This window comes from Ochlerotatus camptorhynchus, unplaced genomic scaffold (genome assembly GCF_037179485.1).
Source record: "Ochlerotatus camptorhynchus isolate MF236.1 unplaced genomic scaffold, CSIRO-AGI_Acam_v1.1 ptg000037l, whole genome shotgun sequence".
Lineage (NCBI taxonomy): Eukaryota > Metazoa > Arthropoda > Insecta > Diptera > Culicidae > Ochlerotatus > Ochlerotatus camptorhynchus.
This window is the reverse complement of record NW_027040528.1, coordinates 2,434,410-2,556,305: the sequence shown is the minus strand read 5'-3', so window position 1 is coordinate 2,556,305 and position 121,896 is coordinate 2,434,410. Positions and strand designations below refer to the sequence as shown.

At 39.3% G+C, this 121,896-nt stretch overlaps 2 protein-coding genes and 1 pseudogene across 2 annotated transcripts; 1 reads left to right on the top strand and 2 right to left on the bottom strand.

The window, feature by feature from the left end:
* Positions 1-2,678: 2,678 nt before the first annotated feature.
* LOC135711365 (uncharacterized) lies at positions 2,679-76,811 on the bottom strand (annotated as a pseudogene).
* A 26,778-nt stretch (positions 76,812-103,589) lies between these two features.
* On the bottom strand, positions 103,590-104,207 carry LOC135710947 (uncharacterized). Its single transcript, XM_065233673.1, has one exon. The coding sequence runs from the start codon at positions 104,205-104,207 to the stop codon at positions 103,590-103,592; it is 618 nt and encodes a 205-aa protein (XP_065089745.1).
* Positions 104,208-114,098: 9,891 nt separating this feature from the next.
* On the top strand, positions 114,099-114,929 carry LOC135710937 (general odorant-binding protein 69-like). The gene has a single exon (XM_065233665.1). The coding sequence runs from the start codon at positions 114,099-114,101 to the stop codon at positions 114,927-114,929; it is 831 nt and encodes a 276-aa protein (XP_065089737.1).
* Positions 114,930-121,896: the final 6,967 nt, after the last annotated feature.

The following is a 121,896-nucleotide window of genomic DNA, read 5'->3' as shown; positions in this document are numbered from 1 at the left end:
GTGGCAGCAACGAGAATGCCATTTGCATAATAACACTGGCCGGTAGGAGTAGTAACAGCAACAGCAGTAGCTGATGCCTGGTCAGTGGCCATCGTGTTCGGCTAAAGCTGGTGGCTGCTGCCGATGACATGTCTGTGGTGGTTTGGAGAGAGGAAGGAGAAAAAGTAGAATGATTAATGTCGCATCGGACAGGCCAACAGCATCGAATGTATGTATCTGCTCTGTTGGACTCATCCCCATCCTCATGGTCGGGTAGCCAAGGCTTACATTTGCTTTCGATATGTATCAAGAAGCTGAATAGACGACGATAGATTTCTAAATGGGTGAGAATCGTGGGGCATTGCACAGCAGCAGCTCATAGATCGAACAATTTCACTTTGCTATGCACGTTTTGCAAATGGAATCTCGGCTGGTATAAGGACATTCCTTCCGGCAGGAGCCAATCTACTGTGGAAGTAGTGTTTGTGTGTGTATTTTTTTTCCTAGTGTGTGTGGGTGCAAGAAAATTCCAAAAAGCAAGGGAACGATTTGGGTCAAATTTCGATACAAACGCATCCTTTCGTTACGTAAGTGCTATGCTAATTAAGGAATGTTGCTATGGATTGAATACCAAATTTACAAGCTGTGAAATTGTGTTTGCTAATCAATCCTGTTGGTGTTGTTTCGTGAAACTAAAGTGAAAAGTTCATGATGACTAAAAAAGCATGTTTTAGTTAAATTCTATCTAAATTTGCTTGTTTTGCATTTTGAGAGAAAATTGATCACCGGGGTGAAATTGATCGTTACAGGTGCCTAATTCTTCATATTAAAAAATGTGTGCCTCTCCCCCTATTTAGAAATCTAGTGTAGGTGTAATTATATTGACATCACGAGGAGATGCAGATAGCTAAGTGAAAGATGTCCAATATTACATACCCAAAAATGATCTATTGTAGTATATCCCGTGTCTTTAGTTTAGTGCATTTCGTATTACTACATCACTATTGAAAAATGATGAAGTATTCGATTTTTTTACAGTTGTCATTCTTGCATTAATCGCAAGGATTCGATGCTAATTCAAAGGCGCGTCAAAATTGAATTTCTTAGCAACAAAATTAAGGAATGACACCGATAATGACCATGCATCAGAACCCTAGTCTTAACCACTTCAAACTAGGGAACAACGAATAGAAGATTAGGATTCACATAGATGAAGACTAACTAACTCATTTTTTCCTTGTTTCAAGATCATCCTCGGTGGATAAAGCCGAGTCTTGTCACTATCAACAAGGCATAAAAAGTAACAAGGACTAAGATGTGTTCCTATGATTACTGAAAAATCCTGTTCCCCTAGTTTGAAGTAGTCAGAACTAAAAATCGGTGGTAGATCTTGTTTTGAATCTTAGTATGACTTGCATGATTTTTGTTAGGAATGATCTGGAATTTCTGGACTGTTGTCGATAATTTCAAGGGAATCCCAATGAGACTTTTAAATATATTCTAGATGGGATTTGAATACACAGTAAAAAGAAATTTTTAATATAACATCCAAGAGGTTGCACTTCAATCATGTCGAAAATGTCATGTAATTTTTATGGGCACAAAAATAAACAAATGCAGTAATTTTGTCCTTTTTGGCAAGTAATATTACACCATATTTTCGGCACGATTTAAATGCATCCACTTTGATGTGATATTAAACTTATTTTTTGGCTGTGTAGAACTAAAGGAAACGCACCTATTTTCACCATGTGTTGACGATATTTCACGTTTTCTACGTGTTTGAGATTTTAAGATTTGTTAAGATTATTGATTAAAATGCAAAAAACGCACAAAGATTGTAATTTGACCGTTTTTTATGTTTGGCTATAATAAGAAACTATGGTCACCAATGCAGAGTGTGCCAGGCGATTTCGAGAGGAAACGTCAACCAAACCGTTTGTTTACATAAGGATTTTCAGGATTTTTCGCAACGCAAATTAAAGCATTTTTCGATGTTCATCATTGATCATTGATTTCCGTCAGTAATTGTCTTATTTTACGATTTTCCACAGATCTGAATTGATTTACACCTAAACTGTTCACACACAAGAAATCCGGAAGCTAGTATTGCACTCGTACACCCACCGTTCAAAATGTTTAAATCATCATCACTTTCATAGTTCTTCTATTCTCCACGGGGGTTAACTTTGATTTGCCAATTGGACATTAGTTTTTCAAATAGGCCTAAAAATTTCTTAAAAAGTGATTGCTAAACAAAAGAGATACATCGGTTTTAGTGACGGTAAAAGCTGGATCTATTGTTCTAACACGGACTGTATAGTTAAATACCACTGATTCAAATTAAGGTATGAAATTGCAATTAGTAATAAAGAGTGTAACATTTTGAACCATCTTCTTTGTTAGCAGCTCAATCTTAAACTTCTAGCAGTCGCGTAAATTCAATTTTGTATTTATTTATATCCACTTTCACCGGAATGTTACGCCTATACTAACTAGGCAATCTGCTATGCTTAGTTTAACCACAAAATCTGCTATCTATTCAACAAACAGTTTCAAGCACCCCCATTATCAGATTTGAGTGGTTGAGTTTAAATTCCAATTCCACTCTTAGCCATTTCAGAAAATCACATCATGGTACATGCAATCATAATCACGGAGCGACCATTTAATGACCCCCTAATTACCTTGCAGCTGAGTCATGTAGGCATCGCTGTTCTGATTGTCGAAATCACCCCCACCGCCGGTGTCGTGGTGGTGATAGGAAGACGCCGGAAATTGATCGTACAGTGAGTGAATCTGGTTCACATTTAGCCCCACCGGTGCTGCGGACGCCGACGCCAGCATGTTGGGCCGCTCGTCTTCGAGCGTCCGTTCGGTGCGCTGCTCGTACACATTGTAAATTCTGGCGACGCATGTGAACTATCGGAAACGATGTCATGTGTCGTTTGGTCGGTGGGGTGAGAATAGAATTCATTAGACCGATTGTTATTATAATTTGGAATGATAGATTACCTCCAGCTTCGTACGTCCCACGTAGTGGTTGGTGACTTGAAAGAACAATCCCAGCGACGATGTTTCCAGCCCATTATCGGGATCCCGGACGATGGAGTATAGAGCCGTTTGTTTCGGACTAACCTGTGAAAGTGATGTCACATGCACATTATTGGAAAATGCTCCAGGGCTCGAATGAACGGAATGCAGATGTAATAATGATTAACATTGAATAATGGTCCCCAAAGAGGCCGTCTTACCTCATTACTATTGACGAACCAGGTCAGATTGGCCGCAGGTTTTGAGTAGTAAGACGTGCAGTTTCCCACCAGCAGGTCTCCTATCCGGTAGTACGGCTTCAGTCCACTTATGATCGGTTTGCTCATTGGAATGTCTGGAAAGGCAGAGCAATAACCGTTCATATTAGAGCAAACACGGACGACGTGGGACGTGGCACATTTATATATTAATGTATTCCTATAGGTGCACGGATGTACTGCAGCTGTGACGATAAATGTTCTAAGGTTATTTAAATAGCGTCAACTCCGTGGACCAGCAGGACTCTTGTAGGACTGTGTATAGGACTCTTTTCTGTTTTACAGGAAACGATCAGAAATATTTATTGAACATTTCTCTTATATAACACAATGTGTTTGGTTCCTTAGTGCAAATAATTTAAGGGGCGATAGAAGATCATAGTTGAAGTAAATAATTGTTCTACGCATATGATCAAATCTCAAAGATTACTGGGTTATTGAACTTTTTTTCTGTTTTGGTCTAGCTTGCCATAAATTGGCTCTAACTATGCTATTTAGCACAAAACTCTTGCCTCCATTAGACAGCTTGGTGAATTTCCAACTTAACAGTGTCATTTTTACTTTAAGTAAGCTGCATTTAGACACATTTTAGGGATAAACTAGTCTAAAACTTGTGTTGTCCTACGGGTTTTTCCTTATTATTTCAAAAAAATACGTAATAAAGTGTATTGTTTTGTCTAACCAAAAGATGCCTCTCAATACGCTCTACAACTCTCTGTTTGACATCAATTTTCTATCTTGTTTATTTTTGTCGCAATTTCGTACTAAACACATCATGTTGGGTCGTTAATTAACGGTTGCGTAAAACACGAATTCAACCCCACCGTGCGTTGCTGTTGACGTCTGTTTGCAGTGCGCATAGCACACTTGATCGTCACGCGTAGTGACGGCATGAAAAGTGCGATAAGTGAGACCAAGAAGAAAAATCAAAACAGAAACTTACAGCTTGCAGAAAACAAACAGAAGAGCTTCCAATCCTGCTGGAGGATGTCCCACATGCTGTGAGACGGCGCTAGGTGTTACAACAGGACGGAGCCCCACCTCATTCCACAAATGCGGTAAGACATTTTCTGAACGCCAACTATCGGGAACCGTGGATCGGGCGGAATGGACCGATTGCTTGGCCCCCAAGGAGTCCAGATTTAACTCCCATGGACTTCTTTTTATGGGGCTGCATAAAGGAAGAGGTGTATTCGGTGACAATCAACACGCGCGAACAGCTAGTTGACCGAATTTTTCTTGCTGCTCGAAAGATACAAGAGAAGATTAATAATATGAACCTTGTGGAAGAGACCGGAAGGAGGTTCAGGTACTGCATCCAAGAAAATGGAGGACACATAGAGCAACTATTGAAATAAATCTATGAAAGAAACGAAGATCAGTGTTTCAATTTGATTAATCTCTGGAAAACACCCAGTCAGTTCAATGAACTGATCTACATTGGTATCGAGAAAAAAACAGAACATTTTCAATTTTCATCATGCGTCCTCAGCATTGTTTTTCTTGTCACACTTTTCAAACCGTCATTCCGCGTGGCGATCAAGTGTGCTATGCGCGCTGCAAACAGACGTCAATTCGTGTTTTACGCAATCGTTAATTAACGACCCAACATGATGTGTTTAGTACGAAATTGCGACAGAGAGCTGTAGAGCGCATTGAGAGGCATCTTTTGGTTAGACAAAACAATACACTTTATTACGTATTTTTTTGAAATAATAACAGAAAAACCCGTAGGAAAACACAAGTTTTAGACTAGTTTATCCCTAAAATGTGTCTAAATGCAGCTTACTTAAAGTAAAAATGACACTACTTCCCATAGGCCATAATAGGCACACTCCATAATAAGAACGTATAGCCATAACTGGAACAACTACCCTACCATGTAATTTTTTTCACATCATCTGCTGTTATTTACTGGCAATCATACTAGGTAGGTGTACAAGTTATGACAATATGTTCCTATTATGGTGTGTTCCAATTATGGCCTATGGAATTCCTATATATAAGCCATAATAGGAACGTATACCCATAACTGATACATCTACCACCCTATGTCCGTCTGACCGACGGATGACATTTTTCATCACTTGCTTATCTTCAACCCTACCATCGCCTGCCAAAATATTCTGCAGCATGTAGGGGAAACAGCCCTATTGTTGCGGTACGTTAGCAGCGATAAAAGCCTATTGTTGTGTATGGAGACCTCCTAACCTATCTAACGCTGCTAATACCCCATACAGACTATGGCTTATATCATGTGATATAGGCTGTCTTGCAATGAACACTCATACATAGGATTTCCAGTGAAAACTAGATGTATGAGTGCTCATTGCAAGACAGCCTATATTACATGATATAAGCCATAGTCTGTACGGGGTATAACGTACCGCAACAATAGGGATTTTTTCCCCTAGTTATATACTGATCGAATGATGATGAGTAGGCCATTTGCAGATAATTAATGTGATACCTAAACTTGCTGCTTATGGAAATAACTGGAAAATTTTCGAAACTACATTTATGTTTGAGCTCATGTCGGGATAACTTCTCAATCAGTGCACAATCAATAGAAACCCCAGAAACGGCTCTCCTCTATGCCAGTCACTGTGAAATGTGCGGTTTCACGTGTACAGGCATTTACCGTCAACAACGGACTTACGGTCAGGTGTAAGGTAGGTATGTAATGTACTCACTCACTACTTCCATTTCGCTGGACACGATCGACGTGTGAAACGACGGTGAATCGGCGGATACTTCACAGCTGTACTTGCCGGACATCGTTGGCTCCACTGCGGTCAGCGTCAAATGACTTCCGTTCGACTGCGAACGCTAGTGGCAATATGTGGGGGGGAGAAAATAGATGGTGGTTAGTGTGCTTGCTTCCAGTTCCGTTCGGAGGGTGGCAGTTAGGTTTTATATTGACTGGGGTAAAGTTCACCTAGAGATGCTTCAATTTGAATGCTTAAACGGGTTTAGTTTAAGATTATTGTGAAACTATTTTCAGTAAGTTAAATTATAGGGCTTTATAAAAATCATATGATAAATCCAATAAAGCATGCCGATTTGTTTCAGTGTAATAGCCAACTCTGCGAAAGAATGGATTACCAAGCAACTTTGCCAGATGGTTTTCAAGCTTTCCGGTGTCAATAGTATTTACTATTTTAATAAATGTTCTATTTTTGTGAACCTGAAATTGAAACTTTAGACTAAAAGTTTCTTCTACAAAGTTGTTTCTTATAGTTAGGCCCTCATTTTCAAGACAATTTATTCTAGGGTGGTTTTTAATATCATTGATACCAGAAATCTAGCTTTTTTGTTTGAAGAAATTAAGGTATACATTATCCGACAAAGGTATAGCTGACTTAATTTCAAGCAACTTTGTCAACAAAAACTTGTTTTTATCTCTTAAATTGACCGATTTAGAGCTATTTTCTTGAATTGAGTTAGGGTGCCTCTAAAAAACAGTTGTTTTGCTCTAGTTTTCTTATAATTTCTCATCAAAGATGTCTTGAAAAAACTTTTAGATCTTTTGAAGGCGCAAATTTTTGCCACACAGAGCTTGTCGATATCTTTCGCCGATTAAGAATTATTGAAGTTTTCTACTAAAAATAAAATATCTTTTTATTAGAAGAGATACAGACAACAACTATTGTTACAAAACATTCGTCTTAAAGAGCTTTAAAAGTCTCTAGAAGATAATTTTATGAGAAATTTGAAATAATTAAAAAGCTATCCCCAATTATAGAAAAATATATGAATAAATTCAATTTGATTTTATACGAGTTTAAAAGATAACAAACCTCTATTTTTTTCATTTTATTGAGAATAACATACGCCCTTGCAGATGCTGTAAAAACTTTTTTTTTGTTTACCTGAACCAGAGATATTAACATTTGAATAGTGCATATTTTTAGTAGAAAAACTTCAATAACTCTTGATCAGCGAAAGATATCGACAAGCTCTGTGCAGCAAAAATTTGTGCCTTCAGAAGATCTAAAAGTCAAAAAGACATCGTTGCTGAGAAATTTGAAATAAGAAAACTAGAGCAAAACAACTGTTTTTTTAGAGGCACCCTAACTCAATTCAAGAAATTAGCTTTAAACAGTCAATTTAAGAGATAAAAACAAGTTTTTTTTTTAAAAGTTGCTTGAAATTAGGTCGTAGAATGTCTAGTCTACACATACACAGCCAGTACTTGAAAGAATCCTGGAAAATGATACATCTATCATTTTTCTTGTCATTATTATTGCCTGCTGCACATCAAGGATGTGAAACAAACAATAAAGCGGCCAGGCCTACTGTGTAGCGTTTAGTTAATTTTTGTGGAAGTGAATGTTTACCATGTCTACTTAATAAGTATAGACAGTGGTTAACATTTAATCCACAGGTAATCAAAGAGCGGGGACATACCGTACCAACCGCTCCGTATGCAGGATTTGAAAATAGGCTATATAAATCGTTGGGAGTGACAGAGCTAAGAAAGTTAATGTACACTCCTTGGTTGTCCGATCTCCTGGGATGGAACACAAGTATTTACCCCTTGTGTTCGAGCGTACAGTCCTCCCTCCGTACAAGCGTGGACGGCACCGCCAACCCACTGCCATCCCTCAATCGATCCAGCCGAACTCAGTCGAAGGACAACAGAGAGCAGTGTGCGGACGTAACCTATACGGAGGGAATGCTGTATTCGCCTAGGTTATAGCGCCCTTGCTCGCTACCATTTTCTTCTAGCGGTTGGGACCTCAGCACTAACTCTTGTCCTAGCCCTATATGGCATATGGTTATAGCGCCATTACTCGCTTTCTGAAAAGAGAAGAAGGGAGGGAAGGAGAGGAAAAGGACTTGGGAAAAGGAAATGCGGAATTCCTTTCCTCATTAGTATTTGTATCGTCAACTTTTATGACAATTATATAAATCATTGTCCCTTGGTCAGAGGTATTATTACGACATTTTAATAAGATTGTCTTATCATTTGTTATTCAAAATTTAATGTTATAATGATCAACATAGCTTTGGATTATCCAATATATTTCATAATTTAAAAAAAAAAAAAAACATTTTTTTAGCTGAAATGAGTATTTGCAACCTTGTCATACAGATCTGAAAATTAAATCAGTAGCTTGCTTCTCTGCATCCTTAGTTAGGAGGGGTTCTTTGGACCAGGATTCACCTTGATAAGTGATGTGATGATTGCTTCGATACAATCGCAGTTTGATAAATACACGAATGCGGAGCTATGAGAAAACGAACCAATATTATCAACTCTTTATTGTAAAGATGTCTGGGATTGAACCCATGATTTTCTGCTCAGTAAGCAGAGTAAAATCACTATGAACGACGATCGTTTTTGAATAAACGGATATTGAAATAACGGTTGATTATTTGAAATATACGTATGGTTCAACCAACACTATCAGCGGCGCCGGTGGTGTAGTGGTAAGCGTGATTACCTCTCACCCCAGAAGGCCTGGGTTCAATCCCAGTCGGCGCCGCCGGGATGTTCTGAGGCATAACATCTCTGATCACGCCTTCCTTCGGATGGGAAGTAAAGCCGTTGGTCCCCGGTTCATGAGTTTATGGATCGATAGGTAGGATCCAGGCGTGGTAGCTGCCTCCCTGGCGTCGGTAGCATTGGTGCTCAGCACGGAAAACAAGATCGACTCAATCAAGGAAAAAAAAACCTACACTATCACGAAGACGACGGCGATGACGACAACAGTGATTTTGGATCTCACTTTTTGTCTAGGATATAACACCTTTGCCTGTACTGCCACTTGGAAAGCGAGAAAACAATACTATTTGCCATTTCGAAGAACCAATATTCCAACACCATTCGAACTTTTACTGGACGATACCCATTTTGCTTCGCGAAACACGAAACTAAAAATTTTGTAAATTTGCAAACATTAAAACATTTAGAGATAGGTCTTTGCTAGTCGATTACCTTGCCCGTACTCGAAGGAAAGCCAATGTAAGTAATGTTTATAAATACATAGGCGAGACCAAAACGGCCCCACGTGGCTCCTCGCCGCACTCTCACTACCAGTTCCGGGATTCCACGTGGCAGAATTCACCCCAGGGCGCGTCCTAGACCATCCTACCCTACCTAAGTATATGGCAAAAAAAATATTAAACTGGAACGAACTCACCAATTTAGTTGACTGTCCGTAAACTGGGTTCTTCTGCCGCTCTCGAGATAGCATCCATGTTTCCGTTGGTCGGCTGCTTCCCGATGTGAAAGGGTTCTCAGGCCGAAATTGTTCGCAACGTCACAAATTGTCGGGATGGAAGAGGTCTCGGAAAAGTACCGGCCTTACCTGAGCCATAACCGTTGGTTCCGTTACCACTTCTCGAAAACTAAACTGGGGATTGTTCTTCATTAAATGCACTTCAGAACGGGGAATCCTTGAAATTAGGTCGTAGAATGTATACCTTAATTTCTTCAAACAAAAAAATAGATTTTTGATTTCAATGATAATAAGAACCACACTAGAATTCATTGCCTTAAAAATAAGGGGCCTAACTATAAGGAACAACTATGTTGAATACACTTTTTGTCTAAAATTTAAATTTCAGGCTCAAAACTTATCCTTCCAGCTAAATCTTCATTCTGGACAACTGTGCAATGTCCTTTATACCAACAATCAATACGAAACTAACGATTTTAAATTGGCTCACCACTTTAGTAGCCTATTGGTCCCAAGCAAACGATTAACGTACCCTATTCTAGTCGAAATTCTAGTACTACGCAATGTTTGTTTTGATTCGCTATGAAAGTTTGACAGATAAAATGAGGGGTTATTGGTTTTTCCTATGTTTCGAGGGGTGATTCGACAAGCTTGGGACCGAAGATAGTACCAGAGGTGAGCCAAAAAGTTGAGCACGTTTCTTTGGGACCTACTTGTCTTAGAGTTACCTCTATGTTTATACCCCGTACAGACTATGGCTTATATCATGTAATATAGGCTGTCAAGGCAATGAGCACTTATACATAGGATTTCCAGTGAAAACTAGATCTAGGTCAGGGTCAACAGGCTTATTGGTGTTAGTGCAATGTGCAAATGTTTAGTGGTGTTCGTATTTCATTGCAATGTTTATCTTTTTACACGAAACAGCTGTTGGCAGTGATGTAAATCTCACTGTTCACAGAATTGAATGTTATGGTAGAGTGACGTCGACCCTTGAGTGCTAAGCAATGTTTACAATATGTTTGCTTCTAACACCAGCAAGCTGCCTGCTGGCCCGGACCTTATATAAATGTCATTGATGATTTTTTTCCGGTTGATCCAGATAACATAGATCACAATGCTTTTAGAATAAACATAAAAGCCAAATAGATCATCACACGACCACACATCTAACGAACTGTCGCACATTGGGACGAAATAAAATAGAGTGGGACATGGCCATTTGCGACAAAACTGTTGAGTGTAGCATTTTGATGTCTTGTAGAATGTTTCTTAAATTTGTAAGTACTTTATTTGAGTGGTGAAAATTTTTGCTTAAGGAGGGTATACACTAATATAAAAAAAATAAACTTTTGTATGCCTTGTTAAAATCGATGAACATCTATGAAGACATTGTAGATGACATCATTTTAAGAATCTTTGTCTAAGACGACAATTTTCTATCTCTCAACTGCACGAAGGTATAGGGTGATAATGAAGTACGAACGGTAGTACCCGCTTAAGCAACGTTTGCTACCATAACTTTTTTGTTTGAATTTCATTTTTTAAATGTTCTACAAAGTTGTAAGTGCACATTTTTGCTAAAAAAATAAATCGGTGTCTTTTCGCTTTAAGGATTTACGTCCGTGTTTATAATTTTTGAACGCTATCTTTAAGGGGGTGTATCTTGCAGGTTAGCCGGTATTAGCAGCTAATCTTAACGTTATTTTTTTCAAGATCTTATATCATACTGTTACATATTTAATTCGTAGGGGGATCCAAGGGGATGCCTAATGAATTTTGAATGAGGTAGTTTTGTTACGTTTTGCATGCCCATTTTTCCAAGTATTTACATTAGAGTGGGTTTCGCGCTGCTCTTTGAATGCTTATTCAGATCCCCAACAAGTGGGTAAAATTTGAACGAATTTGGTTATAGTTTCGATTTGTGGGAGAATTTTTAATTTGGTATGGGAAAATGTATGGGAAACGGAACGATTCTATTCATTTGCTTACCAAAAAATTCAAATTTGCTCAAATGGCACCAAAATTCGGACTTAGGTTGAGAATAGTATAGCCGGCGCCGGTGGTGTAGTGGTAAGCGTGACTGCTTTCTAACACCCCGATGGGTCTGGGTTCAATCCTAGCCGAGGTCGGTGGGATTTTTCTGAGGCATAAAAATCTCTGGTCACGTCTTCCTTCGGAAGGGAAGTAAAGCCGTTGGTCCCGGCCCATGTGTGTTGAATGAATGGGTGCGATATCCTACGCAGGTGTGGAAGCTGCCTTCCTGCACATTCGATTGCCGTCAATGGATGGCAATCGATGTCCGTCGGTGATTGGCACTAGATTGTGGAACAGAGACCGACGTTAAATAAAGGCAAGAAGAAGAGAATAGTATACCAAACAATTTTGTCGAAGCTGCAACCCACCCTAATATGCATACTTGGAAAAATGGTCATGAAAACAGTAAAACGTAACAAAACATTGAGGTACTTTCGTAGAACATTCATTGGCATCCTGGCATCCCCTAGGATCCCCCTATGAATTGTATATGTAACAGTACGGTATAAGTTGCTTAAGGGGGTAGTGCACTTTGAACGTCCATAAAGTAAGGCATTTTCGTTAATTTTTTTAAGCAATAAAACACTCAGGGAGGGCAAATATGTTATAACCCATTTATTAGTCATCCTTGGAACTACAATTTGTATTTTTTGAACTCGATTGGCGTCTTCCCGTGGCTGGTGCACCAGGTCGCGTGGGCGTTCTCGCGCGAAAGCCGGAAAACGGCGTTGGAAAATACTCCTTTCCATGTGATGCTGGAACATAAATCGAACAAAAATCCTGATTAGTAATGAAATGTGGGTTAAAAATACGTATTCCGATTTTATTTTAATTATTTTTTTCAAAAACTGTGGCCTTAGGGAAAAAAAGTCCATTTTTTCACCCAAAATGTTTACAAAATTGTAGATTAAAAATCCATTTTTGACAAAATCGAAAATGTGGATACGTATTTCAAAGCAGAATTTAATTCTGAACAAGAAAACCTAGGCGATATCCAAATTTGATGATAACTGGTTAGAGTTATTTCCCACGCCAGTTTGAAAAACCCCGTTTCGAGATAAACGCGTTTAAAGATAAAATTGCTCTCTCAGCGCGCCGTTACATGTTTTAGGAAATCGCTTCGTAAAGCGGTAAGGAATATTCTGGCGGACTTGGAGTCTTTTCTAAATTAAAGTAGACATCCCAAGGAACATTTTAAGCAAAAAAAAAATGCATTTTTTTTGAAAAATCAAAGTGTACTCCCCCCTTAACAAAATTACGTTGAGTTTAGCTTCTAATACTTGCTAACCTGCATGATACACCCCCTTAAAGATAGTTATAAAAAAAATAGAAATGCGGATGCAAATAATTTAAACGAAGAGATAGCAATTTGCTTTTTTGAGCAGAAATGAGAAATTTTAAAGCACTTACAACTTTTACAACATTGAAAATATTGAAAAATAAAAAAAAGGAATAGTTTTAAAAATAATTATAAAAAAAAGAGGCTTAAAGGAGTTTTACCATAGAGGTAGCTCTAAGACTAGTAGGTCCCGAAGAAATGTGCTCAACTTTTTGGTTCAGCTCTGGTACTCTCTTCGGTCCCACGCTAATCGATGCACCCCTCGAAACATAGGAAAACCCACTTACTCCTCACTTTATCTGTCAAACTTTCATAGCGAATCAAAACAAGCATTGTGTAGTACTAGAATTTTGACTAGAATGGGGTACGTTAATCGATTAGGCTAGTCAACTAGTGTGCCAATTTAAAATCGTTCCACCAGTTGGTTCTGCCATTTGTACTCCATTTTCACCCTATAACTTCGTTCAGTTGAGAGATAGAAAATTGTCATCCTTGGTAAAGTTTCTTAAAATGAATTCATCTACAATGTTTCCATAGACGTTCATCAATTTTAACAAGACGTAAAAAAGTTATCTCTTTTATCTGAGTGTAAATCCCCCTTAAGCAAAAATAATTACCTCGATACCAAAATTAATTAAGTGGAATGAAATGGAAGATAACCTTTTTTAGCTGTTTTATTTAAGCATTCCGCTAACAACCCAATTTCATTACTTCATTACGATGGCTACCAAGCCTTTGGGATTTTCCTTATTAGAGAGTTGAATAGATTTTTCTCCTTTACTTTATTTAAATCTTTGGTTTTCATTAGTTAGGTAGGTTCCGATTCAACACATTGTAGTTTCATTCTTATACCTGTGATCATGACTTTTATACCTAGGGGATGAGTACTTAAGGGGTTAGATTTTGATAAATTCTTTAGTGGGAATGACACTGATGAAGACTGCACATTGTAGTCGAAATACGTATCTGTCATGGATACCAAAATTAATTAAGTGGAATTAAATGGAAGATAACCTTTTTTTGCTGTTTTATTCTAGAAGACATCAAAATGCTACACTCAATAGTTTCATCGCAAATAGCCATGTCCCACTTTTTTGATTTTGTCCCACTGTGTGTCCTGTCGAATGATAGCAAGCTGAACAATGCATTAGTTCTTAATTAACATTGACAGATTCTCTTCGTAGATTTTGTCTTTGCATCCCTACGGCCATGTATAGGCACTTCCAGCTATTTTCAACTCATAGTTCTATAGAATCACGACAAGAAACGGTTGTGTAGTCAAGTAATTAACGAAAGAATCGACGTAGTCGACGAAGAGAATCGATCAATGTTACTTAGGAGCTAATGCATTCTTCGGCTTGAATGTTTTTTCGATGGATCTACACGGTAAATGAATTTGACTCATATTTGAATCCCATTCATTCAAATACGCAAAAACGTAGGTTACGTAGGTTAGAATGAGTAAATTTATACTCAAAGGGCGATCCATTTATTATGTCACGCTAAATTGGAATTTAGCGACCCCCGCGGGGCGTGGCCTTTCGTGACGTTTTTTTTCCCCTATACCTAATGAATGTGTGAGAGCTGCCTCCCTGGCGTCGGTAGCATTGGTGCTCAGCACGGAAAACAAGATCGACGGAACTTGTTTACTTAATTTGGGCACAGAGAACAGACGTCCAAATTCCAACTTGGTTTAATGGGATGGTTCTTGTCCTTTGGCACCACCTGCACGTTGTTGGTGGTATACCACTCAATGGCCTTTTTTCTGTAATGGCAGGATGCCAAATCCGGCCAAAACAGCACGGAACAATCGTGTTGCTTCAGGAAAGGCAGCAGACGTTTTTCCAGAAACCTATCGACTAGATGTTTACGTCACATGACGACCAAGCATGGGAAAATTCATTCACTCGCGCGAGCACCCCAGAATCAAAATAGCCATCATCACCTACAAACAGATTTCCGAACGAGTGTAAATTATTCCAACCAAGTGACTCCCCAAGTACCCTAGGAGCACACATGTCACTGAACAATTGTGGTTACTTGTGTGCCACTTATTCCAGTCACAATAAAGTTGCAGCAGCTTATTTCGATCGAAGTGTGCTGCTTGGGTAACAATTTGGGTTTTATGAGGGTTCTGTAGACTATAATTTAGACTTGTAGAATACTTTAAAGCCTCAATAAAACTTACAATGTTACTTGGGTCTGCAGGTCGACTCAGAACTGACAGCAGTAGAAGGAAAGAAGAATAAACTTAAAGGCAGCCGAATAATAATCTCTACCAAGGGAGAACCAGATTGAATGCGTAAAATCCGAATGCTAACGATTTAAATAGCCGAGTCAGATAGTTTTTGGCTCACTGATTTAAATCATTTGAATTGGCCACAGCAGTTTAACGGTATTTGTTTGACGCTTGTATTTATGTGTCACAGTATAACCTTTTTCTCCATATTAATAGCAATTTAAATGTGTCAATGTATGTTGTAAAGCTAGAAAATAAAAAGTGATTCTTTCTGCAAAATTGTCATTCAGCTCACTCAGCAGAATGCAATCGTAAAAGGTTCAGCATAGAAAAAATAATAAGAGAGGAATGATCCACACTACTACACTCAGAATCATTCATGTTACGCTCAGTTGTCTGTTTTGCTCAATTCTGCGTTCATCGAAGAAAATAGAAGCAAAGCGAATACGGACGAAATCAGTAAGAGCCGTGAGCCGCACAAGCTGCTGTTCGTTTCTGATGTTGTATGCATGTGAGTGAGTAGTAAATGCAAAATGAAACGATTTTTCCCATGCTTGATGCCGACTTGAGTGAGAAACAATCAATAGAACTGTTTCCGCACATCGAGGGTACGTGAGCAAATCGGCGACATCTCTTTTGCCAGTGGTGCCGGGGGTGATATACCCCCCACCATCGCTCCCGAACAGGGGAGTTTGGTAAAGGAGATGATCAACCCGATTCGTGTCTTCCTCAAAATTGATCCATATCAAATCCTTCTTAAGAGAAGTTGTTGTCGTCGTCGGTGATGTCACCGCCGAGATCAAAATCTAGTAAAAGCAAGTTGAACGGGAACTTGATCGAAATTGTTTTTTGATATAAGGAGCTCGGTGGCCTTGTGGCGACTGATTTTTTTTACTGAGCAGAAAATCATGGGTTCAATCTCAAGCTCGATCACATTATAGAGTTATAGTGTTAATAGATTTTTTTCTTAATGTGAGATATAGCGTAATGAAATTCGGTTGGAGGAACGAGTACGTAAAATAAATAGTATTCGAGTTTTAGGGAAGACGTGTTGATCGGAAATCCATATCAAATCCCTTTCAATAGCAGGTGTTGTTGTCATCGGTGAGGATGCCGCCGGTATCAAATCGATCAATTTTGCTTACTGAGCAGCAGACCCAAGCTCCTTCGTGCTATTGAATCGTTAGGACATCAATCCAGCATATCGTTTAACAAAACTATTCCTGCTGCAATCCCAACCCTTTTATTCAACATTCCAGTGATTTCTCGTGGAAATGGAGAGCTGTTCTCGGCTTTCATTAAAGCGGGTATTACGTCAACATATTCCTAGCCATTCCTTTCTTGAACAGCATTCGGACGTGGCTGGCACTGGTATTGCCTAGTTTTAGATCACCAGGATTTACACCTTGATGATGATTGTTAGTCCCAAGCAACGTATATTGGTTCACTGTGTAATTACAGCTGATCTGGCATTAACAGAGTTCCGGAGAACTTTTAAAAATTTGGGCGTAATTGCTTTTGTAAATAAACAGGTCAATTGCCGATTTCTAGCGAATAAAAGCTCAATCGAGCATTATTGAATGTCCGCTAATTTAAAAACTTTGAATTGGACGTTTCTTTATATTAGAATAAAATTTATAAATCATTACTTTTGAAATTATTAATTTAATTATTAAGCAAAATACAATCTCGTAGTCCGCAACCCTTAGTTTTTTTAACGCGTATATTTTTTTCTGAAAAGGCCATCAATCTTCCTACAAATTTGTCTAAGATTAGATTAGAAGAATCGTTTTCGATGTATCATTTATTGAAAAAATTAGGTGCGATTCAACATGGTTGAATTCCAGCAAAAGCTTGGTTTATTGCCCATAGCGAACAAATATACAAAGTTTCATGGAATTCGGAGAAGGTAACGCTTGATCGATTCGTCAGTTGGCGTGCAGCTGCTCAATTTCCATCCTTATGCAAAAGCGAAAATTGGTTCGCAAATCTTGAAATAATTAAATAATTTTGTAATTTTTCTACTAAGCAGTAAGTGAAATCAATGTAAAAAACAGAAACAATTTTGACATCCTTGCTAGATCCCCCCCACACGTTTCCTACCCACGAGCCTAATGATTATGACGACGACGTTAGTGACGATATGTGGTGAAGCATCACCATCGACATCCTCGTTTGGAGGTCATTCTGGTTCGGTTGGCCAGCGTCAGGATAAAGAGTGCGACACGAAAACACGGTTCTCTATATGTGACTTTCGCTTGTTTATCTTGTCCTGACCCATACCAAATATGTTTGAACTATAAACGGATGGAAGCCTGGAGAGGCAGAAAGCCGAAAGATGATGTCGTCGTCGTCGTCGTCGTCGTTTCCGCTGTCGTTGAGCTTGATGGCGATGGACAGTAGAGTGGACGACGATGGCGGGCACATGCAGGGAACAAATGTTTACCGCGAGTCCACCCACAAAAAGCACCGGTAGCTAGCAGAGGACATACTGTACTGACCGTTCGGGCTGACGCTATATTGGAAGTAGTGTGCACTAGTGAGTTGATGGTTGTTATATCGAACGGCTGGGTTTGCCTGCCCTCCGGAATTAAAGTGAAAGAAGGCGGGGGTGCTGGCTGGTGCCACAAGATGAAATAGCGCCAAACGGATGCTTCGTTAAATACACTATTCTGCTGGCATCAACAACGTGGTTGAAAGGATTCAGCTGGGGCTGGAAAAATATTTGGAGGAAATGTGTTTTCCAAGTGTGCACCTATAGGAGAGCATAACACAAACATTTGGAGCAGTTTGCGTTCACTTCGATGGGGTGCTAAATCATTCGGCGGTGGATGGGATGTTGTTGTTCGGAAGAAAGTTGGCTAGATTGTACCACTTTTTCCAAATCTAAATGGCCATTTAGATCATTTCGCAGATTCGATTGATGCTACTGCTGAGACTATATAAATTTGGCTTAGACACTTTTTTAACAAAAAATTAGAATTTCTCTACGCCGTTATTATAATCTAGCCTGGTGGAAATTTTGTTCTACATCTTGTTTTTGAATCTGTTATAGTTTTCGTAACGTTGTTGAGCCGAGTGAGAGTCATAGACGAGAAACTTTTTTTTTTGAAAGCAAGTACCTGTGCAGGGCAAAGAAAAAAAAAAAAAAAACACGGCACACAACATAATAGTTCGTTCAGAGTTAGTTTTGCACCAGTTTAGACATTGGACTGCATGGTGCAAAGGGATGGTAGAAGATTTTTTTCCGTTGCATTTCTCTCCAGTGCCCATCTCATATACACGGTCCAGTGCGGTCAAGTGTTGGGTGTCGGTTTTATGAACTTTTCTGGATGGCACTCTCTCCTGTGTGGATTTGTGCATAACGGGATCGGGACAACCGACGACAACAGCAACGACCCAGTAAAGAGCCCAGTATGCTGTAGTAAACGTTGGCTGGATATTCTCGAGTACGATGACTGAAAAGGGATGCAATTTTTTAGCTTTTATATTTTCTGCTGTGAGTGAAAGCCATATGTTGCCAGTGTTGTGTTATGTCGAAGTTTTCGACTGAAGAGGGCCAATTCATATGCAACTGGGAAAGGTACCTGTTGTTCAAAGGGATTAGATATCCATAACTTGGGTGGTTGGCACTGATGTTGATTGTGTTTTGAACGATTGTGGTGTACATTTTTTTTTAAATTCTGCCATCATTTCTGCTACAAACGTATTGAGCCAATCTATCAAACAGGAAGTTTTTCCTCGTCAATTTGAAGAAGCATTCAAGTGCGCAAACAAGTAGCAGAATGCGGAAAATGAACTGCACTCCACTCATCATCACCAGCCACTCCCCAGTCGCCCGCCACCATCTTGATGATATCGTCAGCAGCACTTACCTCGACGGTGATGCCAAGCACGGGGAACGCCTTCAGCGATGGGTTTTCCTTGGGAGTGTAGCGGAAAAATTCTCGCTTTCCCTTGTACCACTTGACGGAGTAGAGCACGGCACCTTCCATATCGTAATGGCAGATCAAATTTGCATTATCACCTCGGCGAATGGCTGCCGGCACGCTTACGCGGACGTCCTTCACCGTGATCACGAAATCTGGTGGAGAAAACAGAAGAAAAGGAAGAAAAATGATTTGGCGCCTTTAGTTTGCTGATAAGTGTGCAGAATGAGGGATGCTTTAATTGATTTTTGACGAATGATTGTTGTGTCGTACTTGGCTTGATATTAAGTGCAGTGAATGGAGATGATGTGGCATAATGTATCTTTGTAAATTAAGATCATCTCACAGAGGAAGTTAGAAACCTGAATTAATCCACCTCTGGATCAATGCGAGCCTAGTCATTTCCTGAAGTCATTCGCATTTGGGGAGAATATTCTACAACCCGAATGAAATCCGGATCAGTACAATGTGGGTTCTTGTCTAGTGGTACACGGCCACTGAGAATAATTCAGAGAGAGAGAGAGTTTAGCTTAGCTTAGACTAACTGCACATATCAATGGTTTATACTCCGTGATAGATCCGAACCAGTGAAATTACACAATGAATCAGTGGCTGGGAGTGGCCGTTCATTCTCACTGTACAATTTTCAGTGATTCCAAATATTTAAGGATCAATAGCGGTTCCAGCCATGGCCTAATACCTACAACGATCTCGGGAGGAAAATTAGGTTAGAGGGTTAGGTTTGTATGATCAGGATTCACCTTGATGGATTATGATTTTGATACAACGTACAGTGGCCAAAAACTGGAAACTAAGTGAGTACATCCACTTTTCCGAATGTGCTCAATTTTTTTTGATATTATTCTTACACTCCAAAACAAGGAAACCAAAGCTACTTCTCAAAGTCCACACTATCCGATACATGCGCAAATCGATTCGTTGTAATATTTTCACTTAAAAAAAGATGTGTTTTATGTTTCAAATATATCGGCAGTTTACTAAACTCTTAATAACTACCCTTACTAAAAAGTGTTGGGGAGAATGAGGCAAAATTAGTAACTTTTCAACGTTTAAACTATCCGATTCTTGCTCCAATCAAATCGTTGGACTTATTTTTACATAAAATATGATGTGTTTTATGTCTGAAATCTAGCCGAAGTTTTTTCTATCTAGCGGAACTGTTATTTATTCCTCTTAAATCACGAGTTATGGGAAAAATGGGGGGAAATGGGGCAAAATAGGCAGTCTGCAAATTATGATATTAGTTGTACTTTATTTTCTTCACTTCCTACCGACTGCATTTTATGGCTGTAGATAACCAGAAGTGGCATAAAAAGCCAAATAACTAGTAGTTTCACCAGAAAATGTGGAGAAACGGGCAAAATGGGGCACTTCAGCTAGTCAGCGCAAGACATATTTTTTAGTCCAGAAAATTGTTTCCTACACGCAAACCAAAAATCTATTACATTGAATGTTAGTTCCAGTTCCTATCATCCTCTGTTCATGAACATCGCAGCGAATGTTAGAAGTTGACCTTGCAGGCGATGTAATGGTTTTTTGCCTTTTTTTATTTCGTGGTCTGTCTGTGCCTTCACCTACACAAGCAAGCATTTGCCTTGATTTTTATGTATAACATGGTAGAACGACGCACACCCTTGCCTCGAATCTCTCCAGCAGAAAAAGCATACGAAGTCGAGTGTGAGAGGAAATGAGCGCTTCTTGTTTGCTTTTAGGCTATCCTTATTCAGAAGCATGGAGAGAGCAGTGGAGAAAGCACAGGTCTGAAAATCGCAACGTTCGTTGTTCGAGTCCAGTCGGCAACCTTTTTCCTATTTTTTTTCGACATAATTAATTTACCTCTCTAATACACTCTACATTTTTCGGTCTCCAATTTTCTTGCATTGGACCGCAGCTAGGTATATCGCATCCTCGGTTCATGCGGTCTCCACTAACATCCTCTGATGATGAATCCCACATAATTGTAAGCGAATCTTACATCCACCGGTTGGGTGTATGATTATCTCCTTATACCCCCACACTCGCCCCCACATGCCTAATTTGGTGTGGGGCTGAAACATTGCAATTTGATTTTTGACACATTTCATATTTCTATAGGCGCATTACATATTTTTTAGAGAATATATTTTTTTTTTACGGAACATTTTAGTTTTTTCTTGTTGCGTGCCAGTGTTTTTTTTAGTTAGAAGAGCGGAGCGACGGGCAGGCTTCCAAAGAAAGTGTCGAAAAGAAGCTTCCAAAAGATGTTTGCAAAAGAAGCTTCCAAAAGATGTTTGTAAAAGAAGCTCCCAAAAGATGGTTCTAAAAGAAACTTCCAAATATGTTTGCAAAAGAAGCTTCCAAAAGAAAGAGAGGCTTCTAAAAGAGGTTTCTTAAAGAGGCTTCTAAAAGAAGCTTCTATAAAAGGCTTCTAAAGGAGGCTTCTCAATGTGGCATATCAAAGAGGCTTCTAAATGAGGCTTCTAAAAGACGCTTCTAAAAGAGGCTTCTAAAGAGACTTCTAAAGAAGGCTTCTAAAAGATGCTTCTAAAAGAGGCTTCTAAAAGAGGCTTCTAAAAGAGACTTCTAAAAGAGGCTTCTAAAATAGGCTTCTCAAAGAGGCTTCTCAAAGATGCTTCTAAAAGATGCTTCTAAAAGAGGCTTCTAAAAAACGCTCCAAAAAGAGGCTTCTAAAAGAGGCATGTAAAAGAGGCTTCTAAAACAGGCTTCTGAAAGAGACTTTTAAAAGAGGCTTGTGCAGGAGGCTTCTGAAAGCGGCTTTTCAAAGAGGCTTCTAAAATGGGCTTCTAAAAGAGGCTTTTAAAAGAGGATTATATAGGAGGCTTCTAAAAATGGCTTCTAAAAGAGGCTTCTAAAGGAGGCTTCTACAAGAGGCTTCTACAGGAGGCTTATAAAAGAGGCTTCTAAAAAATGGCTTTTACATGAGGCTTCTAATAGAGGCTTCTAAAAGAGGCTTCTAAAAAATGGCTTCTACAGGAGGCTTCTAATAGAGGCTTCTAAAAGAGGCTTTTAAAAGAGGCTTTTAAAAGAGGCTTCTAAAAGAGGCTTCTAACATGGGCTTCTAAAAGAGGCTTCTAAAATAGGCTTCTGAAAGAGGCTTTTAAAAGAGGCTTGTGCAGGAGGCTTTTGAAAGCGGCTTTTCAAAGAGGCTTCTAAAATGGGCTTCTAAAAGAGGCTTTTAAAAGAGGATTATATATGAGGCTTCTAAAAATGGCTTCTAAAAGAGGCTTCTAAAGGAGGCTTCTACAAGAGGCTTCTACAGGAGGTTTATAAAAGAGGCTTCTAAAAAATGGCTTTTACATGAGGCTTCTAATAGAGGCTTCTAAAAGAGGCTTCTAAAAAATGGCTTCTACAGGAGGCTTCTAATAGAGGCTTCTAAAAGAGGCTTTTAAAAGAGGCTTTTAAAAGAGGCTTCTAAAAGAGGCTTCTAACATGGGCTTCTAAAAGAGGCTTCTAAAATAGGCTTCTGAAAGAGGCTTTTAAAAGAGGCTTGTGCAGGAGGCTTCTGAAAGCGGCTTTTCAAAGAGACTTCTAAAATGGGCTTTTAAAAGAGGCTTCTAAAAGAGGATTCTATAGGAGGTTTCTAAAAATGGCTTCTAAAAGAGGCTTCTAAAGGAGGCTTCTACAGGAGGCCTATAAAAGAGGCTTCTAAAAATGGCTTTTACAGGAGGCTTCTAAAAGAGGCTTCTAAAAAATGGCTTCTACAGGAGGCTTCTAATAGAGGCTTCTAAAAGAGGCTTCTAAAATAGGCTTCTAAAAGAGGCTTCTAAAATAGGCTTCTAAAAAAGGCTTCTAAAATAGGCTTCTAAAGGAGGCTTCTAAAAGAGGCTTCTAAAAGAGGCTCTTAAAATGGTCTTCTAAAATGGGCTTCTAAAAGAGGCTTTTAAAAGAGGATTATATAGGAGGCTTCTAAAAATGGCTTCTAAAAGAGGCTTCTAAAGGAGGCTTCTACAAGAGGCTTCTACAGGAGGCTTATAAAAGAGGCTTCTAAAAAATGGCTTTTACATGAGGCTTCTAATAGAGGCTTCTAAAAGAGGCTTCTAAAAAATGGCTTCTACAGGAGGCTTCTAATAGAGGCTTCTAAAAGAGGCTTTTAAAAGAGGCTTTTAAAAGAGGCTTCTAAAAGAGGCTTCTAACATGGGCTTCTAAAAGAGGCTTCTAAAATAGGCTTCTGAAAGAGGCTTTTAAAAGAGGCTTGTGCAGGAGGCTTTTGAAAGCGGCTTTTCAAAGAGGCTTCTAAAATGGGCTTCTAAAAGAGGCTTTTAAAAGAGGATTATATATGAGGCTTCTAAAAATGGCTTCTAAAAGAGGCTTCTAAAGGAGGCTTCTACAAGAGGCTTCTACAGGAGGTTTATAAAAGAGGCTTCTAAAAAATGGCTTTTACATGAGGCTTCTAATAGAGGCTTCTAAAAGAGGCTTCTAAAAAATGGCTTCTACAGGAGGCTTCTAATAGAGGCTTCTAAAAGAGGCTTTTAAAAGAGGCTTTTAAAAGAGGCTTCTAAAAGAGGCTTCTAACATGGGCTTCTAAAAGAGGCTTCTAAAATAGGCTTCTGAAAGAGGCTTTTAAAAGAGGCTTGTGCAGGAGGCTTCTGAAAGCGGCTTTTCAAAGAGACTTCTAAAATGGGCTTTTAAAAGAGGCTTCTAAAAGAGGATTCTATAGGAGGCTTCTAAAAGACGCTTCTAAAAGACGCTTCTTAAAGAGGCTTCTAAAGGAGGCTTCTAAAGGAGGCTCTAAAAGAAGCTTCTAAAAGAGGCTTCTAAAAGAGGTTTTTAAAAGAGGTTTCTAAAAGAGACTTCCACAACAGGCTTCTAAAAGAGGCTTCTAAAAAACGCTTCTAAAAAAGGCTTCTAAAAGAGGCTTCTAAAAGAGGTTTCTAAAATAGGCTTCTTAAAGAGGCTTTTACATGAGGCTTATAAAAGGGGCTTCCAAAAGAGGCTTCTAAAGGAGACTGGTAAAGAATTAGATGGCTTGTTAAGTTGTTTAGAGAAGTTAAGTCTTTCTTGGAAAAATATACGCGGTATTTTGTTTGCTATTTTGAGCAAAAATTAAAAACAAATATTTAAAAATGATATTTCTCGTAAAGTTTATCATGAATATTTATAATTTATTTTTCAAATAAAGCTCATGAAAAATGTAAACTTCTTGAGGATTTTTAACCATGGACACTTAAAAATTGACGTAGAACTTCAACATTCGGTCATATTTTTAAACCTCTCGTTAACAAGCTTTGTTACGTAATTTTTGTGCAGGTAACGATTTAAAATGTCATAAATATTGTTTCCTGTGTAGAAATTACATAAAAGCGTACTGGATTTTGCGTAAAGTTCTGTGTGAAAATGGCAAATTTAAAAAAATCAGGTCAGGCATGAAAAAGTTTTTGTTAGGAATTTTTTTTTTCCTTAAAAGTGCCCATCTCGCAATGTTTTTTTTTTTTATTTATTTTTGCCGTAGTCTACTTTATCACATGCATCTCGAAATGTATGGACGTTTGGTAGTAAACATAATTACCAATATTGAGACAATGTTTCATCCAAATCAAACATAGCAATTTTTAAATCGACTTCAAACTTTAAAAATCGTTTTTTTTCAATGCAGCTCTGTAATGGAATTTTTTTCAGTATTTTTTTTTATAATTTGGACAATTTCCTAAAAGTCATCCATACAACACATTTATGTAGGAGTTGTAATTTTTCCAAAATATTTTTTTTTAAAGATCGGCAAAAAAGTTTGGCCCTTCTCAAAGGTTAGTCTAGATAAATTTTGGAAAACTAAGTATATGCAAAGTGGCTCATTTAGTCAAGGTCCACACATCCAGAAAGTTTCATTGAAATCTGAGAGGTTGTTGCCAGTTTCGATTAGATTTGGCGCGAAATGCGCCTACAAAATGACCGATTTTTTGTAAAAATGTGAAGGATTGCTCATAACACAGAATTATGCAAAGTTTTATGCATAAACGGAGAATGTCGAGTTTTTCCGATTCGTCATTTGGCGTTATCGCATATTAGCTTATTGCGTGCTCTCAACTGAGTGTTCTAGATGCACTTCTACAGTTCTTAATTGAGGGCTAACGATGCCTGAAAGGGCCAGGAATCGACCCCATCCACCTCCAGCATGATCTTGCTCAGTAGCTGCGCATTTACCAACTGAGCTAAGGGAGGAGTGGAACTGCTCAAAATGTAAATATTACGCCTTATTCGTCTAACACACGAGCTGAATGTAGTATGGACCAGCAAATTGCTGCTCTTCTAGTCTTCTAAGGTACCTGTTCATATTTTTGTCACTCTGTCAAAATGTTATCCCTTTGTAAAACGAACGTTCCTGACGGTGGAAGAGCAGTAAGTGCACTAGGTTAAAACGTGAAGGTTCCATTATGGTGTATTCAGATCTGACCGTGGATTAGCGGAGCAGAGCAAAATTTGCATTGGAATGTGAGAGACAACAAGTACTTCTCTCGTTCTCTCGTTCCCGTACCTACGAAAAATCTCGCCCCGCGTGTGAAATATCGCTCAAGACGGAATTCACCTTTAAAGGTGAATACGCCAACGACAAACTATCTGTTGGCTATAGGAACCGAGCGCAATAGATCTCGCATGAGTTCTGGTAGCCTTCGTTCCCCTACTATATGCACCATGTACAAAACACTGATAAGACCAACAGTACAGCACCAGAAATAAACACATCTTTCAACAAATAATTCATCTTTGACGTAAATCAGGGAACGTAAACAAACATTCTCGTAAACAAACATGTGCAACTCGATGGAAAATACATTTGATTGAATTGAGTTTCGCGTTTCTTTCAACTGATTCGTATGTTAAAAAGATCGCTTACGTGTCTTGCTCTCATCACACAGAAAATTACATGGGTAAACTATCCCACAAATGGTTTGGATGATATCCCGAACACGTCGTTAAGCTCTCTTTTATAGTTATTTTTATTAGGGTAGTCAATGCTCGAGGAGGTTCTGCAAGCCCTGCAAGTTTTTGAACGTTGTGGGCTTAGGACCATGATCCAACTGCGTTTGGAGTAGAAGAATGAACCACGAGATGGCACAAGTATAATATACGATCACAGAATCCAGAACTTAGCTCAAGCTGGAACGGTACAACGGGCTCGACACGTTATAAGAATGCCGGACAACAATCCCGCAATAATGGTGTTTGTCTCGAATCCGACCGATACAAGACGCAGAGGAGCGCAGCGAGCTGGGTGGTTGGACTAAGTGGAACAAGATCTAGGAATTGAGGGACGCTCAAGAAACTGGAGACAAGCAGTCACGAACCAAGTTAGTTGGCGCAACATTGTACAGCAAGTGAAGTCTTGCCGAAAGATCTTGGATCAGTAAAGTCATGGCATTAAGGATGTCAAAAAGAACCAATCGTTAGCCGTCTTGCCGAGAGCAGTTCCAAACCAATTAGTCAACATCGTACAGTGGGCGAAATCAAAAAAGTGGGACATGGCCATTTGCGACAAAACTATTGAGTGTCACATTTTGATGTCTTCTAGAATGTTTCTTTACTTTTTTAGTACAAAAATGGAAAATGGAGTACAAACGGTAAAATCCCCTTGAAAACGTTCTTTTTACATAAGTTATTAGTTAAAATTGTCTAATTTTTAATGTTTTACAAAGTTGTAAGTGCTTTCAAAATGCATATGTTTGCAGAAGAAAACAAATCGGTATCTCTTCGTTTTAAGGATTTACGTCCGTTTGTATTCTTTTTTTTTAAAGATTCATAAAATTAAAAATTAACACAGAGGATTTTTTGAAATTAAATGTTAAAACGTTGATTATGAGAATTCGCACATTTTGAGTTGTGCCAGTATTGATCGAAACTGACGATATATGTAGTCTTCAAATAATCGGTGTCACCTTCCGCAGTCCGTCGCTTACATTTCAGTATATTAAAAGCTACACTTCATCGTTAATATTTACTACTGAATTCTCCCTTATCAAATTATCCTGAAATTCAAATTTCAACAAGGTATATAGCAATCAAAATAAACTTCTCAACTCCTAATGACTTATTAAGCACCAAAAGCATCCACTGAAAATCTTCCTCATTCTTTTTATGGCATACAATCGTAATTAAATTTGTTTGACTTGATGCAGTTTTTTACGACCTTTTGAAGCACTTTTCAAAATATTGTAGTACTTGCCATACGCTGTACGCTCTACAGTGGATGTGCAGACTATTTAATTGCGTTTATCCTCATCGGTCTACAGAGTGGGTATGCACACACAAAGAAGGCGCACTGCAGCTTCCCCGGTGCAGTGGCAAAATGTAAGGGAAAACAAAAATGTGAATGAAAGCATTTTCCTTTTTGTGAGCCAGCACAACCAAACCTATAAATTGTATTGCACCGTGAGTGTGACTGTGCTCCATTTGCCATTCAGTTGCATACGAGCCATGAAAGCTCGTGGCAGTGGCACGCTTTTTCAAATGAGTTTACATAGTAAGGGATATGCCGAGTGAGTTCACCATTTTGCATTAATGGGAATAAAGATGGTGGAAATTTGCCATAATGACGACGACGCACTGGGCGGGCTGGGCTGATGAATAGAACGCCAGGCTGAAGGAACGCATATGTGGCACCGCACTTGAAGCCATATCCTGTTGATTAGATGAGAGAGGCTGCTTCGGGCGCTTTCCAATCCAAATCGACTCGACACCTTTTTTTTTTTAGGATTTCTATCGAATTCCTTGAAGTGTTGTTAGAATGAATGTCTTAAATATTGGTTCCTGTGTGGAAGCGTACCAGCAAAATGTTCAAAAATGTTACCAAAAGTTCTCGATTTACGATTTTTGTCAATTTGTTCATAGTTTTAAACATTCCAAAAGTTTGCATTTTTCATAAGTTTATAATACAAATAATAGGGTAAATGATGGCTTCGGCACCCATTGACCGTTTTCGACAACCAAAATTTAAACGTTAATTTCGCTGTATTTTCTCACCAAATCTTTTTCGCTTCGATCCCTTAGTCTATCAGCTTAAATCTGATATTTTTTTTTACTACTGATCAAACCTGTTACCCCAACAAACAATTTGTGTTGATTAAAGACTAAATAAGGCATTTTCTTAGCTGAAGAAGCATATGTTTGCCTGAATAAGCTCTTATGTTTTTGGGACGTCATGTTTTCCTTCATATGAAATATACGCATTACAAAAAACAGCTCATTTCGAGTTGCTGATAATAGGACAGTTGGTTAACATGCAGTTCAAATGGAGAGGTTGCCGAAGAAAAAGAGACTGCTATTATAGTCACACTCACCTGAGAAGTTTGGAGCGTTGTAAAAACATTTTCAACCCGTTTTGGACAATTAATTATATGATATGAGTAGTAGCTATACTGAAGATCCGAGAGATGTCGCCCCTTCAGTGGTAGGAAAAAACTTTTTGCAGTATAGAGAATATCAGAAAATCCAAGATTTGTGACTAAACATGCTTTCACAGAAGGAAACAAATAAACGAGTGTTTATCTTATCACCATAGTAATGTGTTCGTGCAATTTTTGTGCATCTAAATCTGCTCATAAAGACGATAATGAATAAAAACTGAAAATTTTCATGCATTTCCAAATGGTTTCCTACCATTCCCATACATTCGAAAGTGACTGGCCCTCTGGATGTGGATGATGTCAAAAACAACAAAACATGATTAATTATGTCGATTGGAACGGATAGAATAGCAAGCACCAGATTAATATAAAGAAACAAACACGCCATGTGTGCGTGTGTGTTTTTTATATAGTAAGGTTTAGGAAAGCTTCAAGAAGCCGGGCCTGTAGTGAAGTTGGCACGGTGTGGTATCCACTAGTTGCCTAGTGCAGTTCCACCAAAACCCATTCCTTACTCTCTCCTCTGCCTGGATCCCCCCGGGACCACTGTGAACCGACTACTTCGGGGGGGTGGCTGTGCTCATGCACTTGTCGTACTCTCAGCGCTAGCTGGCACTGCTCTTCTCTCCATTTACGCTGCAGCTCCAACATAATCTGCGTGCCTGCCCTGCTGACGGCATTCCAAGTGCCCTCCTCTTGACACATTTCAACGACGACATTCTCCACGTTAAGGACGAACCTTGGACAGTCGAAGACCACATGCTCCGGCGTTTCATCGACGTTGCCACACTCCGGACAGAGGGGTGACGAACCGATGCAGGTATTTCCTGAAGCAGCCGTGGCCAGTCAGGAACTGCGTTAGGTGGAAGTTGACTTCTCCGTGTTTTCTGTTCACCCAGGTCGAAAGAATCTGTATTAGTCTATGTGTCCATCTACCATTCTCCGTCGTGTTCCACTCCTGTTGCCAATTAGCCAATGACTCCACTCTCACAACTTTCCGTACTCTTCCGGCTTCGCTCCGCCTGTAGCACTCGCTGTCTTCCGCCAGGGTGATGCCGATAGGGATCATACCGGCGATAACGCAGACTGCTTCCGAAGAGATGGTTATGGCACTCACGTGCGTCCTACATAATTGTTAACAAATCTTACATCCCCCGGTTGGGTGAAGGATATGATGAATCCAAAATTACTATCTGGGAAATGGGTTTTTCCAAATGTGGAAATAATCCTCAGGATATTTATTTCAAGTATGACCACCAGCTGCTCAAGATAGATTAAAATGCCACTACCTTATTTGCTTATCCTTGACAGATACGCGTATTTTGTCTACAATGTGCAGACTTCTTCAGTGTCTTGTACTAATACTCGACTGAAGAAAAACATCGCATTTTACCGAATATATATTAACACAGGTACTTTTTCACTTAGAGCTAGGTAAACTTAAATATAATATCCTGTAGGAGCAGGTACTCCGCTGCATAATCGTTGATGTGTCCTAGGTAGGAACTTGAAAAGCCATGTGTGTCCGTTTCCTTGATCCCTGTTGAGTAAATTTGAATTACAATTACAATTTACATGGTGTAGATACTGTCCGTAAAATCGTGATGTCTTCCGTCGATAGTTGGTGGTCCTCTGTGAAGATATGTTCTGCAACCTTTGATTTGAGATAATATGTTAGGCCTTTTTCCTCTTGGTTTTAGCACAGACAAACAGACGTAACTCTTTGAAAAACTTGTTCTTGAAAACATAGTATCTCAAAACATATAACCTCAGTAACGACATCTATCTGGCTTCTCGCGGAAAACAAGCTTGATCGCTAACTCGTAAACAATATTGCATAATATTTCTATAGAATATATAGAAACGTCAAAGTGATCCGATGCCAGCGCTGCGGCGAGTAGTTCGCGGAACTGATAATATTCAAATCAACCGTTAAATGCATGAACGAAGATACACAATGAAGAGTTACGTCTGTTTGTCTGTGGTTTTAGGCCTAATTAACCTCCGCTATATGTTCTTTAAATCTAGTTGCTAAAGTTCTCTTGTTTTGTACTACGTATACTTTGTTACAATGATTACAGCTTATTTTATATACACCTGATTTACCTAAAGCATTAACTGGGTCTTTAGTGGATCCTAACAATGATTTCAACTGGTTATGTCTACTGTTGAAAACTAAATCTAATCCGAATTGTTTTACCTGTGGTCTTAGCTTACAAGTAATATCTTGATCAAATGGAACGGACACTCGTTTCAAGGGTTCAGGTGCTGCGGTGAGGGTTGTAAATAATCTCCTTTGTAGAATTCTCGCTTTTTTATCGATGATTTCCTGGATTGCGGTCTTCTTGTATCCGTTGAGTCTCGCTGTTTCTAAGATGTACTGTAATTCCTTAACCTTTCCTGTATCGCTGAGTGGAAGAGTCTGCATCCGATGAATCATGTGGTGGAAGGCGGCCAATTTCTGCTGGTACGAATGGTTGGAAGTATAGGGGATAACTCTTTTGGTGCTTGTTGGCTTTCAGTAAATTTCGTATTCAAGCGATTCCCTGATGACTAGAAGATCGACAAATGCGAGTTTTTCGTTTTTTTCTACCTAGTTTTGATATCCTTGTGAATTCTGTTGATCTCATCTAAAATTTGTGGAAGGGCTTCCCGTTTAACTACGCTGAAGATATCGTCAACAAACCTCCACCAAACGGTTTGGTAATAGTCCTTTCTCGTTCAGAATTGTCGCCAAGTTGGCCATGAAAAGTTCACACATGAAGGGGGATAGGGGGTTTCCCATTGGGGCTCCTCTCGTTTGCTTATAGAAGTTACATATCTCTGAAAGAGAAGTAGTTCTCTTCCATACAAAGGCAGGTCAGCTTAAGGTACGTCCGAACCTTGTTTCTCCATGCTGCATCCTCTCGTTGTGTTAATAGCCAGTCCTCTAAATGGTTGTTCGCTTCCTTGACTGGTATGCTGGGAAAAAGAGCTATGACGTCGAAAGATACCATAATCTCGTCCTCGTTGATGTCTCCTGAAGATTGTAGTTGCTGGGCGAACTTCTGGGTGTTACTAAGTGCTTTACTCTGAAACTGATTCGGCATACTCTGGAACTCTGTGGCTAGCCACTTCGCTAATTTGTGGGTGGGGGAACCAACTACAGACACCTCTCATTTCATTCTCCGGTTTGTGAACTTTGGGGAGACCTTTGATCCTGAGTAAAATGGGATTGGATTCCTGTAAACGACCTGCTCCATCTCCTAATATCGATTTGCACTCCTTCCGTGCTTTCTCCACGCTTTTCACTATGTTCTGTAAGGGGTCTACTCGTAACTGTCTATACGGTCCGCTGTTAATCTTCATTGTCATCTGATTGTCGTAATCGTCCTTGTCCATGATAACGACCGCGTTGCCCTTGTTTGCTTTCACGTAGTATACTGCTTTACTTTTCAGCCCTTTACAATCCGAATTTCCTTTTCGTTGGCGCGACTTTGTTCCTGTCCGTCCTTGATTATGTTCGATGTGATAGTCCTAACCGTATTCTGTGATGATGTTGGAAGTGTCTTGGTAATCGCTGTTTCTACGTGAACCCTCGGCGTCGTGGTGATGGTTGATGGGATCTGCTCACCCGTTCGGTGTTTCGTCCGTCTCCGTTGAGACTCGTGTCGTAGTCTGTTTAGCTTTCTATCCTGCAGCTTCCGTTTCCTATCCGATTCACACTCCTCTGCTACCTTGGCCCTAGACAGAATGCTAGGGATGCTATAAACCAAAATATTGGTTACTAATCATGAATATTGAGTACGAAATATTGATGAAGATTGATATCAACACTTCGATTAACAAATTCGCAAGTCTGAAGAGTCGTAAACAGATCTAGCTCATTCAGTTTAAATGTATGTTAAAATAAAACCAGGCTAGAAAAATAAATTAAACGAAAAAGTATTATTGCAAGTAGGGGAAACGATGGCTTCGGCAATACCTTAACCTATTATCGTCAGGGGGTAAACAACGTCCTTGTGAGTAAATAAAACAGCAAAAAAGGGCTATCTTCCATTCCACTTAAATAATTTTGGTATCCTTGACAGATACGTATTTCGACTACAATGTGCAGTCTTCATCAGTGTCATTCCCACTAAAAACTTATCAAAAACCTAACCCCCTTAAGTACTCATCCCATAGGTAAAAATGTCAAGATCACAGGTATAAAAATGAAACTACAATGTGTAGAATCGATTTCAGTTTCTACACATTGTAGTTTTTGCTGTTTTATTAAAGCATTCCGCTAACAACCCAATTTCATTACTTCATCGTCCTTGCGAGCTCAATTTTGGCATGTGGATACATTGTGTTTCAGAGCATCTATTGGCCAAATCTTGAGGTGGGCTTTGTTTACCCCCTGGCCATAATAGGTTAAGGAAGCCAACATTTCCCCTACCTAGAATTTTAAAATTGATATCAAATCATAGGGAGCCCCACAATAAAAATATAAAATCGGCCCCAAGGGTAGTTTGGACCATACCCTTCCTGACTTGGCTATCAGGAAACTCCAAATGCAGCATCACGTGTGCATATATAATCACAAAAATTTGCAATCTTTTCGCATGGCGTGCGTTTGATTCAGGTGGAAAATTGTTTTTCTTTTCGGAAATCGATATTGCACGCGCGCAATCGTTCGTTAAATGCGCTCGTGTTCACCCTGGTGTTGTTTGCATATATATGTATCCTTTTTACAAAAATGCCATCATGGATGGCAGCAGCATAAAACATTCAAACACGTACCCTCTACCGGCACGAAGAACAGAAGTCTAAACACCCCGAAGGGTGTGCTCGGAAAGCTGAACCAGTTTGAGAAAGTGAATCCCTTTCATGTAGGTAGGTAGACGGGTGCTACCTAGAATCCATTCGACTGGAAAAGTCGGAGGGAAAAATGCTGTGAAAAACTTTGCCACATCACTAAGCATTCATCTATGCAACATCAAACGAGCATGGCATGGACTGGCATGTGCCACTTCTTCGTGTTGTTCTTGCTGTTTCGACTTCTGGCCATCTACTGTAGGTTGGTGCTCTCAGAAAAAAAACAGAACGTCCATAAAGCTTTGATCGAGTACAAAATCAGTTCTGATGGGATGGAAATTTGCAACGGGTGTATTAGTTTACTTATGGTGATATGCTTTCTCTCTCTCCCTTTTCCTCCTTCTGCTTTGTTGGGGTGAATAATTTACGCTAAACCGCTTCAATCAATCTTGTACTGACTTATCGCGATAATATGGCGGTTTTGCATGTGGCGAAGTGCATTAAATTATGGAAGTTCCATGCACGTACAATTTTATGGGAAGCTTCCACAGGAATGAACAGCTTTGGTTTATTTTAAATTATACATTCAATTAGGATTCGTGTAATGCAGCATTGCATGAGAGGAGAATTCAAAATATTCCAAAGAATTTCTAGATGTAGACTTGTGATAAATGTTTAGAAAACTTATATGGTAAGGTTGGTTCAGTATAGGTTAATCTAAATGATTTCCAAAGGGACGTTAAAAAATTGAGGCTTGATAAAACAAAGCCTTACTCATATGGATTTTGCTCCGGACAATCGATTCTAAAGCAGGTCCTGATAATTCCTCCAAAATTTGTGCTCATTTGATTGCGATCTCATACTGCACTGGCCCTTTGAAGTTTATATGGGAAGTACTATGTAAAAAGTAAACTTTTTGTTCTCATCGTCCTAGCATTTTTCCATTATGATTAACGAGCAAGCTTGCTATCTGTATTTTTGTAGTGATCACAGTGGCAGCATACACTTGCTTAAACTCTACACTGGTTAGTTAGTTTTGATCCGTATTCAGCCCTGCCGGCCCCTCAAGCACTATTTGCAGCAATTGTGATTAGATTATGCGCAACGCAATGTTTCAATGAAGGTGTCTTTCAATAAATCACTCAATCAATTTGATTTTTGGAAATTGGCTCAAAAGGGTTTAGTTGAAACATCATACCTTACCGAAAACTAAAGCACAACAATCCCAATTCTTATTTCAAACCTATCAACATATTTAACACACCTTTCCCAAAACTTCACTTATTCGTAAGCGCCTGATTGAAGATATGACTGCTATTGACATTGCCTGTAATTGACAAATATACTAAATAGAATTATTATACAACTCTAAAGGCTAGTTGCCTCCTTAAGCGGACCTTCCGCTTCCTATCTCTTATTTCTAATTAACTTTCTGAATTCTCTAATTGAAGTTCATTTGATGATTATTTAGTCTTATTTAATAAATAACTGACTAAAATGCTTCACTTTGAAGTTAGTTTCAAAGCTAATTTTAAATTGTATATATATAGGGTAAATGTTCCAAATACGCTCTCACGCTTCCACTATGTCGCACCACAAACATACATATGGGTATGTCACAATAGAAGTACACCACAGTGGAAATCCCGAGTCATAGTTCAAACACTTATCCCTAATCAAAATAAAGCACATATAAGATTAGTTACAATACCATGTACATAAATGGTGTTTAACATTGTTCCCTGAGTCATACCTCAATGAAAACAACAATGAAAGCTTGTCACGCAAGTAGAAGGAATACTGTTTGGCACTTTCTGAAATATTTCAATGGTATAATTCCCTTGCAAACCCAAGTAAATCTATCTGCGTAAAAAATAAGAGTGATTTGCGGCAAAACCCGCCAGTATCACACCCAACGTCAGTGCCTATCAGCGTTGCCAGATTATTTTCATGCTTATCGGTATCAAATGTTTCAAAACCGGTATTTATTGGTATTTACTATTACCGAGGAAATCCAAACTTTTGGACTAAGAACGGAAAATTTACTCTCTAATTTCCGTGGATTCATTAAAATAGCTTCTGAACGAAGTCGATGAAACTTCCAATGTAAAAATAAAGAAGCTATTTTGGAGAAAGTTTGAAGAATGTTCTGTGAAAAGTTGGAAACACATCCGGAGAACTTCCAGGACGACTATTGAAAAACTTCTAGCGAAAATTTAACGAACCATTCGAAGAAAAAAAAACAAGAGGAAGCAAGAAAAGCTTCGGAAATCCAAAGCAAATTCCAGGAGTAGTTATTTCCAGGGGATGAGAGAAGATATTCGGATAAATATTCCAAAAAAAAGTCGGAAAAAAGCAACAGAGAATGGATTATGGAGAAACTTTCAGAGGAAGACGACAGAAACTTCTGGGAGAATTCGATGGAGAAGACGAAAGAAACTTCCTGCAGACGCTGGAAGGTAGATCGGGAGAAACTTTTGGAGTAAGTCCGATGCCAGAGAGATTACGGAACTGTCGTAAGAAATTTAAAGGAGAATATGGAAAAACATTCCGAAAGATAGAGATGTTTGGGGAATATTAGCAAAACGCTCCCTGAAGTCTATTGCATGTTCTAATGAACCATCAGTTTTTCTGATATCCATAAAATATCCCTGAAGACCTCGCAATGTCTCTGAAATTTTCGAAAGATTCCTGAAATGCACTCTCGCAACTCCTTGAAAATTCTTGCAATTTTCCTGATGTTAATGGGGTTATTTAAAAGTTCTCTAATCGTTATCGAAGTATTCGGAGCTTCAATAAAACTACGGGAAAATATCAAATCTTCTTTGAAGGTCTCTGGACTTTGGTGAAGATTTCGGAACTTCCTTAGATGCACACTTCATGCAACTTTTATCTGTCACAGATTTGTGCTGCTTAAGTTCTTAAGTGTCCTCACAATTTTCATGGCATTAATGGAACATCAGCATTGAAATTCATGACATTATTGGAACATCAGCATTGAAATTCTCTGATCTTCCCGATTATTTTTCATTTTGAAAAGTTCTTCAAACTGCCATTACAAGCACGGATCTTCCTTTAATTGTTTCTCCATTTTATAATAACTCATGTAACTTACCTTATCTTTCCAAACATTTCATGAACCTCTCTGAACTTTGCTGAAGATTTCGGAAATCCCCTGACTTTCTCGGAAGTACTTTAAAGTTTCATTAATATCCTTGAACTTAATTGATCTATACTAATATTTTCTAAGCTTCCCTAAATTTATCTCAATTCGCCTGGAACGAATGGAACTGTCATGAAAACTATTAAATTTCCCTGAAGTTCTTCGGACTTGTGAAGTTCCCAAAATATTTATGATGTTACCTTAAGGTAACTGGAGCTCTCTGGACATTTATGAAATTAATGTAACTGTCTTTAATGTATAGAAACTAACCCTTCTTCTTCTTTTTTTTTCGCATATCAAGCTTATTATTTATCGCATATTAGCTTATTGCGTGCTCTTAACTTAGTGTTTTAAATGCACTTCCACAGTTAATAATTGAGAGCTTTTGAAGCAAATACCAATGCATGAATGTGTATGTTGTGTGGCAAGCACAATGATACTATATGTCCAGGGAAGTCGAGAAAATTTCCAACCCGAAAGATTCCGTCGACCGGACCGGGAATCGAACCCGCCGCCTCCGGCTTGGTAATACCGTGCCTTTACTGACTGGGCTATGAGGCCCCAAAAAACTTACTCTTACAGATCTTTAAACTAACCCAAAAATTTAGACATTTCTGAAGTTTCAGAACTTATTAAAAGTTCCTGTAGACTTCCTAAAACTAATGGAACTGAAACAAAGCTCTGGAAGCATCCCTGAAGTTCCGGGGAAGTTGAAAAAAAAAACGGATGTGAGAAGACGGAAGATATTCAAAAAGATTAAAGTCTCTTATAATAGTTTCTCCTGACAGCTAAGTGTGAGTAGGCAATACAATTTAAATTTAAAAATATCGGTATAAATCGGTATAAAAACTCAAAAATCGGTATTCTGAGAAACCTTATCTGTACATCGGTATCAAGTTTGCAAATCGGTATAAATACCGATATATCGGTATAGCTGGCAACGCTGGTGCCTATACGTAAGCGTACTACGAGGCGGCTCTCAATCAAAGGAGTAACAAGTGTGATAATATCACTGCTAGACTACATCTTTGGTTCTCTCATGCAGTGATTTATCAGAGAGGGGAAGCTTAGTAATCCCGATTGCCTGCCCATGGCGCCATTCTATCACTGCATGAGCCAGCAACGCCGGCCATAAGCCTACCGTCTCCAACACTCCACTAAAAAGCATGAAATTAAGTCCGCCCACCAGCAACAAGGTGCAAAAACTAGCCAAGGGGAGGGAAGTTAATGAAAAAGTGTATCCTACCCCGGGGGTGCGTTATGTACCGTTCTCCCCTACTATGCAAAAAGTGAACATTTTGTTCTCATCGTCCTAGCATTTTTCCATTATGATTTACGAGTAAGCTTGTTATCTGTTCTTTTGTGAAATTTAATCGACTACAACTTTACCCTGGATCACTTTTTGATTGAACTTCAAGATAATTAGTTATTAGTTGATTTCGAAACCGATAACATTCTAATATAATCAATCGAATACTTTCAGGGCAACACTACATATTGTACTGTGACATAGTAGCCTGAATTGGTGGCCATATTCATCGTGTAAACTGAGTGGTTGCGGTACAAGCACATATCGTCGGTAATAGACGATTGTTGTGTATTGAGAACGCTTGCGCAAAAAGACTAGGGAGGGAAACGGATTCGAAAGTCATATGTCATTAGCCAAATACATCCGTAGACCATAGGTCCACCGTTGTATAATTGGCAATGCACCCGTGTACTGAATGGGAATTGTGGGTTCGAATCCCACCGGTGCCCTTAGATTTTTTCGCAAATTTTCTCACACGCACGTCTCTTGCCGATGATATGTGCTAACCTCTCAGTATCTTCTAAAGTGGACCCTACACGATTACTTTTATTGACAATAATCGTATTGTCAATACATTCGATATTGACGTCAATATATCGAGATTGACAATATTTCTGAATTCACATCATCAATTTTATTGTCAATAATTCCCCTTCGCGTCAATATATTGATGCGTGTGGGGTTTGCTTAATTGTCGCATATAACAAATAAAAATTGACTTTCAGTCGCTAACCTAAATCGTGTAAAGTTCACCAATGTAGTCTGCTGACAGGGTGGCCATACCTACCGATTTATCGGTAGTCCTACCGATTTTCGGGATGCCTACCGATTCACAGACGAAAGGTTCAAAACTACCGATTTTTCACTTTTCCTACCGAGAATCACAGTTTTTAAGTAATGAAAAATGTTCAATACCTATGTTTTGTTTCCCGTGTAGTTAGTCAATAGAGATTGCTAAAGTATGATTGTGTCAGTGATTTGTTTTCATCGGGAAAATTTTCCGCTATTTTGCATATACGTATACGTGACGTAGTGTGCGTACGATAAACGTCAGCAATCTCTATTTGATCGAACGCGATGCTTTTGCAACTTCAATCCAAATGGATGAGTATTTTTACGTTTTACCGACTTTCTCTGTCTGTCTCCTAGCGGAGATGCTATTTTCTGTTTCTCCCTTTTTTGGTTCCGTATTCCATTCGTTTTACTCATACTTACTTGTTATGATTAGACTAGAGTCGTTGTATAATGCGTCACGCCAAGAGAAAAACAGTTGAACTCGCATCACGGTTTTCGAAAGATCTCCTTTCTTTTCACTTGGCAACAAAGGAATTCTACATCAATGACTACACGGTAACCGAAAAATACCCAATAATGACTACATAGTAAGCATTTTCGAGGGAAACTGGGACTACCCATTAAATGAGTGAAATTTTACCCATTTATGAGTAATTACAACTACAAAAATAAGTAGTAAGTATTCATTTTTAAGTAACAAATACTCATAAATAGGTAATATTTTTACTCATTTAATGGGTAGTCCCAGTCTCCCTCGAAAATGCTTACTTTGTAGTCATTATTGAGTATTTCGCGGTTACCGTGTAGCGAGAAAAAAATAGCGGCTATAGTAATTCATTAGTGTGACTTTGTCAAATTATCTTAACAAAAAATATTAGAAATTCTCATTACTGATCATTATCAAACGTATTCCATGACATTTTAATGCTCACTGTGTGTTTATGATCATTTATTCGATTAAATTTTATATTTTATTCCAATACCTTTCGTGGACCTTTCATAGCATCGTAATGTTTGTTTGGCTTCACTCTTGGCGTGACTCATTATACACCGACTCTAGATTAGACTATCCAATGTGTTAGATTGAAGGACTGATGGCTCGGTTCAAAAGTCGCGTGATTTGTTTTCATCCTTCTCTTGCTCACAAAGCATTTAAGTTTCGGGGGAAGCCTTCTTAAGACGGCCTATCGATAACTACCGATAAAAGTTTTGAGAAGTTACCGATAATGAAAAAAAAAAATCTGGCCAGTTGATATAGTATCTTAAGTAACAATTCATTGATTGATTTTAGGTGTACAATGCTGATTAACACCAGGCTGAATATATAGTTGATTAGTAGTGCATAAAGCGAATTGAAGCCCCATAATTCAACCTCAATTTGTTAGCTGATCAGATGATTGAACAAGCCTTATTTAAGCTTAACACTACTCCACAAATCAGTAATGCGCTTCAAATATGTTGATAACCTGATAGAAGAATAGGAATCTATTGCACAATTTTGTTAACTTGTTGTCAGTGTCACTCGTTGCATTTCCGGCATTTTAGTTCTTCTTAATTCATTACCTACTTTTCTAATTCCAAGCAGCACCAGCAATAGAGACAAGGAAGAGAAGCTTTTTAGTAATACCTCCAGGTAGAAGTGGACTGCGACGGCGTTGGAAGTACATATTATCATTTGTATTCCTGTGTTTTGACTGTTCACTCCTTTATATTGCACTGGATTTTCAGACCGCATTCTAAAAATATAAGAGCAACACCGTGACCATCGAAATAAATCGCGCACATGTGTTCACATGATGAGACGAATGCTTTACTGTCACCATTTGTTGTTTACAATTCTGCAATTCTGAAATTTTCACCAGTGAAACGTTAGAAAATTTCGAATAAGAGAAAAGTTTTGAAAAAAATTTATCTCACACAAAATAATTTTCCCTGTATTTCTTTGCAGTTTTCCTCCAGGTAGTTGAAAGATACTTTTATGTCTGAAGAATATTTCGGGCAAAGATGAAAGAAGCTTCCAGCAGAAGTCGAAAAAATCGTCTGGGAGGAGTAAGAAATATCTTCCGTAGAAAACCGTAAGACAATTCCGGTAGGAAGCCAAAAATTCTTCTGTGAATGTCAAAAGAAATAGCCTGGGAAAATTTGAAAACAAAATTTCTGGAAACGCTGAACGAACCTTTTGGATAAAATTAAAAGAAATTTACGGTACAAACTGGAAAAAAAACTTTCGTGCGATAGCAAACAGACACCTGGTGAAAATCTCTGAGTATCATCACATTTCTCAAGAACTACACAATCGGTTTCGTTACACCTGTCACGTCCAAACCAAATTTCTATTAATTTGTCTTATTTACTTAAGTTTCACATTTTTTCAGCAATCCGTACAGCAATAAACATAAGCTTTAATTTCAAACCCCACTTAATTTCCTTCGGTGAAAACATACCAAAATTGAAACATTGATTCAACTGAACCGATCTAAATGTTCTGGTTGAACGACCCTCAACGCTGCCTGCTACCTAGCCGTATTGCTTCGTCGTAGGTCAAATCTCGCACTTTGGGCGGACAAATAACTTCGGAATGACAAGCACTCCTGGGTCACTAGAAGAGATGAAAGCAATCAATGAAATCTGTCAAAACCAACCGCCCCAAAACAGATAGACAATTATCTCACCATTCCACCGCCCACCAGCAGATTTCGTTGAAAAAAAGAAAAAGAAAATGAAAGCAGGTCCCTCGCTCCATCCGGAAGTACGGCAGTTGAGAGTCACTTCGAGCGATTGCGTTCAATTAAACCCACCACCCACTTACTGGGACAAGGGGCGTACGCTTTGGGCCGTACTAAGCAGACCCCCTGTTGCTGTTCTGGCTATTGGCTACCCAACTCAACCCACATTGTTTGACTGTTTTCGGGTTTGTGTTTGATGAAAACTGTGTCACTTGGCTGATGTCTACTGTGAGAAAAAATAGTGGAAATTGCATTTATTTTGAACTATTTATTACAATTAGAACAAACGGTAAACAAGTATGGATTTTCTAGGATTTTCAGAATCTGATATGCGTTAGAAATTGAAACAGAATTTGCATATAGGTTCAAATTAAACAAATTAAAAATTCCAGTCTTATATCCCTTCCATCATTCCGCATCGAACGTTCGACTGTTTCGGTCTAGTGTTGCTTGCACTCCGTTATCAGTACTAGTTTTTTTCCCTATTGAGGTTTTTTTTCAATCCGCTTTCACACTGAGTGGTGTTATAGTATACACAAGTGTAGTGAGCATCGCGGAATTGCATTTGCCGCACAACCGTTCGAGAAAGGAAGCAGTCATTTCCGGCCGAGTGCGGCAGATGAGCTGTTCATCTTTAGCCAACAAATTTCATCGCATCACGCCACTGCAACATCAAGGTCATCGAGTTCACCAGCCGGCGAGCCACCCGGTGCTTTGTTGAAAACACTCGAGGGCAACAATAGAACGATCATCACCACCATCCTCACATCAGTAGATCATCGTCATCAGCCACACTCCGTGCGCTTGTGTGGAGAGTTAAGTAACAAACGGTTATCTTCCGTTCTCCGCAACCTGATTAATCTCCATACAGCGTTGATTAACTTTTCTGACACCTTTTTGTTTTTTCCTGAAAAAGTTTTCCTTTTTTTCTTTTTCACTTTGGTTTTTTTTTTGCTATTAATTTTTACTGATTAATCTCCTTATAGTGTTGATTAACTTTTCTGACACCTTTTTGTTTTTCCTGAAAAAGTTTTCATTTTTTTTTTCTTTTTTTTTTCACTTACTGTTTTTTTTTTGCAGTCTGATTAATCTCCCTTTAGTGTTGATTAACTTTCCTGGCATTTTTTTTTTTTTGCTTTGTTGGATTAAGTATTATTTTACCGTATATTTCTGGGTTAGTTTTTTTTTCTTATATATATTTTTTTTATTATTATTTTATTTTATTTATTTTTTTTTTGTTTTCCTTACGCATATTTTTTTTTTTTTTCTTTTTGTTTATGTCGAAATCTGTTGCGGTGGTACTTAAGACCCCGCAATGGATGATACAAATGATGGCGGGGGTATTTCGCTAGCAGATATCTCCGATGATGAGTCTGTTGAATCTCCATCATTCGAAAATCTGCTTCTCACTGAAGAGAAAATGGATACCTCAGGGGACTCTACTTCGGACCCCAAAACGGGCACTGGAGCTTACCCAAAGGTGATGTCTAAACAACAGCCTCCTGCACCCCCTGCCCCCCCTTCTCCACCATCGCCCCCTCGTCCACCTGTTCCCCCTACTCCAACCGTTCCCTTAAAAATTTCTGCGACCCCCCGCCATAAAGCTTACCCAAGTGGCTCAAAAGGTCCGTGGGTTGTTTTTTTCCGGCCCAAACAAAAACCTTTGAATATTTCTCGGATTTCGAAGGATCTGACAAAACATTTTTCGGCCGTAACCGATATATTTAAGGTGACGCCAAACAAACTGCGCGTTACCGTTGATGACCTGAAACAGGCAAACCGGATTGTTGCCTATGAGCTTTTTACGATGGAATATCGAGTCTACATCCCCAGTTGCGACGTAGAAATCGAAGGAGTGGTCACCGAAGCGAGTCTAACTTGCGAAGATTTCCTTCATGCCGAATCCTTCGGTATTTTTAAAAACCGTGCCCTTCCGAAAGTGAAGATTCTGGATTGCATCCAAATGCAATCAGTGTCTCTCATTGGCACGAAAAAAACGTACTCTCTGTCAGACTCGTTCCGTGTGACCTTTTCAGGATCGGCGCTACCTGACTACGTCGTAATTGGGAAGGTTCGACTGCCTGTACGCTTGTTTGTACCGCGGGTAATGAACTGCTCAAAATGCAAGCAACTTGGTCACACCGCTGACTTCTGCTCCAACAAACCGAGCTGCGATCAATGCGGCGAGCTGCATGCAGATGGTCCTTGCCGGGCTACCCCAAAATGTGTTTACTGCAAGGATACTCTGCATGCTTTGGTTGATTGCCCGAAGTACAAACAGCAGGGAGAAAAACTTAAGCGGTCTTTGCAAGCTCGCTCCAAGAGGTCACTTGCAGAACTCTTAAAAAACACCGCTTCATCTTCCCAAACCACCCCAAAAACCAAAAACACATACTCCATTTTGCCAGATGATGATCAGGGCTCTGACTCAGAGGTTGGTGAAGGTAGTCCTTTTGTCTTTAAAGGCAACACGAGAAAGCGATTAAAAAAAAACGTCACTCAAAATCCGCGTAAGACCTCTCGTATGGACTACCAACCTTCCTTGACAAATTTAAGAGGTAGCGGAAATGTACCGAAACCCCCACCACCGGGATTTAAATCTTGTAATTTTAACAAGGACTTTCCGCCACTTCCGGGATCATCTAAAACCCCAGATATCCCAGTTTTTCAGCCAGAAAAACAGCTGAATAATCAGCAAGAACATGATGCCATGTTCACGTTTTCTGAAATTGTGGAGAGCATCTTCAATATATTCAACGTCTCTGACTCAACTCGGAACATTATTAATTTAGTGCTTCCATTCGTGAAAACTCTTTTGAAGCAACTAGCTTCTAGGTGGTCCTTCCTTGCATCGATCATATCCTTTGATGGATAATTTTCCAAATGAGGTCGGGGATATGATCTCTGTTCTTCAGTGGAACTGTAGAAGTCTTATACCGAAACTTGACACATTCAAATTTTTAGTTCACAACTCACTTTGTGATGCATTTGCTCTTTGTGAAACATGGCTTTCTTCAGACACCGATCTCCCTTTCCACGATTTTAACATTATTCGCCTTGATCGAGCAGATTCGTATGGAGGGGTGCTTCTCGGGATTAATAAGCTCCATTCCTTTCATAGAATCGATCTGCCTTCCGTGACAGGCATTGAAGTTGTCGCATGTCAGGTAAATATTCGAGGTAAAAGCCTCAGTATTGCCTCAGTATATCTTCCTCCAAGAACTGCGATTTCTCGCCAAGGTCTCTCAGATATCTGCTCAGCTTTATCTGAGCCTCGGTTGATATTAGGAGATTTTAACTCCCACGGTACAGGCTGGGGGGAACTGTACGATGACAACCGCTCAACCCTGATATACGACCTTTGCGATAACTTCAATATGACAATTCTAAACACTGGGGAAGTAACACGAGTGGCCAAACCTCCAGCAAGAGAAAGTAGATTAGACCTCTCCCTCAGTTCGAGTTCACTATCGTTGGATTGCTCGTGGAAAGTAATTCAAGATCCCTACGGTAGTGACCACTTGCCAATCAAAATTTCTATTACCAATGGTTCATCTTCCACTCGCTCGGTTGACATCGCGTACGACCTCACGAAAAACATCGACTGGCAAAAATTTGCGTCCGCGGTTCTCGGTGGTACTGATTCGGTTGAGATACTCCCTCCGCTGGATGAGTACTCCTTTTTATCGCGACTTATCGTTGACTGCGCTCTTCAAGCACAGACGAAACGCGTTCCGGGTGTTTTCGTTCGCAAACGACCTCTCACTCCGTGGTGGGATAAGGATTGCACCGACGCGAACAGCGAGAAGTCCGCCGCGTTTAAACGTTTCCGCAAACACGGTAAGGTCGAGGATTTCGAGCGGTACACCGACCTCGAGAAAACTTTTAAGAGCTTGATTAAAGCCAAAAAACGCGGTTACTGGCGTCGGTTCGTCGATGGTTTGTCGAGAGAGACTTCCATGAGAACACTCTGGAATGTCGGCAGGAGAATGCGCAACGCGTCATCACCGGTCAACGAAGACAAGGAGTACTCAGACAGTTGGATATTCAGCTTCGCGCGGAAAGTTTGCCCGGATTCGGTGTCGGTTCAAACCAACGTTCGTGATAGTCCGTCGGGTAGTAACGAAATAGATTCTCCGTTTTCGATGGTGGAATTCTCACTTGCTCTCCTCTCATGTAACAACTCAGCTCCAGGAATGGATAGAATCAAGTTCAACTTGCTCAAAAATCTCCCAGACGTCGCGAAGAGACGCTTGTTGAACTTATTCAATCAATTTCTGGAGCACAACATTGTTCCGGATGATTGGAGGCAAGTAAGAGTTATCGCCATTCGAAAACCCGGTAAACCCGCGTCGGATTATAACTCGTACCGTCCCATCGCGATGCTGTCCTGTATACGGAAATTGTTGGAGAAAATGATTCTTTTTCGTCTAGACAAATGGGTCGAGTCGAATGGTTTACTTTCAGATACGCAATTTGGATTTCGGAGAGGCAAAGGAACGAGCGACTGTCTTGCGTTGCTTTCAACTGAAATCCAACTGGCCTATGCGCAAAAACAGCAAATGGGTTCAGTTTTCTTGGATATTAAGGGGGCTTTTGATTCTGTTTGTATCGATGTCCTTTCGGATAAACTCCACGATAGTGGGCTTTCACCAATTATGAACAACTATTTGAGCAACTTGTTGTCTGAGAAATATATGAGCTTTTCTCATGGAAACTCGACAACTTCACGAATTAGTTACATGGGTCTCCCCCAGGGTCATGTTTAAGCCCCCTTCTTTATAATTTTTACGTTAAAGACATTGATGGTTGTCTTGATGAAAATTGCTCGCTAAGGCAGCTTGCAGATGACGGCGTTGTGTCCGTTATAGGGCCAAGTGCACCGGACCTGCAAGGACCATTGCAAGATACCTTAGACAATTTGTCTACTTGGGCTATGAAGCTGGGTATCGAATTCTCTCCGGAGAAAACTGAGTTGGTTGTTTTTTCTAGGAAGCATCATCCTGCACAGTTACAGCTTCAACTAAAGGGTAGAACAATCACTCAAAGTATATCTTTCAAGTATTTAGGTGTCTGGTTCGATTCCAAATGCACATGGGGAAAACATATTGCGTATCTAAAACAAAAATGCCAACAAAGAATCAATTTTCTTCGTACAATTACCGGAACTTGGTGGGGAGCACACCCGGAAGATCTTATCAGGTTGTATCGAACAACCATCTTGTCGGTTCTAGAGTACGGTAGCTTCTGCTTTCAATCCGCGGCGAAAACACATATCTTGAAGCTGCAACGAGTTCAATACCGTTGCCTCCGAATCGCGCTTGGCTGTATGCACTCGACGCATACGATGAGCCTCGAAGTACTCGCGGGTGTTCTCCCACTGACAGATCGTTTCGCTGAGCTGTCTTTCCGGTTCCTTATCCGTTGTGAAGTATTGAATCCTTTGGTAATAGAACACTTTGAGAAGCTGCTCGACCAAAATCCTCAAACAAGATTCATGAGTTTGTACTATGAGTACATGACGCTGGAGGTTGGTCCTTCTTCATTAATCTCCAATCGTGATTGCTTCCAAGCCTTCTATAGTTCCTCTGTAAATTTTGATCTGACCATGATGCAAGAAATCCATGGAATACCAGATCACCATCGGTCGATGGTTGTTCCCTCAATTTTTGCAATCAAGTACCACCATGTAAGTAACGATAAAAGATTTTTCACAGATGGGTCAACCATAAATGCTTCCACTGGATTTGGTGTATTTAATCAATTTCATAGCGCCTCCTATAAACTGCAGAAACCATGCTCCGTATACGTTGCGGAACTCGCAGCTATATTTTACGCAGTAGAGCGAATTGCCTCACTACCTTCTGACCATTATTTCATTTTTACGGATAGTCTTAGCTCATTGGAGGCTATTCGTTCAATGAGGCCGATGAAGCACTCCTCGTATTTCCTGCCTGAAATACGATCTAAACTGAGTGCTTTATCTAACTGCTCCTATACTATCACCTTAGCTTGGGTCCCATCTCATTGCTCAATTCCGGGTAATGAGAAAGCGGACTCATTGGCTAAGGTGGGCGCTATGGAAGGCGATATTTTTGAGCGACAAATCGCCTTCAACGAATTTTTCTCCATTGCTCGTCAGCAAGTCCTCATCAGTTGGCAACAAAAATGGAATGATGGTGAATTGGGAAGATGGTTACATTCTATTCTCCCACAGGTGTCGAACAAACCATGGTTCAAAGGGTTGGACATGAGCCGCGACTTTATACGCGTTATATCAAGGCTTATGTCCAATCACTGCTCGTTAGACTCGCACTTCTATCGAATTGGGCTCTCAGGCAGCAATTTATGTGCGTGTGGCAGTGGTTATCACGATATCGAGCATGTTGTTTGGTCGTGTACCTTACACCGTGTTGCCAGATCTGAGTTATCCACATCCCTCAGGGCCCGAGGAAAACAACCCGCGATACCCGTTAGAGATGTCTTGGCGACCCGAGACCTTGACTATTTGAATTTAATTTATGTGTTTTTAAAACGGATAGATTTGAGGATTTAGAAGTTAGTGTCATCTTGTGTTTTCCCAAGTTGTTAGCTACCCATCGGTGTACCCCCATGTTTGTCTTTTTCATCAGAGTGTCGCCTAGTTCGAGATCAAGAGCACATTGCTCTCCAAACCTTGTGTTCACAATCCCTACCCTGCCATCCATTTGTTACAATTTGTTACCCCTAACCTCGAGATAGCCGCGAGTAATCGGCCCCCGCTTTACTAACGTTAGTTTTAAGTAATTTTGTTATCTAAACAATGAATATCGGCTCCGCAAAGCTACAGCAAATGAGCCTGGAAAAATAAACGAATTATTAAAAAAAAAAAAAAAAATATCCCTTCCATCATTAAACTTTCATTCTAGAAATCATTTTTGCAATTCTTAGAGTGCAACTTTTTCGAATGTGCAGCTAGAAAGTGCCGAACATAAGAGGGCCAACAAATATCACCGCCATCAAGCGTTGATCGTTATCGTGCCGCCAAATGTGGGTCCCTTTGCCAATGTGTGGCTGCTAGCAGTTGGTTGGTTTGCTCCCATATAGCCGGGGAAAAAGCGAGACTCGCACAAATACGGAAGTGCTTCCATTTGACTCCGAAATCTACTGCTGACGCCTTATCACATGATATTCGGTTTTTTTTTCCCTCTGTGTCGTTGGCATCAAAGTTCATAAGCTTCTAAATGTCACAGTGACGATGTGGATAAATTCTTGGAATTTCTGCCTTTTCCTTCCTTCCGGCCCTACTTGAAGGATGTACAGGAATTTCGAGCTATGAGGGTTTTAAATGATAAAAAAAGGGATTTGGCACTTTTCACTGTCTTCCAGTTGGTTTGTGAATTCAGAGTCATTGTTTGTTGAATTTAAAATTCAATTGGATGAATTTTAGATTATCACGAACTTAATAACATCACTTGAGTTCATTCAACAGGCACAACCATCCGAGAAATGCAAAATTATTTTGCGGTTGTGTTTAAAGTTTATGTGAATTTGGTAATTAGTCCTACAAAATCATCTCATGAAAGATTGTTACACAATATTTATTTTGGGCATGGTTTCTTGTTCGCTGTAGTCTGCTGTAAGTATCGCCCTTACATGTTTTTATTAGAAACATACCTCGAGCAATTTTTTTAATCGACTTATGTGCTTTTCTTAATAATAATTTCAAACGTCAATTTATCGAAACTGATAGCTAGGAGAAAATTTCGCTAAATTCGCTACTGTTCGTAGGCTAGGTGTTCCAGTAATAGTGGTGTACCTATAGTTGCGGTATGGAGGTTGTGCCAGAATAGTGATTAGGACCCGGATAAGATTATTTTTCATCGGTAGCTGTCCTAAAATAAAGCATATTTTCATATTTCAAACTTAAAATTAGCCCAAAAATTACGGAAAATCATTAATTTTCACTCCTTTGCACCTAAGTTGCGGTAGTGTTCCTATAATAGTGGAACCCATAAGAAACCAACGCATTCCACTATTATAGGAACCAAAGTTAGCAACTACCAAAACTACTGGAACAGTGTTCCTATTAATGGAGGATGAGTTTTCTAAAATTGTATGCAATTTTATTACAGTATAATATTATTCTATCAAAATATAGGTTGAAAGCTATAGATTGACGTATAACAATTGTGTGTACATCGTATATTTATTGTTTAATTAATAAATTGGCTTAGAACCTCCACTACTGGCTCACCCACCCTATTTATATTTCAAAATCAAATAAAAAAAAGCATCCAAACTTGGGAGTGATAGGTAAAGTAAGCTATGACATTTAGATCTGTTTTGCTTCGAACTCAGGAGCTCGCTGTACTTCGGACTTACTAAATAGGTAGCTTGGCAAAAGAAATACTCGTTCGATTCATACCGTCAACATAAATTCTCGCGTAACATTTGAAAAGGGCTTATCCTCGATGATCGATGCTCTTCATCGACTTTCTCTTTGGTTTAACACGGCAACTTAAACGAATTTCTCGCAAAGCTCGCAGCACAGTTCGACAGAAGATGAAGTTAGCTTGCGCCTGAAAGAACAGACTGAATGGGAAATTTATTTGCAGTCGGGTTATTCGCGAAACAATGATAGACCCTTTTCTCGTGTTGCGCGAGAATTGCCATTTGTCCATTTTCAACTTCTATACAAAACGGAACCATCCAAAACTTCCGCATTCCACTATAAACGATAAATGAAGTGCATATCAAGTCCTGGCTGCTTTAGAAGCTATAAAAAGCACACGAGGAACGCAGGCTCAAAACACTCCGATGCGTTATTTTAGCAACTTGAAGTTCGAATAAAGTTCCAAAAAACATCCCTTAGCACTTCTTAGGAACTTCAGGCAAGGTTGAAAATATGGCCGCAACAAAGTTCCGAACAAGTTCCTAGCGGAACTTTTTGGCAACTTTAAAGTTTCTTAAAAGTTCCCTGCGGATTTTCTTAGCAACTTGAAAGTTTCTAAAATGGTCCTTCAAAGCCCACATGAAGCAATCCGCACAAGTCTTTTTTAGTAACAAAATTTCATGTACTTAAATAGAATGCTCTGCAATTATAAGTAAAATATCTTATTCAAACTAAACAATAGGTATCTTGTGGATTGATTTGGATTTGAAATAGTGCTTATAATGTTGTGCTCAGTGTTAGGAAAATATCAAAAAATCAAATTTCACCAAATATCAAGATCACGCTTGATTTTCGTAGACAAGAATCAACAAGCAAACAACTGCGGTTGATTTTGCAAGCTGTAATATTGCAGCTAGGAATATCAAGCTAACAAAACTCACCAGCTGCAAATCCCACCAAACTGTAGTGATATTGAGTTTCATGATTTTTACTTTACACCCGAACGCAACCGAAACTTCCATAACGGGTGGCAGCGGTCGCTTCGTGTCTGCCATGGGTGAAGAGAAAAAGGAGGAAGCATTATTATTATACCTTCCCTTTCTAAGAAAACGATGTGCAACGGAGTCATTTTTGCGTCGATTCAACTCTCAGCTTCAACTTTACACGTTGTGAATAGTCTCGCAATATCAAAGGAGCTTGTAAAATCAATATCAAGTATGATATTTTTGCGCCAACATCACGCGTGATATTGAGAGCGCATGAGAACGGAAATAATATTAAATTGCTAATGATTATGCCATCACTGGTTGTGCTGAACCATTTTTTCCATTTCCAGAATCCTGAATTGTTTTTCTAAATTTCGGAATCTTGAGAACTTTTATATTTAGCAGAAATTAAACATTTTTTTTCAAAGATTGTGAATTGTTATTCTAAATGTCACTAGCAACTAAAAATATCCATTTGCATTGTCCATATGATGCATTGTTCTACGAAAAATTGAAGAACTGGAGATTTTTATCAATGGATCGAATCTTCTGATCCATACGCCAACATTAAAGCCATTTCCTCTTGCAAATGTATGTATGAGTCCAACATTAAGCCGACATTAGGGACATTAACCATGCATTAATTTAATTTAAAATTTCACTTGATAGTTAAAGTTGTAAATATTTCCAATTCCCAAAAGCTTAAAAAATCATTTCCCAAAAATCATGTAATGTTTTCATTTTTACTGAACGTTGACAAGTTTTATTAGATCCGAATATTTTAAATTGTAGTAGGCCCTGAATGTTTGACTCTCAATATTAATGCAGGGTTGTCTGGTCAGAGTCGAGGATACTACCAACCGGTGGAAACTAACGATTTTAAATTGGACCACTGCTTGACTAGCCTATTGGTCCCAAGCAAATCCATTAACGTACCCCAATCTAGTCGAAATTCTAGTACTACACAATGTTTGTTTTGATTTGCCATGAAAGTTAGACAGATAAAATGAGGGGTTCGTGGATTTTCCTATGTTTCGAGGGGTGCATCGATTTTGCTTGGGACCGAAGATAGTACAAGAGCTGAGCCAAAAACTTGAGCACTTTTCTTCGGGACCTACTAGTCTTAGAGTTACCTCTATGATACTAGCGGAGTTGGAAGGAATTTGACCAACTGATGAGTTGAAATCGGTGACTCCGACTCCGACTCCTAGATCAGATTTTAGATTTGATTAAGAATTCTTCAAAATCTTTATTTTGTGTGCTAAGCCCATGGAATTTGATTCAGGACATGAACATTTTTATTTTTTGAGGAACTGGTTCGAGAAATGGCTATTTGTTCTGATGAAAAATGTTTTACGTTGGAGCTACGCGTTCAAGTAATTCAGTTTTTTGACATTAGAATTCATGGAACATTGTTGAATCATTGAGAATCACTGTCAAAAAATATGCTTGCAATTGTTTTGCTGGTATCTGGGTTGACAAGATTACTAAGGGGGCCTATGTTACGGTACGTTGAGGATCACCCACCCTCCCTCTCTCGTTGTGTTTTTCCTATAACAATGCATTGCTTGTCACAAAATCTTACACACCCTGCCCCCTTAGAGCATCCTATGGTTGCGGTACGTTTGAAGCGTTAGGTGTCTATAATATGGAGGCTCCAAACACAACTATAGGAACCTAACGCTTCTAACGTACCGCAACTATAGAAGCGTTTACCCTAATATATCTTCACGGAACCGAAAAATTACCCAAAATTAAGTTCTTCTCACGCATCTCCCATGTTCCGTTCAGTAAGCTAATTTTCAGTAAACCGCTTATAGTAGTTTACATTTGACTACGGCAAAAATAATTACTTACTCGTGAGTATTTTCTACCTAAAATTAAGTTCGATTGACTCAAATTTGAGAATATCTCATATACTCATTAGTAGCTTATTGAACGATAGTCATGAGAAAGTCGAATCTCTTGTTCCGTTTTTGACAACAACAAAAAGTGAGAGTGGGATGCAAAATTCAAAATTACCCAAAAATTAAGTAAAAAGAACTTAAATGTAGGGTATTTTTTTTCTCTGTGTTCATCTTCTAGGCATTTGACACATCTGTAGCAAGAATTTTGCCGGCTCTCAACTTAGTGTTAGATGCACTTCCAAACTTATGATTTGAGAGCATTATATGCCAACATCAACGCGTGATTTTGTATATTAATTGGCAAGCACAAATGATACTCTATGCCCAGGGAAATCGAGAAAATTTCCTCGATTTTAAAATTGGCTCACTACTTGACTAACCTATTGGTCCCAAGCAAATCGATTAAGGTGCGCCATTCTAGTCGAAATTCTAGTACTTACTACACTATGTTTGTTTTGATTCGCTATGAAAGTTTGACAGATAAAATGAGGGTTTCGTGGATTCTCCTATGTTTCGAGGGGTGCATCGATTAGCTTGGGACCGAAGAGAGTACCAGAGCTGAGCCAAAAAGTTGAGCACGTTTCTTCGGGACCTTCTGGTCTTAGAGTTACCTCTATGGTAATACCGTGCCAAGGGTGTCTCAATATCAGCTTCAATCGACAAAATCTAGCTTTCTTTTTCTGTCGAGAAACTTTGCAGAATTGTAGCAGCTCAGTCGGCGCCTACAAATAAATTTTCAATCGTTTGTCTCTTTTTCTCTCGTCGCTTCATTCGACTTTATTGCTCGACTTTGATTTTTTTTTTGTCTTTCATGAAACACATGAACTGAGGTTTCATGACGTATATGACGGAAATTGAAAATATATATTTAAAGCGTTCTTCACATGAAAGCACTGGAAGATTACACGTAATATTTTTAATTTGTGGAGGCGAACCAGCCTAAGGCTGAAAGCCTCCTAAATAAAGCTAAATTAATTAATTAATTTTTAATTTATCGTCCATCTACATAGTTATCTAAAAAAAAGTACCAAAAACGGGACATAACGCATATTAAACAAATTGAAAGAGTGGCAATAGAGTGTCGGTGAAAGGAATTGAAAGCCATAAGGAGGATTCGTTTCATCTTGATAATCGACGTTCCTGTCATTGAAAGTGATGAACAAAGCAGCGACGAGAAAATCCACAGCCAGCCTTTCGTTCTAAGCATACTTGTTTTTCATTGTCGTTTAGTGCTGATAGTCTAGCCACAGACAAACAGACATAACACATTGAATATTTCTCACTGTAAAACATCGTCGTTAAACCATTACCGCCATCTGTTGAGTACACTGTGGTGGGTAGTACGCTGAACAGATGGCGGTAGTGTGGAAACGTCAAACGCAAGGGAATTGACTATGCGCGCCACAGGTAGGCGGTACTACCAACTAAGTTACTTTTAAATTGACCGATAAATGCTTGTTCGATGAACATCTTGCGAGTGTTATGTCTGTTTGTCTGTGGTCTAGCTAGGCGTTATATAAATGATGCATTAAACACGTTGTGTGAATGAAATAAAACTCGAGTTGATTTTAGAGCTTTGAAAATGTAGAGCCCTGACTGCCAAAACCTGAGGCCCCCTACATAATATTTGCATCAACCCTAATGTGCTTTCATCCTTATGGCCAGGGGTTTTCAGATCGTGCTTTATAGTGCTTCTCTGGAACATGATATAGGGCAGAGAACTACCCACGCCAAATGCAGTTTGAATGAAATTTTGCAATTGTTTTTTATGGGCAATCATTCACATTTCTGCTAAAATTCGATCATTTTGGATCTTTTAACTGTTTTAAAAATGAATTCTATGATTTTTTTTTAAATAAATTTTAACACGAAAACGTCATTTCTCATCGTAATGACATCTGTGGCACAGTTGTAGCGAAAAGGTAAAATCTTTTCAGAAAAAAATATACACGGTAAATTTAGTTTAAGAATTTTAAGTAAAAGTTAAAAAAAGTGTTGAGACTGGAATATTTAATTTTTTTTTCAAACAAAGCTCATCAAAATTTGCATTCTATTTTGATATATTGAAAATCTTGGACAGTTGACCTTTGTCGTAAAACATCAGCTATTGGAAAACAAATAAACTTCTTGTTGGTTCATTTCTTCGTGCAATTTTCGCACACAAAATTATATAAAATGTCTTAAATATTGTTTCTTGTGTAAAATATGTATAAAAAGTTTACAAACAAAATGTTTAAAAATGATTGCCCATAACAAACAACTATGTGAGCTCAAATTTTGAGAGAATTCCCAGGACCTGATTTGGTATCTGATAAGCTTGGTGGTGCAAAATCACATGAACTTCACTCGTCACTCTAATCACAAGTAATATTCAGATTTTTACTTTGTGGAACGTATAAATTTTTGAGAGCAGTTCATATATTTTCACTCTTTTGGACTTTTTTTTAGGCAGAATGAAAATGCTTAATCACTTTTTTAATTTTTAACCAAAACGTATAAAACGTGACGTCACTCTAATCACAAGTAATATTCAGATTTTTACTTTGTGGAACGTATAAATTTTTGAGAGCAGTTCATATATTTTCACTCTTTTGGACTTTTTTTTTAGGCAGAATGAAAATGCTTAATCACTTTTTTAATTTTTAACCAAAACGTATAAAATTTTCACAGTTCAAACCTGTGAATAAGTGTAATCAATTATAGTACTGTTGTGTATGGAGGTCGCCATACAGAGCAATAGGCTCCTAACGCTTCTAACGTATCGCAAAAATAGGAGTGTTTCCCCTAATTATTTAATTAATCATATCGTCCGGCCATTTTCCACAGAGATGACACTGTTGCGCTGGTTGGAAGTGATAAAAATCCCCATATATAAATTGAGAGAAGTGGGAAGTCAAGATCACTTTTTTACCTACGGGATGAGTACTTACGGGGTTAGGTTTTGATAAGTTCTTTATTGGAAATGGCACTGATGAAGACTGCACATTGTAGTCAAAATACGTATCTGTCATGGATACCAAAGTTAATTAAGTGGAATTAAATAGGAGATAACCTTTTTTGCTGTTTTATTTGAAGTATTCCGCTACCAACTCAATTTCATTACTTCATTCACTAACCTATTTCGCACTATTTCTGCTATGCTCTTCTATCATCCAGAACAACAAATGTATCAATGAATATGTTTGTCGTCGAGTTATTAACCCTGATTCCAAGTTTGGTTACAAGATTACAACATTTGTGCATTTTGTGTGGTCCTTTGGGGCGTGTGATTCTGAATATGACGATGAGTGTGCAAAATTGTAAGCAAAACAACGGTCATTGTAGCATTTTTATCGATGCGTAGAAATATTTCTAATCGACTGGTGATAAAGTTATTTAAATTGGTCCAGGGGCAGCTGAGTTATTAACGTTCAAACTTTTTCATAATTTCCTTACATGTTCAATTTTCGGTTCTCACAAAGTGTACCTCCAAATAGAAACTACAGACGTAGTCGTGGGTAAAAAAATCGGAGTATAGGGAATTTGTACGAAGCTTTTTGAGTATTTAGAAAAATGCAAAAGGTATTTTCCTGTGTACCTGTGCGAAAACTGCATCAAGCTTCGATTTTTTCGCTGAGGTACTTATATCCAAAATAAAAACAGGGGATCAAGTGTGTCCACCGTCCCCTACATGTTAATAGCAAAATACCGCTCTTCAGCATTGCGCAGTGCTTCCAACGTACATACGAAAACAATAAAAATATCTTACTAAATGCAGTACCTATAGGAATCCCGAGGATTATACCAAATTGATAACAAGTTCTGATACCCGGTTATCAATATTTGATAACTGAACATGTTATCTTTGTGGTTGAATAAACAACCAACATAACAACAAATATAACAAAAGTATACTTCTGGTATATCACAAAAATAACTGATTTAGTTATCTTTGAAAACATCTTGATAACAAATCCTGTGATCTATGTCAAGTTTTTCAACAAAATTCCAAATTATTTTATTGGTTTGGTATTAAAGCCTTACGCTGATAACTGAAATAAGATTTTCAGTGCATAGTTTTCTCACCATGTGGATAATATTTGAAGTTTTGAACTAACCTTGCATCATTTCATATTCTTTCATGATATCAACTGATAACAAAATTAGCCGAGGTTGATAACTAAGTTAGTTATGCGATAACAACTGATAACAAAATGGTATCTGTAATAACAAGACTTGTTTTCAAGATGATATCAGGTTGTTATTTGACTTTGCTCGGGTTATCGGTACAGTTGAAAATCGGATTAACCCACTCTTTTACTTTCGTTCTGTACGTTGAACATAGTGTCGGAAGTAGTGCGCTGTATATCGCATCATTGTGCGATTTCAGCGCACTACTTCTGACACTATGTTTAACGCAACAATGGACAAAGGAAACCAAACAGAAGCTCTTTACACTGACTACAGGAAAGCGTTTGACTAGACTTTGGAATGGGTATCCCGAGCAAAGTAGAATAACAACCCGATATCATCTAGGTAACAAGTCTTGTTATCCCAGATATCATTTTGTTTTCAGTTGTTATCGCATAACTTATTTAGTTATCAGCCTTGATCAATTTCGTTATCAGTTGTTATCATTAAAAATTCACTATATATTTATTAACGATGCAAGGTTAGTTCAAAACTTTAATTTTTATTCGCATTGAAACAATAAAAAATAGTGCTTTTAATCCCTTATCATATTTCAGTTATCAGCGTAAGGCTTTGATATCAAAATGATAACATGATTTAAAATTAAATTAAATGGAATAAATTTGTATGGCTTACAGAATTTGTTATCAAGGTATTATCAATGATAACAAAATTAGTTATTTTTGTGATATCCAACGAGCAATTTTTGTTATCATTTTTGTTATGTTGGCTGTTAATTCAACCATAATGATAACATATTCAGCTATCAAAAAGTGATAACCGGGTAATAGAACTTGTTTTCAATTTGATATTTTACTTTGCTCGGGTATTGAGATGAAACTCCTCACCAGGATTAAGTCATATTTAACGGATCGTCAGCAAACTGTAAGATTGAGCGAATTGAGCGAGAAAAAAAATTAAATCCAATTCAAGTCACGTTAGGAGTTCTCCAGGGCTCACTCTTGGGACTTCTTCTTTTCATTTTGGACGTTAACGTTATCTTGAAAAATCTCAGATTGCTTATTTATACTGATGACATGAATGTATTTTTAGAGATAAGAAATGATGATGATATACTATATATGAAGTTCATGTATACGTTTCAGAATGACGTTCATGTGTTTTTATACGTGGTGATGTACAAGATTATTTGAACTAAATGTAAAAAAATGTAATCTTATAACGTACAGTAGAAAGCTAATCAAACCAGATATTCCTATTTCATTAGGTAATCAAACTGTTCGAAGTTGTGATAAAATAAGAGATTTAGGAGTTATTCATCAAGCGTTTTGGTTTACTTTTTAAAGATCCTTACACAATTAAAACACTATATGTTGCCTATGTGAGGCCAACATTAGAATATTGAAGTATTGTTTTGTCACCTTATATGAAAAAGCAATGAGTCGATCCAAAAGCAGTTTTTATTAAATGCTCTACGTAAATTGGGATGGACAGCATTTCCTCTTCCATCTTATGAAGCACGTTGCTTGTTAATCAATATTCAGGCATTGAAAGAGCGTCGGGATTATGCTATCGTCTCTTCCGTGAAAAATATCGCTTCTCAACACATTGACTCAGCTTATTTATTATCAAGACTTAATGTTTATGTACCTTCTCGCCAATTGCGTAATCGACATTTGTTTGCCACCGCACTAACTACGCGCAATTTGGACCGATAAGACAGATGGCGTGTGTTTATAATCTGCACTGTGAAATAATAGACCTAAATATGCCTCCGCTAAAATTGAAAAAAATATTTCCAAGCATTGCGAATTCATAGATTATAAGTTATAATGTTATTATGTAGTCTACATTTTTGATCGACGAATAAATAAATAAACTATGTTTAACGTACAGCCCATCAGCCTCTTGTCCTCCATCTCGAAGCTATTCGAAAAGTTGATACTCAGCCGTCTGCTGGTGTTTTCAAATGACAATAACATCTTTCTCAAAGAGCAATTCGGGTTTAGGAAAGGCCACTCTACCATCCACCAATTCACACGGCTTACATCGGAACAATTCCGTTTCCAATACATCTGCCATTGTTGGACGTTGAGAAGGCGTTTGACAATGTCTGGCATGATGCTCTAGTGTACAAACTGCATCGATACAACAACTACCTCGTGAAGATCATCCAAAACTACTTGTAGGGCAGATCATTCCAGGTCTACTTGAGCAATGTCCCATCTGATACGTTCAACGTTGATGCATGGAGTACCTCAGGGTAGCCTGCTTCGGCCTATCCTATTCATCATTTTCACATCAGACGTTCCTCCCCTGCCGGGTGGTGGTATCCTGTCAATGTTCGCAGATGACACCTCCATCATCTATAAGGGTCGTGCTCTGGCGAGTAAACTGCAATCAGGCCTGGATTTTCTGTCCGACTATTTCAAGAGCTGGAAGATTTGTATCAATACAGCTAAAACACAAACCATTCCTGGTGTATTGCCAATCAAAATGAAAAAAAAAAATTCAATCGCATGAAAAGCTCAGCCAAAATGAAAGAAATTTAACAATTTTTTTATCTTTATCTTTCAATATAATTCTTGGAACTGAAACTAGCTGTGACAAAAGCGTAAGAAGCGAAGAAATTTTTGGAAACAATTTTAATGTATTTCGGCACGACCGACATCTACATCTTTGTAAGGTGGTGTTCTCATTGCCATCAATGCAGGCTTTACTTCCGAAGAAATACAAACTAATAAGAACACCAAATTTGAGCATGTATGGGCCAAAGCACTTATTACTGGTGAAACACACATTTTTACTTCTGTGTATTTCCCACCTGAACATGCGAACAAACATTCTTTTGAAATATTTTTTTAAAAATTGTCGAAACTGTTATGTCAAATATGGAACCAGAAGTATAACTGCATATTTATGGTGACTTCAACTAACGCAATGCAGACTTTATCACAGACATTGAAAATGAATCATTTTTACTTCCAATCGTAGGTGAAGACGAGACATTACAATTTCTCTTTTACAAAATCTCATATTTAGGTCTACATCTATTTAACCACGTAAAAAATCAGCAAAATACATATTTAGACCTTTAATTTACAAACTGTACTGAAGATTTCTGTGTGTAGTGTATGCATTATTATCACCTTTATGGAAAATGAAGCGTTTCACTCAGCAATTGAATATAACAATCTTCATACAAAATACTTCTTCCCCCAGAGACTGGGAGTACGAGGAAGTGCCCTAATATCATTAAGCAAATTAGGAAGAAGCCAAACGTAGACTATGTACAATAAATTGACAAAATATAATAAGTATTGAAGGAAATGTCGACACTGAAGTTGGCAGATTTCATTTCATTATTCGTAACCCAATTTCCGAAACGGTACCAATAAAAATAAGAAAGCGAACACAAAACAACGAACTGCCAGTGTGGTTCAATCCACAACTAAAACATTTGAAGAACAAAAAGCAGAAAGTACACAAATTATACAAAAAGGAAAGCACTAGCACAAATTTGCACAGCCATTAACACTGCACATGAAGAATATAATCGCAATGTCAAAAATGAAGTCAAATCATGTCCTAAGAACTTTTTCAATTATGTAAAAACGAAATTGAAAAGTAATAATTTTCCGTCACGAATGCATTTTGATGGAAATGTAGGTGAAAATCCTTCTGAAATCTGCCATCTCTTGGCAAATTTCTTTCAGTAAGTATACACCACATTTTCTGAAAAAGGCCGCGACCGCGACTTCTTTGCATTCATTCCCGAAGTCTCTAACAACATATCTTTCAATTAAAAATGTCAACATGAAGTCCTCAATGCACTAAAAAATTTGAACGCATCTAAAGGACCAGGATCTGACGGAATTGTACCTGTATTCTTGAAGAACCTTTCAGAACAACTCACCCTTCCTTTAGAACGCCTTTTCAATAAGTCTCTGAAAAATGGAAAATTCCCTGAAATTTGAAAATTGTCTCTATTGGTGCCTATTTTCAAATCAGGCAATTTTCGTGGAATTGCCATCATCTCTTGCATCCCAAAACTTTTGCAATCAATCGTAAACGACAAAAAAAAAAGGCAGCAAGTAAAAAATCAAATTACTAACAAACAGCACGGCTTTTTAAAAGTTCGTTCAGCTACCTCTAATCTTCTTGAATTTGTAACCTTTATACTTAATGCAATGGACAATGGCAAGCACGTGGAAGCTCTTAATACTGACTTCAGTAAAGCATTTGACCGAATCGACATACCTACAATTATTACTCTTTAAATTGCAAAAAACAGGAATGAAATCTAGACTTCTGAATTGGCTCCAATCATGCTTAACGCAACGCAAACAAATAGTTCGTTTTCAGAATAAACTTTCAGAACCTAATTTCAGTCACCTCTGGGGTGCCCCAGGGTTCTCATTTAGGTCCCATTCTTTTTATTTTGTACGGATTCGACATTTCCTACATACTAAAAAAAAAATAAAAATTCTTATATATGCAGACGACATGAAGCTCTTCATGGAGATAAGTAATTCTAGTGACAGAGGAATTCCAGAATGAAATCAACTTATTCAACACTTGGTGTAGTAAAAGTCTACTCCAACTCAATGTTAAAAAATGCAAAGCAATTGTATTTAGCAGAAAAATAGAAACACCTATTTTTGAAATATTTTTAGGCAACCAAAAAGTAGAATAATGTAAAATTGTAAGGGACCTATGTGTGATCTTGGAGTGTTAATTTTTGTAGAACATTATAATACAATCATAACGAAAACAAATAATATGTTGGGCTTCATTAAGAGGTTCGGCTATAATTTTCAAGACCCATACTGCCGGTAATCGCAAGTCAGTCCCATCTGCATTTTTATCAATTTTGAGTTAGCATCATTATTCAATTTATCTCTCTATGTTTTTTGAGATGTGCAAATCAAATTGTCCCACAGCGAAAAGTAACCGCAAGTCAGTCCCATTAGAAAAAAATATGTTAGAAATGTTAGACAACACATCGCATCATGAGATTTGTGTCAAAACAGATTTTGTCCACTTCCCCTAGGGTATCTAGAACATATCCGGATGTGGCCAATATAGTTGTTACGATACTCAGTTTGACCGTCAATGCCTTGATGGATTTTGATTTAAAAAGGATTTATCACTTCCCCGGAGATAGCCGGAACATGTCCGGGTGTGGCCAACTTGGTGCTGGTCACTCATCATGACTCTTATTGATCTTATGTTTTAATTATCATGTGAATTGATTTATCGCATGGTGGGTTTGGCACGTTTATGAAAAGCTCTGGTCTGATGAAGACCCCTACTCACCGGAATATGTTCTGGCCATTGCTCTGGAATCAGTGGAACAAATCCAGAAACATTCAATAACGTTCTATGGGACAATGATATCTTTCTACTGTTCAATACTGTGCTAAACTAATGCAGCATCGTCATAGAATTGTGATTGACATGCGGTTATTTTTCTCATTGACGTTAAATGTAATCGCAAGTCAGTTCCACTTAAATTTTGGCCATGATATAAAAATTTCAAGATATTTTTCCAATATTTTTTGGTAAATATAGATGCATTCTATCACATCGTACGTTTATTTTAAAAATTATCCCTCCAAAATAAGTGTCAACTCAGAAAATTTGAAAAATCTTTGAATGCCGTTTTCTCATTTCCGGTTTTTTACAGATGGGACTGATTTGGGATTATGGGCAGCATACACTATTAAATTACTATATATTACATGCGTAAGACCTATTCTGGAATACTGTAACCTAGTAAGGAATCCGTACATTGCCATACACGAGAAACGCATATAATCCGTGCAAAAACAATTCCTTTTATATGCCCTTCGCAAATTGAATTGGACCGCATTTCCTCTTCCATCATATGAAGCACACTGCATGCTCATCAACTTACAAACACTAAAAGAACGCCGAATGTCATCAATGACATTATTTCACATCGCATAGAATCATCAGAAATACTTTAACAATTAAACTTCTACACACTCTGTCGGCGTCTAAGATCACGAAAATTATTCTCAGAAAAACCCCTTCAATCGAATGATGCGACAGTATAATCTACACTGTGAAGTTATTAACATCACTATGTCAAAAGAAGAAATTAAAACCCAACTCAAACATAATAGAAATAATGCATAGTATGTAAGTAAATCATTCACGGGATATACTACAATAGATCAAATTACTGGTCGCAGTGGTGTTAGGTCTAAAAAATAGTGTTAGGAAAAGTAAATCATTGCAACCATTGTCCTATGTTGTCAACTTTGCTTGACGAAACAAATAAATAAATAAATTTTGTTTCCACACTCGAATTCACCTTGGCTTGTTCCGCCTGCTAACGTCAAGATCCATGTTGATAGCACTCCCATTGAATGGTCGAGTGAAGAAGTCTACCTTGGTCTCTCCCTCGATAGTAAATTGCTATTCCGATCCCATGTGGACAAGACATCCACCAAGTGTAACATCTTGAACAGGACGCTCTACCCTCTGATAAACAGGAAGTCCACCCTGTCCCTCAAAAACAAGGTTGCGGTCCACAAGCAAATCATTCTGCCCGCTATTGAGTATGGTATGCCAATCTGGGAGAGTTGTGCTAAGTGCCACCACCTAAAGCTTCTGATGATCCAAAACAAGATCCTCATAATGATCCTTAACAGTCCACCGCAAACTCGTAATTCTGAGATTCACCACTTGGCCGGTTTTCAAACACTCGAGGAGCAAAAGACGTCCACGCTGGAAAGGTTCAGAGTCACTTGTCTGCGATCAAACCACCACCAACCTAGTTCAAGTAGTTAGGTAGGTTCCTGTGCTCAAGTAGGTAGGTTATCAAATTTTTAAATTCCAACGAAAACTAGCCCTTAAAAGGGTATCCTGTAAATTATCGCTAACCGCAATCATCACATTAGAATAACCAATTAACTAGAACAAAGATGAAGAGCCAAAGGCTAACCAATTGAAATGTAAAACCAAATGTTGAAACACAAAAAAAAAATCCAGTAAATAAACGTAAATTTTACTACTATACATACTAATTATTTTATTCCTCAGCCTCAATACATTGAATTCGAATTTATCCACACCACACAATAAATATTCAAATTCATTTTGTAATAGTTAAATTCCATCTCAGTATATCTCAGCACATGTAACCACACCGTAACTGTATTAAATTCCCAACCGTAATAACTCGAACCTTACCTCACTATTGTTTACACTATGGAATGCATGTGTCTTAAAATGTTTATGCTGATTTCTCCGTTCCAGATACGTAGATATTTTAATATAAATCAAAGAAAATGCTCCCTTCGTTTTCCCGTACATCCCCCTACAGCTTCACACCGCATACGGAACCAGCTGGGCTTCAATTATCATTCGCAGCAATCTCATTTGTATTTAAATGAGTTTAACACGCTGATAAATTTCATGTCACTTTTCGACCCGCACGAATCGCACTTTCAGCAAACAACGGTTGACTGAAGTTTCCTTTCTCCACGGCGTGTCTCCCTTCAGGATGGGGGGTGTGGTATTTTTATTAACTTGCCCGAATCAAACACCGAAAAGCTATGCATAATGTTCCCCGCTGTCACACGGTTGTGTGTGAGTGTGCTGCTGGAGTTGAATAATCTCTTCTGTTGGATCTGAAGAGTCGTAACGTAGAGGGGAGAGGGGGAGTCTCCCCTCGGGTTCGTTGGTTTAAAATTTAATAGCTGAAAATGCCTGGAAAAACTACGCTTCATTGTGTGGTTAAAACAAGGGATAGGGGCTGACAAATCCAGCCCCAAATTTACTACGTCATTGGTTCTATATCTTCAAGGGATACCTCCGGTACCTACCTATTGCTGTGAAAAGCGTCAACACCAGAGCGGGTCGTAAATCCAACATGTTTGACAGCATCATTCTATTTTCCACTTTTTTCTTTGCTGCTATAGGCTTCCTGCTCCACCTCAATTACACCAGCCCAGGACCCCAACTCCAAAGAAATAGCAGCAGTTTTAACACTCGGAGACAGGCAGCAGACGTTTGATTTTCCGTTGGATTTTTTCTTCCTTTGGTCCTTCTGCCTTCTCTGCGGCTGCTCTGATGTTAGAAGTCGCACACGAATGTAAATGAAAGAACCGCCCAAAGCGCGTCAACACGACACAACACAAACTTCTTCGTTCTTCCCTCAATCCACTACTGGGGCTCGCTTCGAGGATGCTGGAGGACAGATGAGAAGAAAAATAGAACGTACGGAAACTTCACTCAAACAGAAGGTTTATTTATTTCCAGTTCTTTCCCTTTCGAAAACAATCGCCTTCGGGGGATCGAAACTTTGCTTACAAACACATCAATTCACTTTATTTCCATTTTTGCCGCACAGTGCTTCTTTTTCGCTTATCAATATCTTCGAGACGAATGGCAAACGGTTCACTTTTATTACTCAAAGCCCCAGCAGTGTAGGTTTATTTGCTACAGGGCAATCTCGAAGTAGGTTTGTAAGTCGATCTACTATCGGATTTAGCTAGCCCACGAGTCACGTGGATTTTTATGGCCTACCCGCGCCCCGTCCAGCGGAATCTGGATCCGCCAGTTTACGGGCAAAAGGGATATTTCACCCGTTTATGGCCTGCCCAATGATGATCTTTATTTATCGCCAAGTTTAGCAAGCTGCTTTTATGACTTCTTCTTCCGGTCCAAATCAATTTCGGAATGTGTCGATTTCCATTTCGGTTGAAATTTATGGCCCCCGTTGGGAACTGTCTTGCTCAGCCATCAGCACCACACTCGCCGGCCATTACCGGCGGAGGTGTTTCAAGAAAGTCACAAATTGTTTATCTAACTTGTTGTGAAATATACTGTACACGTCATGCCGGATGGGTACTAGACTGGTTCAAGCTCTTTGCTGGATTAGGGAAGGGCTGAGGAAATACTTTCTCATCCCGAGCAGGAACCGATAGCTAATCGATAACAAATGAATATCCTTATGCGGTATGATACCAGATTTCGGTATGCTTGTGGTATAAAACCTTGTTTTGATATTATTCAGTTATCGAAATATTTTGTAAAATATCAAATCAATACCAAAATAACAAATTGTGATGTTTCAGTATTTAGACAATAAAACCTAAAAGAGTGAATAAATTGGTATTAGAAGACCTTCAAAATAACAAACTATGGTATTCTAGCATCTAAAAAAGCGTCTGTTATCCTGTTATTGTAATAACTAAATTATTTATTAGTTCGTTATTCGTAGAACATTATTGAGGTATTATTTTTGGCATTTTCAAGTCAGCCTCACTAATTCTATATTTAGGTTGCCAGTTATGCTATTTGCATACCTGAATTTGGTACAATTAAGTTATTTTTTCCTACCCGGGATAGGTTTTTTTTTAATTTAAGCAGCCAATCATTCCAAATGTGTCCATGATGAGTCGAATAAAATTGGAATTTTAAATTTTTTAAAAATAGTATTTTATTAGTTGCATGCTTTCCCTTTTAACATTCCGAACACGGAGTTGGTTGGAAATGCTAACATGAAGCTTTAGTGTGATCAGTATTGGGAAAATATCAAAAAATCAAATCTCATCAACGCCCAATATCACGCTTGATTTTCGAGGACAAAAATCCACAAGCAAACAACTGCGGTTGATTTTGTAAGCTGTGATATCGCAGCTCGGAATATCAAGCTAACAAAACTCACCAGCTGCAAATCTCAGCAAACTGTGGTGAGATTGAGTTTCATAATTTTTGCTTTACACCCGAATGCAACCGAAACTTCCATAACGGCTGGCAGCAGTCGCTTCGTGTCTGCCATAGGTGAAGAGTAAAAAGAGATAGCATACTATACTTTCTCTTTCTAAGTAAACGATGTGCAACGGAATCATTTTTGTGTCGAGTCAACTCTCAGCTTGGTTTTTGCAGGTTGTGATTAGTCTCGCAATATCAAAGGAGCTTGTAAAATCAGTATCAAGCATGATATTTTGTTCTAATATCACGCGAGCACATGAGAGCGGAAAAATATCAATTGATTTCTGATTTTGCCAACACTGAGTGTGATAATTTATTAGCTAGAGAATGATCTTTAGAAGAGAGTAGGTGGATAGTTCCGTTAGAGTACGGCAGTATGAAAAATAGATTTGAAATTTACAAATTTATTCGGTATCAGTAGGTTTAAATTCTATTGATAAATTTCTGAGTTATAATTTTTCAAACATTGCCAATTTGTTGTTACACATTTGGCATCGTTTTCGGAGTGTTAACAGCTTGAAATCTTGTTTTGATTTTTTTCTAAAAAAAACGAAAAAAGATATCAAAACTCCATGAAAATCAGTCTTTTCCTTAGATTCCTGAAAAAAAATTGGACTCCAAACGATATCGAATGGTTAATTATTGCGTTTTCTTAAGTCCAAATTTGTGCCATGATGAGATAGTTTTTTAGTACTCATTACTGGGAAAGCGCCTAGAAATTTCACAGCCCGAATTATCGGAAGTAATGACTCCTTTCGGTGAGAAAGAGTTAACTAATGATAATAATGAATCTATTTTATAAATCAACGTATTTTCAACAACTTCTTGACATAAATAGAATGCGACTGAAAATTTGAAATACCGACAAAATTTCAATCGCATGAAAATTCCAGCCAAAATGAAGTAAATCTATCAAAATTTATTATGCTCATCCTTTTCGGTAATTCTGAAAACTGAAACAAGCTGGAATAAACAGAGTGAAGAAATCTTTGCATTTAATGTATTCAGAGACGATAGCAATTTTCATTCGTCTCAGCAGAAGTTGACACTGAAAAACACATCTAGTGGCACCACACAGTCCGCTCAGGGTTCAGTGATCGTGTCATGAATGGGGTCTTTGACCAACTACTCAAGAACGTTTACATCTTCGTCTACGCGGATGACGTCCTCATTGTAACGGTGGGTCCCACCCTGCAGAGGACGAAACTGAGAGCGCAAGCGGCAGTCTCCTCGGTGGTCAGATGGACTGACTCTGTTTGTTTCCAGCTTTCCGCCGGCAAGAGCGTGCGCTGCCATATATGTACCACCAGGCATCGCAACAACGGACAGTCCATCATGATTAAAAAACAAGCAATACCGACTAAAAACACCGTGAGGGTCTTGGGAGTGCTCCTCGATCGGAATTTATCCTTTGAGCCGCACTTCCAACAAGTTAAGAAGGACTGTCGCAGTCGGTCCAACCTGATTAAGAGCATCTCCCGCCCCCACCGATCCAACAATCGCGAAATCCGTTTCCGCGTAGCTAGAGCAATCATCGACATTCGTCTACTGTACGGTATAGAGATTACATGCCTTGCCGCCGAGAAAGCCGTCCAGATTCTGGAACCGATGTACAATGGCTACGTTCGAACAGTCTCCGGTCTCCTGCCCTCTACCTCGGCCGACGCTGCATGCGTTGCAGCCGGTATCCTACCTTTTTGACTCGTTTTCACCGCACCTACTGCTACCAAAGCCGCTGCCTTTCTCACTAAAACGTCGGGAAACAACTGGATCGTTCTCCTCGATGAGGCGAACCGATTCCTCCGCACGGCCGCCGACGTAGATCTCCCTCCACTGGTCCACTAGCACGGAGGCAAAAGTTGGCAATCGCACAAGATTAAAATTGACAGCCGAATCAAGGACCGCTTCAGGGCAGGAGACAACTCGACAGTTGTCGAAACTCTCGGGGCGCACTACCAAGGTTATGAAGTTAGGAACACCGACGGCTCTCTCTCTCCAGGAGCGGAGTGGGAATGGAGGTCTCCGGAGATGGTCTGCTTGTGAGCAGATCGCTCCCGACCCAATGCTCGGTATTCTCAGCTGAAGCAGCGGCCATTCTCCACGCGGTTAACCTACCGGCCAACCGGCCGATATTAGTCGTAACTGACTCACACAGCGTGATATTGGCCCTAACAACAGAAACACCGTGGATCCAAGGCCCAACACAGTATTCATGTGGGTACTCGGTCACTGTGGGATCCAAGGGAACCTAATAGCCGACCACCTCGCCGGCTCAGGCCACACCGGACCCAGGTCCACCGGCAATGTACCGCTCCAAGATGTCTAAAAGTGGATCAAGCGGACGATTCGGAGAGCCTGGGACACCGAGTGGAGGAACAACAGGACACACCATCTTCGGAAGATCAAGGCGACCACCGGAACCTGGAAGGATCAACCAAACCTACGAGAACAGCGAGTGGTGTCAAGGCTGCGCACCGGGCACAGCAGAGTCTCCCACAACTTCGGAGGAACACCGTTCCGGAGGACCTGCGAAACCTGCGGAGTGCCAGCCACCGCCCAACTAACAATTTTCACAATGTAAACGCTTTACTCATTTCATTTATACAGTCTCAAGCTGTATTCAAACGTTATACGATCTGAGGAAACCTTTATTCAACCTCTATACAAGCAAATCTGGCGAACTTATTCAGCTACTTATGGCTGTTGGAACGGTCGGGAGAAGCTCTTATTGCATATCCATTAACGCTTCTATACAGCTGTTATTCCTGCTGTTTAGTGGTGTGTGAACTTGAAAGGCGCATATTCAACCTTTTCCAGGTTATCCAATAATCACTATACAGCTTTCTCTTGATGTCGGGTTAAATACTGTTTACGCTTTTTTATGAAGGAATTTATTGAGTTTATTTTGCTGTGAATCAAATTAACCGAAATTAGTTACAAATCATCACCAAATTATTTACCCTGCACCGGAACCTGGAATCGAACTCGAGACGACCTCATTGGCAAACCTTGAGACTACCAACTGTGCTACGCCAACACTTTGAACTTATGTAAACAAATCAACATTCCCTTCTACAACAAAATCGCTGAGTAGAGGCTTTATAATAGTACACATGAATCACTTTTCTCGACTAGTTATAAAAGAACAGAGTAAAAGCTGTAAAACTGCACACGTCTAAAAATAAACCTAGTTGACTGTGAAAATGCTTCCGAAGTTGCTCTAACACAGTTTATAAGCTGAGTACAGGTTGTTTAGTTGTTGAAAAAGCACTTTTGATGTTTATGTTATTTAGCAAGAGTGGTTGGTTGTGCCATCAAATGAGTAATATATTCACTTTGTTAGCTTTGTTTTGCAGCTACAAGTTGAAAGTTGGGTAGTGTGTGTATAGAAGTGACATTAGCGTTTATTGGCTGATGTTATTCAGTGCGACTGACAAATTGAATAATGGTTGTGAGAAAGTTGAGTAAACGCTCTCCAAAACTATTTTGCTAGCTTCTGCTTGTAGCTGTATCTGCAGCTTCTTTTCAGCTACTTTACAGCACAACGCTGGAAAAGTTGGCTTACAAAGCTGAAAATGTTAGTTAGGATGAATCACTTTTCTCGGCTAGTTACTTCAGCTTTGTAAAGGAGCAGAGTAAAAGCTGTAAAACTGCACACGTCTAAAAATAAACCTAGCTGACTGTAAAAATGCTTCCAAAGTAGCGCTAACACAGCTGATTACAGGTTGTTTAGATGTTGAAAAAGCACTTTTGATGTTTATGTTATTCAGCAAGAGTGGTTGGTTGTATATTTAGAAGCCATCAAATGAGTATTATATTCACTTTATTAGCTTTATTTTGCAGCTACCAGTTGAAAGTTCCTTAATATTTGTATAGAAGTGGCATTAGCGTTTATTGGCTGCTGTTATTCAGTGGGACTGACAAATTGAATAATGGTTGTGAAAAAGTTGAGTAAACGCTCTCCAAAAATATTTTGCTTGCTTTTGCATCTAGCTGTTCTGTAGATTTTTTTCAGCTACTTTACAGCACAATGCTGGAAGAGATGGCTTATTAAGCTGGAAATGTTAGTTGGGTAATTTCGATTAATTTGATTCTGGCAGAAAAATAAACTCAATCTGTTCCTCCTACAAAAAAGCGTATATAATATTTAACCCGGCCACAACAGAAAGCTGCGTAGTGATTATTGCATAACCGGGAAAAGGTTGAATAAGCGCCTTTCAAGTTCGCAAACAACTAAACAGCAAGATAACAGCTGTTTAGAAGCGTAAATGGAAATGCAATAAGAGCTTGTTCCAACCGGTCACACAGCCATAAGTAGCTGACTAAGTTCGCCAGATTTGCTTGTATAGAATTTGAGTAAAGGTTGCCTTTTATCGTATAACGTTTGAATACAGCTTGAGTGAGACTGTATAAATGAAATGAGTAAAGCGTTTACATTGTGAAAATTTTTAGTTGGGTAGAAGAAGTCTCCCTCGTGCCAAGTGATCTCCAGACCACTAATCGTGGACTGTCTGGACAATTTCAAGTGTCAGTCAGGTTGAAGTAATCCTTCCGCCAGAAGAACAGTGTTGGGGGACCGTGGTGATACGCAGTGGGTGAAACGATAATCACGGGTTTTGTGAACCGTCACATCGTTTTGTAAACGTCGCATCGTTGGTTGGAAATGCTATCTAAAATAAAGCTTTAGTGTGATAATTTATTAACTAGAGAATGATCTTAGAAGAGGGTACGTTGAAAATGACCATTAATGCGACAGCCCTTCGCTCATTTTCAACTTCTATTTAATTGTCATACTGCCGTACTCTAACGGAACTATCCACCTACCCTCCTCTAAGCCCATTCTCTAACTAATAAATTATCACACTAAAGCTTCATGTTAGATAGCATTTCCAGCCAACTCTGAACATCGCAAACTTCGCGTATGAAGTAACATAAAAACACTTTGAATGTAACAACTCAAGGCGGGAGTAGCCGACAACAATGCTGATGATGGTACAGCAAGCAACAACCACCCTACTGCTTTCTCTCTGAGACGACCACGTTGGTCATGACGAGAGGAGCAACACAATAGTTGGGTAAACGAGAATTGCATTACCAGCACACCAATGCCTGGAAATGCTCTCGGCAACGTGGGGCTTTAGGTAGTGATGAAATGTCGCTAGAACTATTCCACAGCCACAGACAGTTATGAGCAAAGGCAGACGCACACTTTTTGCCTGTAGATTTGAAGACACAGGGGAAATTGATGTAATGTCGGCCTAAATGCCCCTACATAAATTCAGAAATCGACTAAATTTTCAATAGCGACTAAAAATATTTATTAGTATCGTCCCAATGACGCGTTCATCTAGATAAAATTGATAAATAGCAGATTTTTAGCGATGGATGGGCCCAATCTTAGATCCATAGGCCAACATTCGAGCCATTTCCCCTACTTCGAATATCCGCGTACATCGTACGGGTTAGGCAAAAGGTGTGCGTTTGACTTTGTACTGTCGCATTAATAGCCCTTTGCTCATTTTCAACATCTATTCAATTTTCATACTGCCGTACTCTAACGGAACTATCCACCTACCCCCTTCTAAGATCATTATCTAGGTAATAAATTATCACCCTAAAGCTTCACGTTAGATAGCATTTCCAACCAACTCTGATATATTTTGAAGTTTTTCAACATTTTCTCCAAGGTTGATCGTTGAAGGAGACCCAGACGACCTAGCGGTGAGCTGGCAGTGGAAAAAAAGCGAAGACCACCGACCCCGTGAACGCAAGGGAGGTGAGGGATTACTTCAAGCGCAATCCGACCCTTTCGACCCTTGCGATTCGGCCAAGAAGGTCACTTCTTCCGTCTGGTTCGTCCAGCAGACAATGAAGCGGGCCGGATTTCATGTCTTCAAGGTAAGGAAGACGCCTAACCGGACCGGTAAACAGAATACAGTGGCCTAATCCCGCGCCAGGAAGCTGTACCGCGAGTGGTTGGTACAGCCAAAATGCATCGTAATGGACGACGAGACGTACATTATAGCGGACGCCAAGCAGATCCCCGGCTTGAAGTTTTTCGTCGGCCAGTCCCACCTGATTGTTCCGGAGAACTTCCGGAAGAAGAAGGTCGACAAATTTTCTAAGAAGTACTTAGCGTGGCAGGTGATCTGTGGGTGCGGTAGATTTAGCAAGCCGTACATAACGACCGGCACCATCAACGGACAAATATATAAAGAAGAATGCCTCCAGAAGCGCCTACTGTCCTTCCTCCGGTCCCACGAAGATGACACTCTGTTTTGACCGGATCTGGCATCGTGCCATTACGCGAACCGGTGATGGAGTGGTACGAAGCCAACGATGTTGTTTTTGTGCCGAAGGAGGCAAATCCGCCAAACTCGTCAGTACTTCGTCCAATAGACAAATTCTGGGCGATTATGAAGGGAAAGCTTCGGAAAACATGGAAGGTCTTCAAAAACGACAAGGATCTGAAGAAAGAGTGGATGAACGTGTGTTACAAAGATGGCGCAAGTGTTGCACAGGATTTGATGGGTAGCGTTAAGTTCAAGGTGCGGGCATTTTGCCTAAGACAGGAGGTTGAATAAACCAACTTTTCAAAAACATAGCTACTATGTGTTTATTTAATCCCTGAGAGTTTCAAAAATATCCGACTTAAAATTAATTTTTGCTGATCATTTTTGTCTGTTGCATTTTTTTCGAGTATAGTCTTTAACCGAGCCATTTTATTTTTATTTATGTTTTACATTAGCGCTTATCAAGAACAGTTTAAAAGATGATGAAAATGGATTGCGCTGTGCTTATGTGCACAAATTGAACGTTTTAAAATACATATATTTTTTTCCTGATGATGGTCACATATAGCAATAGCTGGAAAACAACTTTCGATCTGATTTTTTACAACCAATTGTCATCTCACTTTCTTCAACAATGACTGAAACCAACCACAATTTTGAGTGGATGTGTAAATAGGGAGAGCGGTGCAGGTTGCTTGGATTTCCATCAAGTTAGGGACAATATCGAGTTAGGAAAAAATCGAGTAAAGGAGAGTTCACTGTATAACCATAGAGGTAAATCTAAGACTAGTAGGTCCCGATGAAACGTGCTCAACTTTTTGGCTCAGCTCTAGAACTATCTTCGGTCCCAAGCTAATCGATGCACCCCTCGAAACATAGAAAAATCCACGAACCCCTCATTTTATCTGTCAAACTTTCATAGCGAATCAAAACAAACATTGCGTAGTACTAGAATTTTGACTAGAATGGGGTACGTTAATCGATTTGCTAGGGACCAATAGGCTAGTCAAGTAGCGAGCCAATTTAAAATCGTTAGTTTCCACCGGTTGGTACCAGAGAATATTATGGAGACGTATGATTACTGATTTTCAACCAAGTAGAAGGTGACCTGCGGAACCTTCGCAGACTACTTTGTCTGATTGGTAAGGTAAGTTATTACTGATTTTAACTTGTTACAATCTTCAGAATGCCAGACTAGAAATCTTAAACAAACAAAAAATTCAGAGGAAATTATGAAGATCATTGATTACCTGAGAAAGTTTATAAGAATTATGGTAACATTGGAGAATGTGAGCATCGAGATTTCAATTGTTGTGTGGTTGGATCTTCATAATAATACCTGATCCATCTGAATCCTTGAAAACAACAATATCAAGAGTATTTTATGGAGGAATTTGATTTTACAACGTAGCATTATAATACCCGAGCGAAGTGATTTGAATTGATGGAAAGGTTAAAAATCTTCAGAAAAAATCCAGACCAACTTGAAGTCTTCAACAAACTTCCTTACCTCCTTGGTTAGGTATTATTCTTAAGATCTTCGACTGGCCCAACAATTTAAATCATCTTTCCCAGTTGTTCTCTCAAACACCAGGTTGTTCAGAAATTATGGCAAAGCCAGATGATCATACATCTCCAAAAAGTTCAGTTTGATCCGATATCTGAAGATCTTCAACTGCACAACAATTCAAATCACATCTCCCATATATTCTCTCATCATACCAGGTTGCTCAGAAATTATTGCAAAGACCTCCAGTCTCCCATGCAATTTTCAAGATACCAGGTTGCGCAAAAAATATTTGAAAGACCTTCAAGTGATTGTAGATCTCCAAAATATCCTCAAGATTTTTGTTTTAGATTTAATCTTGATCAGGTAATTCATTCTGAAGATCTTCAACTACCCAACAATTCAAATCACATCTCCATCTCTTGCTCAGAAATTATTTAAAATAACACCACATGATAAGAGAAGCGATCACCTTGAAAATCTCAGAATGTTTTTGGAAGAATTCAGATTCAGTTATAATTCTAAATATATACAAGTATTCCATAATCCACATAATCACAGATTTTCTAACATATGCTACACGGTAGCTTATATATAATTAGATCTCCATAATGTTGTCTGGATATTTTTTCAAGATTTCAGGATGAACCTGATCATTAAACTCTACATCAATTCAAATTGCATCTCTCAGATATTCTCTCATGATGCAAGGTGGCTCCGAAAATATTCCAAAGATGCTCTAGGCTTTTGGTTGATCGAGTTTTGTTCTGAAATCCTTCAGCTATGTAACAATTCAAATCAAATTTAAAACTCTGTAATGAGTCACCTCCCAAGTAACATTGCAAGTTTTATCGAGGTTTTAAAGCATGCTACAAGTCAAAATCATGGTCTCCAGAACCCTCATAAAACCAAAATTGTTACTTGGGCTGGCAGCTTACTCACAACGCAGAATGGTACGGTATGGTCACTTCAGGATGCCTTCGTCATCTTACTTTTCTATATAGCTTTGTTTATCCCAACCAAGCACGACAAAATGGTTAAAATGCATCAATTGTTGTTGAATTTATCAAATGTTTCTTGTTTTTATGTACACACAAAAAAAAGAGTTGTTGAATATTACATCCAAACTGCTGCAACCAGGTCAATCCATCGGTTGTGCAATATAACGTTGTACGATGTACATCGATTTTGCGAACAAAATTACTTCCATTGTAATATTGTATCTGCTTTTTGCTATTACATCATTATTTCATACATCAGCTTGAATTACATTGATCGATATTACATCAAATCCAATACTTCAAAATTAAAAATTATGGCTCCGGATAATCGAGCCATTTCCTCGGAAAATTTGAAGGTTTGTAGGGTTGTTACTGAAAACATCAAAATAGAACGTAGCCTCCCTTAGCTCAGTCGGTAAAGGCGCAGCTACAAAGCAAGACCATGCTGGAGGTGGCTGGGTTCGATTCCCGGTCAGGTCTAGGAATTTTTCGGGTTGGAAAATCTCTCGACTTCCCTGGGCATAGAAGTATGATTGGACTTGCCACACAATCATATCAATGCAAAAATGGTACAGGCATCGAAAGCTCTCAATTAATAACTGTGGAAGTGCATCTAGAACACTAAGTTGAGAGCACGCAATAAGCTAATATGCGATATGCAATAAGCTTGAAATGCGAAGAAGAAGAAGAAGTAGAAGAAGAAGAAGAAGAACATTTTATTGATCAATCCGTCATGTATTAACCAATTTCGATATAATTTTCTAAATAATTCAGAAACGACAGCCTGTGGAACTTATTTATCTTCAGAAGAGTTGGTCATTTTTAAACAAATGATAAACAACTTTTCTCAAGAAATCATCAGAGTAAAAAGCTAGATCGTGGCGGCATCTTTGCGGATGAGTTGCGAACTATCTGTTTACGCCAATAGATAGATTTAGTTGTAACGAGAGACTTCTTTGACGGTACCATTCCTCTGAAATGTTTCGTTTAGGATCTATTGGGTTTGCGTCAAAATTGCATTTCTGGCCTACTGCGCAAAGCCGGGAAGAAGAAGAAGAACGAACCAAACTGAAGTTTTTTTTTTTCATAAATATTAATTCACTCTTGCTGGAACACTGAAATATGTAAGCTCGATTGCCACTTCCATAATTTTTGCTCGAACCAGTCTGCTGCCCATATAAATATCCTTCTCCATCCGCCCTCACAGCATTCCCGATACAACTTTCACCCAAACTTGAGATTCACGGGACACACAAATACACATTTTCTTGCTGCTCTTCCGTCTTTTCGTTGTCCCTTTTGAGGGTGCCTGATAAACACTTTCACATCACATATCATCCTCTAAACACTTCCCTTTCCCTGTTTTCTAATCCTTTCTTCGGCTTCTCCGGTAGAGCATCGAAAATAGCAATCAGGTCACTTTACCCAACGACCCACGGAATCACTTCTCCGAATGGTTTGTTGACACAGAAATTGATTCGCTTCCGGGAACAATATTACATCCTGATCGACTCTCACACTCGGTCAATGTTTAGAAGTACCTTCTGGGTTTTCTTTTTACCACCTCGGAGCAGCACGTAACCGCCCACTTGGGAGGTAATTAGAAGCAACAGTTTCACTCAAGTCTTGTCGTCCCACATAGTATGGGTGATTGAAAGTAATCCACTGTAGTAGTACTACTAGCCCGCAGAGGCAAGAGAACCGACCGGAGTGACTTATGATAGCCAACTGAAGTTGGTTCGAATTGACGCTGCTTGAAAGTTGGTACGTTTGATAGTTCTTCAAGATCATGGCCTTCGGGAACTCACGACTGGTTCGGATCTTTTCGCATGCCGATGTCACGTGCTCAGCGATCCAAGGAGTGAACTCCCGAATGGTTCAACACGTGGACCGTCGGGCGGTGTTTACAGTAGCAACAGGTGGACCCCGGGTGGGTTCGTGGATGAATGCGTAGATTTTGGGCATGCGCTGTTGCTGCTGACTAGTGAGTGACGGGCATTGGGAAACTGTATGATAGGGGCATTTTATATTTCTTTCAATAACATGTGAGGTGATACCGGAGGGTTGTTTTTGTTTTCGCTTAGCTTGATTCACCTTTGGTGTTGCACAGAATGATATGATGTACACGTCTATGAAGTAGTATTTGGTTTTGTTTCAAGTAATGGAGTGTGGAGGAATATTAAATAGTCTTCTTTTTTTCGGGAAGCGTGGGAAGAAGTAGAACTAATGGTTTATACTTTATCACTTTCTGGACCAACTGAATGCATAGGTGGTGAAGTTTCAAATCATTGGACATCAGGGTTGTTAATGACGTTAATGACCGTTGACGTCTTCAATGTAAATTCCCGTTGAAGACGTTAACGACATCTATCATGGATTGATTTGGTGAGTTCGTTCCAATAAAAATATTGTAATACATTTATTTACAATCTTATTGATTCTCTTCTGCTACACGGCGGGATAACCTCAAATTCGTTTTAAGGTGGAAAATTAAGTGCCGCGATCACGATCGAGGCTTGGATCTTGACCTATTAGATTTCGTTGTGTTTGGGAAATTTGGATAAAATCAATTTTTATGCAATGTTGCCTTTTTTTTCTTCCTATAGTGTTGTGATATCAGGGGAGAGTTCTGGCCACACTGCCTTCGTGATCGGTTGATGTCTTAAATGCGTCCGGTAATTTGTTCTTTTTCGAGTGATTTATACGACTTTAAATATGAAATGTATTGTCAAGTGTTAGTTTTCAGTATTAGAATTCATAGGATATAGAAATTATTTTTGAGAAAAGCCGTAATTTCTCGATCGGTGGTCCTAATTTGTTTCGCGAATTAGTACAATCTTTCGTCCACCATGATGTTTTTTTCGATCGGTTGCTTGGTTTTTTCACCGGCCGGGGCGCGTTGTAGTGTATGTGAAATATGTTCTTTTCTCTGTTTCTCCCCCTTTAATTTTGCCCGCAAGAGGAGGTGCGCTATGATGAGAAAAAATCTCATTTCGTCGTCCGTCGCGGAATTCGTGTTAGCTGGTGCGAGAAGAGCGTGGTGAAAGAAGAGAGAGAAGCAAGTTGGAAGATCGCGCGGATATAGCATGCTGCTCTGCTGGATCTTGTTTTTCAGCCAGCAGCAGCATTTGCTTTGTGAATGGATAATCCTCGGAAAATTCGAGTGAGAAAAAGCATCTGGAACGGACGGGATGACGGGACGTGATCAAATATTAAAAATCTATCATCACCCCCGTGGTGAACAGGAATAGTTTTTGCAGTGCTACAATAATGATTGAAAAGTCGTTATGACAGCTATCCATATAAAATAATCCGTTAGATATAACTTCGTCAAGATACATAATTTGTCGATTCATAAAAAAATCAGTAGATAGTTGTTCAAAAGACAGTATTAACGTGTGAAATGCAGTGTCTTTTAAATTCTGCAAGTGTTGCATAGACATATCAAGGCATCGAATTGAATAAATGTTTTCTTTAAAATATAATGAATTTTGTGACGCACAAGTCAAGAAATGTGGTGTTCTTATTTCAACCGCGTTTCTAGTATTATATCTATGAAAGTCACTTCCTCTTTCAATTCGATCACACAAATATCGAGACAGCAAACCGTTAACTACTTTAAAAATGAACACCATAGTCAAATATACAATTCTTTGCTTCACCGACAACCATTGTAAGGCATCTAGCATCAAAGTTGAGGAAGTGAATCTATTACATCTCAAAATCAACTACTTATACTTCAACCATCTACTTAGAGAACGCAAATCTTCATTCAAGTGTAAAACGGCATCATCTAAATCCTTAGCTGCAATGAATAACACAGTATCATCTGCAAAAAGATTAATGTCGCAAAATCGTAAAACACGTCGCAAGTCATTAATATGCATAATAAATAACAGGGGCCCTAATACACTTCCCTGGGGCAATTGAAGGGTATTCCCCTCAGGCCTCGAAACAGAATTATTAAAAACAGTCCGTTGAGTTCTGTCAGATAAATAGCTTTCAAACCATTTATATGTAGTACTCGTAATTCCAAAGCGCTTGATTGATCTTAACAATAAGGGCCTAGAAATTTGATTCAAAAGCGCGTTTTAGATCCAAAAAAACAGCAACAATCGCAACTCCAATTTATTTTCCACTTCGCTAATACCAAATTCAACGCGGTTTCACAAGAATGACCTTCCCGATATCCCGATTGTTCTGGTATCAACAAACTATTAATATTTAAATACTCCAACAGTTGGCCTGTAACAACAACTTCTAAAATTTGATGGGACGAAACTCTTTGGCTTTAATCGTTCCAGCAACCTTTTGAATAGGAACCACCAAAGATTCCTTCCAAATTTGTGGCACATCCCAACAAACAATTTTAGCTGCAGATTAGCTTATGCAGCCAAAATTTGCCTTATGCAGCTAATTATTGCCTGTATAAGCTAAGCTGTAGCTAAAATTGTTTGTTGGGATGTCCAGTTTGAAATGATTCATTAATAAGGTCCAGCAAGATGTGGCCAATGACATAAAAGAAATCTTGAATAACTCTAGCATTAACATAATCTGCTCCAGCCGATTTTCCTAATGGAAAACAAAATATTTAATTTTTTTTGGAATAGAATCAACTTCAGTTTACTGTCGAATCCTTATTATTTCGAAATTAATGTCAGAATTCCTAAGAATTACTTTTCACCATTGCGCAGAATTTATTTGGAGTTGTGGAGTTTTGGATATTTTTTGGAATTATCCTCTGAAGAGATCCTCATGAATGTTTCCTCACAATCCCATTGGAGTTCTCTTTGGAATTACCTTCTAACTCTATTTATTACTACAATTAAATTGCCAAAGTATTTTCCTGAAGCTTTCCTCAAAAAGCCTTTCAATTTCTTTTCAGAATTACTTTCTAGTCTCCTCGAAATTGCTTAAGATTACTTTTCAGAATTCCCTATGAATTCTCATTCGAATAACCTTTAGATTATGACAATTCTTTTCGAAATTTAATTTTTTTTTTGTGAATTCATCCAAGTTCAAGACAGATCCCAGGTTTTTTTTTCAAGCTCAAGGTTTCTAAAAGAATTTCTTACTACAACCTTTCACTTCCAAGAATTCAACCGTGTTGATCGCCATGTTCAGCATAGCAGCCTTTTGATAATTTCCATGATTCTGTAGCTCAGAAAACTTCTTAAGTCACAATGAACCCTTGGAAATCTTTCGAGACATCTGACAAAATATTAACTTAATTTAAGAGCACATAAAACCTGTTTCTGTTTTATAGAAACAACATTTTTAATGATTCGTGATCTATATTTCCTTCCATATCCCTAGTTATGGTACAGGTGGGCGTGGCTGGAAATGGTGACAGTCATGTTTTTGATATCCTCGTTTAAATTGGAATCCCAGCATTACTCCTGAAAGCAGTCTGAGACTGACAATTTCAAAAGAGACGTGAGTGTCACTAGTTTCCAATCTACGAGGTATACTGTAACAACACTTTACGCTAACACTAACGATAAATCGGAGTTGTTTCTTAATACGAGATAAACCGAAATTCGATGGAGGAACGAGCACATGAAAGAAGTAATATTTGAGTTTAAAAAAAAGACTTGTTGATCGGTAATCCATATCAAATCCTTCTCAAGAGCAGTTGTTATCGTCGTCGGTGAGATCACCGCCGGGATTGAAACCTAGTAACAACCAATTGAACGGAACGTTTTGTGAAATAAGGAGCTCGATGGCCTAGTCGAGACCAATTTTGTTTACTGAGCAGAAGACCGTGGATTCATACCTAAGCTCATTCACGATATTGAATCGTTAGGACATCAATTCAGCATATCGTTTACCAAAACGAATCCTGCTGCAATCCCAACCCTTTTATCCAACATCCCAGTGATTTCTAATGAAAGTGAAGAGATGTTCTCGGCTTTCATTAAAGCGAGTATTACGTCAACATATTCCTACCCATTCCTTGCTTGACCAGCTTTCGAACGTGGCCGGTGCTGGTATTGTCTAGTTTGAGATCACCAGTATTTACACATTGATTATACATTAAAGCTGATCTGACAATAGTGGTGCATCAATCCTCGGCCCTAGGCCCTTTTCAAATGTTACGCGAGAGTTCACGTTTATATGACTTCAGTTGCCTTTGCTGGTGTCCGGTGCAACGTAGCGCAAGCGTTCCGTTTATTTTGCGGAACAATTATCACGATTTCATGATTTTTATTCATGTTTTACTTTCGTAAACGAAAAATTGACTTGTTCTAAAAATCGTGACTTGAGGTTGACGAATTTCGGAACGAATTTTTTCCCGTGTTGGTTCCAGTTGCCCGGAAGCAGTGAAATAGAGATAACAACTGCAACATGTAATCAATCAATAATCTCGTAAAGGTATTTTCAGACAGTTACGAACAACCAGTTCTGTTTTGCACCCTCATAACATGCATTCACCGCCCCAAACATCTATGCTCCGCCCTCGATCTCCGCCAGTCAATTTTAGCAAATGATTCGAAATGCCGATGAATACCGATATTCGAAAAATAGTGTTATTCGAAAAAGGACGCCTCAAAGAATCACCTAAAGGCTGTGAACCATTTGTCTAGTTTAATTTAACTCGTGGTGAAGTGACATTTCGAAAGTTATTTCTTATGTTAGAAAATCCCTGTGTTCCCGATCTATCGGTTTTTGAGCAGAACGCAGCAACGGTTGTCAAAATTTAACTTCTTAGAAGTAACCACGCTCATTCCTAGTTGAACACTCAGTCGGTTAACAACGTCCCGGTCTCAGTCGCGCGGCATCTAATTTTTTTCGGTGTTTTTCCGCCCGAGCGGTTTTTTCACCCCCCCATTGGGTGCCCCAAGTGACCAGTGTGCAACAGAGGAAGTGGAATTCCATGGGCCGAGCCCCTTGGAGTTGCCATCCAGCTTTAATCCACCCCGGTAATCCATCCGGTCGTCAAGTCATTTTATCATCATCGTGCCGACCCACCAACACCAATCATCACCACCAGCAGCAGCAAACGGACCATCTAGCTGCAACGGCTGATAGGTTGTTTACAACCGGCATAAGTATTAGACAATACATTTTGCAAGTCCATTGCCTCCCTATTGTAGTTTAATTTTGCCTCGTGGCGCGTGACTCTGTCTCTCACCCCTGGTAGGGGAGTATGGGTCATAGCGAGACAACTTTTTGCAAGTAGATATAAGTTTTTTTTTTGTTTCGATTTTTTTTTTCTTTTTGATTTGTTCGTACGTCGGGCAAAAAATTTAATTACTAGTAATTAAAATTAATTAATTAGTGAAGGTTTTATTTTTTTTCCTTCTTAAGTGGTTGCGCACCGCTTTTGCGCAACACTTATGGCATCTTCCGATGCCTACGTTACGCGAACCAGATACTATGAACCGTCTTCGAAAGGACCATGGGTTGTCTTTTTTCGGCCCAAAAATAAACCTTTGAAAACTCTCGACATAACGAGAGATTTGCTGCGTAAGTATCCGGGAATCTTGGTACACAAAGAAAGATTCAACAAACTGCGTGTAGAAGCACCGACTTATGATGTGGCAAATAAAATTGCTGATCACGAGTTGTTTAGTGTTGAGTACAACATCTACATCCCTTCTCGAGATGTGGAGATAGAAGGCGTGGTCTCCGACGCGAGTCTGACTGTCGAGGACTTGAAACATGCCTCGGGAACTTTTAAAAACTCGACATTCGCTACCGCGCTAGTGAAGATACTGGATGTAAGGCAACTGCATTCAGCATCTTTGCTAGACGGTAAAAAAGTTTATAAACATTCAGACTCGTTCCGGGTGACTTTCGCAGGTTCAGTTCTCCCAAACTTTGTTAAAATTGATGGTGCTTTTTTTCCGGTGCGGTTGTTTGTACAGAGGGTATATAATTGTACCAACTGCAAAAGGCTGGGACACTCGGCCAGCCATTGCGGCAACAAAACTCGTTGTGGCAAATGTGGTGAAAACCACAAAGAGGATTCTTGCCACAAAGAATCAGTAAAATGCGCTTACTGTGGCGAGAATCCTCACCCCTTGCAGGAGTGCCCGATGTACAAACAGCACTCCGATAAAGTGCAGCGTTCAATCTCTGGACGCTCCAAGCAGACATATGCTCAAATGTTGAAGGCTGCATCAGCCGTCCAAGATGCAAACCAATTTTCGGTTTTGTCAGTTGAAGAATCGGACTCTGACTCATCCGATGAAGGTGATTCTACGGTGGTACACGCACCTTCAAAAATAGACGGTTCCTCAAAAAGAAAATGCCCCTCCCCGAAAGTGCGCCGTAAGAAAACTAAAGTCACCTCCAGACGATTGCCAAATTCCCAGGGTAATGGGGATGAAAAAACAAAACCGAAGGCTCCTGTTGATCCAATCCCTGGATGCAGCAAGAATTTTCCGCCATTGCCCAACAAAGATAAAAAAAATAAAAAAGCTGCTCCTCAAACTTCTCAAAAGAAATCCAAGTCCGAACGAGGTTTGCTAGCTTTTTCGGATATTGTGGAATTCATATTAAACATGTTCAACATACAAGACCCTCTAAGAAGCTTAGTTTCTGCCTTGCTTCCAACGTTAGAATCATATCTTAAGCAATTGACTGTTTCATGGCCCCTCCTTGCATCAATCATATCTTTCGATGGATAATTCGTCGAACGAGGTTGAAGATATGATCACTGTGCTACAGTGGAACTGCCGTAGTCTAGTGCCTAAACTAGACTCGTTCAAATTTTTACTTCACAATTCTGATTGTGATATATTTGCTCTCTGTGAAACATGGCTTTCTTCCGATAAAGAACTCAACTTCCACGATTTTAACATTATACGCCTGGATAGAGACGATTCTTATGGAGGAGTACTTTTAGGGATCAAAAAGTGCTACCCTTTCTACAAAATTTCCCTTCCTGCTCTATCCGGCGTCGAAATCGTTGCTTGCCAAATAAATGTGAAGAACAAAGATCTTTGCATAGCTTCAGTATACGTTCCACCAAGAACCTCCATTAGCCGTAGTCAACTCTGGAATCTAGTTTCGATTCTTCCATCCCCAGTATTAATTCTGGGTGATATGAACTCCCATGGTACTGGGTGGGGCGATCTATATGACGACAATAGAGCGGCTATTTTTTACGATTTATGTGACGATTTCAATTTGACTATTTTGAACACTGGTGAAGCGACACGTATAGCAAAACCTCCGGCTCGAGAAAGCCGACTCGACCTATCTTTGTGTTCAAGATCGCTATCATTGGATTGTCAGTGGAAGGTTATCAATGATCCCCATGGTAGCGATCATTTGCCAATCATCATTTCAATAAAGTGTGGCCCTCACTCTGCAGAACCATCTCGGGTTCCATTTGATCTTACAAGGAACATCGACTGGCAGAAATATGCAACGGCGGTGACAATCGGTGTCGAATCAATAGATGCGCTTCCACCATTGGAAGAATATCGATTCCTAGCCGATTTGATTTACAAAAGCTCACTGGAAGCACAAAAAAGAAAAGTTCCAAGTGCACCCTTTAAAAGGAGACCAGCCACACCTGGTTGGGACGAAGAATGCACAAAATTGTATGTAGAAAAATCTGATGCTTTCAAAGCTTTTCGTAGACACAAAACCTCCACTTACTTCGAGGAATATTCAAAGCTTGAGACAAAGCTGAAACAATTAATCAAAGCAAAAAAACGCGGTTATTGGCGCAATTTCGTCGAGGGACTCTCACGAGAAACCTCAATGAACACCTTGTGGAGGGTGGCTCGCAACATGCGTAACCGCTCATCTTTCAATGAGAGTGAAGAATACTCCAACCGATGGATATTCGATTTCGCTAAAAAGGTCTGTCCGGACTCAGTTCCAGCACAAAATATTCTTCGAGAAGCGTCTCCTAGCGGCGGCTCTCTGGATAGACCATTCTCAATGCTGGATTTCTCTATGGCTCTTCTTTCATCGAACAACTCCTCACCGGGAAGCGATATGATTAAATTCAATCTTCTGAAAAATCTCCCAGATATCGCTAAAAGACGCTTGCTAGATTTATTCAATTCCTTGCTAGAAAACAACATTGTACCGCCTGAATGGAGACAGGTCAAAGTAATAGCCATTAAAAAACCTGGCAAATCAGCGTCTGACCATAACTCATACCGTCCGATTGCTATGCTTTCGTGCATTAGGAAATTGTTGGAGAAAATGATCCTTCGGAGACTCGATCACTGGGTCGAATCAAATAACTTGCTATCAAATACACAGTTTGGGTTCCGCAAGAGCAAAGGAACAAACGATTGTCTAGCGCTGCTTTCCACAGATATTCAACTGGCCTTTGCACACAAGGAGCAATTGGCTTCAGTATTCTTGGACATTAAGGGGGCTTTTGATTCAGTTTCCATTGAAATTCTGTCAGACAATCTGCACAGATGTGGACTTTCTGGAATTTTAAATAATTTCTTGTACAATTTGTTGTCAGAAAAGCAAATGAACTTTTCCCTTGGACAACTGACAACTTCCAGAATTAGCTACATGGGCCTGCCCCAAGGCTCATGTCTCAGCCCTCTTCTTTATAACTTTTACGTCAAAGATATCGACAACTGTTTGGCAGAACAATGCACGCTAAGACAACTTGCAGATGACGGTGTGGTTTCCGTAAGAGGTCCACATGCCGTGGACTTGCAAGGACCATTGCAAAATTCCTTAGATAACTTGTCTTCTTGGGCTATGAATCTAGGGATCGAATTCTCGCCGCAGAAAACTGAACTGGTAGTGTTTACTCGAAAGCGGTACCCAGCCCAAATGCATCTTAATCTTTTGGGCAGAAACATTACTCAATCATTGTCTTTCAAGTACCTTGGGGTCTGGTTTGATTCAAAGTGCACTTGGAATGCCCATATTACGTATTTGAAGCAAAAATGTCAGCAGAGGATCAACTTTCTCCGTTCAATTTGCGGCACATGGTGGGGTGCTCATCCGGGAGACCTCATAACGCTTTATAAAACAACTATTCTCTCTGTTCTAGAGTACGGCTCTTTCTGCTTTCTCTCGGCAAGAAAAAGTCACCTAATAAAATTGGAACGAATTCAATATCGTTGTCTGCGTATTGCTCTAGGCTGTATGCACTCAACGCATAACATGAGTCTCGAGGTTCTGGCAGGAGTAACACCCCTCCAGAACCGTTTCTGGGAGCTCTCTCTCAGAATACTAATCAAATGCGGAGTGACGAACACACTTATAATTGCTCATTTTGAAGAAATTCTTGGGTTGAACACACAATCTCGATTTATGAGAATCTACCACCACTACATATCATCAGATATGTGTCTTCCTTGTTATACTCCAGACCGTGTTCACTTCACCAATCGCAGTTCCTCAATTGAATATGATCTGACCATGAAACAAGCAACTCATGGGATTCCCGATCAACTTCGACCTATTATTATCCCACGTATTTTTACTGAAAAGTACCAACAAGTCAATTGCATGAAAAGATATTTTACAGACGGGTCCCGTCTCAATGGATCCACTGGCTTCGGTGTCTTCAATGAAAACTCTAGCGCCTTCCGCAAACTTCAGGAACCTTGTTCCGTTTTTGTTGCTGAGCTGGCAGCAATCAACTTCGCATTGGGGATGATTTCCAATATGCCCACAGACCATTACTTCATCTTCTCGGATAGTCTCAGTTCGATTGAGGCTATTCGGTCGATGAAACAAGGTAGGCACTCATCTTATTTCCTTTCAAAGGTAAGGGAGCAGATGAGTGTACTGGTCGAAAGATCATATATGATTACCTTTGTATGGGTCCCCTCACATTGCTCAATCCCAGGCAATGAGAAGGCGGACTCTCTCGCAAAGGTGGGCGCGCAGGAAGGCGAATTGTATGACAGGCAAATTTCACACGATGAATTTTACCATTTAGTGCGTCAGAGTACCTTTTCGAGTTGGCAAACCGATTGGGACACTGGAAATCTTGGACGGTGGTTACATTCAATTATTCCTAATGTTTCTTCGAGAGCGTGGTTTAAAGGCTTGGGCTTAAGTCGTGACTTCATTCGCGTGATGAGTAGACTTATGTCCAACCACTACTCGCTAGATGCTCATCTCAATAGAATAAACCTCGTGGACAGCAACATCTGTCGGTGTGGAAACGGTTACGATGACATCGAACACGCAGTTTGGCAATGTACGGATAATGACGCCGCCAGAGAGCGACTTTTGAATACCCTCGAGGCCCAAGGAAGACAACCCTATGTTCCTATCAGAGACGTGTTGGCAACCCGTGATCTCTGCTATATGCAGTCCGTTTATGTTTTTCTTCAAATGTCTAGTATAAGAATTTAATTCCTTTTGTCTTTTGTCTCTCTTTATTAGTTTTTGTTTGTCTTGTCCCCCCGTCTCGATGAGTCTCATCGTCGCCCACTGGTCACCCACCATAGCCGGTCGAACTCCGGACGAAGCTAGAACAGCACTACCGTTCATACTGGCGACAACGCTCTGATGAGACAACGAAACCCTACCCCAAGCTCCTCCCCTGATCCTATCCTTCGAAAATGTACCCTTCTAACCTCGAGTAAGCCGCGAGTAATCGGCCCAACTCCTACTAGACATAGAATTAAGTGAATTTTGTTACACACAGTGAACAATGAATTATCGGCTCCGTAAAGCTAACGCGATTGAGCCTCCCAAATAAACGAACTAGATAAAAAAAAAAAAAGTAACCACGCTCGGATAGCAGGGTTAATCGATAACTTTCCATCTGTCAAATTTTAAACAAAAGTTAAAAAATCCACCAAATGATTCAGAGCCTAAATGACCTGCATAAGGGCACGGCTGGTGTAGGTATTGCCAGCCCAGTGACAGGCCCTATACTAAGAACAGAGTTTGACAGTAGGCAGCATGTCCCGGGCCCAAATAATGTATTATGCTGTGCTGATAATGACAAGCAGTCATTGTGCTGGATATGACCAGAGACGTTGAATAGAGACACGCATAGACTGAAGCAAGAAGAACCAAACGAACTGTCAAACCACAAACAAACAGACGTAACTCTTTTAACTTTTTCCTGAAAACAATGTTCCTAAAAAAAATAGGACATCAGTAACGACATCCCTCGAGCTTCTCGCGGAAAACAAGATTGCTCGCAGAGTCGCTAACAATGTTGCATGCAAGGTAAACAGAATATATAGAAACGTCAAAGTGGTCCGATGCCAGCGCTTCGGTGAGCACATGATAATATTCAAATCAATCGTTAAATGCATGAACGCTGATCCAGATTGAAGAGTTACGTCTGTTTGCCTGATGAGCAAAGGAAATAAACATTACTGTTTGCTCAATTCACCAGAAAGGAGTATTGTTCTCAATGATGAAAAAAGTGTTTAATTATTTTCACAAAATATTTGATATCTGTTATTCATTTATTTAATTATTGAATTCAACATTTATTATTGATAAAAAACAATTTTGAATCAGAACGTTTTATTTAGTTTTATGGTAATAAAAATGATTGCGCTGCAAGCAAAACAGTAAAATATGTCATAGCCATCTCTCGTCTTTGCTTTATTTTTGGAAAATGTTGCCGCGCACTTCATTTTTATTCAGTTCCGGTCGAACGTTAAAATTTTCTCAACAGCATTGCGGCACTGTATGAAAGTCATTTGAAGCCACTCGAAGAAACATGGTTTCCAGTGACATTGCCAAAAGATCCCTCAAAAACCGTGCCGCAGTTTTGACAGAAATTTTCTTTGCGCGTTTCTATCAACGTCTCTGGGGATGACCTGTTATAAAGTTTGTGATCATAAGTTTTTACTGTTGGTTCTCTGTGTAAGTTCTGGTGATCTGACAATAATGAAGTAGCAACCGAGGGATGGTTAATCATTCGCATGGAAAATTCAACGTGGCAAACCACCACAATAACTGCAATTGGGATTTTTTTTTAAATCAGTTACTTCAAGTTCAACACTCTGGGTCATTCGTGGTTTGTTGGGGATAAAATTTGAACACGTGACTTTGAGAGGCATGGATGTTGAACATATTAGCCTTCCTAGTACATTGGGGTTATTTTTGGCCTGGAAACACTAAGTAAATTTTTCCTAATACATTAGTAAGGGTAAGGTATTTCTTCAGAGGTTTAACTAAAATTCCTTCCTTGCTTCAAGTGCAAGGGAACAACTCACTCAACGGTTTATAACAACGTAAATACACTTCCGTTTGCTTCTGACACATTATTCCCATTGTAGAAAACTATTAACTGAAAACAAAATCAGAGCGCTTTCCACTGTTCTAGATGTCCATACCCAGCCACTACACTGCAAGCTGTCCAAAGTTTGGGACTTCATTCTCGTCCTGTTGTACATCGCGCGTCGAGTGAGGGTGAAAAATGCTCAAGCCAAAGCGAAAGTACTTTTAACAACTTTTGCAGCGAGGAAACTTCTTCCCAAACAGTTAATTTGCATAACATTTTATGCAGATTTCGAATCTGGCAAGACTGTGCCGCACTGCTTGGAAAACGCCATTTTCACGCCCCAACCAACATCAGCTTCTCTCAACAACGTTGGGCGCGCACTCCGGCACCGTTTTGGGAGCATGTATTCAAGCGTCAGATGGAGGATGCGGAGGTTGTCTTCCTTTGAATCGTCAAAAAGTTTTCCGCCGCCGACCGTCCATGGTAATCTCGCTCCCAATCTCTGTTCTATTCATCGTCAATCCTTACAACCTGGCAGACCTATTTCTTGCGGAACCGAACCTGTTTGCTAATTCGGTAAGTCGACGACCACGGGGGTGATATAGGTTAGACAAAAGTGGTTTTATTCAAAATTTCCCCCTCGGGACCCCCACGGTGACGATCAGGCGCAGGATAATGATATGCGAATAACTTTGACTGGCTGGGCACAATTGTCACGTGTAATAAATTACACGCACATCGTAGAGGGGTACCTATGTATGTATGTAGGTACAACGATCTAGAACACGGGGATACACAGATTCATCGCTCGCACACATAGGTGCACTCCTCGACACTTCCCCGGGGCGGTGGGAGAAACCGAACGAGAAATGATTTGAATTGCTAATGCTATTGGAGGTTGGATTTGCACTGTGACCGTATGCGAATATTTGGCTCCCGGGAATTGGTGAGCAAACAAAGTTTGAGTGGTGTCGTTAGCGCCAAAATGGGAAGCTCTGCATCCGGACAAGAGATGAGTTATTTTTCGTCCAACTTGTGATGTAAGATTTGTAAGCTACACTCAGCCGGTAAATGAAGGATTATATTGCAATTCTGTTTGAAAGATATGCGATAGCTGTAATAAGCCATAGCGCATGCTGATTCTGTAAAGTAGTTTTCGGAAGAGTTTTCAAACAGTTCTGTGAATTTCAGAGTTGGTTGGAAATGCTAGGTATCTAACATGTGTGTGATAATTTATTAACTAGAGAATGGTCTTAGAAAAGGGTAGGTTGATAGTTCCGTTAGAGTACAGCAGTACTGGTCAAACGCACACTTCTTTAGCTGAAATGTACGAGGACATTTTAAGTATGTCTACAAATCTACAGGCAAAAAAGTGCGCAAATGACTTGTTCCTTTACTGTCTGCGGCTGTGGAATAGTTCTAGCGACGTTTCATCACTACCTAAAGCCCTGTGAAGTTATACATTCTTCGAACATATAAATTCGTTTTAGAGCTGTCCATATACCACGGGGACAGTTTAGGGGAAGGGGATTTGCAAATGCCCACGGCTCATACACATTTTCAAAAGTTTATATGGATTATCATCCAAGCAGGGGTACGGGGGTCTAAAACATCTTAAAAGCCTGGGAAATTCTTAAAAAATCATAAATGTTCCTAAAATTTCAGGAAATGGCGGTCATTAGGGAAGTTCCATTAATATCAGAAAAAAATCCGGAATAATTGAGGAAGTTCCGGGAACTGCTTGACCATTTAAGGAACTTCAGGGAAACAGCAAAGACTTCAGGGAAGGTCTTAGAACCCAACAAAAAATTTTATCTGCAGATCAGATTTGTGCAGGAAACAGGGGGAGAGGTAGCTCATCGATTCTTCCGGTTCGCCTCCTAGCATCGTGCTATAAGGTACCAGGCGATAACCAGGGTAGTTGATCGATAGCTCGATGACGTCATTTCGTTGGCGTCTGCAATGGGAAATTCTCATAGCAGGCGTTGACGATGGGACGTTGTCGAGTTGTTGAATAGCAACTATCGTGGTAACTCACCGATTACCTGTCGATCTGCCAAATTTGGAAAGACGTCTGAATTGAATTGTCTCATATAATAATATTCCGCCCACTATATCACAAGAAATTGCGAGTAGCTGAGTGGAATGGAGATAAGTTAAGCATTGGGTACAGGACCAAGTCTCCCCTGGGTGGTGCCAAAAGATGAGCGCAATAGAATCATCAAGTTGTCATAAGCCACGGAATGAGACTATTGCATGGCTGGGTAGTCAAAGTCTTCCATTCGTTAGTCATTTCAGGTGGATTAGAACAGGTTTAGATGGGCGTTGGCCAGATTTGGATTTTTCAGATGTAATCCTGGATAGGACCCTGTCATTGAACGTCGCGTGAAAGTGGAACTTAATGAAGGCCTAAGTACTTTTTCGTAGTTTTTAGTTTTCGGATTTGAAAGATCTTCGGTTACAGTGGCCTGCTTACTGAGCAGAAAAACGCGGTCCCAGGTCCTTACATATCAAAGAGATTTATGGTAAAATCGCTTGTGTATCGTGTATTTTGCGAAACTCGTTGTTGTCGTTGGTTCCGGGTTTGAATGAATACACAAATTTGAGCAACGGTATTATGTGATATGAGGGGCTCGGTGGCCTTAGAGCAACCGTTTTTGCTTACTGAGCAGAACATCATGAGTCTAATCTCAGGCCCATCCACATTAAAGATTCGTCAATCGTTTTATTTGTTAATATGACTACATGGTAATAACAGCAACTCGGTGATTAAAAAGGTGCTCGTCTGCCTAGTGGCAAACGTTTTTGCTTACTGAGCAGAAGACCGTGGGTTTAGTCCCAAGCTCCTTCGCGTTATATGATCGTTAGGACATCAATTCAGCTTATCGTTTACCAAAACGAACCCTGCTGCAAACCCAACCCTCTTATCCAACATCCCAGTGATTCCTCGTGGAAGTGCAGAGGTGTTCTCGGCTTCCATCAAAGCGAGTGTCATGTCAACACAATCCTTCCCATTCCTTTCTTGACCTGTGTTCGGGCGCGGCCGGCGCTGGTATTGCCTAATTTAAGATCACCAGTTTTTACACATTGAGGATGATTGCTAGTCCCAAGCATCGTCTATTGGTTCTCTGTGTAATTACAGCTGATCTGGCAGTAACAGAGTAGCAACCGTGGGCGGTCAATCAAGCTCAAGCTCAAGATCAGATTTGTGCAGGAAACATATGAAAGTATAGAGATTTTAAAAGATGTAGTTTCTAAAACTACATGAAATAAGCGAGAACGATTCAAAAGTTCTTAGAAGACATTAAGACATTTTGGAGAGCTTTATTGTAGTTCCAATGACTTTGGGGTTTGAATACGACAGGAATGTCTAGAAATTCTGAGAAGTTTAAAGATATTGAAAAATTAGTTTTGATAAATTAAGTGCAGTTTCATGAACTTTAATAAACTCGTAAACTCTACAGGAAATTTTAAAACTCCATTTTTATTTCTTTAAATTCAGGAAAATAAGGGGAACCTTACAGAAGTTCCTGGAATTGTAGGGAAGTCCAAAGAACTCCAGAGATTTTTCATAGCTTCTGAAACTTTATAGAAGCCCATAAAACTCCAGTTGAGCTTAGGCAAGTTCCGAGAACTTTGGGGAAATTAAAAAAAAAAGCTGCAAAGAAGTTCAATGATCATCAGGATGATGCAGAAACATTTTAAGTTATGTTTCGTAAAATTCTCGGCAGTTTCCAGCGATAACTTTAGGTAATATCATTGCAGTTCCAGTAACAGGAAAACAGAAATACATTTTGAAAAGCTTCCAGTGTTTCAGGAAGTCCAAAGAACATTGCTGAAAATCTCTTCAATAAAGTTATAAAAAAATCAGTGTAGATAAATTAAGAAAAAAAAAAATCAGGAATTACACAGAAGTACGCCTTCTAAAATAGGACAAAATTACATATTACGAGAATATCAGCGAATATCAAAGAACCTCAGAGCAATTCTATTAACTTCAGGGAATTGCAAATATTTTTCAGGAATGTTCTGACTATTTCAGGATGTTGAATTGAGGAAACTTCAGGTAGGATTAGTATAAAACTTTCGAAAGTTTCAGGAAAATTGCAGAAAGTTCCGGCAAGATCAAAGAACATCAAGACAGTTATATGAACTTAAGGAAAATTAGGGGAGCTTTAAAAATAATACTGAAAACTTTCAGGGAAGTCCAGAGAATTTTAAGGAAGAACTTCAAGAACTTCCAACGTCTAGGTTTAATCCAAAGTCAAGGTAAATTTTCGAAAGTTTAGAGATCTTTATGAAAGGTACGTGAACTTGAAGCCCGCCAAAAATCTTATTTCTGAATTCTCCTGTGATTTCATGTGTCACGTGAGAGTTTATGTTGAAAAAAAAAAAATGTTGCTGCAACTGTAACTTTTTGTGACGGCTGTGTGCTATTTGGGAGATAACCAAAGCCTTCGAATGGTGGGAAGACTAGTTCGGATTTTTACCACTAAAGGGTGTCCTACATCAAATTGCATCACGGAAAAAACGCTGTAAATTAAAGACTGGAACGCGCAAAAATTGGTCGACAAAAAAAACGTTTATTTCCGTCAAAATTCATATCACATAAATCTTATTATTTTTCTTTTGGTATCTATTCATATATTTTTCCTTTATGTTCGTTTATTATTTTGGTTTGCCAAATCCGAACTGCCGTGCCTTCCGCTTAACCCCTTCCATTAAATTTTCCACAGTGGTCTCATCGACCTTATTCGCCGCCGAACGCCAGTTAGATTTAAACTGCTCCTCGTTTTTCATGGATTCATTACTTTTTTTGAGATTCCGTTTGACCAAGGCCCAATAGGCCCAATAGCACAACCACGTTGTTCGGATCGTACCACTCGATTACCTTTTTCCCATAGTGGCAGCTCGTCAAGTCCGGTCAGAACAGCACAGGTCTATTATGCTGCTTTAGGAATGGTAGTAGCCGCTTTTCCAGGCACTCCTGGACGTAGATCTCTTTATTGATGGTTCCCGTAGTAATGAAAATGCCGTTTTTTAGACCACACGTGCATATGGCCTGCCAGGCGAGATATTTTTTCGGGAACTTCGATAGTTTGATGGTTTTGAAAACTTCAACCACCTTCCCTTTTCCTGATGCGGTATAAAACTCCTGTCCCGGAAACTGCTTGAAATCCGCCTTCACATAAGTTTCGTCGTCCATGACGACACAGTCGAACTTTGTGAGCAGATTCGTATACAGCTTTCAGGCCCGCTGCTTTGCCGACGTGTTTTGTTTGTAATCTCGGTTCGCCACCTTCACCTTTTTAAACGTCGACAACCCGGATCGTTTCTTGGCCCACTGCACAGTAGAATGGGAGACATTGAGCTTGCTAGCAACGTCCCGGATGGAGAGGTTAGGATTCCGCTTATATTTCACCGCCACTTTCTTCGTCATCGCTGCCACATTCGGATTACGACAGACGCTTCCCGAACACTTTTAAAACGTTTGGCGATTTGGCCACATCCAGCAATTTTGCCAACTTGGCGTGTGAGAACGGATTCTCTTGTTGCACGAGCAAAATTTTGGAACGCTGCTCCTCTTGCTTTGACGTTATTTTGAAAACTGGAGAGCAAACGGTGAAAACTCACCATTGCAACCATTGTATATACACTCAACTTCCAAATGCAGCATTTCAGGTTTTTTATGCATTTTTAACAGAAATATACCAATTTGAAGTTGACCAATTTTTGCGCGTTCCAGACTTTACTCATTGGTTATTTTCTACTGACAATTTGGGTAGAAGTAGTTTAAAGTGTATTGTTTATTGTGGGAAAGTCACCGGCCCGGAAAATTTACACCCAGATGCTAACGAAGCCTCATTGTCTCATCATGGATGATGAGACTTACGTCAAGACGGACTTCCGGCAGCTTCCGGGGCTACTGTTCTTCACCGCCCAGCACAAGTTTGATATTCCGGAGGAAGTAAGGAAGCAGAAACTTTCAAAGTTTGCCAAGAAATACATGATTTAGAAAGCGATCTGCAAATGTGGCAAACGGAGTGCGCCGTTCGTGACTACCGGGACTTAAACGGGGAGATCTACCTCAAGCAGTGTCTACAGAAGCGTCTGCTTCCTCTGTTGAAACAACATGAGGGTCCTACCATAGAGGTAACTCTAAGACCAGTAGGTCCCGAAGGAACGTGCTCAACTTTTTGGCTCAGCTCTGGTACTATCTTCGGTCCCAAGCTAATCGATGTGCCCCTCGAAACATAGTAAAATCCACGAACCCCTTATTTTATCTGTCAATTTTTCATAGCGAATCAAAACAAACATAGTGTAGTACTAGAATTTTGACTAGAATCGGGTACGTTAATCGATTTGCTTGAGACCAATAGGCTATTCAAGTAGTGAGCCAATTTAAAATCGTTAGTTTCGTATTGATTGTTGGCCCTACGATCTTCTGGCCGGATCAAGTTTCGTGCCACTATTCAAATGTTGTCCTGGAGTGGTACGAAGCCAACTCACTTTCATGAAACCGCCCAATGCACCAGCCCATCCAAAAATACTGGGCTATTATGAAGCAGCCACTACGAAAGCATCCCAAGGAGGTCAAATCTGACAAAGACATGAAGAAAAAGTGGGTTTCTGCATAGAAGAAGCTGCAGCCAGATGTTGTACAGAACCAATTGAGTGGAGCTAGGCTAAGGTGCGAGCGTACGGGTATGGTATTGAAGTTGAATGTAATAAATATGCCAAAAGCTTACCTATGAGTTATATTTTATTGTCTGAAAGTTTGAAGAGCATCGCTCAACTAGGTAATTTTCAACAGCGTTTTTTTTTTCGGTGATGCAATTTGATGTGGGACACCCTTTACATGAGCAGGTGTTAGGTTTGTTCCGCATAGCTTTGCAGTTCTATAACCATACTATACTATAAGTCGATGGTCATTATCCCATCAATTTAGAGTTGTAAAGAGTTGGACTCTAGTTCTGCAGCATCAAACCAGAGACTATTCACTCTCTTGAAAGACGCCGGTGGTTGAGTGGTAAGCGTCACTGCTTTCTCAATCCAGTGTGTCTGGGTTCAATCCCAGCCGTGGTCGTTGGGATTTTCTGAGGCAAAAATCTCTGGTCTGATCTTCCTTTGGAAGGGAAGTAAAGCCGTTTGTCCCGGTCCATGTGTTGGTGGGTTCGATATCTAGGATCCAGGTAACACCACCTATAGGCACTCGTAAAATAAATAATAACAGAACACAGCCAGATCTTTGCGCAACAAATAGCAGTGTAAATAGATCCCTCTACATAACTAGGACAAAGATATACATCTACAACAGTAATGGCCTCCTATAAATCACCCGCCGTTACCGTGACCATGAAAATGTGGCAATAATTTTCCCTCCATTTCTTTCGCTGACTTCAGAATCCTACGGAACAGACATATGGTCCTCATACCCCCATATACTGCTGACGTTCCATTTCGACCCCTAGGGCGTCTTTTCGCGCTGACACATGACTTGGAAATGGAATACTGCTACAACAGTCAGTGCGGCCTCTGTCTGTCCTCCTAGGAACACTTATCTGATTTCTCGTAAATAAATTAGCGCAAATTGAGTTACTAGACCAAGCGCCAACACCGATAAATCTTGCTTGGCTTCCGTTCTGGCAGAAGGAAGAAAGAGAGAGAGAGAGAGAATACTCCGCTGCACTAGACCGGCCGGCCATCAGTTCTCGGCACGCTCGCGGTGGATCTGTAAAGATATGAACCTACCAAACCCACATTCGGTGGATTTTCCTCCAGCCGGAAGAAAATTCACTACACTCACACCCCTTGATCCTGGGGTCACTGGATTAACTGTGCTGTACGGTGCTCAGGCGTGTAAAGTAATGTGGCGCCAGGATTGTTTTCCTTTGCTTTTTCCCACTAAATTGTTTGTTCTCCAAAGTTTACTTTTTTATTGCTATGCGATCTACGCGGTTGGTCCAAGTATTCACGTCGATGTGCCTGGATTCGTTTTGATAAAGCAATTTTGCCAAATGACTCCCCCTAATTCATCGGTGTAGAAGGTACATGTTCATAGCCTTGAAAACTTTTGTAAGTTCATAAACCTAGAGGTGGTTGGAAATGCTAACATGAAGCTTTAGTGTGACAATTTATTAGCTAGAGAATGATCTTTTGAAGAGGGTAGAGGGTAGGTGGATAGTTCCGTTAGAGTACGGCGGTATGCAAATGGAATAGAAGTTGAAAATGAGCGAAGGGCCATGATGCGACAGTTTTTAAAATCAGACGCACATCTTTTGCCTAACCCGTACGATCCCAACAAACAATTTTAGCTGCAGAATAGCTTATACAGCCAAAATTTGCCTTATGCAGCTAATTTTTGCCTGTATAAGCTAAGCTGCAGCTAAAATTGTTTGTTGGGATGTACGCGGAGACTTGAAGTATGTCTTCAAGTCTACAGGCAAAAAATGTGCGTCCTTCTTTTGCTCATAAACTGACAGCGGCTGTGGAATAGTTTCATCACTACCTAAAGCCCCAAACCTAGGCAATTTTTCGGAGCTCGGATGTCAGAATATTTTGTTTTGTTTTATCATAGTCTAACACTTCTTAGGTCATTCGTGACCTGTTCGAGGGTGTAATTTGAACTCGCGACCTTCAGCATGAGAGAATTCAAGATCAACAATTGAAATGGCCTTATCTCCGTTTTGTAAACAAACCTTTCAAGGCCATTTTCTCGCGAACTGAAACCTTCATTGGCAAACCTAAACCACAATCGGGTAGAGGAGAATTTCCCCTACCTGTTCATTAAGTTGGTTTGCCTTTACGGACTTCGGTTCGCGAGAAAATGGCCTCACAAGGTTTGTTTACCAAATGGAGTTAAGGCCATTTCAATTGTTGGTCTTGAATTTCAAAATGTCCCAAGTCTGATTTCAAGTGATTTTCTAGGTTCTGGAACGTTGAACTTTGTCCAATGTGTCAAGAGCCTTGTCTTGTGACTTTGTTAATTACACGGCAGTTTAGTCTAATATCGTATACGGAACAATGGGCAATTTTCACTTATTTGATTCCTTTGCATTGCAGTATAAAAAGCCAAACCCGATTTGGCACATTTTTCACTTTTCACGCCTTCAGCGTCACTTTTTGTTCATATGATTTTGATTTTCCAACTTTGCGAGCCACATTACGAGCTGAAAAATTTGGATGTTTCTCAATACAGGGTGTCGACTCAAAGTCGAAAATAAAATTCCCTGACTTTCCCTGACTTTCCAGTCGGTTTTCAGAAAAATTCCAGTCCACAAAACTTCGTTATTTTAACCTAAGAAGCTACAACGTGATGTGCTTTATTATACCGTAGCTTAAATTAAGGTTAGTTTAAAATGAGCAGCAGGGTAAGCTTTCGAAAATATCAAGAATAGCATACTCATGGCACTTACAACAGAACTTGATACTAATACAATTTTTACAGACAGGATGTGAATAGACCTAGGGCTATACATACATATTATAATATAATAATGAATAACTACTGCTCACAACTAGGCTCCCTATTCATTACTAAGTAAGGGGTACCACAAAAGATCAAATAATGGACGCAGTGGTTCAACTCCCCCCAACAAAAAAAGTAATAATAGGAATATTTAATCAATGTCACCAAGCTCTCAATTTGTGTTCATAATTTCACAGCCAAATAAAAATCAACCCGTAGACGATCCTTTCTCTTTACATATAAATTATTGTCAAATAACAGAGCAGTGATTATTCTTGCTTTTGCAACCGAACATGCACTGCTCATGCATTAGTCAGTTTCGTACTTTCTGGAACTCCATATGACAACCGCAGACATGGTAAAATAATTTAAGTTTAATTATCATTAACATTTTATTCTCTCAGTGAGTTCACATTACAACGAGAAATTGCAAGTTTAATATGTGTTTATTTTCGGATTACGTTTAAAAATATTTATCATTTGAGCAGAACAATTTTCTCCTGCAAACGACGATCCTTGTCTACTTGGAAAGCGAATGCGATTTTTCGAACTCACTGAATAAGTTCATTCAAAATTTGTAAGTTTTCGAACCCGCTTGCATGAGTAACACCATCATAGATCTGACGTCGCACTACGACTGAAGGCCCAAACGCAATGTGGGCGGAAGCGGAACGGAAACGCTGTCACAAATGACATCAAGATGCCTAACCGCACTCGATTTGATTCTATCTAGTTTTCAATCCGACTAATAGGCTTACTCAGATCGGGCTTTTCCGCTACCACTGCCGTTCCGCTGTCATTGCGCTTGGGCCTTGCCTCTTCCCTCATGTTTTCAAAGATATTCTGCATTTACCGAAAAACCTCTCTCTGCATTGGCGTTGCCATGCGATAAGCAGCAAATCATTTTCACAACCAACAATAGTTCTGATTACGCCGACCAATAACCTGTGCCAAAAAACGTCCAGTCGTTCCGTTTTTGTGATCATATTGATCAAATGTGCATTTACCTGTGCAATATTGTTATTATTATTTATTATTGGTCGGATACCACGTTGAATTGACGAACCATGGCGACAAGAGAGCTGTTAGCTGCATGATTGGTATTGTGCGCTTCCTCGTGTAGCAAAGCTCTCGGATGGAGTGTACGGACAGGTGCATATACATTAATCTTAGCCAGTAACTCCGGCACATCATATTCAGCAAGCAAAACTTTGGCAACGAAGACAGCCTGCGATGCGTTTCTCCGCTCACCAAGAATATCCAAGCCGGTCGCTCCAAGGAAGATGGCGCAATGCGTATCTGACGAATCTACGTTGGACTCGAAGCTGTGCAATCCATACTGCCTGGTAGGGACTGCAGACAACACACGCAAACTCAAGCAATGAGCGCACCAATGAGCAGTAAAGAGCTTTAAAACACAAAGGATCCCATAAAATTGCGCACACACGAAACATAAAAGATCTCCAGAAGCTTTTGTAATTCTAAGTAATCAGCTTGGTTGCGAACAGCAATGTAAATTTTCAGGTCATCAGCAAAAAACAATTTACCTCCGTTGCATCGTTCACAAATAGAGAGAAGAGCAGTGGTCCCAGTATGCTTCCCTGTGGAACTCCGGAACTGTTCGAGAAGCAGCAAGATGAGTAGTTTACGATGCAGGCAGTAACTTGCCGTTGTACGAGGTACGATCTCAGCCAACTGCAGAAGGGAGCAGAACATCCAATTTTGTCCAGTTTTGCTAGTAGAATGACGTGCACAACTTTATCAAACGCAGCTTTAAGATCTGAGTAGATGGCATCCACTTGGAGTTTCTTAGATACATTTTCCATGCTGACGAGATTCGTTTCGACGGAGCGGCCAGGAAAGAAGCCATGTTGGCAGGTGCTAATGTAGTTTTTGCAGGAACCAAACAATCTCTCATTGACCAGCGAGTCGAATACTTTCGATTCGACCCCGAGCGAGGTAATCCCACGGTAGTTTTCCACATTGCATTTGTCTCCTTTCTTGAAAACTGGGAACATAGTAGAGCATTTCCAAAGGGTGGGAAACTTACGCTGATGGAGCGATAGATTAAAAAACAGGGTCATCATTGCATCATTGTGGCTAAGATATCACAGCATTTTTTCAGCACAGCAGATTGCATAACGCTCGGTCCGGGTGAAAAAGAAGATTTAGTTTTCCTTATCGCAGATTGCTAGATTGATTTCAACTTGCGATGGTGAGTCGTTCGAGAAAACGCTCGAGAAGTGCCTTGCAAAAAGCCTGCATTTATCCTCAGTTGTCAATGCTACGTCGTTGCCTAGAAACACCTTCGACGGGAGACCAGTTTCCTTTCCTTTAGTATTTACGAACGACCAGAATCATTGCTTCGCAGATTGTGTTCAGTGCGAATTACATACCGCTGGTAGAGAAGCTTGTTGTAGCGGCGATAGTTGTTACTGGCAATTGAAAAATTCCGTTTGGTCAAGAAGCAGAAATACAGTCGCGCAGAAAGCAATTATAGCGATCGACAGCTATGTCGATCTCCAGGTCATTCAACACGTTCCAGTCTATCTCGGACTAGGAACGTCGCAGCAAACGTAAATCAGTCTTCCGGAAGTTGAGACGATAGACAATCGAAGTTTCATCAAAGTGAAGTTGAGATCTATTTGCGATAGAAATATCCAAAGCAGGATGGAAATTGTCAAGAGGAACGATAACATCAGGCGCCTCAGTAACGGTACAGTCAAGAAGTGAATTTTCACTAACGAACACCAAGTCTAGGAAATGAGACTGAAAGTTGGGAACTAGATTTATCTGCCTCAATCCATGAAAACCAGTACCGTCCACAAGCAAGCGGCTGGCCGGAGTAGTAACAGATGCTATTGGATGTGGATATGCAAATCCCTGATCTGATTGCGACCAGATAAGCCCAGGTTGATTGAAATCACCGAGCATAGAATCATGTCCATATAATAGTCCAAATGTAAAGCCATAGAAGAAACAAATTATACAGCATCCATATGAAGTTGCATTATACTACAGTCGAGACGTCGTTCAGGGGGAATGTACACCGTTCAGATGGTCAATATTAATGAACCTTTCCATAACGCCTCTAACCATTTGAGACATCGCGTTGCACAAAAAAGGCACGATAGGGTTGTCCATCTGAAATTCGCATTGAAATAGCTCAACTTCGACAGCAACTGATTTAAAGAAAGCTAGCTTAATACCACGTTCAGACTACAGAGTTATAACATATTATAACGGTTGTCAAATAATTGCAACACAGAAACCACCATCAAGATAGTGCTATAACATGTTATAAATCTGTAGTCTGAACGTACTGTTAGCCATCAGCAGCGAGACATTCAAACAGTTTTTAACATCTTGGTAGGAAGCTGACGTTGGTTCAATTTTGTCTTTCTGGACGCCTTGAATAAATTTTCGTATTTGCGGAGTAATTTTGATTGCCCTCTGAACAGCAGCACTATTTTCCAACCATCGGTGACCGCAAAACTTTAGCGGGAATATGGTAGATCCAGAATACATCGTGATAAACGCTCGTCTTGCTGGTACATCTTTGAAGATATTGTAGATACCACGCAAATATTTGACAACATCCCAACTGATTCTGTGAACACTATCCTCTTGAATGTATTATGCAAAATATACAGCCCACAGCTTCCCAGATCTATCAGCTTCTCGCCACCTTTTTGTACTTCTAGCTTCAATTTACATTGGACCCATCCATGGACACTTGCAGCAACTTGTTCGAAGAGATACCGGCAAGGGAGTCCATAAACGCAGCGAGTAGATCTGATGCCCGGGATCTTCCCAAAAACTGTCACGTCATGCACTGATAAAATTTCAAAGATTGTTTTATGTGTCCCACACATAATTTTTTTGCAATGTGATCAACATTATTTTTTTCCCTGACCTATATTAAAATTCCCTGACATTCCCTGACTTTCCAGATCATAAATAGAATTCCCTGACATTCCCTGACTTTCCAGGATTTTCCAGGTAGTCGACACCCTGTCAATAATAGCAACCACCTTCTGGTCCATTTGTCGAGAGCAAACTTTTCGATTTGTTCCGCTTCCAACCTTCCGATTCTCAGTTAAGCGCTGGTCAAACGATTTGCACACACTAAACACGGTACTCTTCGGCAGTTTTAGCTTTTTGACGAGATCACGTACCGACAACGTTGGATTTTGCTGCCGTTCTTACAAAATGCGTTTGCGTACTTCCACTTGATTGGACGCCATTTCACCAAACTAAACAAGAATGTAAACATGTTGTACCACGAAATAAAGTGGAGAACTACAGCTGTCATATAAGTGAAACGTTTCAGCGGTTCGTGAATTATTTCAAAAACTACACTGAAAGAAAAGTGTCCGAAATTTAACATGGACAGGCTTTATTAAATTATAATATTCAATGAAACAAAGATGAAGAGCCCGATAGGCAAATCAATTGGAATGTTAAATCAATGTACAATCATAATCAACAGAAATAAACATAATTTTACTACTACAATCTCGTTCAAGAGTCCAGATAATTCGGTCTTAGTAACAACGGACGTCGAACTTGTCATCCTTTCCTCCCCCAAAAGACCGTGAGGACGTGGCCCACGCCGTTGTTGATCTATAAATTGATTTAATTAGTGCGCTTGAACAGATAGAAACTAATCCCATGCTGATCAATTCACGGAGGAGCAACTAAAAACGGACTTATGTTTTTAAAGAGAAAACTAATAGTATTGTTGCCATAATGAGAAGTAGCACTGTGTGTAAAAGAAATCGCAATATTAAAAATTATCAAATTTATGAATTTATTGTTCTTAATTTTGCACAGGATACATCAATTCCGGATCATTCTTTTTAGCTATTTGTACGGCAAAATAGCCACCGAACTAGCCGCCGAATTGGCCGCCGGACTTGACTGGCTACACGCGATCTGTTTCTGTGCGGAAGCTTGCACGAACTTCTCCAATGGCAGGTACGGGTGAATGCAATTGATGAAAGTGTAGTAAACGATCGTAACGTAGTCGGAATTGCAGTACGTTCGAGCAACATCAGCAGCGCACTGGCTAGTTTCTGCGCTAAGTAGCTCAGGAATGCCATACTGCGTGTAGAGTCTGCCAAACTGAATGCCTCCATCAATCGTGTAGTAACCACCACGAACAGCCCAGACTAACAGCGAATGTGGAAAGTGAGGTTCGTTCAAGATGCAGCCTTCACTGTACTTCACGATTACTGCCTTTGGAAGGTTCTGTATACTTTCAATGAACACCAGAATTTGCCAGGCTTCCAGTACTGTTTTAGGGATGAATTGGGCTTTGTTAACGATGTTTCCATACTCGTGGTAGTAGCAAAGGAAGGTGGCATATGGTCGAGTGTAGACATCATCTGGGCAAATTGTGTCAAGTGCCTTCTTCACGCAAGCTCTCGTTCTCTCCGCGTAATGGAAATCCGTTGAACAAGGTTTGAAGAAATTGCCCATTACGTTTTCCACCACTCCGGTTGCGTCATCATATGCATGCAGGTTGAACAGTGTGCAACGCATCAGCTGCTTTACCTTATGTGTAGAGGGGAAGCCTTGCTTGTAATATCGTTCGAGTTCGCAATCCGATACCAGAAAGTATACAGCGCACTCTCGCAAAGCATCATCGAAACTTTTCTCAACTACAGCATGTGGCAGTTCGTATGACAGTACTGCTGAGACAGCACAAAGACACATAAGTAAGATTGGAATGATGTGACCCATGGTTGCGGTTGATGCTTGCTGAACTGAGTATGATGTTTGCACTGAAGTCAGTGAGCGACAGAGACGGATATTTAAGTGCAATCGGCTGCCAGGAAATACGCGTTCGAACAGCTCTGAGTTGACCGATACAGTTGATTGCGTTAAGTAAGACGTTGTCAATCGGGCACGTTCTATGGGAGTAGAGATAATCCTGGTGGGGTTGATCTCTTCCGTACAGCTGCTTGTGTCGTATAGTTTGTGACAAATATCTTCCGTACCTGTTAAAGCTAAGTTGTTTATGTACGTGCATCTTGTATACTGGACTTAATCAAGTTTTCTTGTTGTGTGCATTGCTTTGGAATTTAGACTATCTTGAAAATATATGATCGTTGAAAAAAAAATGGTTCACTCATCAATCACAAAGGGATTGGCATGTAAACAAACTGATTATTGGGTGCACCACCCCGAAATACGTACCCCCGCCGGCGCCGGTGGTGTACTACTTTCTAACACCCCAATGGGTCTGGGTTCAATCCCAGTCGAGGTCGGTGAGATTTTTCTGAGGCATAAAAATCTCTGGTCACGTCTTCCTTCGGAAGGGAAGTAAAGCCGTTGGTCCCGGCCCATGTGTGTTGTGAATGGGTGCGATATCCTACGCAGGTGTGGAAGCTGCCTTCCTGCTCATTCGGTTGCCGTCAATGGATGGCAATCGATGTCCGTCGGTGACGATGTGCGGTATAAGAGGTGAGGAGAAAGGAAACTAGTGGACTCTTTCATTCTGACGGTGTTCTTATGCAACAGCAGACGTGACGTCACGTCTGTTGCTGCATAAGAAGACGCGAGAACGAAAGAGTCCACTAGTTTCCTTTCTCCTCACCTCTTTTACCGCACATCGCGTCGGTGATTGGCACTAGATTGCGGAACAGAGACCGACGTTAAATAAAGGAAAAGAAGAAAAGAAAAAGAAGAAATACGTACCCGCTTCTGAAAATTGTAGCAACGAAACCAACCAACCAATGTTGAGAAGGATGTGAACATTTTGTGATGCGGCAAACATTTTCACCTGTTGTTTATATTTATTTATCCAAAGACAAACCCAGTACAGTAGACTGATGCAAAATTAGAAATTTTTGCTTTACAGCGCTCAAAAGCTTCCAAATCCGGTCCTGATTAGCCTCCCAAAATTTGAAAACTGATTTGGCACAAACCATTTCAAGAGCAAATTTTCATTAAGTCGAATGTAGCAAAGGTAAACAAAGTCGAGCTATCAGTGTCAATCGATTTTCCTGCTATTACACTATATACTGTCCGAATATAGGATCAAATCCCATTTTTAAATTTATTTACCAGTCAAATTGCTTTTTGACGTAATCACCTTCCGATCAAAATAGTTTTCGATGTTACTTAAGTCACCCAATTTCTATGGAGATGCCGTTTGACTTAAGTAACAGCGCTGAGAAACCCGTGAAAAGTGTACGTTCGTCGTTTCGCTTTCTCATTATTAAAGTGAATAAATCGAACTGTTTGTTGCTAAGATGATTTCGGTGGTCCTAAAATGATGAATGGGCTGCACGTAAGGAGACGTAATTGATAATTCTCCCGAATATCCTGGTAAATACACTTTGACTTAAGTAACAATAGGGGCCACCAAACGACGTATAATAACTTTTGACTCAAAAACCAGTTTTTTTTTAGCATGAAAGCTAGCGATTTGCATTTGTATGATTAAAACCCTGCTAATTATGTTAAACATTGCTATCACTATGAGATTATATGTGTTTACTTGGAAATAGGAATAACTTTTCGGTCATCAAAACAAAACTTTATTTTTCTCGGATTGGTGCGAATGTTACTTACGACATAATGAAAATTTGCTCTTGATTTGAAGTTTGCAGATATATTACTATAGGAAAACTAGACTTTGAATTCTAGCCCTTTTCCATGGTGCTCTGTTAAAAATAGTTCTATTTGAGATGTTTTGTGGGCAACATTGTATTCTGAAGTGTGGCATAGTAGCCATGATTTTTGTGCTCTATTATACGCGCAAGAAACACCCATGTTGGTTGCTGAACAGTTGATTGAGCATATTCAAAAGACATCAGAGCATTTCCAGCCTAATACGGAAACCGGTTGGGCATGAGTATTTCCGATTTGAATGAAACATTACTCATATGTTTATTTCCACCAATGGTTGCATTTTTCATTTAAATATGATTTTGTTTCTTCACAGTAACTTTTGAAAAGGGCGTAAAAATTGATCATATTTTTTCAAAAAAATCATAGCACGAAAAATATTGATCTGATCAAGATTACATCTGAAAAGAAGTTGTAGGAAGTTCTAGGTAAAAAAGTCAAGATCATAGGTATAAAAATGAAACTACAATGTGTTGAATCGGAACCTACCTAACTAATAAAAACCAAAGATTTAAGTAAGCTAAAGGAGAAAAATCTATAAAACTCTCTAAAAAGGAAAATCCCCAAAGGCTTGGTAGCCATCATAATGAAGTAATGAAATTGGGTTGTTAGCGGAATGCTAAATAAAACAGCAAAAAATGTTATCTTCCATTTAATTCCACTTAATTAATTTTGGTATCCATGACAGATACGTATTTCGACTACAATGTGCAGTCTTCATCAGTGTCATTCCCACTAAAGAACTTATCAAAATCTAACCCCCTTAAGTACTCATCCCCTAGGTAAAAAAGTCAAGATCATAGGTATAAAAATGAAACTACAATGTGTTGAATCGGAACCTACCTAACTAATAAAAACCAAAGATTTAAGTAAGCTAAAGGAGAAAAATCTTTACAGTTCTTTAGTGGGAATGACACTGATGAAGACTGCACATTGTAGTCGAAATACGTATCTGTCATGGATACCAAAATTAATTAAGTGGAATTAAATGGAAGATAACATTTTTTGCTGTTTTATTTAGCATTCCGCTAACAACCCAATTTCATTACTTCATTATGATGGCTACCAAGCCTTTGGGGATTTTCCTTTTTAGAGAGTTTTATAGATTTTTCTCCTTTAGCTTACTTAAATCTTTGGTTTTTATTAGTTAGGTAGGTTCCGATTCAACACATTGTAGTTTCATTTTTATACCTATGATCTTGACTTTTTTACCTAGGGGATGAGTACTTAAGGGGGTTAGATTTTGATAAGTTCTTTAGTGGGAATGACACTGATGAAGACTGCACATTGTAGTCGAATACATGGATACCAAAATTAATTAAGTGGAATTAAATGGAAGATAACATTTTTTGCTGTTTTATTTAGCATTCCGCTAACAACCCAATTTCATTACTTCAATTTATTTGAGTATTGCGCAAAATTTTCAATAAATTTACACAAAAGAACTTTTTTCCTAAGTCCAGCCGTTCTCAAGTTAATGCGAATTAATAATAATAGTAATAATAATTTTCAACATTTTATACCTTTTTCAAATGTCTGTCGAGATATCCAGCAGCGAAATGTATTTTCCATGATTGAATATTACAAAACAAACAATTCATTCACAGATATGGTAGCTGTCAGACTTACCCGTTTCTATTTAGACGCAGTGGAAGAGAAACCCAACCCTAACGTGCCTTTTTTCAGTCCTCTATTAAGGCCTGTACTCTAAAAAAATGCACCAGACAAACGTGTTCGCCAAAAATTTATTTTAAGTCGGATTTTCTTGAAACTTTCAGGGAATGAATTTATACATATGGATTATGTTTCAGCATAATTAATTTATTCAATTTCCTTTCCATCGCTGAAAGCCCGCCCTTTTCCCTTAAGACCCCTCATTACATTTTGTGCAATGGTGGAGCCGACCTTTTTGGTCACTTTCATCCATTCTTTCTTCAACTCCAGCTTGTTCTTAAACACCTTGGACGATTTTCGAACTTTGGCCTTCATTATGGCCCAAAATCTTTCCACCGGACGAATTTCTGGTGAATTTGGGGGGTTGGCGGTTTTTGGTACAAAAACAACGTTATTGTCTCTGTACCAATCCAACGTCGATCGCGCGTAATGGCATGATGCCAGGTCTGGCCAAAATAATGTCTCGCCTCCGTGGGACCGCAGGAAGGGCAACTGACGCTTCTGGAGGCACTCGGTGCGGTAAATTTCGCTGTTGATGGTACCCATTGTTATCTACGGTTTACTCAGTTTACCGCATTGGCATATGGCCTGCCAGAGCAAGTATTTTTTGGCGAATTTGTCAATTTTCTTCTTCCTTATGTCTTCCGGAACATTAAACCGTGATTTGGCAACGTAGAACTCCAGCCCCAGTATCTGCTTTGCGTCTGTCTTGATGTAGGTTTCGTCATCCATAACCACACACATCGGTTTCGTTAACCACTCTCGATACAGCTTCCTTGCGCCGGTTCGGTGCCTTCCAGACCTTGAATACACGAAGCCCAGCTCGTTTCATGGTTTGCTGAACGAACCAGGCGGAACACTTTGCCTTCAGAGCCGCGTCGCGAATCGAAAGGTTCGGATTACGCTTGAAATAATCCAACACCTTCAGGGCCTTCACAGGGTCAGCTGTCTTCGATTTTCTTCCACTTGCAGCCCGCCGCTCGGTCGTCTGGGACTCCTTAAACGATTTTACCACCCGAGACACAGTTGTATGGGTGATTCCCAGTTGTCTTCCGATCCATCTCATGGTCGCAGTCGGATTTTCCATGACGGCGCGCAAAATTATCCGGCGATTTTCTTCTTGTTTCGATGACATCTCAATAACCACTGAACCGATTGTTATGAAATTTTGCACATGTAAACAATTCACTCCATTCTAGTTATACCCAGGTTTTCATCATTTTTACCCACGGATAAAAATGGTGCATTTTTTTCGAGTACAAGCCTTAGTTGTATACCTGGGTAGAATTGTGTATATCATAACAGAAACTATACAACTATATTACATTAAACCTGTATTTGAGATAAATTCTCTTGGTACTTCTCTGACGTTTACCATATTGTGCCTAACGAGCTCAACCTATAGAGATCTCCCAGTACAATCTCACCACAGGGATGGTAGCGATCACTGCTGTCAAAAATAGTGATTTTAGTGACCATGTTTAAGAAATAAGTGACCAAATAGTGACTTATAGTTGTTGAAATAGTGACTAAATAGTGACCTAAGAGAAGAAACGTAGAAGACTTATTCATTTAGTATCTCATAAACACTTATGTACGATATGAAACGTTAAGCGAAAGATTCAATAGCATTTTTATGGCCAAACTCATGGTATCTCCAGGGTGTCTACTAACTGCAAAAGGCTAGGGAATCCTCGGGATTTTTCCTTCAAATAACTGGAAGTCTTAAAGAATTTAATAGTTTTCTTAATAAGAAGATTTTTATTTTGGAATATGCATAAACTTAAATTTTAAATAGTTCTGGACTTAAAAGCTATAATACTTCAAGAAATTTTCAAGAATCTATAGATAAATTCCATGCACAGGTTTGAAGGCTCGTGGAATTGTATTATAATTTCCAAGGACCTAACTCCAAGGGAGTTCTGGGGGGAAAAATCTTTCAGAAAATCATCAAATGCAATTTGCTTTCAAGGTAGTTCGGAGGAATTTTAGATTTCATGTGAAGCCTGACAGTTTTGAGTAGAATTTCAAGAAACTTTCAATTGAATTCAAAGTAAATTTTAATGAAAACTCTTAGGAATTTCTGAGGAGGGCGTTCTGAAGATAATTTCATAAAGTTTGTGGGAGAAAACGAATCCGGAGCATAAATAAGTCCTTGGATGTTTGTTGTTGAAAATACCAAAAAGAGGATTACAATCCAATCTAGATACAATGTTAAATCTTCTTCCCTTACATATATTTGTGCAGTTAGAAGCCGAAAGAAACGCACTAAGGTTAAAAAGAACAAAACAGTTTTTTGATGGGGAACTTAGGGGTCATCTCAGTATTTTGAAGGAATTTAAAATTAATTCTTTATTAACTCATGTTGACTGGATGAATAGACAGTATAACTTTGAAAGACTATTCAACGTCACTGAACCTAGTCGCACTGAATGGGAATCAGGGGGACCTAATATTCAACCAGGATCAGTAATTTTCTACACTGATGGCTCCAAATTAAACAACAGAGTTGGCGCTGGGGTAACGGGTCCTGGTGTCAACATATAAATAACAGTTAACTTATTTTGAAGGTAATGAAAAGGCAGATTTATTAGCAATATTGGGATCATCAAAACCATTCCTAGGTCCAGAACCATTTTGCGGGGCCTCAGAATGTACCCTCAAAATGGAACTGGGAAAAATCGATGATAGATAACATTTGGAAAAACACTAAAACAGCTCGACAGTCCAAAAGATTTATATCACCTAATAAAGAAGCAACTCAAAGACTTCTTAATCTCTCCAAAAAAGATCTATGTACTTTTAGCGGCCTAGTTACGGGCCACTGTTCAAGTAAATATTATTTAAAACAGCTAGGCAAATTGGAAGATGACAAGTGTCGATTCTGCAACCTAGAGAGTGAAAACTCGGAACATCTACTATGTAACTGTGCAGAACTTTTTCACAAAAGGAAAACATTTTTCGATAAGGGTTTAATGCAGCCCTCAGATGTACGGATGACTTCTCCCAGTAAGGCAATAAAGTTCATTCGTTCTATAATACCTTACTGGGACAACGCCTATAGTCAGCTAGTGGAAATTACTCAAACAAATAGTGATACAACACCCTGATGTGGCATACATTAAACCGAGGCCCGCCACAATAGATCAAATAACTGGTCGCAGTGGAAAAATGTACCCAACATAGGAAAAAAAAATCTGAGAATGATTCCAGGTTATCTTCAAAGGAATTCGAAAAATAAATTCAGTACAAATCATGAGAAGAAATGCCGATGAATTCTTAGCCGACTTTCAATGTAAGTAGAATTCCTAGAGCAGGAGTGAAATTCAAAAGGAAATCTGAAATGAATCTTTCCAACGGTTTCTTATTGTGGAGAATTTCAAGGTAATTCCGATAAAAACTAAAAGAAAATTAAAATCGGAAGATAGATTCATCAAAATTTTGAGGAATACTTCAATGGAACTCTCCGTTGAATATTAAATGGACTATTTTGAGGGCTTCAGAACCACTTGAATGTTCCCAATTTGTTCCTGATGTTAATAAAACTTCCTTGAAGTGCTTTTGGTCCGATGCTCACAATAATTCTTAAACTTTCCTGTACTTTATAGGACTTCCTAAAGTTTCCTCAATTTTTCTAATCATTGTGGATCTCCTCTAAAGGTTTAACAATTTGCTGAAGTTCTCTGAACTTCTTTAAAATTTATGTTTTCTGAAATTCTCCAAACTTCTCTAAAGTTTTTGCAGTTCTCATGAAGCTTGTTGTACTGCACTGAATTCAATTGAACCGTCCTAAAATGTGCAATCTTCCGTGAACTTATGCGAAGACCTCAATCAACTTTTTAACGTCTCTGAAGTTATCTGAAAATCTGGGAACTGCTTTAAATTTCCCATAAATTTTCTGAAACCAATAGAACTGTCCTTCCCCTGAAAATCTTCAAATTTTCGGAGCTAACTAAACTTCTTTCAAATGCTAATGTTCATAAAAAATCCTGAAGTTTGCGGATCTTCCCTTAGGCTCCCTTAGATTTCTATTAAGTTCACGAGATGTTTCTGAAGACCACTGTCCTTTAGTGAAGTTTTCTAAGTTATCCTAGATTTCTGGAACTTTTATTCTCCCGCAATTTTCATGGAATTAGAACAAAATAATTAATAAAGTTCTATGATTTTCACTGAAGTTCTCAAGATTTTTCTGAGATTCGTGAAATTTTCCTGAAATTATCAACACTAATTTAAAACTTTTTCAACAATCTAGACTTTCCTGGTGTTTTTAAAACTGCCAAAACGATTACTGAATTTCTTTAAAGTTCTCTAGGCTGCCCTGAATTTATTAGTATTTGTTTAAGAACCCGCAACTTTACTGAAAATAATTGATTTGCATTGACATTTTTTTTTAAGTATTATAACCATTTTAAACGCTCAATAATTTTCCCTGAACTTATCTATGCTTACCTGAAGTTCTCTAAATTTGTTAAATATTCCGGAAAATTTACAGATATATATTCATAATTCCCAGACGCTTCTGACGTTTTCGGATCACTCATAGAATTCTTGGAATACTCCATAATTCCACGGAACTCTTTGTAAGTCACTGCAAATTTGCTTAAGTTAATGGGTTTATTCTGAAGCTATCTGATCGTCCTCGAAGTACTCGGAATTTCGCTGAATATCATGAAACTATCTAAAAATATTTAAAATTTATTAGAAGTTCTCTGGAATTTCTTGAGAATATCGCTGCTTGTTAAAATTTCTCGCATTTTTTTTTTTAATTAATGGAATTTCGTTGATGTTCTCTAATCAAAAATACTCTTACGTTTTGCGGATGTTCATACAATTTTTATCACGTTCCACTTCTGTGACTTCTGTGAAGTTACTGAAATATTTCTGAAGTATTGGCGTTTGAGGCCCATGATCCGTCAACATGATAGCCAAGTACTATTTTGGTCCGATTTGGTGTCAAAGTACTACTCGAAAGACACGGTATCTTGGTACAGAGCAAACTATGTGCAATAGTGCCAAAAGAGATGAATCCTCCGAATTGTCCGGAGGCCCGGTCAATCGAAACTTTTTTGGGTCCTTTCCAAGGGATATCTACGGAAACACTTTAAGGCAGTTGGAAAAGACTGGGCAAAAGTGGTTAAAATTATTGCAAAGGAATCTGTGCTAAAGCTCATGGGAAGCGTCAGATTAAAAGTTCGCTCCTTGGCATACGATTAAAGGAACTGCAGATTATTTTCATCCAATTGAAAGAGAATACTATACAGAACATGTATATGAAATAAAAATTTGAGGTCATTAACATAATGTCATTTAATTCAAATTATAAACTGTGTTTATACTTTATGGCACACCCTATAATAAAAAATAGAAAAAAATATATGTTTTTTTAAGGATATTGTGCAGAGCAAACTAACGATTGAATAGGGCTTAGTTTTTTTGCCCATCAATATTTTGTAATTTTAAAAAGGGTGCACACTTATATTTTCTGCCGAGATGGGTACCATCGGGCAACTCTGCATTTTATTTTGCTGGATCTCAGTGAAAAACTTGCCAAAATAAAATGCCGAGCTGCTCGGTGGTGCCCATCTCGGCAAAAAATCTAAGTATGTGGGGTTAAATGAAATAAAAATAAAACTAGCATCAGCCTAATTTAGTTCAATCAACAGTTACAAAACATTGATAAAACGAAAATTGCTGTTTGGGTACACCTAGTGATCCATTCAGCCTAATGACCTGTTAACGGAATTTTCTCCCTCAATTTTGGAACCTGACTACGCCCCTGCTATAATTGGCTTTAATTAAATAGCATTAACCTCTTCCGCGTAATCAACACGGGCATTCGATTGCCCCCTATCTGCTCCATTCGTCTGCCGAGTGCATCGTTCCAAGTCTTCACCGCATCAGGAAGGATCATTTCATTGAAAGACACGTTCTTTACCAGCTGTTTGGGATTGCCCTAGCTATATAAATCTATCGATGAGCTCCTCACCATCACTCAGTAGAGCAACAATTAGTCCGGTAAGACGCACTTCTTCGTGTTTGCGCCAATCCATGGATTCGAAAATGTTTTTATCGAGCATCGTTTTGCTGTCTCTGAGTAGTGCGGCACAGGCACGGTGCGATCTTTCTCACTACATTACATACAAAAGCTTCTACACGGCAATGTACGAATGTGGTCAATACTTCGAAATTTGCAACAATACCCTGGATCAATACATCTATAACGGATATCCCAGTACACCGGAAGTGATGCGATTAATTCATTGTGCGTGCGTGAATACTGGTGCCTGGAATGATAATACCGGTGTGAGGAAGAACGTGTTTCAATTTTTGTTCAAACCCAACGAGCATGACACCGAGTACGAGGATAGAACTCAGTGCTGTTTGGACAAGATTTGTAAGGACGGATACGATCAAAACTACCTAGCGTACGAAACATTCAGCTGTTATTATCAACAATATGGGCGCCTAGTGAAGAACGAAGTATTCGTTCCGTTGGAAGAACTTGAATTCTTTCAGCTAATGACGTTTATCGCTAAGATCCTGCTTGTTAGTAAGGAGAAGCTGATCCAATTTTCTCAGGGTGATTTCCTGAATGATCCCGTGTTCAAGCAAGCTCTGTATATAACAGCCATACGGCAGGGATCTTATAGCTTGGAAAAAGGATTCATAATGGAGGTTGGATACGCGCAATACAACATTCCTGAGCTGTTTGCGCCATGTACTAGGCAGTGTGTTATCGATGCGTCTGCTGAATACAGCCAACTCCCCGTCGACGATTTAGTATACAAGGTCTATAAAAAGTGCCTCCACTCGCTTGTGGATCCTATACTAGTGGGATATTTTAAAGCTATTTTGCGTGAAAAGGCATGTGGAATGCTGACTTCGTACTGAGCAATAATTACAGAAATGAACGAAAATTTAAGCAATTCGATAAATAAATCCAAGGATTAATTGAACATGTGAATTCATTATTTGATGACAGATCAGGGACACAGCCATGATTTCTGTTTGGGTTTGTTAACCTTTTAGCGGTCGCGTCAAAAAAAGTCACGTAAGCAGTGACTACACGGCAAATAATTCCAGTTATAGCTCTTGAACTATACCAGATAGAAAGATGCCGCCTTCAGCATAGTATTCAGTCGGACAATACCCATGTGGCAGTGGCAAGTTTGATTCACTAGGTGGTGCTAGACTACAAATAAACTTCTTCCATTTATATCTCAGGATTGAGACCAGACAAAAGTTTTCAGCAAAGGTTTTCTATTTGACGAGACCCGTTTAGTAGTACCTATTATACTTGGGAACTGACTCACTGGGAGGCGCCAGAGTACACATAAACTTCTTCTATATATATCTCAGGATGGAGACCAGATAGAAGCTTCGTGTCTTCTGCAAAATTGTTCAATTGGAAGAAACTCATTCAGTAGTGATTAGTTTAGTTGGGAATTGATTCACTAGGTGGCGCCAGAATGTTACTTCTTCAATTGATATCTCAAGATCAAACAGCAATTTGACGCTTAGCATCTTCAACTAAACAGTAATTTGTTCAATTGGATAAAACTCATTCAGTTGTGGTTAATTAACTCACTAGATGATACCAGAGTGCAAATAAACTTCTTTCAGTGATATCTCAAGATCAATAGATGTAGAAGATAGAAGTTTCATGTTTTCAGCAATGTTCTTCAATTAGACGAGACCCGTATAGTAGTACCTAGTGTAGTTGGTAATTGACTCACTAGGTGGCGCCCATGTTCAAATAAACTCACTAGGCGGCCCCAGGGTACAAATAAACCTCTTCTATCGATATCTCAGGATTGATACCATATAGAAGCTTCGTGTCTTCAGCAAAGTTGTTCAATTTTACTGGATACTCGTTCATCCTTGACTAAAACGAGACAAAAAGTGGAGTTGACATCGTCGATAAAATGTGTGCTGCTTACTCTGTGTCAAGGGAAACTCGACTTTGCAAAGTTATTTATATGGAATCTTCCTAGGCTGAATGTATGAAACGCAGGATATTCTTAAAACAACTTGCTTTGGGTCTGATGAAGGAGCTCTTCCAGCTATGATCGAAAATCCCAACGCTGCCCTGCGATGTGAAATTATTTTTGATCAACTATATAAACGTTGAAGCGGAGCAATTGCAACCCTTGCCAGATCGTGATAAGGGAATACGCAAGCACTGCAAAAACTCATCAACCACAATCCGTTGTGGTACATGCAATAGATTTGTTTGCAGAAAGCACTCAACAATAGTGGCAAAATGCGAAGGTTGTCAATCAGCGGAGGTCTAATATGACTGATTGCACTCAGCAAATGCATAGTTCGTTATTAACTTGTATTCATCTTCTTTTTCGCATTTCAAGCTTATTGCTTATTGCATATTAGCTTATTGTGTGCTCTCAACTTAGTGTTCTAGGTGGACTCCCACAGTTATCAATTAAGAGCTTTCGATGGCTGTACCTTTAATGTATTAGTATAATTGTGTGGCAAGTACAATCATACTTTATGCCCAGGGAAGTCGAGACATTTTCCAACTTGAAAAATTCCTAGACCGGATCGGGAATTGAACCCAGCGACGTCCAGCATGGTCTTGCTTTGTAACTGCGCCTTTACCGACTGCGGTAAGGGAGGCCCATGATAATTATTCATGATTTTTGTTATTAAACACTAGCAATAAAGCATTAATGAAACATCGTTTATTTCAGAAAACAAAAAAAAAAAAAACATGTCACATGTTCCATCTGGCACCCCATAGTGAATCAATTCTCAACTAAACCATTCACTGCTGCACAGGTCTCAATCGTTTCAAATACTTTGCTAAAGAAAGGCAATTTCTATTTGGTATCGTACCTGAGTTATCACAAAAACTTTATTTGTACAACTAAACTTCACTACTGAACAGGTCTGAACAATTTGTGAGTCAATTTTCAACTAAACTTCTTACTACTTGTTAATTTAAACAACTTTGCTGAAGAAAGCAAGTTTCTGTTTGGTCTCGATCCTGAATCGTGAGTCAATTCCTAACTTAACTATTCACTATTAAACGGGTCTCATCATTTTGAACATTTTTTTTTTTGTTTATTAATTCATTTAATAAAGCTCAACCGAATTAACTTTACAGAGCCGAGGATTTTTGGTCACTATACAATACATCTTAAAACTATAGTCAAAAGGTACAACACAATAAACACTTTATCTTCCGCTATCCAAAAAGCCTCCTCCATCAGAACTGGAGCCGCGTCCAGTAGTTTCATTGTATGGCAAATTGTTGTACGCCAACGAGGGTCAGAGCGCGTCCATTGCAGCAATGGACGCAAAACGTGGTCAGCATTCACACACTCATCACTAAACGGTTGCTTTCCAAAGTCGACGACGCATCGACCGAAAGAACTGCTGATGAAGAACAATGAGGAGGACCACACAATGGTTGCTGCCGAGAAAACAGACGATCGCGTAGCACACATCGAGAGTGGCCTGCTTTTGTCGACAGCCGAGTAAACACTCTGAACAACTTTGCTGAATTAATAAAATTGACATCTGGCCTCAATCTTGACCTTTCACTAGATGAAACTTATTTGTGCTCTGACGCTGCCTAGTGAGTCGAATCCAAACTAAATTGTTGAAGGCAGAATCTTTCTATGTTATATCGATCCTGAGTTATCAAGAGAAAAAGTTGTTTATACTCTAGCGCCACCTAGTGAATCATTTTTGAACTAAACTACTCAAACTGAACCAGTCGCATAATTTTCGACTGCACAACTTTGCTGAAGACATAATTTTCTTATCTGGTATATTTCAAAAACAATAATTGGAATTGTTCACCGTGTACTCAGTGCACGGCGCGACTGCTTAAAGAACTGATCGAGTCTTGGTCGTTTGAACAACTTTACTAAAGATACGAAGCTTCTATCTGAAGAAGTTTATTTGTACTCTGGCACTACCTAGGGCTGAGGTCAAGCTTCCAACGGTTTAATTCAAAATTGCCACGATTAACTGTTAAGTAACCACGTGTTGCCTCTCTAAGAGAGTCTCAAAACATGTAGTGAGACAGAGCTGGTAGTGTTGCCAATATAATGGTAAAAAATGCAACCATTATAATAATTACATTCAAGTAGAGATTGGGAAAGCCAAGATCCCAATGACCTCATAATACATATTCCGAGTGCTTTCGAGGACATGGGCAGAACCTTATTTGAGTCAAAACTAATCATACGACCACTATCAAACCATATGAGAGTTCGAAAGAAGATCATTTTTGATCACATTTAGTCTTCAGAGCAAAATGGTCATACACGCACATGTTCTGGGTATCCCCCGAGAAGTGACAAGTTTCTTATAACAAGATGATTAGTGATCATATTAAGTGTTCAGCATTACATTGACAACAATCATACGTGTTCCTTAGTGTTCCTTTGTGCTTCCGTAGAAGTGACCCAATGATATTGTATAATTCATATCAATATTCAATATCATATCTGATAATATTATACACACCGAACATTCAATACACAATCGAACATGGGTGTGAAGGTTTTTAGGCTACATGTCGCTGGGTCTAATAAGTAGCTATCGGTTGTGGTTTAAATCATATCTCAACTTAATCATTGACCAACCTCGTAATGTGGGTAGATCACCTTTTTCTGGTACGTTACGGGATGTAAGATCTATCACCGATTCCTAGTCCTGACTTCTTCAAACTAGGGGAACAGGATTTTTCAGTAATCAAAGGAACACATCTTAGTCCTTGTTACTTTTTATGCCTTGTTAATCCTCGGGTTGCTTGGACCGAGGATGATCTTGAAACAAGGAAAAAATGAGTTAGTTAGTCTTCATCTATGTGATTCCTAATCTTCTATTCGTTGTTCCCTAGTTTGAAGTGGTTAAGACTAGGGTTCTGATGCATGGTCGGCATTATCGGTGTCATTCCTTAATTTTGTTGCTAAGGAATCCAATTTTGACTGACAAAGGGGCGCGACTGGAGGGTGTTTCAACACTCCGAAGGGTATAAATAGAGTCGGAACGACAGTCCACCAGCTGACTCGAGTAACAAACATTCTCAGACGGAACAAGTCTGTTTCGAAAACATCTACCATGGCGTTGTTGGACGTTGAAAAAGCGTTCGACAATGTCTGGCATGATGGCCTGGTGTTTAAATTGCAGCAGTACGGAATTCCAATCTTCCTAGTGAAGAACAACAACCTATCGGACAGGACGTTCCGAGTCTCTCTGAATGGCATCACATCGGAAGCTTTCAACATTGGTGCTGGGGTTCCACAAGGAAGCATCCTTGGCCCCATTCTATTCAACCTGTTCACCTCCGATATGCCGGCTCTTCATGATGGTGGATCGTTGTCTCTGTTTGCAGATGACACATCCATCGTCTACAAGGGTAAGGTCATTGGAGTTCTGACTGCCAAACTTCAGAGAGGCCTGGACGTCCTATTTTAACAGCTAGAAGATCCGTCTCAACGCGGCAAAGACCCAGGTCATCATCTTTCAACACTCAAAATCTCCCAGACTTGTTCCGTCTGAAAATAATAAGATCTGCTTAAACGGCTCAGTGGTGGAATTTGAAGGCGAACCAGCCTCAGGCTGAAAGCCTCCTTAATAAAGATAAATTAATTAATCAATTAGTGGTGGAATGGTCCAAAGAGGTCGTGTACCTCGGGCAAACAATAGACAGCAAGCTTCTTTTCAGGGAGCACGTTGACAAAACCAAAACCAATCTTGATAAGATCGTTGTATCCACTCATCAACAGGAGGTCTACCCTGTCCCTGAAAAATAAGCTTGCTGTCTACAAACAAATCATCCTTCCCGTAATAGAATACGGGATGCCAATCTGGGAGAGTTGCGCCAAATGCCATCACCTCAAACTCCAAAGGACCCAAAACAAGATCCTTAGTTGATCATTAACAGTCCCCCGCGGACTAGAAATTCTGAGGTTCACCGCCTGGCTGGTCTTCAGACACTGGAGTTACGGAGAGCTGGCTCCATCGCAAGGTTCAGAGATTGCTGTCGGCGATCCGATCAACAGATCGCCAGGGATCTGGCACCTTAGGTTAAGTTAGGCTAAGTAGGTAGAATAGCAAATTAAAACATTCAAACAACATACTTCACAAGAAGAAAATTGAAAAACATTACACAGTAAAACACAACATGTACAACACAAAATCAAAAAGTTCACCAAAGATGAAGAGCCCTTCCGGCTAACCTCTTGCCCTGTATTAGCAATTGTAAACCACATAACAAATCAAAATAAAGAAGAATTTTACTACTAATTAGAATCGATCCCTTGCGATGAAGGCAAGAATGACAACTGTATCAAAACCGAATACTTCATCATTTCTTAATAGTGATGGAGTAATACGACGAAAGACACGGGATATACTACAATAGATCAAATTACTGGTCGCAGGGGTGTTAGTCCCGAACAGAAAAAAAAAATCATTTTAACTATATCACAAAACCGTAAAAATAACGTCAACCAGTAATGTATTTTAAAATTACCATGCTCAAATCAAAAATTTAATGGCACTAATGATCATTTATTGCAATTAATTCAACAGCAAGTATTCGATTGAAAGTTACAGTTTTCATGGTTGTGCCAACCACACACAGTAGCACATTAGTAAAAACTTTATCTTCGCATTACATTCCTTATGGTATATCTTAGTTGAACGACATAGTAAAAATAATTTTAATCACGTAGTCAATTCTACTATGTACTTAACGAAACGCATACTAGAAATGATAGCATTAAACATTTTACAGCTTGTAAAAAGTACCATGAAGTGGGACCAATTACACTAGCTTAAAGCATATTTGAACTTTGTACGCTGATGTTCATTTCCCATGTAAAAATGTGCGCAGAATCCAAAAATGTAGTTCAAAAAAATCTCAGTAGGATAGTATTCTATATACAGCTAAAGATATGAAATTTCACCTAATAAAAGTTTGTTTACTAAAATACAAATATCTCCGGCTGCAATGAACTATATCAATTATTTTAATGTTAAATTAAAATTGAGTAAATTTGCTATTTTTCATTGAGATTAGTGGTATTGTTGGCACAACCACTACAAACATTTGTATTTACCTTGCTTGAAAACTTTGCTGAAACCCAACTTTGCTTGGAAATATGCAAAACATAAAAAAAATTTAACAAACTATTAATTAACAACAATACTACTAATCTCACTGTATGTCCTATCATGATTGCATATTATATAAAAATAATATTATCCTCAGACACGGAGACTCAGAATCAGAATCACACGTTCTGTTTTAGACTCAGTTCAATATTCCAAAGATTTCATACCAACTCGACTAGTGGTTGGCAGTATTCTCTCAGATTCCAAATGACTCTAATTCACATTTATCGCCTAACTTTTCAAAAGCACCAATGTAACATATCCACCATTTTGAGAATATCTAAGTTGAACTTCGACATATTATTATTGTAACTGCTTTTAAGCAATACCATTTTTACCGTAGTCAGTGAATAATAACGTTGAATATTCAGTACAAACGATAAACTCACAATTTGACTCTGAATTTCATGATACACGAAACAATCACATAGGACCTTTTGACTAGTCAAGTTGTACTTCGGACATGCTACATTGGACGATTATTTTCAATCACACACTCAATGAGTGTTACATTGGACGTTTCGTTCTACATGCTACCCCTAGTAACAATTATGGTTTTATGAGGGTTCTGTAGACCATGACTTAGACTTGTAGAGTGCTTCAAAACCTGAATAAAGGTCCCCACAAACTGGTGCGTTTTTTTTTACGCCGCAGCAACGGTAGCGAATAAATCGCGTTAACCGTGATTGCGAAATTTGCGTGG

Bases quoted from the DNA above. Each gene is read 5' to 3' on its own strand.
- LOC135710937 (XM_065233665.1), top strand. From the start codon at position 114,099: ATGTTTTTATCGAGCATCGTTTTGCTGTCTCTGAGTAGTGCGGCACAG.
- LOC135710947 (XM_065233673.1), bottom strand. From the start codon at position 104,207: ATGGGCAATTTCTTCAAACCTTGTTCAACGGATTTCCATTACGCGGAG.